This window comes from Crassostrea angulata, chromosome 9 (genome assembly GCF_025612915.1).
Source record: "Crassostrea angulata isolate pt1a10 chromosome 9, ASM2561291v2, whole genome shotgun sequence".
NCBI classification, from domain to species: domain Eukaryota; kingdom Metazoa; phylum Mollusca; class Bivalvia; order Ostreida; family Ostreidae; genus Magallana; species Magallana angulata.
In genome coordinates, this window is record NC_069119.1 from 32655723 (window position 1) to 32757510 (window position 101788).

The 101788-nt window shown below is 33.3% G+C and overlaps 6 protein-coding genes and 1 long non-coding RNA gene across 10 annotated transcripts; 3 read left to right on the forward strand and 4 right to left on the reverse strand.

Moving 5' to 3' along the window:
- Nucleotides 1-270: 270 nt before the first annotated feature.
- LOC128162633 (transcriptional repressor NF-X1-like) lies at nt 271-20026 on the reverse strand. Of its 2 annotated transcripts, none has more exons than XM_052825873.1 (23): nt 19888-20026; nt 17733-19419; nt 17120-17281; nt 16616-16693; nt 16062-16164; nt 14319-14390; nt 13204-13343; nt 12811-12901; nt 12321-12529; nt 10318-10449; nt 9852-9931; nt 9251-9359; nt 8702-8821; nt 8270-8349; nt 8032-8136; nt 7821-7949; nt 6717-6793; nt 6236-6331; nt 5678-5815; nt 5216-5282; nt 4882-5027; nt 4249-4356; nt 271-3378 (listed from the first exon to the last, which is right to left on the reverse strand). In XM_052825873.1, exons 2-23 carry the CDS (start codon nt 19393-19395, stop codon nt 3240-3242), a joined length of 4044 nt encoding a protein of 1347 aa, XP_052681833.1. In that variant the 5' UTR covers nt 19396-19419; nt 19888-20026; the 3' UTR covers nt 271-3239. The 2 variants fall into 2 exon arrangements, with proteins under 2 accessions (XP_052681833.1, XP_052681832.1); XM_052825872.1 differs by lacking the exon at nt 19888-20026 and adding an exon at nt 19655-19806.
- Nucleotides 19830-23718, forward strand: LOC128162636 (UPF0538 protein C2orf76 homolog). Its single transcript, XM_052825877.1, has 5 exons — nt 19830-20013; nt 22323-22373; nt 22529-22566; nt 22871-22952; nt 23329-23718. The coding sequence occupies exons 1-5, from the start codon at nt 19845-19847 to the stop codon at nt 23403-23405; spliced, it is 417 nt and encodes a 138-aa protein (XP_052681837.1). The 5' UTR covers nt 19830-19844; the 3' UTR covers nt 23406-23718.
- An 806-nt stretch (nt 23719-24524) lies between these two features.
- On the reverse strand, nt 24525-46360 carry LOC128163660 (ubiquitin carboxyl-terminal hydrolase 40-like). Of its 2 annotated transcripts, none has more exons than XM_052827286.1 (31): nt 46038-46360; nt 43990-44054; nt 43420-43533; nt 42467-42592; nt 42115-42153; nt 41042-41188; nt 40646-40732; nt 39857-39913; nt 38026-38286; nt 37404-37472; nt 37110-37276; nt 36383-36540; nt 36031-36103; nt 35387-35555; nt 34929-35016; nt 34367-34440; nt 33927-34125; nt 33641-33746; nt 32672-32744; nt 32324-32374; nt 31461-31569; nt 30903-30991; nt 30444-30570; nt 29325-29464; nt 28667-28766; nt 28143-28374; nt 26831-26896; nt 26478-26694; nt 26088-26186; nt 25605-25705; nt 24525-24817 (listed from the first exon to the last, which is right to left on the reverse strand). In XM_052827286.1, the coding sequence occupies exons 1-31, from the start codon at nt 46234-46236 to the stop codon at nt 24712-24714; spliced, it is 3708 nt and encodes a 1235-aa protein (XP_052683246.1). In that variant the 5' UTR covers nt 46237-46360; the 3' UTR covers nt 24525-24711. The 2 variants fall into 2 exon arrangements, with proteins under 2 accessions (XP_052683246.1, XP_052683245.1); XM_052827285.1 differs by having other exon boundaries at nt 36031-36106.
- A 3221-nt stretch (nt 46361-49581) lies between these two features.
- On the forward strand, nt 49582-65777 carry LOC128163841 (probable N-acetylgalactosaminyltransferase 9). Of its 2 annotated transcripts, none has more exons than XM_052827509.1 (11): nt 49582-49948; nt 52217-52383; nt 53342-53519; nt 55891-56094; nt 58455-58572; nt 59028-59115; nt 59510-59607; nt 60624-60758; nt 61115-61222; nt 62039-62167; nt 62427-65777. In XM_052827509.1, exons 1-11 carry the CDS (start codon nt 49620-49622, stop codon nt 62577-62579), a joined length of 1707 nt encoding a protein of 568 aa, XP_052683469.1. In that variant the 5' UTR covers nt 49582-49619; the 3' UTR covers nt 62580-65777. The 2 variants fall into 2 exon arrangements, with proteins under 2 accessions (XP_052683469.1, XP_052683470.1); XM_052827510.1 differs by lacking the exon at nt 55891-56094 and adding an exon at nt 57327-57527.
- A 3321-nt stretch (nt 65778-69098) lies between these two features.
- On the forward strand, nt 69099-75864 carry LOC128163340 (uncharacterized). The gene is made up of 6 exons (XM_052826912.1): nt 69099-70129; nt 72343-72486; nt 73702-73752; nt 74120-74184; nt 74685-74862; nt 75203-75864. The coding sequence occupies exons 1-6, from the start codon at nt 69383-69385 to the stop codon at nt 75368-75370; spliced, it is 1353 nt and encodes a 450-aa protein (XP_052682872.1). The 5' UTR covers nt 69099-69382; the 3' UTR covers nt 75371-75864.
- A 953-nt stretch (nt 75865-76817) lies between these two features.
- LOC128162284 (uncharacterized) lies at nt 76818-87499 on the reverse strand. The gene is made up of 4 exons (XM_052825444.1): nt 86715-87499; nt 84168-84551; nt 83076-83459; nt 76818-77623 (listed from the first exon to the last, which is right to left on the reverse strand). The coding sequence occupies exons 1-4, from the start codon at nt 87097-87099 to the stop codon at nt 77247-77249; spliced, it is 1530 nt and encodes a 509-aa protein (XP_052681404.1). The 5' UTR covers nt 87100-87499; the 3' UTR covers nt 76818-77246.
- A 712-nt stretch (nt 87500-88211) lies between these two features.
- Nucleotides 88212-91979, reverse strand: LOC128163590 (uncharacterized). Its single transcript, XR_008240823.1, has 2 exons — nt 90619-91979; nt 88212-89921 (listed from the first exon to the last, which is right to left on the reverse strand). It is a non-coding gene; the product is annotated as an uncharacterized LOC128163590 (long non-coding RNA).
- Between the last annotated feature and the right edge of the window lie 9809 nt (nt 91980-101788).

Genomic DNA, 101788 nt, shown 5'->3' on the forward strand with positions numbered 1-101788 from the left:
AATAGGTTTGTAGAACCAGAAAACTTAAGGGGATATTTGTGATCCGAAATTGTTTCATGCTGATTTTATTTCATTTCCCCGCTTCAAAAAATCCATAATGATTACTAAACTATGATATACTTTTGTTGATTTATTAAATGTTATCCAAAAGAAAAAAAAAAGAAGAAAATTCATCTCTGCACCTATGGTCAATGGTACATGTACAATTGTACACATACTACATGGAACATACATTTCATCAATGAAAATCATATAAGACAGATAACTGTAGAGATTGTAACAACTTTATTTTTATGACATTGGTATGCATGGCACTGTTGAACTTTTCCATGAACCCAAAATGACAGAACTATCCCAGTAAAAAAATAAATTACAGAGCTCATCAGGAGAGGACATTAGACAATTAACTGACAGTGCTGAAATCTAGTTTTCTCTTTTAAAAGTGGTATGGGACACATCCATATTGTGATATACTTCCTAATGAAAAAAATAAATCAAATATAATTTTTTCCTTCTTAAAATTGAAACATATTACTAATTACATACGGTAATACAGATTACTGCTTACATAATCTAAGAATACAAATTCTCTATTTCTGTAATAAATACCAGTACATTATACTAACTAGGAAAAAATATTTTTTTTGAATACAGTTGTGTAACAATAGATAAAAAATTTAATGGCTATGTTTATATTATACCGGTATCAAAAATATGAACTAATTCAATCTATCTAGTAATTTATTATGAGAGGCTCATAAACCACTTCGCTCACCCGTGCAACAAGGTTCAAATTTTGAGCCGAGTTATTAACTAGCTTTTTAATACATGTATAATGAAAGTCACTGTCGTCCAAACTACTGCATTTATTTTGTATATCAATACATGTATACATAACCCCTTTCTAGTATCAAGGAAACTATTGTATAGACAATTTGAAGCTTCAACATATTACCTGGCTTACTTACCATTACTTTATATCAAGCTTTACCCAGCCCATATTGAATTTCCAGATAATAATTTTGATGATTCTGTGTTGTCCCATGTTTTTCACCCCTTTCGACCACTGACTGTATAGCCAAACAACTTCACGCAGACATATTTTGATCGGAAAAGTTATGATTTTAAGAGTTCTCATAACCTCATTCATGTTTTATAAAGTGTTCAATAATTTACATCACAGGTGAGCTAAGACACTCAAATGTTACATATAGTACTAAGCAGATGTACTCTGGTAAATAAACATCAGCTTTTCATTGGCAAACAATTAACAAAATGTAAAAGTCTACTTTTCTTTCGCTCAATAAATGCATGACGCACACATCAGACCAGCAAGCAAAATTACATGTACGCCTGTACAATTACAGCTACTGTAGATTCCTTATTTTACTTGCATGCCTTATTCCGTGGTTCCATTGTTTTGCATCAAATCGCAAGATTATAAAATGTGAAAGTCGAGTTTCTTGTATGCTTGACTTGATGAGTAGTCTCCATTGACATTGCTATGCAACTGGTAAATAGTTATCATTTTGGCGCTCGCTTCAGAGCCAGGGATGGATTTTATTTCCCCTGTGATTAGGGTTAGGATTAAGAGTTTTATGATAAAATAAACTTATTTAGCATTTTTTATGAGACTTTTTTGACTTTAGGTTTATTCTACGACGGCCTATACATTGGTGCCATATTCAATATGGGGACCAGCATACTAGATAACTGTTTCATTTACCGTAGTTAACATCTCTCCAAAAAAATTAAAGCAAGATTTTAGAATTTGCGAGATGTGGTTATTGCGATTTTTACACGGATACTAATTCTTCTCATATAATTAGGAAACTACTGTAAATCGTATATTATGCATCTGACACAACATACTTGATACCATATCACCGATTCCCAGTCAGAAGCACTCTGTTGATTAATTCACTAATAAGTATGAAATATTCTAATAATTGTCTTCATAACAAGATTCATTCCCACTAATTAAGATTCCTCTGATTCTTTTCTATTTAAAACCTTCAGTTGTTATCTTTTTAAATTAGCTATTAAATATAAATTCAAGAATATAGATTATCAATTAAAAGAACATACTCATCAGAAGACTTTCAATTTCTATCAAATTTAGATAGTCTCAATTTGACATGAATTTTCCAATACTGTAGATTATATTTAAACGTGAGGAATTAATTTCCGCATAAAATCGCAAGAGGCAACCCTCGCAGATTTTATAATCTCGCTTTTATTTTTCAGACAGTTTTGAACTATAGTAAATTATTGCAGAACATTGGTGATTGCGATTATATATTCTCGCAATTTGATACAGAACAGTGGAATTGCGGAATGAAGTACTCACGTAAGGAAATAAGGAATTTACAGTATACATAAAACTGTCATTTAATTTAAAGTAAAAGGAACTACATTAAATGTACTCTTTTGAATTTTTTATACCATAAAGTACATTTTGAATAAGTAAGTTTAACACCCCCCCCCCCACCCCCCCCAAAAAAAAAAATTAAAAATTTGTATTGATATCAAATATACATAAAATATTTTGTAATACAATGCCCAGTCTTTTGATTTTGATATACAGTAAAACATGGTTATAGCGAACATGCTTATAATGAATTGACAATTACAGTACTAGTGAAGTGATTTTCATTCCCTGTGACTTTTATACATGTTGTAAACTTGACAGATATATCGAATTACATTTATAACGAAGCAAAATCGCCTATCACTGGCACTTCATTATAAGGGTGTTTTACTGTATAATTATTTACTAATATGCTTTAATGCATAATACATGTATAAACTTGACAGATTTATAACGAAGCAAAATCGCCTATCCCTGGCACTTCGTTATATGGGTGTATCACTGTATAATTATTAACTAATATGCTTTCTTATATTAATGTGATTATTGTATTTTAATTTATTGCACATTCACTGCAAAATAAATTTTTTTTTTTTCACAACTTGACAAAAAAAATTTCATACAATTGAAAGTATTAAAACTTTTTTTTAATAATGCATAGATATTCATATAGCACTTTTTTGTCCTCTTGCAAAGACTCTTGTGCTAGAGTACTTAATTTTCTTATAATAAAGAAAAATACTCTTTTATCACAAAATTGAAAAAAAAAAATCGAACACCAAACCTAAGGAACAGTATATGCAATCATACAAGAAATGAAACATTCCCTGAAAAGTAAATGTAAGGACTTTCAGTTCAATGGCACTGCTCACTGGGTGGAAAAGTCAAAGTAATCAATCACTTTAGAGGTCGGGGTCGTCTCCTTGGTGTTATTTGACCTCTGAACCCGTTCTATCGGTTTGTCCTTCAGCACCTCGCAGCTATGTTTTGCAGCTAAAGCAGATTCTCTGAATATGAAAAATAATGAAAGATGACATTTGAAAAAACATGTAATTTCAAATGCAAATAATTTTCATGCAAGGAATTTCCAAACAATGGCCCTGTTTAGCACAAGCACCTGGTGTCAAAAACATTTATTTTCATGCTATGATAATTTCCTGTACTACTATTAATAATTACAATAAATTTTGAAAACAAAATATCTGTAAGCCAATGCTCACCCCCAGCAGCGCTCTAATGTGAATATATAAACTAAACAAAGTCAACATTTAACAGGAAGTTGACATCGAATTTGCTGAAAAATGATTCCTACCATATGGCATGCCAAAACAAAAAGTTTATTAAAATTTTAACCATCTGCAATGAATAATTGCTGAGATATCTTTTGATGGAAATTTGTAAAAAATTTTAAGCTAAAAAAAAAAGTCATTTAACAGAAAGTTGATGTCTGGTACAAAAATAACGTTTGTGATTAAAAGTGGCTAAGAAAAATGTGACAGAAATTTGTTACAGACAAACAGACACACAAGGATAAAACTGTACATCCCCTCTTCTTTGGAGTGGGGTTATAAAATTTGAAAATCGGGACAGTGAATATGATCCTTTTCAATAGTATACATGTAGAAGAGGAAATTTACCTCTCTATAAAAGGAGAAATTTTTAACACCATGTGCCTGTAATTTTAAGGTACATGTTCATGTATAGGTAAAGATTTTGTTCTATTTGAAAGAGAGAGACAGAGAGAGAGAGAGAAAGAAAATATACATCTGTTTTGCAAAGATCAATTGAGAGAGAAGTGTTCTGTATTGACCAACAAATGGTTTTCTGAAAGACACTGCTTGGTTTAGGTTTTTTTTTAATATGTATAGACCCTTTACCTGATTGTTGTCTCATTGTATCTGTGGGGGATTGGGACCGGGGCCTTGGGGTGAAGTTCTCTCTGGATGTACGAGGTCAAGGTCACATTAGGTAGCCAGCATTTATCCCTGAAAAATGTTGCTCACAATAACAAATACACCATGTAACATACATGTATCATACAGTGAATATCTTTAAGCATTTTGCAAATTTTGTAAAAACTGAGTATGGTACAGTTAAATCTGTCCATTAAAAATCTGAATTTGTCATTTTAAATTTTTGATTTCATAAGTAAGATATATCATCACAAAAATAAGCAGATATACCATAACTTTACAATGATAAAATTTTCACGATGATTATAATTATTGTCAATCATGATTTGATGCAGTAAAACCATCTCTTTTAGTTGTAATCTGTAAAAAAAATTGCTACACAAGCAAAAGTGGCTCACATGAATCTCATTTGAAATGTGCACGAATTTCATTCGAATTCTTTGCTTGAGAAAGAGACGAAAAGTAACATGCATGAATTTCATGCAAAAACCTTAATGTGATTTTGACACAAATATTTCGCACAATTTTCAAACAAAATGAACATGCATAAAAATCATGTGAGGCCCTTTTCCCTGTATACAATAAAACACTGCGTACTTGTGAGCTGTGGCCACCACGTTTTTGCTTGGTTCATAATCGTAACTCTGAGTCTCACATCCGTAACACTCGGCCAGCTCGTGGATCAGTCTCCGCTGGTCACGGTTCATGCACGGAAAAGAGTGCGACCGATATGCCTGCTTTGCCTGCCAAAAAGAATGGGAAATAAATTCATAACATAACATTTATGTTCAAGACTTTTCATAACCTACGCAGCAGTTAACCCAATTCAACAAATTTGTTAAACTGTTTCACAATACTCTTGTGGTATACTGTATGTTAACAATTTCTCGACATGTTCTATGTACAATTCCCATACATGTATGTACCGTACCTTTTTGGCATTCTGCACCAAATCATTGAAGTTCTTCTCAACACCTCCAACAAAATGAAGATTTTTTCTGTCAATGTAAAATAAAACAATATATATCATCTCTTGACAATGACAATTCTGTAGTACACATTGTAAATTAAAGCAAAAGTTTGGCTGGAAATGAAATTCCGATCATGGTTTTTGTTTCTTTTGGCAACCAATAATTGTTTTAAGAGGATTAAATTTCATAATTTGAAACACAGTCACACTTACAACACACATAATCAAATGTATTATACAAACATTTATCTTGTTGGGGTATTAGTTCCTATATTTATGTTTATCAGCAAACAATTAACAAAATTTTATCCCCTACAATATTTCTGCTCTCACAATGTGTAAATGCACTCCTTTCTCATGAAGAATTAGTTTAGAAAAGAAGTGCGATAATATTCAGCAAAATACAGTAATCTTGAAACTTACTTGGCAAAATCCTTGAGAAAATCTGAGAACGAGGGTGTACCCAGCTTGTTCCCGAGGTCAGGGTTCTTGATCTCGAGGGCCAGAGCTAACCGCCGATTCCTCTCAATGAGAGCACACTCTGCGTCACACTCCAGGACACTGTAACCATAGCGATATGTAAATTACTTTTCCTGCACTAAAGTTGTGTACACTATTTACATATAACAACAAACCACTTCTGAGATGCAGGTTCATGTACTTTGATCACCACTAATCATTTACAAAATTAATTCAAATTCAATATCTGTCTGCATTTTTTTTTTAAAAATAGGCTGGGTGGTCACCAATTACCCATCAGATCTAGCTTAAAATTGAAAAGATATTTCTATAGAAATAAATTTTTATTTTTATTTATTGGTAAAAAAATTTTTTTAATATTTTACCTTTAAAGTTTTAATATTTTTCAAATCTATATTTGTACATAGCTCTTCTTCTCAAGGAAATTCATTTAGTCTAAAAATCTAGACCATCCAGCTCTTCAAAATCAGAAACATTTTAAATGAAACATTGAGTGCTCACTTGTTCGGCTTTTTGGCCTTCTTGCCGGAGGTCAGATGTGATATATCCACACTCTGTCCAGCCCCCAGGGATGTGGCTATTGACTGCATGGTCTTACTGTGGGTCAAAGAGCAAAGGTCTTTATGAGGGTCAAAGAGCAAAGGTCTTTTAAAAGTATTAACTAAGTAATACCGTAACAGTATTGTTACTCTTACATGTACATGTATCTTCAACAGATCTTCATTTCACATGTTTATTGACATGTACATGTATTTTGAGAGATTTTAAGATCAAAAGAGATTTTTCACTTGACATGCTTATTAGCACTTTCTTTAATTCACCTTTTTGTTTCAATCAATCTATACTAAAGTCTTGTAATGAAATAGACTAAACCCATTCCCTTTTATAATGCAACACTTTTATGGAAAATACTAAATAAGTATGTACATGAAGTTTTTAAAGATTAAATTAAGTGTGCTTGACCTTTTGAACCCTGACTGACCTTTTGAACTCTTTGTTGTCCAATGATTGACAGGTTACCATGGATTCTCTGTTTCCACAGCTACATTTTATCTTCACCTGAAAAATTAGCAACTCATAACTTAAATAACCTTTAGTTAGTACAAAAAGAGATTTTTAGTCCTGTATACACTGTAGGTTGTAAAACATGGTTGATATCAACAACATAAACACTTATTATTCTCTGCCAATATATTTCATGATTAATTTTATTATTATCATGGTTGTCGTAAAGTTTTATGAAGTAATGTGACCAAAACGAGAGAGAGGTGACCTCTTAGAAGCATCATGATAAGAATGAGAGAGAGAGAGAATGAGGGAGATGGATGGACAGATGCAGAGGTAATTATATAAAGAAGGTACCATATATCAGGTTTTTTCCGCGTGTATCCAATTTCCGCTTTGTTCGCGACGATTTCCGAATCGCGGAAAATAAATCAGCGTAAATTTGATACAAAGTTTCCTTTTTGTAATAGAGTTCTCTCTTTCCTGATGAAGTGTACAGGTAAATAAAAGTACGGTGAACTATGTTCAGTTAGTTTACTCAGAGGTTCAAATTGCAGGATCGGAGGACAAGTGCCAGATAATAGATTTGTATGCCTTGTTGTTTATTTAATAATCCATTGACAAGCTAATTAAAACGTTCGCTTTCCTTGCATAAACCAATGTCTAATTATACCTGAGCTACTGGTATATGTAACGGTACATGTCATTGATCTATTTATTTATGACTGTTTGCGTCTCCGAAAATAATTGTCGGTAATTATTTTACATTAAGGAAAAACGTGTAAATAGATTCATTGACCGTTTGAATTTTTCAATACAAAGCGACAATTTAGATACTTTTCGCCACTTTCCTCCAAGGTTTAGACAATCGTAAATTATATTTACAATGTGACTTTGAAATAGTGAAAATTAGATTCGCTTAAATTTTATATACCCTTCTAGGCTCTGATTCGCGAAAAAAAACATGACGCGGAAAAAACTTGATATACGGTATTTAGAGATAAACAGAGAGAGAGAGAGAGAGAGAGAGAAAGGAGCTCTGACCTCTGAGAAGTTATACGACAATAGAAAGATAACTGACCTCTGCTTTGCAAGGGATGGACGGACACGGATCATCGGCGTGACAACGGGTCATACACAGGTGACTGCAATTTGCCCTCTTCTTGTGGCACGGCTGTCGACACGTCTCCCCCTCGGCCTGACAGGGACCCTGGAGAGAAACAGAAACAGTTGTTGTTGTGATTGGTTCTTGTTGCTTGTTCTGTTGTCACATTGAGGATGAGGAGACTTACGCTATGGCAGACTTTGGTACATTTGTGTTGTACGCAAGGTAACTCGTTATTACAGGGTAAACCACATGATATGTTGTCTCGGTGACAAGCGATGTTTTTCCTTTTCTGTAACAAGATAGAACGTGGAATATTGCATAATTTGAAACTGAAGGATACATAGATAATAGAGATCAAAAGAAGTAAAGGTGGCAGAGAGAGAGAGAGAGAGAGAGAAATAGAGAGAGTGATCATCACATACCTCATGTTTTCCCATACACCATTTCTCAGTCAGAGCTGTGCAAGGGGGACAATTCTCATCACTGTGACATCGATGTTGCACTAAAATTACAGTTATTCAATAAACATCTACATCATGATTCATTTAAAAACAACCCGTGAACCATTGCCTTTTCATTTAGATCATGTATTGTTTTATCCCAAAAATAATTTTTATATTTCAGTCCTCTTGTATTGACTTCTGAATCTAAAGCATATAAATTTTTTCATTTTATCCAATTCTCTTTAATCTCAACAAATCAACCATAAGATTAAAATAGAATTTTAAAAATGTAAAATAAATGTTGTCTACACTTGTACAACTTGCATAACAAGCGATATCGGTAGATATACTTCTGAGATATCTAGAAACAAGAATCAGGAATAAGAACAGGTTGGTATTGACTTCGCTTACCATCGTGATCACAGGCGTGAACACGGTTACACAGCTGGTGACACTCGGGCGGCCTCGCCCCGCAGGGAATGGGCGGGTACATGATCTCAGCCCCGCAGTGACAAGGCAGCTCGTCAAAACCTAGAGCATAGAATTATATGAATAACAACTAGAAAAACCTACAGCATAAAATTATATGTATATCAACTAGCAAAACCTAGAGCATAGAATTATATGTATAACAACTAGAAAAACCTACAGCATAAAATTATATGTATATCAACTAGCAAAACCTAGAGCATAGAATTATATGTACAACAACTAGAAAAACCTACAGCATAGAATTATATGTATATCAACTAGCAAAACCTAGAGCATAGAATTATATGTATATCAACTAGAAAAACCTACAGCATAAAATTATATGTATAACAACTAGCAAAACCTACAGCGTATAGAAGTACATAAACAATGCCATTCTTCATTAATAGTCTTGAGGTTAATCATTTAAAATCCTTCTTTTCCAATATTCTTAACGTTTTAAAATCGCAGACATTTGGATTGACTTACTAGCCATTAGACATGGTGGACAGTTGCCGCGGTGACAAGGCTCCTCACACCTGTGTAGACCACACGGAAGTTTCTTCCCACAAATCAAATTACAGGCATGGTCTTCTGACTGAAAAAAAAACCGGTCAAAGCTGATGACAATAGGAAACATAGCTGCATACTTATCACATACATACTGCAGTGGTTTATGGTACATACCTCACAGCAGTGGTTTATGATGCATACTACACAGAAGTGATTTATGCTGCATACCACACAGCAGTGGTTTATGCTACACACAACACAGCAGTGGTCTATGCTCAACACCACACAGCAGTGGTTTATGCTACATACCATGCAGCAGTGGTTTATGCTACATACCATGCAGCAGTGGTTTATGCTGCAGACCACATAATAAAGTAGTGGTTTATGCTGCAGACCACACAGCAGTGGTTTATGCTACATACCACACAGCAGTGGTTTAGACTACATACCACACAGCAGTGGTATATGCTACATTCCTCATAGCAGTGGTTCATGCTACATAACAGTGGTTAATGCTACACACCACGAAGCAGTGGTTTATGCTACACACCATACAGCAGGGATCTATGCTACATACCACACAGCAGTGCTGCCCACACTTGTGTCTCTGACAGGACCTCAGTTTGTTACACTTTCTCTCACACAGGAACACCCGGTCTGAAAACAAACCACACCCACAGTGTAAGTACATGTACATCTGATTCCTCATATATAGCACAACTATCTGTTCAAATTTATGTCTTATTATAATATCTTTTAATTCAATTCTATTTACATTTTTATTTTGAATCATCTTAAGCTTCATTGGGGCTATTTGTTATTGTTCTCTGGTATTATGTATACAGCAAAACTATGTGTTAAAATTATAAGTCCTATAAATTAAATATCTTTATTAAATTCTATTTTTCCACTTTAATATGCTATTGATCTCTGGCATTACTCTACATACATCAAAAGTATCCCCTCTTGCAAGCATATTCTTAAATTCTTTTTAATAAAATAATTAGCTTTTTTCCATATTAAGTTCGTAAATTCACCAGTACCTTTCAACTTCATGACCTCGGTACAAGGGAACTCTTTCTTGAACTTTGTGCAGCGACAGGTCAGCTCTGTTGTTAGGTCACATGATCCACAGGGCCCCTCGTGACATTTACGCTCACAAATGTGCGGCTTCTCTGCAAGTGCAGACCATACACATCAAATACATAAGATAGCACAAGTGTTAACACAATATACAATGTGTAAATATACATTGTGGTGTCAAAAGTCTTGAAAAATTTACCAAAGTACGGGTATATTAACATAATTGATAGTGTAAGAGATGATTTTCTTTACCTTACATACAGACACACATTTTTACCAGATATCTCTTTAACTGAATGAGGATAAACACAAAGAAACCCAGCTAAAATAGTACCAGACTGTTGTTTTAATTGCTTAAACTAATAAATTGTTAACTGTTTAAATGTATATGATCAGTAGTCTTAATTCAAGAGTATATATCATGTATATACAAATTTATATACCGGTATGCATTTAATGAAATATGATTACATTGTCATGTAATTTCTATCTACATGTCAATCTGGCTAATATCCAAAAGCTATGAAATGTAAACAGCAATTGAAAATAACTGTAAAAGTTAACAATAAGTAGGAGTAGAAAATCTTGACACGAGCAAACCTAGCTGCAAAAACAATCTTATATTCTGTATAAATTCAATTTGAAATCAAAGTACTGAAAGTACTGAAAAGCGCAAACCTAGCTTGGGTCTAAAGGAAATTTACTTTGTGCAAGCTTAGTTAGAAATGAGACTAATCGACATAATGTGAATTAATATTGATTGAAAGTAACTAATGCCAGAAGGGTCGAAATGGCGTTTAAGTTGTACTCATCCAAAATTTATCCTTATTTAATTTAATTTGGTTAAGAAAATTTGGTCGAAATTACGTTTCTTTTAAATATACATGTATATTATGATTTATCATATACACTTAAAGTTAATTTAAATCAAAGCTGAACACGACTTGTAAATGGGCACCTGCCTGAATCATGTTATATAAAAGCCTTTGATTTTGTTACACTTTATTTCACATCTGTACCTTGTGTGCGACGTGTTAAATACGTTTGTTTGACAAATGTCTGCACTTGTATTGTCGTTATACGCATGCATTTTCTTTATAAAGGTATTGCATTGACCATTATAATTGATGTTGTGAATCTTCTTCTGCATATGTACTGCATTTATCTGGTAAGTTGTTGCGTCTAAGTAACAAATGTAAGCGACGTAAAATATACGTCCACACAGATGAGACCTACTATGCAAACTTAAAGTGTTTAGTTCCTTATATATGTGCTGTGAGGAAAGCGGCGAACACCAAGAACTATATGTGGCTATTTACAAGTCGTTTTGATTTTTCTACATTCCAGCCTCTGTTTATGCACTCACAAGATTAGCTTTTTTAAAAGCTAAGAAACTCAGACACTGGAATATATATACATTTTAGGTGACAAGAGAATACACACTCTACTACATGTATAAAAATACAAGATATAAATATTTTGAATTATAATATGCAGATGTACATATATTTTTATAACTGTATGTGAGGAGGCAAGTGTGTAGCAGTGTACACGTATACAATGCAGTTTGACCTAAAACTGACCAGTTTCATAACTTCTTCGAATTTCACTAACACGGACTGTCTAGTTTAATTCCTTCCCAGAATTCCAATTTACGGAAGCGCATTTGAAGTTTCACTATAACTTAATAAATCGACCCGAAGGCTGACTATAATCACTGCGTAGCAGCTTCTGCAGTGATGTACGTAAGCCCTGCACATTAGATTCACAATAGCCCTTGCAGTCATGCGTAAACCCATGAAACTGGTTCCCCAATCAGTTTAAATGATGTATATTTCTGCTCATAGGGGGCAGTTATTCGATGCACCGGAAGTAGAAGTCTAACACCAATAAAGCGCTGAGCTATGCTTAGCGCTTTAAAAATGATATATCACAGTTTACTATAATATGAACATATACATACTTGAAGGCCCACACTTCAGAGGCTTGCGACATTTTCCCCCACATGTGGGTATGGGTTCAAGACAGGACTGCCTGGGGGTGGGGCTGAGGTCGGCCAGGTCCCTTGCCCCACAGGGGCAGGTGGTGATGGCCTCTGGGAGGAGTGTACAGGACTGGCAAGACCCGGGGTGACAGGTGTCTTCACACTTGTGGTTACCACAACCCAGTGTCCTGTTATATATGTATAAATACACATGTAGAGCCATCTTGGACATGTAGAAATATCAAACATTTTCTGGCTTCCTCATATACTGTAAGTTCCTTATTTAGTACTTGGTTCCGCAACTTCAATCACGAAAATATAAAATTACAATCACCAATTTTTTTGTTATAATTTCATATGGCTCAAACCTGTCCGATAAATAAAATTTTATGCAAGATTTTAAAATCCGTTTAAAACAGGGGTAATAAAAACATGTCATAAGCTTGAAACACATGAACAATTAGCTCACTTGTCACACTTGATGCCACAGCTGTAGGACTCGGCGAAGGACTCGCTGCTGCCACATGTTACCTCCCTTGATTCATGACTGCCATAGCACTCTGTAAAATCAATAATCCATGCATGAATCTGTATGATTAAGACTGCAAAAAATCACACATTTCAAAGATAAGTAAATCTTAAAGTTTACTGACATTCACCTTCTGTCCTTTATAAAATTTATACTCCATCAGATTCCTTTTGTATTAATTTTGATTATTTTCCAACGGATCCCAATTTAAAAATCAATCAACTGGATAATCCAATTTAATATAAACATTTTTCATGTTAAACATGGCAGATCGTCCATTATTTTGAAATTGTTTTCTACGACCTTTCAAAATGAAAGGTTGTGACCTTTTACCTTGTTTGATGACCTCTGTACAGGGGTCACAGGGGCCTTCGTGACAGATCTCCTTACAGAAGTGCTTGCCACAGTTCAGCTGTTTCTCACACACGCTGGAACACTTGAAGATTTCTACACTGCTGCACTTCATCGACTGACTGAAATCACAAACAAGAAATTACGCAAACTGCAAACAATTCTTATATTTTGCATGTTCAATATTTCGCGGAAATTAATTTTTCAAAAGGTTAGCGTGGATTTGAGTTGCACTTTCATTAATGTAACTATTTATCATTATATGTACAGTATATGTTTGACAGTTAGTAAAATAGACGTACTTGATTAAACAGAAGCTTAATTCCACCAAAAAAACATTAGAATTAGAATACACAGCCGAATATGATAAGTTTACAGTATTCAATTCACTAAAAATTTCCTAAAAGCCATCTACATTCAAGGGGTATTTTATAAAGGAAATTCCTATATTCAAACCACTATTTACTCCTGGATTATCATTGGCTGTCCCAAAATAAAATTGATCAAGGTCAGCTAACAAGACGAACAAATTTCAATTGTGATGTTGACATACAGGAAAATACATATAGTGAAAATTTAGATTGTCTAAGTTTACTGACCCAGGGGACCTGTTCTACCACAGAACAACATCAAAACCTGGGTCACGTAGATGTTTACCACAGAATGACATCAAAACCTGGGTCACATAGATGTTTACCACAGATAGACATCAAAACCTGGGTCACATAGATGTTTACCACAGAATGACATCAAAACCTGGGTCACATAGATGTTTACCACAGAATGACATCAAAACCTGGGTCACATAGATGTTTACCACAGAATGACATCAAAACCTGGGTCACATAGATGTTTACCACAGATAGACATCAAAACCTGGGTCACATAGATGTTTACCACAGATAGACATCAAAACCTGGGTCACATAGATGTTTACCACAGAATGACATCAAAACCTGGGTCACATAGATGTTTACCACAGATAGACATCAAAACCTGGGTCACATAGATGTTTACCACAGAATGACATCAAAACCTGGGTCACATAGATGTTTACCACAGAATGACATCAAAACCTGGGTCACATAGATATTTACCTCTGTTTGCCACACAGACACTGGCGGGTGACCACAGCATTGCAGGGTGGGCAGGGACCCGGATGACAAAGACTGAAATGGAGAAAACGAACATAAAAACTCATTTTTAAAGTAATATGGAAAATGGATCACACAAATGTTCATTCTGCAACAGCATCTTGCGCTGATAAAAAACAACATAGCTTTGTTTGGTCAATGCATTATAAAGCCTAATGTAATCATTTCAGAATTTAAAGGTAATTAATCTATATAATTATAGTTTCAAATACAGAGACATGGTTAAATTCTTGCTCATTTAAAAGATGTTTTTCAATAAAAACCATGTTGCAGAATAAATGACACCCTTCTGAATAACACCATCTACATGTATGTGTATAGATGATATTTCTCTTAGGAGTCTCAGTCTTAAACAGGAAGAGATTGACATGTATGTTGCTTTCTCTTGCCCAAATTTAGGTTAAGGTGGCTCTATACACCCACAGTTTATTCCAATTTTCAATAGAAGACCACAAAACATATACTTATCAAATATTAAAATGACGATAGGGATACTATAGGTATTTTTAAAGAATTTTTTAATGTTTTTTCGTGTTTTTGTAAAATACTTTTTAAAAAGACAGCTATCAACAAATTGAGAGAAATTATTTTGTCATATGATGGATATTTCCTTCGGACACATAAAAAAAAATATAACACTTCTTAACATTCAAAAATGTTATTATTGCAATTTTTTTTAGTATTTCCCCAAAACATATTTTTTCATATTTTCTTACTCTGCTGACAAATCATCTGAAAAAGTTGCTTGATGTTATAAGAAAATGTATTTTAAAAAATGTGAAATAAAAAATTGAATGAAAACAACTGCAAATAAACACAAAAAAAATTTTAAATTTTATTTGGTATGAAAGTTCCTCATGTAAGGGTTATCGTTCCTAAGTCCCAAGGCCCAAACACCTTGGGGACTTTTCATTTCTGAGTTGAAGAAAATTTCCTAAATATAATGTTGGAATGATAAATACATGCATATTTCATTATAGACTTTGCCCTGTATAAGTGAATATATTCGCTTTAGCGCAAAACTAAGTCAAATAAATAAAGGGGAACATTGACTAGGCTAATAGGATTTATGTATCCCAACCTGAGAGAAATTCAAAGCAACCCTCTCATCCCCGTTAGGTGTCGATATTAATGTGCATTAAAGTATATCATAATTGAAATATTTTCACCTGTTTAGAATTTTCTTTCACGGTATTAAACCAAAAAATACGTTTTAGACATTTTTGAAAAGTTAAAAAAATTATTGTTCTCAACGGGAATCGAACTCATGACCTACTGGTTTGTGGTGAACCCACTAACCCACTGCGCTACGGTGTAACATATCGATGATGCTAAAGAAACTCTTTAAAAATTTATACTTGATTTTATTGTTTATTTCGATAAATAATACCACACAACGTGAAGGTGTCACATATACCACATTACTTGTAAGTAATGAATTTTCCAATTATCAAATTAAATCTATCCATTTAACAAATTTTTCAAAATAGCGGTTCCAATACAATTCACCTCAGTTTAAATCAGCCAGTACCGGAAATGCATGTTTCCTGATTTACTTTTTTGCATACTGCGTCATCAAAAAGTGGTGTATAGAGCCACCTTAAATTTCAAAATATGGACCATCAGGCATCTATTGCATTCACAAATGTACATTTATCTATGCACACAAAATGAATTTGAACTTACATGTTGCAGTGATGTTTACATCTTGCTGAACGATTTTTCTTGCACACTTCTCCACAGCTGTGAGGCGTTTCCATCCGGTTCCATTCAGGGTCCCGGCATTTTCCTGTCAATAACGAAAAATATAATAAAACCCCTTCATCGAAACTGTGGTACTGAGATTCTTAAGGTCAAAGGGACATAGTTTGGTGAGATAATGGCAATTGTTTCATTTGCATGTCTCTTTATTATCTAATTAATATAGTACCCATTTAATTGTCTTTATTAATTTACCCTGCAAAATAGCAGTACTACAGTCATCAATCGCAAAGATTTATAAGACAAAGACATTCATCCTTTACATGATCACTCTCAACAACAGATAAGAGCAATAAATTTCACAGGAAATTATATTAAATACATGGACGTTTTAAGTACAGGAAATCTTAACTAGATATTCAAGACATTGTTTACTCAGTCTGTAAACGATAAGAGATGGTGTTAAATTTGCATTTTTTGAAAACAACACATAAAAATACTAATTTATGGTGTACATATTCTCAAGATGAAAGACTGACCACAAAAACAGCGGTACTGATTAGGAATCTTGTCGGACGTGTTTTGACATGCGGGGCATCTCCATCCGTTGTCCACGCCTACAGAATCAGATACAAAACATGTACTCAAAGAAAACAAAGTCTATGCATTCTGTAATTCTATTTCAAAACTCTTTTGTTATATAACATATATATAATAATGAAAGGAGTGGTATTTATTTAAATATATGAATGAATCAGTGTATCTGATCAAAAAGAGCTTTGTACATTTTGTTACACCATGTACACTGAGAAACATATTTAACAGGTAAAAAAAATCATACACATTAAATTTAAACCTATGGTTACTTTGAGATTTCTCACACATTTAACTCTATTCCCCCTGAAGCATTATACTCTTTACCTTCTAAAGCCATAATATGATGCATCGGTTATTTCCCTAATGACAATTTATGATACGTCTTTATTAAGAGGGAATGAAACTGACTTAGTGATTAATGTAGCCATATTTTCCTATATACCCACCTTCAATGCGAGCTGTGGGCGACTTGGCCCACGTCTTGATACAGCGAAGATGGAAGATGTGATAACATCCGTTACAGCTCCACACAGCGTTCTGTCCGCGAATCGTGTCACAGCACACCATACACTCGTACGTACCCGCTGTCAGCTGTTCTATCAGTAGAGCTGTCAAAACACACTTCAGGGTCAGCCATATAACTTTAACTAACTCAAAACACTTTCAAATTTCATATTTATTAAACATTTTATTAAAATTATTTTGAAATTAAAACTCTAAAGTTATACAATATGTTTTCCTCAGATTATCAAATTTTCATTAACATCAATCTGCATAGGTGATCTTCGAAGTTCCATTCATTGAATGGAGTAAATTCTGAATAACTTGATATCATTCAAAACATTTAATGTATTATAATTATACATGTACATGTGGTTATTCAGTTGCATCGCAGGCCAAGCCTGTTTTGACCGTCAGCTTTTGGTATATAATTTCAAATTGGTATATAATTATGGGTACGAGCTTATGATCAATGACTGGCTTAGCCCTAATTGGAAGCAGCATGTACCAATATTATTCACCAATGACTGCTTGTAAAAACAGAACACAGTGCCTTACCTCTCTGGCTCTCGTCCACTTTCCCCGATGCTGTTCTGAGCAGCACCTGTTTCTTCTTGCTGTGTCCCTTCTGGTTCTGCTGTTGGTGCTGATATAGCAAGTTCTGCTTCCTCATTGGTTTGTAATGAATAGACTTATCCTTATCTTGTCTCCTCGGCAACTCCACGTCGCTAGCGTTACTTCTAGTCTCGCCCGAAAAACAGATGTCGTCGCTCGTCTCGCTCATGGTATCAGACATCGTTCTCCGATCCCATTCCACTACCGCTTGACAGATCTGATTTGTGAAAGATTCTGTACTCTCGCCATTAGAGTTTTTATGTTCCCTCTCTTTGGTTTTGGGGACAAATTCCTTCCTACTTCCTGCAGCAGTGCTTTGTGTAATTCCTTCGTCACGATAGTCACGCCCTTTTCTACTTTCACTTTTGCCTGCATTGTGATCCCTAGGACTATTTCTCTGACCTTGTCTACTATCCTTTTTATTGGGATTATTTGGTTTCCTGTCTGCACGGTCTCGGCCATACTGATACTCCTCTCTGTTACGTGTATTTTCTTTTTGTTGATCAGAGCCATCATACTTGCTCCCTTTCTTATTTTGACCCTTTCTTTGATCCTCTGTGTGATGCTGATTGTGTTTAGACCCCTGGTGGCCACTTTTAGGTCTCTCGTTGTGCCCTTTAGTGCCTCGTTCGCCTCTCCAATGATCAATTTCTGTCACATCTTGCTTATTGGTCGATTTTTTACTAAATGATGCAAAGTTCTTTTCAAAGAAGTCTTGATCAGAACTATAGGCTTTACTTTTTCTCTCTACCACCCCACTGTCTGTATCTTGGCTATTACTAGATATCTCTCTTGCTTTCTCCGCCTTGTGAGTTGGGTGCGAGTTCTGATCAAATTTTTCCACATTAAAATTACCATCACTTTCATAACTCTTTCTCGATCTTTGAACATCTTTTAATTTTTTATGAAATATTTCGCTTGTACCATCACTTGTCTTGTCTTTTCCTTTTTCAAACTTACTTGATTTCCCTTCTTTATAATAATTTTCCCTATGTTTTTCACCAAAGTCCCCATCTCTTGTGTGTCTGTGATCTTTATCCTGAACTGGCGATCCATATCTTTCAGTCCTCTGACCCTTTTCACTTCTTTGACCCTGTCCTTGTTTATAGCCATGACCTTGGCCTCTACCATATCCACGACCTTGACCTTTTTCATACCTTTGACTTCTCTCATATCCAGCATCTCTTTGATGTCCATGATCAAATTGCCTATCATAATTTTTTTCTTGTTCTCTGTCATATCCATGCTTATGACCCCCTCTATGTCCTTGACCTCTCCTATAACCTTGACCTCTGCCGGACTGTGTGCGATACTCTTTAGAACTACCTTGCTGGGAGTATGGCCTATTTTGTTTACCTTCATCATTTTCATGATAAGAATTTCCTCCGGTTGACTGTGGTCTAATTTCAGAATTAACAAACTCCCCACCCTGGATGTAATTTTGAGGAGGAAAACTGTTCATGTTAGGAACATAAAATTGACCAGGAGAGGGTGTTTGGAAAAAAGGAGGAGGAGGCATGTGCATTGGAGGAGGGTAATATGGTCCATTTTGAGGATCATATTCTTCATAGCTTTGATAGGGATCTGTTTGATAGTAGTAGGACATTTCTGACCTGTGTCTTCAGTGAATCTGAAAGAACAGAAAATATACCATATGTGATACGAAATCAATTCAAATCCCTTAGATTCCCTGTTAAAAGCAGAGACATACCACCCCTGTTAAAAGTTACGCTAAATGAAAATAAAGCATAGAAAAGTTGATTTTTACTTCAGTCATCGGATTAATGCCACATCAATATACAGTTGAAATGGAAAGTGAAAATAAAGGCTCGTCTAAAAAATTCGAGGAAATTCGGCTAACATACCTCTCTTCTACTTGAATTTGAAGTCTGCTCAGTTCTGTGTATTTTAAATTGGCAAACAACTCATTATTTATCATTAAATAAACTACAGTGCATATCTTTTTAAGTGTTGTTGTTATCTCTTTTATCGCAAGAAGTTGCGATGTTGGGCAATATTGAACTCGTCAAAATTTCATAATACACCCGTAACACCATGTCAGAAAAGCGCTTGAAATTGAGATCACTTGAACGCTTACCTTTGATGGCGACTGTTACCATACGTCTAATCCGTTCGTTTGAACATCGAAATTTGAAGCACGTTGTTTACCATGACGTTGACTTGACACAGAGTGTCGCAGACTTCAAAGACTTTGTCAGGAAAGGTAAGTTTACCCCCAAAATGTCCACTGAAAAATTACGATTGTGCACTGTTTGCGATGTTTCAACCGGTTCCATGTGGTTTCTTTGGGAAAACGAAACTAAGTTCTTTTTAGTTCACCTGAACCAGTGTATTCCAGAATTCATTTATTTCGTCGAAATTTTCCTGACTTAGCATTATATAGTTGAAGGTTAATAACCTAAAACAACTATTTTTTTTAATGAAGCGACATATTGGTGGTACATTAACTTGATTAAGGCAACTGTAAGATTCATGTTTCTATAGTATCTAATTATTTAAAAGATTTTTATTTATTTACTTTATTCCTTCAATTAATGCCTGATGTGGAAACAGGCTAGTGATTAGGCCCATTGCTCATTATCAGCAAGGCTGCATAGATACATTCCATAACGTTATAAATTATTTTATACTTTCATGTTAAATACTGAAATCTGATTGGTTAAGCCGCAGTTGATAATCCGTTCTATTACCTTTAGCGTTAGCAACACACTTAGCAAGGGGTAACACATTGTTACATGCGCATAAATTATGTGTGTACAGTTCGCCGTAGAATTCACATCATTTGTACAGTTCGCCATAGAATTCACATCATTTGACTCATTTCTATAATCTGTATAGCTAGTACACACATTACAGATGTTTGATCCACCTCTAAATTTATCGCGGGAAATATAGCACGAGTGCACTGTGACGTCATCCATGACTTTGTTCTTCTTTGTTTACATTTCTTGACTCAATACGGAGGTATGGAAGCATGTAACAAATCTTTTGAGTCTCGCCATAGCATATGCGGTACTCAAAACGTGTCTTCAAACTTTAAGTCACTGTAAATTACAAGTTAAAAGTCAGCCATTTTTGGCATAGCACCACGGGTGAAAACATTAGAGAGCATTATGGGACGTAGACAAAAAATTTTGTTTGATGAACTGTAGGTTTAGCTCGTTCTTTTTCCCGCGCACACTGGTTCTTAGAGATCGCTTCGCTCGCTATAAAAGCAGTACAAAATTCTCTAAAATTTAGACATTCAGTATAATAAAATAAATTGTGCCTGTTCATGAGGATAACAGTTGAAATTGACACCCCTCAAAAACCATTGTCAGACAATGGTATCCTCGTGGAGTCAATTTCAACTGTTACCCACCCAAACAGGCACTATTTATATAGTAACAGCTAGTTGCTGTCATCCTAGTAACATCAAGAGTCAATCTTGCATGATAATACTCCTTGTTTTGGTCATAGAATGTGCCATGGCCATACAATCTAATTAGAATTAGATGTTAGATCCACTCGCTAACTTGCTACACAAACACCAAATATTAGATCCGCTCACTTACTCGCTACACAAACACCAAATGTTAGATCCGCTCACTTACTCGCTACACAAACACCAAATGTTAGATCCGCTCGCTTACTCGCTACACAAACACCAAATGTTAGATCCGCTCCCTTACTCGCTACACAAACACCAAATGTTAGATCCGCTCGCTTACTCGCTACACAAACACCAAATGTTAGATCCGCTCGCTTACTCGCTACACAAACACCAAATGTTAGATCCGCTCGCTTACTCGCTACACAAACACCAAATGTTAGATCCGCTCGCTTACTCGCTACACAAACACCAAATGTTAGATCCGCTTGCTTTCTCGCTACATGCAAAAACAGTTTATGTAGCGAGTAAGCGAGCAGATCTAACATCTAATTTTAATTAGATTGCATGGCCATGTGAGCATGCATGATGATTAATGTGATAATTTATATTGACTTAAGTAAGAACAAAAGTTATGTCCCTTTGTGGGGTCAATTGGTGAAATTAAATCAAATTTTCTTGAGCAAATTAATGCATGTGCATGTTTAATCTTGGTAATGATCCTAATCAGCTATATCTTGATAGTAAGATGCCATCGCCAAATCCTTGGACAGTCCTTCATAATTCATGCTGGGATATTCAACTCCAACTTTAGTTGCATTTGGCAGTTAAAATTGAAATATTTGCAAAGCACATCTTCCAGCTTTTTATTTTGGACAGATGTGAACTAATGAAACTGTTTAAAGTCTGGCATTTGCGATTTGATGCAAAATGATAGCACAATTGAGTAGTTAAGTGGTTGGGTAAAATGAGAAATCTACAGTATATGATCTTTTTAGCATTTTCCTGGATAGCTAATAAGCTCCCTTCAATACATGTACAAGTTTGACTGTTGTGTATTGATTTTGTGATACATGTACTATATACATTGATACATGTATTGTTGTCTTGATCATGTTGATTGTTCACATTTTTTTTTTTAGACATTTCAACAAGACCTGGGTTACCTCCTCCATTTAAGACATATCCATTTGGTGAGTTTAACATTTTGAAGGCCAAAAAATAAAATGTATTATTTTTGAATTTTAGAATCTTGATTATTCCTTTAAGTTACAGTAACTGTTGTATTTTAACCACATTTATGAACATTTATTTATTAACAAATGAGTTATACATGTTTTATTTTCAGATACTCTGAAGATCTCCCATAAAGCTTATGGATACAAGGTCAGTATCACTGCTGTTTCAATTTCTTATTGATTATTTTAGCAAAGAAATATCATTTCTTATTGAACATTTAGGAAACTCCTTTGATTTGCTTAATTTAGTCATTAAATTACATGTAAATCTATAAACATAGCAACAAAGCTTATTTTGATATCCATCTGATATTTTATGTAAATTGAATAATATTATTTAAGGAGCAAATGATGAAACTACAGTCTATACTAAAAATAAATGTGAATATACATTATCAGTACTTTCAATACTTTGATTCTTATTCTCCTTCAAACTTTTACATGTAATGTAGAGTAACGATCCAGTGATAAACTTGGAGGATGATGAAAAGTTGATTCTAAAAGAGGAGAGTTCACTTAAAGAAAATGGAGTAGGTAGGTGCCGCTACAGACTTCATGGTTCATCAAATCTGACAGCTTGTTTACCTATGTTTATCTTCAGACTTGTACAAGCAACTCAAATTTTGCTGAAAATACTCTAAAATAAAAAATGAAATTTAATGTTTTGGAATTTACATGTACATGACATAAATTTTTGTTGTTTAATTATAATGTTAAAATAAAAGTTAATAATTATACATTTTTTTAAAACACAATGAAGGTTTGCGGCAAGAAATAATTGCAAATTAATTGCAGTAATTGCTGAAAAACATTTGGTTTACCATTTACAAATAATTTTCATTTTCTGTGCTATAAAGCATGTTTGCTCCATTGAAATGAAGTTAGTGCTTTTGTCTTATTTTGTTGTCAGATAATGAGACGGAGATCTCCTTCTTCAAAATGGAGGATTATCTTGAGTATAAGAAGAACCCCCACCTTGCTTGGTGATCAGTTTATTCTTTACACTACCAAATAAATGCAACAATATCCCTGACAGTACCAATACAAACTCATGCCATATAATCCATGGCCAACAGCAGGAATCTCTACTCAATCAAGTGCCATTGTGGTTTTACAAACAGCATACAACAGTGAACCACGATACTGGTAAATCTTTGCCTTTATGGTGGGATTGAACTGGGTGCAGAGAGGAATTTGTTCACGCAAAAAGGAAAAATATAGCAAACAAGTGAATAATGCTATATGTTGATATGATTCTTTTGTAATCAGTAGATGATATTAAAAATGTGACGCAACAGAGGATTGGTTTTTTATTTATATTTACCGGTAAATGAATTTTACAATGAGTTAGGCAATTATGGTTTCATTTTGAGATAATGGAATATATTTATGTAGGAATTAAAATTTAATGAAGTGCAATCTGGTGCACTTACAATGCAAAAGGTAGATATGTAAGATATGAAATATCGTTTATTGATGTTTAGAAATCTTGTTGATGCAACTTAAATTAATTAATATTCAAGTATAAAGGACCCCCCATCCCCAATTTTGTCATTACTAAAGTCCAATCTTGAAATCATGGGACCAAGTAATTAGGGCCTCATTCAGTGGGTGTCCTATAGTGATCAGTCTGTCCTTTCATCCATTTGTTTGTCAGAGATCACTTGTCTTTAGCATATTTTCTCTCCCCTTGGCCAAATATTTGGCTCATACTTCATACACAGAGTGCCTTTGGGTAAAGGGTGTGCAGTGATCTTGATCATGAACCATTTCAGTTTCTAGGTCTATAAGGTTAAGGTCATAACAAAACTATGTAAAAAATCGTTGTCCAGATCTTATATAACCTCCCCTAGTGGAAGTTTACCTTTCAGGTGTTGAGGATACAAGATATTGAAGGTACGCATATTACTGGTAAATAAAATCCATGAGTTGGACATGATATTTAAACTAGGTTCAAGCTGAGATGATACTGACAGGATATTGAATTTCAACATTATTATTTCTAAAAGTTAAATGCTGATCCTACATTATTGTTTGTAAATACTATATTCATTTTTTCTTAATTCTGTATACGGAAGCCCTAAAAGACAAATAAAAACATTTAATAACATTGAAAATTTATTGCTCATAACATTTTCATATATTAACATAAAATATACAAAATTAATGCAGGACTGGTTTAATACTCCAGAGTATGTGACTGCACCTCTGAAATGAAAGCCCACGGAGTCTAAAGCACTTTTTAAATAAAAAGTTTTATATAATTAAATTGATCACTAATAACAATGATTTCTCAAGTAAAATCATCCACTTTGATAGTGAGGCTCGCCTCCGGTCGCCTCTTCTTCTTGTCGCTGAAATCAAAGTCTCCCGTTTTCCTGGTCTTCTTGTCATCCCTTCTATAAATGACGATAATAAGAGAAAGAATTAGAGCGAAGTCTTATAGTTTTTGGGAGTTGATTTTAATCAACTCTCCTATGCAGTTACTCTGGCAAACCGAAACTGAAACAGTGTTTGGACCTAAGCACAAATCATCACCGCTGACAAGAGTCAGTTCTTGAAAATAATCGATACATTCGATGTAATGTACGCTGAAGCATTTTTTTTTAAAAAGGAAACTTATTTATAAATAACTAAAAAATAGTCAGATTTTAAATGGTACCAACAATTTAGAAGTTTTTTTGCTGTCGTATGTATTCCTAAGCCAGAGTTCAATATAGTTTCGTTCAACCATCGGCTGTCTCCGTACATCTCCGACAAGCAGAGAGTCAGTCTATATTTAGAGGTCGCATCATCAAGCTATCACATGACCTGGTATCTCTTACTTGTCGAAGATTAACAGAGACAGCCGAGTATCTGGTTGAACGAGACGAGTTCATTATTGGTTGGATCCATACACTTTTTGAAATATTTCGAATACCGATACATAGTTTGATGAAATCAATTCTATTTTAAATATTACACAACATGATTCAAAAGAGGTTTTCTCGAAATTCTTGTCGGAAAAGTCCGAGAATCCATATTATAAAAATGTGCGTAATTCAAATAGAGATTATAAACTACTTGCCAAGCAAAATAACATATCGTTGATTTTAAGATAAATAATAATCAATAAAAATCAACTCCTGTCAGTACTTCAGTACTTTGATTAAATCTACATTTAGCATGATATTATTCACCACTTACTCTTTCTTTTTCTCCTCCACTATCCTCCTCAGCTCTTCGAGTCCTTGCTCGTCCTCCTCTGTGTTAAAGTCCTCATGGCTGAGAGGGTCATACTGCAAATTCTGGGTAAAAAAGAAAAATTCATTTTATTTATGATAAAAATAAAATTTCATTTTTTCAATTTTATCATAAGATTTAATAGGTTCATTACAATGTGTTGAAAGTTCTTACTTTACACAAGGATTGCTAATGACCTGAAGGTGTGTCATGATTTTGACTCAAGTTCATTTGAGCAAGTTCAAGGTCATTGGAAAACAAAAGTTCATTATTTGTGTCCAGTCTAAATCTTTCTAATGGAGAAACATTGGACATTCCTACTTCACATTAAGCTTGCTATGACCAGAAGGTATGTCATGATTTTGACCTAAGGCCATTGGGCAAGTTCAAGGTCACAGTTAAAAATATACTTCTCCTGTAACTTCAGTGACATAAAAATATGTGCACCTTTACTCCTAATACATCCCCATCCTGGATATGATAAGGAGATTGTCTCAAGTTGGATTTCTGGGGAGTCTTCTTCTTTCCTCCTTTTCCAGAAGATTTCTACATAGCAACAATTTGCAAAAAAAAAACGATGTTACAGTGCATGTACCAATTCTGTAGCCTGTATAAGTTTACATTCCTTTTATCGTTTTCTGATCATGCCCTCTTTATGGTAAATATACATGTATATACCAAAAATACTGATAATTCTTAACTTTCTAAGACAGATGCATTTGAAAAGCAAAATAGTAGTAAAATCAATAGTTGATTTACAATAAGTGTTACCGGTATATTCTACAGTGACAGACAAGATATTTTATAAACAAGTTTTGATTTGAAGAAGTGTTTTACCCTCTGGTGCTCTTTTATAACCAGCCATTCATATTTCTTGGGAAAATGCTTCGCCACCAAAATATGCTCCACTGGAATAAGCAGCAAATCTGCGACTACTTGCTTCAGGCTGTTTGCTGTAGCTCCCTGGGATACGTTCCAAACCAGTTCCTGTCCTGGCGCGTACGTCTTGGTCTCTGGAATCCTCTGACGAACTTCTAGAACAATGTGATTGGCTCTGTAATGATAATGCTTGACCGTTCATTTAAGCTGAATACGACTTGTGCACATTTCATATCTCCAACAATACCAATACCAGAATGCTATCTCTTTTACATGTATTAGCACCTATTCACTTTCATTAAATTTCTTACGTTAGATTTTCCTCCTGAGGTAGGATTTGGACGGCTAGTTTTCTACAGGACTGCAAACGAAGTTTCCTAAAATTTAAAAATAGAACTACAATGTTCTTGTACATGTACAAGTATTAAGGACAAATAATTTATGTATCTACCCGTAACTATCAAATGAATTAACAATTTAAATAAATAAATGCTAATGTTGGGTATTTTTAACCACTATCTGATTTTAATAACAATGCTAATATTAGTGAACATAGGAGAGATGGTAGTACTATTTACCATAAAGTCTGTAAAGCAAGAACAATAATTTAAAACCTCTAATCCCTGTCAAGATTCAACTCTGCATTGCCAAATTAACCCCTAACAAATCTAAATTACATGTATACCTCATTAACCCTGCACATGCTCTCTAAAATCATAGTAACTGTAAGACTTGTGAGTAAAAGTACCACCCTAAATAATTGTGGCAACATAGACTTGAAGCGTTAAACTAGGTCATGTCTTTGTTGTCCATTTGACCTAATGCAGCCATGGCATGAAAAAAGAAACTAATTGTGATTTTCTGGAGCCTGAAATAAAAGTAGTGTTGTCTTTGAAGACACAAAAACCTCAGATGGCCCGCTGCACATTTGTCTATCAGGGACCGCCAGAAGCGGACGTCAGACAATCTGCACCACATGTGCAGTAAATAGCAAGCAATTCATCACAGGTTCTATATGTAGCCCTTAAATGTTCATATGCAATCCCTGACCCCAGTCTAGACTATATAGCTGTGAATCTCTAAGGCACAAATGATTGGGATACCATCTTCAGATCACAGGAAATGTTTAGAGCAGATCGCCTTCTAAACGTGTTCAAAAGAAAAATTAACTGTAGTTTATAATTCCACATCAATGCTTAAAATACTTCCCCCTTTTAAGATCACACGAAATTAAACTCTTTCTAAGTATTTTAGAAGCCCCCTCAAAATCACAAGCAATATCTACAATTTTAAACATATTACATTTGGCTATGTATTCTATTTAGGGATTTTGGTGTAATGCAGCTTCTGTTAAATCATGCACATTGCCAAATGTCAAACTTGTACATGTATACAAATAAATAGGTACATTCAGATATGCTTTATAAAATCAAATCCATGCTAACCTGTTGCAAAATTATTTTCTGCCAAATATCGTACAGTTTAAAAAAATACATGTATGTTATCACTATTCCATAATGTTTAAGATGGCCCCAAAGACCACAGGCAATTTTTAAAGCCTTTGAGAGGCTCCATTAACATCGCACGTAATACATGTATCTACTGTTCAATACAACTGTATACCTCAATGTTTGGGATCCTCCCTTTAGTACAGTTGCCAACTCTCCATCTTCTATCACCCTGATCCTCAAAAAATCTGTCATAGGTACTCCAAGGTCATTGATAGCTGGCAAGGTCATGACCTGCAGTTTGAGGTCATCCAAGGTCGCATCCAGTGAGACCTCTACTTCACCCACAAGAAGTGCCTCCTTCTTATTTCCAGCAGTTGTCTCCCCTGATGAAGTGTTCCATAGATCTGTTAACAAAAATGAAACCAGCAAACGCAATCATTTCTAGACAGATTTTTTTAACTAATGAATGTCTTTTTTAAGGTTAAAATTAAAATGCATTTTCAGATAAAGAATTACAGTGTACATCATTACCATATCAAAATTCCTAAATAAAAAAAATTCTCTTCACTGGCAAATTCCAAATTTAATTCATTATACATTGTACCCTTAGGGTTATAATTAAGGTGGCCCACAATGTTGAGAAAACTCTCTGTAGGATATTGAGAAATACTATATCCCCAGTAGAATGATGCCTACTTTGAATGCCAGTTGACAGCCAGGAGAGGAATCCAGACTTCCCACTCTGCTGTGCTGTGTCCAACATAGGGTACAACCAGATCTCTGGAGAAATGAACCCCTGATCAAATAAAACAAAATCATTTTCAGACCAAAAAAAAAAAGGAAAAAAGAATAGATCTTCAGTTTCTCAGGCCAAATATTTTTAAATACATCTAGCAGCAATTCTATTTTCATTGCAGGATTTGAAATGTTATCTACTAAGAATCTAAATTCTGGCTACAGATAAATTCTTCAGATGTTGGGTTTTGAAATTACTTAATGTTAGGCTTTTTTGTTTAAAAAGAAAAGGATTTTATTATGAGATTTTAATCTATAAGTAAGAGGGTAAGAGATCTATAAATAAGAGGGTAAGAGATGGACCTAAATAATTTAATATTCAACTACTTTTTAATCATTAAAATTGGGGGGAGCTCATTTTTATGGATTGTCAATTTTTTCATGGAGTTCATGGAGACTATTTTTGGAAATTACCTTTATGATCAGAGAATAATTACTGTGTTTTATAATTTTTTGAGGGTGTAAATTAATGTGAAGAGGTAATCAATGAAATCCACAAAAACTGAGCCTCCATATTTCTGAGTTTTACACAGTATGAACAGTAACCGAAACTCTTTACCTTTGGGGGTATTCTCCCTTGCTCCAGGATCAACAAATCTCCGTCCCTGACCTGGCTGTGCTCCAAGGTCGAATCAAGGTCAGTCAGAATGTCAGCCGCTTCACCGCACCAGTTTGTTCTGCGAAGGTGCCAGCTCTGGTCTGAAACAAGGAAGAAATTTTAAAACTTAGGTGGTATTGGACACCTCAATATTATGACATATACTTCCTATCGAAATAAACAACCAGAGAAAAACCTGTCAATGTGACATCAAACCCGGTTATCTTTTGTGTCAACAGTATACATAATCCATTTGTCAACCATGAAATTCAATGGATAAACACTACCAATCCAGAGAAATGCCTTATGGGGTACTCTTTATGCAATATTTTGCTAAAAAAATAACTGAGTTCAACAGGTGGTATTTTTTTTTTTTTTTTTTTTACAAATTATCAAAATCCAAGTAATATGCATATCTCTGATGTATGTACAATAGATCTGCAAAGTGACAACTTCTTGTCCTGAAAACTGTTGGAGGAGTTATCCATATAATAATGGTACCCTTTTGGCAGCCGCCCGCCTGCCCATTATTTCACCCTTTCAAAAACTTGATTTTTCCTTGGGAAAACATGGTTAACTTTATAAAATCAAGTATAACTATAACTTTATTTTGTCTTTCACAAAATTGTCATATATGTTTCGCAATGGGTTAGAGGCTTAGTTAAGAATATGTAAGTCAAGAGATTGAATCCTGCCCGGTTCCTGATCTCAAGGACTAGTGCATTACCTGGAATTTGGAGTCTTTTACACACATGTGAGACAATATCCAGTGTCTGATATCATACCAAGAAGTCTGTTCAACACAGGTGAGACAATATCCCATTGTCTGCCATCTTACCAAGAATTTGGAGTCTGTTCAACACAGGTGAGATAATTTCCCAGTGTCTAAGGTCTTACCTGGAACTAGGAGTCTGTTTAACACACAGGTGAGATAATATCCTAGTGTCTGAGGTCTTACCTGGAGTTTAGAGTCTGTTTGACACACAGGTGAGATAATATCACAGTGTCTAAGGTCTTACCTGGAATTTGGAGTCTGTTTGACACACAGGTGGGACAATATCCCAGTGTCTGATGTCATACCTTGAATTTGGAGTCTGTTCAACACACAGGTGAGACAGTCGCCCACGCTCTGGTTCCGGTCAACTAACATCTCCACCGTGTCCGAGATATCCAGGTCCACACTGTTGGTCGTGATGTTGACGGTGATCTAATAATGTAACAATGTACAGGTAAAATTCTATGCAAGATGAAGATGAGTTTAATATTAGAACCAATTTAACAGGAACTTGGATTTAAGGTAGCTGTGATGCTGATGGTGATCTAACAAATGAATGTAACAATATACAGGTAATTCAGTCTTTTCTTACTTTCTATTTGATTAAATACTCATAACTTTATGAATAATGCTTAATATATTTTATACTTGTTTATTTTTTTTTCTATGCATTACTATCAATGTACTTAGCAATATCAATTCAAGTTGAAAGGAAAAATTTTCCTTATCAGGCCTATGCACAACAATATGTCTTCAAGCATTACCTGGTTGGAGGTGGGGGCTTGGCCCGGCTCTAGGACCAGCTTGGAGTCCTTGCCAATTCCTGCCTCTGAGAGAGTTATCTCATCACACACTGAAAATGTAGGAGAACCAGACTTAGGACAAAGATAAATAATGACTAATTTCTCAGGTACTGCTGCCACATTCGAGAATTTTATTGCTTTTCAAAAAGGAAAATAACTCAAATTTTCAATTCCTAGTACCGTACATTTAAAAAGCAACTATATTATGTTATTTCCCTTTTTACACTATGCAATTAAAAAATTATCGCCTGCAGCATTATAAATGTTGGGCCTAAAAAACTAAGGATAATTTTTTTGAGCTGTACATCCTATATACATTTAACCATCATGTATACATTATTAGTTGAACACCAGTCTTTCTGGAAACTTTAACAGAAAGATCTACATCTCTTGATGACTGCATGGACATCTTTAAAGTAGTTACCTTGTTAAAATTCTAAGTTAAACAGTTATAATATAATAGATACATTTACATATACATGTACTTAAAGGAAAATTCAATATACAAAAGAAGTTTACATGGAGATCGGAGTCCAAGAGTGTCGTGTTCCAAACGTAGACGCCCACCGTCCAAGATCTCGGAAATTCCGAAACGAGACAGCGCTAAGGTCTTTAGAAGGGCAACATGCTATAAATAGAGCAAAGTCCTATAGGGTACTAAAAGACAATTTGATTTGTATATCTGAGATTTATTAATAATAATCTATATGTAAATGTGTATATGTTTACACACAAAGATATTGAGAAGAGCGTGTAGAGTGATTAATAGAAAATAAAACAGGTGATGATCGCTAGAGAGTATTATATTTGTGTCATTAATAAATAACTTGTGACTTTCTAATCTTACTGCATCATTTTGTAAATTTTCAAATCTTTGAAAAATATAATTATACAGTACTGTATTTTGAAATCTGAAAACATCAATTAAGGAATAAGGAATCATTCTTTGAGTATTATGAGGTGATAGTTTTGATCTGGGCATGGTCAAATCCAATAAAGCCCAAAGGGCTTCATGATAGATTTGATCATGCTCTGACTGAAATTATCACCTCACACATGTAATATTCAGAGAATGATTCCTTGTTACTTAATACATTTATGTTTTTCAGCAATTGTACACAAATATACTTTCAGCACTTGTATGATCAAAAATATTAGAATATTGACATATTTCTGTGATTTTCATTTCTTTTAACTATTCAAACTCCACTTGCACCCCAACAATACATCTAATGAATTTGTTGGACTGTACAATACAAAATTGATTCGTAGCATTATCACAGACAAAGACACTGAAAAATATAAATATTTATAATATAATAAACATGAATGTATACTGTATATACATGTTACATAAACAGAACTATTGATTTAAGACTTACATCTGTCGACAAAGCCTGGAGCTGTACGATCTGTCTTGGGCCATCACCTTCCTATAAAAATATGCAATATCCTACATAAAAACTACTGTGAACGTAATATGTTTGGCATGTACACATGAATAAATTGATTCTTCAACAAGTTAGTGTGGATTTGAATTAGTGTATTTCTGGATGCACCAGTCCTATGCTTAAGCATAAATGCATCATGCCATGTCATTTATCGTTGTACTTGATTTAGAGGAAGGTGCTTTCCACCAAAAATGCTAAATAAAATACACAGCCAAATGTAATATGCTTACAGTATTTGGACAGTGCTCGACATGCGCTAAATATTCATTTTCTACTCACCTGGCATCTGTTTTCAATAGTCACTGTAAACTTGACTTTTAGGTTTTGGCTCGAATCTACTTGACGGACATTTCTGCAGAATTATAAATTAACCTTATCACATATATAAAGACAATTACAAATTAAAATCCTTAAATTAGATAGTGTAAGTCTTGCATTGTTAAGGATGATAATTACAACTGAAAACATTGAACTTTGATGAAAGCAAGAATTTATTTTGAAATTAGCATTTCTTGACCCCAAGGATGTAAGCATGGTTTAAACAATTAAAAATGTCACTGCAAAAACTGGTACTTAGAATGTATCCATAATTCTTACTTTAAAACTATGCATCATTTAAATTAACTTTAAAAGTTATATCCAATGTCTGTGAAGATATTAATAAAACTTTATACATTATGTAGCCATATTGGCCCCTACCAAGGGCCTAAATTCCTGAACCAGGGGCCATGAATTTCATTATTGTGTTAAAGGGCTTCATCTTCATAACCCTGCATAGATTTATCTCCCCTTGCTTGGTTTAAATACATTTTCACCATATAACCATCTTGGCCTCACCTTAGGACCTGATCCCAAGACCCAGGGGCCTTGAATTTCAAAATTTAAATAGAGGGCTTCTTAAACATTATAATCATGCATTTTGTTTTTTCCTACATGCTGGAGTAGAAAAGAAGTTTTTCTAATATGTGGCCATTTTTTTTTAATATTTGGCCTCGCCAATAAGACCTCAGGGTTGGCAAGGTCATAAATTTCACAATTTATATTTCTCTTATCCTAGAGATGCTTCTCATCAAAAAATGATTACAACTTCCTTTCAAGAAGAAGTTCAAAAATGTATTTGTTACAGACAAAGGATGTTGCATGACGACGGACAAAGACCAATTGCACTGAGTGACTCAGGTGACCTAAAAATTTGAGCCTACACAGGTTTCAATGATCCCATTTATTGATTTATTTATGTAAATTTACTGTTCTGATGATTTGGCAATAAAGATTTCCGATCCATTATTGAGCTTGAGTTCCAAGATGGGTGTTTTCATTTCTTCATCGGTGAAGGCCAGTAGCTTTTGATCACCTGAAATTGTTAACAGAGGCTTCTAAAATTTTTGACATTTCTAATATCATAAACATTTCATTCAGATACTGAGGATGGAAAGTCACAATAATAAAAAGGAAACTATATGGCATAATGCATAGATACTCCAATGCTTTTAACAAGAGAGAGAGAGAGAGAGAGAGATCATTATCTCTGTACCTTTCCCTACCAGCCTTTGAACTACATGTACAACACAACTCCTCTCTAAGTTAAACTCCTCACAGGCCATGTTGGTAACCTCATCCAACAGCATTCTCTTGGAAAACCCCCTGATGAGGGAATCCCCTCCATCTGGAGGAGCTATATTTAGCAGGATGGGTTCAGTTTCTTCTCCTACCTCTACGCTCATATTGTCCACCTGGAGGAAAAAGGTGTAAAATTTAACTTTCAGCTCTTCCTTTTTGAACCGTTTTTATCAGACGAGTGGACATGGTCAACTGTTCAATCTATAAACTGCTACTGGTAAGAACACAAATTTACATATTTTATAAAACTTTTAATCTCAGAGTCTAAAACTCTCAATCTACTTGAAGTTTTATCAGGTCCCTGGAAGTTCAAGTGGAAGTTTTCGGGTTTCACCTGTATGTGATGTAACTTACCGTCTGTCCATCCCAAACAAACAGGGAGGAGTCGTCCCCCACCCCCAGACTCTGGAGGGTCACTTCCTCAGACCCTGTCAATAGAAGACAATGTACTGTATATATATCATACTCAGCATTTTTCAATTTTATGAGTACCCCACACCCAAGAATAAATATTTAGGAATTAAATGAAAAGCTGTCTCTCTTTTTTTATTTTACAGATATGAGGGAATCTAGGAACCACATTCCTAAAAGAATACAAAAAATTTTGACAATTCACAAAAATTGGCACTCAAGAACTTAATTGACTCTACAGTATGTAATATGTAACACCCAAGAATTTAACTGACTCCACAGTATGTAATATGTTACAAGTATCTTGAGGTGCTATAAATAGATGCAGCAATTGTGCTTCTACCTGTTCGCAATTACATATTTTAATAAGTGATAGAAGATAATACAGAGTAATATAAACTATAAATCAATACATATTAAATTAAACTTTGATTTAAGAGAAAATAATACATTAGAGGAATTAAATTAATCAAAAATGTACATGTACTTTTGGAACACCCTGTACCTGTGAGTTGCGTGTACAGGTGATATCCAGAAGGTAGCTCCCTCATTGTGTGAATCACAAAATTTTCAGGCACTAGCTCCCCGCCAAGCTAAAAAGCATGTACACATTTTATGATCACTTTCGACATACAAGTACATGTATATGTACATATTGTAGAAGTATATCGACAAACAAGTATATGTATATCTACACATTGTTTAAGTATATCGACATACAAGTACATGTATACGTACACATTGTATAAGTATCATCATATACTGTAAACAAAATTTTATTTGTAAAATACAGAGTCAGATAAAAACAGCTTTACTAACGTATAGTTTAAATAAAATACAGTGTAAATACAAGTGCATTTTTCAATATTTATTAGTATGCATCTTAATTAATTTGTACTGAAATACCTACATACAACATTTTTAGCCTGAATTTCACTTGACTGGAATCAATTTCCAGGTTACCTCCATTACAGCTATCCGTAAGTCCGTCACATTTTGCCGCCGGTCTAGAGTCAAGGGCAGACAACTGGTCTGGTAGTCGCGAGGCTGAAGAGCTCCACCACTGACCGTGTACCAGTCGGAGAAATGAACGTGAAGGTTCAACTTGTTCAGCTCGACCTCATACTCATCCCTGTGGGGAAAATATTTTTTTTCATTTTAAATTTTTCTTCAAATTCATTACTTTTATAAATTAAAGAAAATAATTTTAGCTATATTCTCCAAGTCCTACTTGCAGAAAAATACATAAAATACATGTATCTCCAGCATCCAAAATTCTAAATTACAAAAATTCATAACAGTACTTTTATAAATTACGAGAAAATACACATGCTCTTCATTTCTTTTTCTCCAACTCTTTATTTGCAGAAAAATGCATAAAATATCTCCAGATCAAATTACAAAATAAATGTATCCAATGACATGATTTTCTCTATTTCCTTGATGCATTTCACTCCCCTAACAGCATCGGAGTAATATTTTCTGACAGGTGCATGAATTGTACATAAATTTTTGTATCAAACATGTGTATGTATTTTAGAAATTTTTTGTGAAAAACAAACTGATAAGGATATTTATTGACAAACTGTAGATATAAACATACATACCTTTGTTTCTGTAACTCTCTATTCTCCTCAGTGACTTCCATAATCAACGATGCAGGGACGGAACCATCAAATCCTGCTGAAAAATAAAATAAATTAAATATCAAATTCTACGTTCTTTGACTTTTAGCCTCTTAACTTAGGGTTGTCCATTGTAATGTAAATGTCAATCTGATAATTAATGAAATTTTTACACCCAAATAGAAAATAGCATAACATTATATGTATTAATAAATTCTATTCTAAACAAGTGATAGATTTCTGTTTCAAGATTCAATTTTATGTAATAGTGATTTATTTTGGTATGAGTTATCCTTCTTATCAGTGTGTCAACCTACCTTGAATCAACTCTTACCATTTCTTGATTGGTCAACAACTCGCCGGTAAAACAGCATGTATGCGCTGGATTTACCGGAGAACGTGCTCTCAAGTTCCTGCTGTCGGACGGGATATACGTGGCTGTCATTAAAGTGGAACCAGCAGTAGCCTGAGGGTGGAGGCGGAGAGGGGGGTCTGGACAACATAAAGTGACCTTCCTTATATTCATCAAGTTGACAACATGTTATATAGTCATGGGGAATGAAAATAACTTCGCTGTAAGGATAAATTCATTATAAGCATGTTCGCTATAACCTTGTTTTACTGTAAACTACAACAATAATAGAGTAATGTACATTTAATTTAACTACAGTCTTGACAAAAAGAGAAGGACCTTCTTTTAATTAGGGGAAGAGGTGGAGAGAAGGGACTAGACAAAATAAGAATGACTTTTATTAACTTGGGATGGGAGCAGAGAGGACAAAAATAGAGTGGCCTAAATAAACTTAGAATGGGGGCCTGGACAATAATAAGTGACCTACGTAAAGTTGGGGTGGGGGGGGGGGGGGGTGGGAGGGGCCCTGGACAAAAATATGTGACCTTCTTAAATTAGGGATGGGGGCAGAGAGGGGGGCCTGGACAAAAATAAAGTGACCTAGTACATAAACTAGGAGTGGGGGGCAGAGATGGGGGACTGGACAAAAATAGAGTGACCCCATTCGCTATAGACCCCTAAAGGTAATATAGAAGACTGTATTGTATACCTAGAGGTTTTGGCACTTTCTGACAGTGTTTGTGTATGGTCACTGACAGTGACCTTCTCCTTGTTTTGATTGGACGGTGCGGAGCTACCAGCCATGGCATAGTGCTTCAAGCTGACCGAGTTAGAGGATTGATCAAAGAAGAACTTGTCATCGTACTTCAGAATGAACTGTAATAAAGATTGATTTATACCATCAACAATGTAAAAATTTAGTACATTTTAGTACTATAGAGTCAAAAATTTCATTGCAATAGTTAGAAGAGTGTTTTTTTTAAAAGATATCCATTTAAAATACCTTTGTGATTGGACCATACTGCCGTTTAAACCTTTTATTCCATGAGACTCCTGTCTTTTTAGTAATCTCCTGTAAATGAAAATAAATACACGTAAATACAATGCCAAGTTGCTTTATGACATTTGTATGCATTATTTTAAATCCCAAAGAGAACTGTATTTGATTTAGTGGACAAGCAGTAGCATGAAAGGTGTTTCAGTATCACAATACTGTAAACGTATTACATGTACATTTGGCTGAATATTTTGTTTTGCAAATTTGGCGGAATGCAGCTTCCTCTAAATTAAGTACATTGCTGAATGCCATGCATTTATGTATAAGAATAGTCACTTTAAGGAATACGCTACGGTAATTCATGTCCATGCCAACTTGTTCAAAAACTTCTTTCCGTCAAATATTGTACGTGCCAAATAGAATACGTTTACAGTAACCACTTAATAAGCATGTTACCAGACTGGGTATACCAACTCTTACTTCAACTTAAAAACAAAATCTTCTATATTCCTATATGCAAGTCTCAAGTACTTAATTAACTGTACGTGCTAATAAGTAATAAAATGTATGATTAACTGTGGAGACATAGAAAATAAGAATCAGATGCAAGAAAAACCCAATTCCCTACCCCTCCAAGTCTGTCCATACACAAGCACTTTCCAGGGGCGTCGTTGAGTATTGTCTGTAGCAACTCGATGGGCGAGTCACACTCGATCACGTCAAGCTGCCCCGAGCCCTGGCCACCCAGGACCGAGATACTGCCTTCCTCGGGAGACGACCACTGGCCGAGATTGTCGGCGTCTCGTATGTACGCGGTGTAGTGACCGCCGTGAGCCCCACCTTGGTGAACCACCACCGAGAACAGCTCATAGAGGGCGCCACCATCTGACTGTAACAAAAACGAATTAAGGAGCTAGACTGTGCAGTCAACAAACTACCCATCAGATCTGCCTTAAACTTTTAAATATGATATTACTGGCCATGAATTATTGCTAAGTAAAGAAAAAATCCGCATATTTTGGCTTTAGAATTTGAACATTTTGAAGTCCTATCTCTTTTTTACAATGCATTTTGTTTAAAGGAGGTAAATAAAGTCTTAAAATGGCCACGACCAGCAAGCCCTTTAAATGTTAGTTAGTAATGTAAAACTAACCCGCCGGTAGTCCAACAGGATGTGTGTATTTTAGAATTTTGTCTTAACCAGTATCATTTTTTAGTTTCCTAACATTTCTTAATCATTCGTGTTTAAAGATGTTGCGCAATCCAGATCTTCCCTAGGCTAGTCTGTTTAACAGAAGAGCTCAAAATAAAAACAAACTATCCCCAAGTATTGTCATTTGTCTTCAACTATCTTTTTTTTTATTCATGTACATGTAGGTTTTGGGCAAGGTAATTATAATCATCATCAGTGAAGATTTCTGCACCCCAGAAAATAGTTGCTGTCTCAAAGGACTATCAAGGTCCTCACATCCAGTAAACACACCCCTGCGAATGTGTTCGGAATGTTTTCTTTATCGTTGCTAAGTATGTAATAAATCCAGAAGTGCTCGAATGAAAGTTCACGAGACTTCAGCGAGATTTGTTCAGTTCCAGTGAAATTTTGAGCGGAAGTATAAGTGTTTGGATTATTTTCTCAAAATACGTAAGTACTGGTCGATTTTCATATCATATCCTTCTTTGATTTATGTTAAAACATGAAAACCTTTAAAGATGTAAGTCTTATTTCACCATCTAGCGGTCATTTACATTAAACGATAATATTCAGAACAGAGTTATCGTTCGTGTTCAACCACGTGTAGAGTTGTTGAAAATATAAACATTGGGTTGCTTAATAAAATCATAGCCATGTTTGATGCTTGTGGTGTGCAATACCATGTTTTTAGAAAAATAATGGGTGTCTGTTTTGCATAAAAACTTAGTATATCGAGCCATTTTCAAGGAACATTCTGCATAAAATAGTATAGTCTGTTTCACTATTGATGCTATTACTAAGTCAGGCGCGGATCGAAAATTAATCCTCAGGGGGGATCTCTACAAGCATGTTAATTGTTGCAACAGCAGACAAAAACTATTTTTTGCATTGTCACATTTATTTCTAGAATACATTTTATCCACCAATTAATGAAGATAAAGTTTAAAATCAATAAACCTCTAGATTTTATATTTAACTACAATTCTATGATTCTGTGAAATACCCACTATAAACACGAGGCATGACTTTTACTGAGAAACTGAAAGGGTCAAATAAAATCATGTGGTCTAAAATTTAAATGACAATAACATTCGCAGGGGTGAAACAGATAAAACGAAATATCAAATAAACTTATCAGTGGCCTACAAACCTTTTTATCTGAAAAGGTAGAGCATGAGCTGACATATTATACAAGATCACATTATCGCCTAAACCTGCTGAAAGATTACACAAGTTCACGCAGTCGTGTGTGTGGTAAATATTTTACCTTTTCTTCGTACGGAGACATATCCAAACTCGTTGGGAATACAAATTTTCCTGTTTCCTAAGAAATAAAAAAAAAAAACAGAGTTCACAATGCATTAAGTTCTCACAAATTTATATAGGCTGGGTGGTCAACTACCTTAAATTTTAAGTTATGATTTTTAAATTGTAAACTGTTATCTGATACAGAAAAATGTAATTTTAAACATTTTCTTATACCATACAAAAACGGGGTGAAAAGTTTGTGAAAATAGGAAAAATGTGTAGCATTTGCCTCAGCAATTTTTTGCGATTTAGAAATTTTCTTATAGAAAATATTACAGAGTATAATTTATGCACATTCAAAAATTTGCGATTTTAAAAAAGATCAAGAAAAAAGCGAAAATTAGATCATCATGAAAATGACCAGATACACGGTATATTTATACAAACCTCTTCTATCCAAGGAGATGAAATTATCAAAATAGAGTCTAGAAATGACTCAAACCATCCTGCCCTGTCTTAAGTTAGCTAACAGCATCAATACTTTCAACTCCTTATTTTACCTGCAGAGTACTTAATTTCGCGATTTTGTTGTTTTGCAATAAATCATGAGAATATAAAATCGCAAGCACCGTTTTTTTCCTCAAAAAAGAAAAGTGAGATTTTAAAATCAGCGAGGCTTGCTTCTAGCGATTTTACGCAAAATATTAATTCCTTGCGTTAAAATAGAAATCTACAGTAATTAAATCAATATTAAAAACAGCGAACCATTATAGAATTTGACAGGAACAGACCTAATAATTGACAATACCTTGTAACGATCCATTTTGATTAAATCAAAGCTGAACCTCAGTAGGGAGATGGTGAGGATTTGAGGCAGGGAGCGAAGTCTAGCACCCTGTCCATGAAATGCAAAACATTCGAACATATTACTGGACGTAGTTGAACATATCAATCAAAGCAGATCATATCATGAGGAAATTGGGCCTCATTTAACATATACATGTATTCATTTTGTATCCCCAAACTGCAAATTTTTCGCTTATTTGACATATGCAGAGTTTATTTATCCTTATATCTTTCATAATCAAATAATTCACTGTTAATTTGAGTGACTTTTTTTCCGAGTGTGTTATTCCACCTTCATTAACTAGTAAATAAATTGAATTTAAATTGAAAAATAATTTTTCAGCACCAGTTTACATACCTTTTTGGCATCAACCAGTTTATGACAATTCTCGCACCGGTATTGGTTTTTACCACTCATGGTTTCAGTATCACAGTAATTATTGCGTAATCCAGACTCCAGAGAATTTGTCCCGCTTACCGCAACACTAAGATCCAGAAAGTCCTCCTGATTTAGCAAAGAAAATTAATGCTTAATTAAAAATGCAAAACTGAATGTGGTTTACAGGTATTTTTATTGCAAGATTTACAAAGGAAGATTCATTTTATTTTTGCTAATTTTAACTTGATAATGAAAAACGAGGTAACGTTTTACCACATTTCGACATGGCAATGAAAATAAAATACTTGACTGTCACATTATAAAGATTGAAAAATCACACAGAAATCAGATCCCTGTAGAACCGGTGTATTAGCAGCCCCTTGATATCTATTGTAAAGAATTTCTCCCTTCTATGAATTTGTCCCCTGCTGTTAGATGATTGAGATCTTATACATAAGTTACTTTACCTTGATTGAAAAAAATCCACATAAGGCCACATTAAATCAATATTTAGATTCTCATCCTGATTCGCAAAAAAAAATTGGGCGTGTGGGCAGATTTTATTTTTTTTAAAAAATATCTATTTCACTGTCCATGTTCATGAAATAATAACTGCAGCTTTATCTTTTAATCTTTAAAGTAATATGAGTACATCAATCAATTTGTAATCTTTTATTTCCATTTCATTTCAACTTTTAAACTGTTAATGCATGAAGACATTTGTATCCTTATGATAACAAACATGACTGGAATCAAACAATAATCCACATGTCAAGCAGCCATCAAAATGTTCGTTTTTGTATATCGAGCCGAATTTTTTTTCTTAAACTTTTATTCCAGATTTAAAAAAAAAAAAAATTCATCTGGGATGGCCACTTTCAGAGTGGTGGGTGGGAATAAGAATCTGAAAATTAATTCATATGGCCTAAATTTGCCTTCACACTGGCAATGATAGGTAGTAGAGTGAGGGTAAAATTAACATTAGGATTATAATTAACAATTCTGTACTAATTCACAATAACACATTAGAATGACTGTAAAATAGTATTTACCTCCCTTTCACTGATCTTTCCACAAACTGAACATTCAATCTGAAAAATAAAAGATGTTCACTGAAGTAAGACCTACTATTACAAATTTTACACAAAATTCTGACTATTCTCATATGTTACATGTAGTTTCGAAAATTAGGTTACTGCAATAGGGAACATTTTTAAGAGAATGAAGCACAACCTCATTTAACAGAATGTCAGTTTGTTTTGGTTTTAGTATTTTTTCTATTTTGGGTTGTTTTTTTTTTTGGAAGGGGTGGGTGGGGGCTGTTACTTTGTGAATTGTGAAGATGAAATATTAAATAAATTGAGTACATGACTTGTTACCTGGGTAATTAAGGCCCCTTATTACCTGGTTGACTATGGTTCCATGATATAGCTGGTTGATGAGGTGTCGCCCTGAGGTTCCAACCAGGGAATCCTCGATTGCACTGAAGAGAATCCGGTTCAACTCCTGAACATCATGCTGCTGCAACGCCTGAAATGTACTCATTATCATCAACTCACTAAAACTCACTATCATCAGCTCACTAAAACTTCCTATCATCAACTCACTAAAATTCATTATCATCAACTCACTTAAACTCACTATCATCAACTCACTAAAACTCATTATCATCAACTCACTAAACTCACTATCATCAACTTACTAAAACTCACTATCATTAACTCATCAAAACTCACTTTCACCAACTCGCTAAGACTCACTATCATCAACTTACTATCATCAACTTGCTAAAACTCACTTTCATCATCTCACTAAAACTCCCTATCATCAACTCATTAAAACTCACTATCATCAACTCACTAAAACTCACTATCATCAACTTATTAAAACTCACTATCAGAAACTCAGATATTTAGTCTGTAGGAAATTGATTTTTAAACAAGATAGCTCTGATTTGGCCTTTCCAGAATTTTAAAACTAATATGTATATGTGTATGCCAGATATTTTAGGAGTTTACATTCTGTAAATCAACTTTTGCGAGAAATTTTTGCAAGGACGCGAGAGCTTAGTCGTCGCAAACATTTTCAGCTAAGAATAAATTCTTGCCATACAGTTCTCATAACAAACTGGGGTTTGGACATAGCTTGGTAGGAAAAATTACTTGTTGCAAACCAGGTTATTTTCTGTAAATCACAGAATAAAGTCATAGCGAATAATAGTTGTTGATTTACAGTATTCATTTAAAAGAAATACAGCTGCTTCCCACTACATCAGTTCCATCAAAAATGCTATACTGCATACAAACTACAAAGCTAAATGTCATGAATTACTTGATTTCCCATATTGTCACACATACCTCATTGTTGATCCACCCAAAGCTATCCGTCAGTTCAGTGGTCAACACGCTCTGTCGGTCCGACATCAGAAGTCGGGCGAACAATTTCTGCAGCTGTAGCGGGATTACACGCACCTTCATAAAGCACATGTTCATATTTATAATTGGCATAACAAGTGGGTCCCTCCTGATTGGAAAAATCATCAACTTTTTATGTCAAATGGGGAAAATTAGTAATAAACACATTTCCTCTCCCAGTATACTTTGATATGCAACTGTGTGAAATATCAGTAAGAAAGCTCCCAAGACAGCTATTTCGATTCATTTATTGTCATCAAATAGATTAAAATCATTAAATCTTTTCCGAAATGATTCATCAAGAGTTTTAGTGAAGAAAAAAGGGTTTTAATTGGACAAAAATAAAGAGGGATCTACAAAAGTCAATGACTCTTAATTGTGAAGAAAATTAAATCATTTACACATTTATACTTAAACACCTTAACGTAGCTATAGATAGCGATCACGTGACAAAGCATGTGAATTCTAAAAAAAGAACTTCTTAATTATAAAATAAATTTACAACAAATTCACCTTAACACCAGGGTTTCTCTTGGTCAGACTCCCTAGTTCTAGTTCTCCAAGGCTAAACAAGGCATCTAAAGTGACGGGAAGAAAGAATTAGAATAATTGGGTTTTTTTTACATACCAGGTATACAGTAAAACTCGTTTAGTACGAACACGGATATTGCAAATTCACGGATAGAGCGTAGTCATCTTGGATCCCCAGCTATGTAAATTTAATGAATTTCTTATACGGTTATAACAAATTACGGATATAACTAATTAATTTCCTATGTCCCAGTGACTTCCTTATAACCAAGTTTTGCTGTATATTTCTAGCTTTATTTCTCCTGAAAAAGGCATGTGTAATCATGGGAAGAAAAAATTCTAAGATCTATTCAGAATTATTTTAGTGATAGATTTCTTCTCTTTTTTTCATGTAACATTAGCATGATTAGGGTACAAAAATCCTCTTATAAGATCAGCTATTACTCTGATACAGATACTTATTATTAATCACAATATCATAACTTCTAAGCTTAATCAATTAAATCAAACAGTAAAGTTTTCATTATCTGTTTACACATGGTAGTTTGTTTACGCTCAGAAACGTTATTAGCCTACAATGAATGTTTCTTGTATAATTTAGATAAATCTTTTACCCATTAAGTGAAATTGATGCAAGAACATCTTGCGACAGAATAAATCCCTTCACGGTAGCTGCTGTGTATTGCTCTTCTGTAGGGAAAATTCAAATTGTTTTGCAAAGTTTTCCTAATATAGTACAGATGTTCAGGTTAATTGGAAACAATCGCCAACAGTGGTTATAATTAATAGCCTGTTTCCAAATATAAATGACACAAACGAAACAAATGCTGTTGCGTCACATTTCACCAAATTATCGCATAGCCCCCTAACTCCGTCACTACCCTAACTCCGTCACTTTCGGGAAACTCCTCGCCGTTTGAAATCAAGTGCGATTATGACGTCATTTTTTGCATGTCAAATATCTTCAATCAAATGTCAACAATTTACAACGGTTAATTTTAAGAATGTGTTCAAACATAACAAAATTACACCTTGTTCATTTTATGCAACAATAATTGCGTGAAATCAGCTAACACTTTTTCACAGGTGCACTAAAATAACGATATCTCTGACATGCGGGCCCATTCGAGGATTTACGGTGGTCAGTCATTTTAAGAGAGGTCAAGATGAAACATTTCACATGTAATTTATTTTTTATTAAGGTTATTAATACAATTTTTTCAGTCCGCAATAGCGTTTATGCACTACACTTGATGATAACGTCAAATCGCTCATGCCATAATTTTTGCCTTATAAAGGGTTACAGATATATACGGTATGTCTGTATTTAGAATATGCTACATTTATTAAAAATGTAATAAATAAATAATATAATCATTAATATATTCATTATTGATATGATATATTTGAAATATGTAAGGACAGAAATCAAACGGCATCCATACATTCTGAAAAAGTCATTGTGATTGTTGTTACAAGGACCCATTTTTTAATTCTGGCGATCATTTCACTGTGATGAAATTAAATACAATTTAAATTGTATAAACCGATTTTACTTATTATAACTTGGCCTTGATATAAATTGTGTTTAAACTAAATTGTTAATGTGTCTTCATTCACTGGCGTATCATAGATCACGTGGGTGACGGAGTTAGGTTCATAAGTTATGATAGCACGTGTGATAAACGTCGTATTCAGAGGGCTTATTTGAATAATAATAAAAATATTTTTGTTAACAAATTTATAAATTATAATGTTTCAGATTATATTAAGTGATTGCAAATGATAAAAACCGCAAAAAATAATTTACAGGGAAACGCGGAATGTTTATTGCTTATGGTGACGGAGTTTGGGTACTCGGGGATAAATATGTCAATTTCACCTGCACAGGCGCAAAAGAGCAGTATATACAGCAGTTACCGACTCTTGAGCCTAAGAGAGGCCGGGTCTGACCTACCCACAAGAAGAGAAGATGAAAGTTGAAAGTAAGGGATTTCTCTGTTTTGTGTCATTACCAAAAAAATAAATACCTCTAAACTCAGTCGTGAAAAAGAGCGTCTGGAGTAAGGAGTTGAGATAACACGTGGCGCCTTGATTGCTGATTCCACATAATCCACATTTCGCACGTTTTGCAGGTGGCTGAGGCAATCCGGGCTTACAATTTGAAGTCTCATTAGACCGCTCGAAATTCTCTCCTTCTTCAGCGAAGAGTCCCTCTAGTCCCAACATTTCCACTCTTCTTTGGTTGAGTTCTTTTAGTCGTTGTCATTAATTATATCAACACGGTTATGCTACATCGTTTACAAACAAACTGAGATTTCACAAGTTATTGTCAATCATATGAGAGTTTGGCTTCAACCGGTTGTGAGTGAATTCGACCCTCTTCCAGTTCATACCACAAACATCTTGATACTTTCATTGTTCATTTTAGACAGGATATTATCATGATAAGATATTCCAAATTGAAGGATAGAAACTTGATAATGAAGGTTTATTGATTCTTCTTAAGAGGAGGTTCCATGACCATGATATGGCCTATTTTAAAATTATCTCATTTGAATCTATGTAAATAATGATAACGTTATGTATTGTAGATGTAAAGTTTAGGTATTTATGTATTTTGAAAAATACTGATAAAGACGCTGTTTTAAAATCACTTACTTTGCTTGATCACAAAGTGTATAAAATAGTATTCAATTTGGTTTGTAGGGACATATAAAATGAATTATGTAACTTAATATGGCTGTGCATATGTTAATTTAATTATATATATATTGTTTATGCCACTTCCAAGGTGGCATTTTTGCACCCGTCTATGGTGCATGTTTCAAAATATTCAAATAAGGCATATGACAGACCATTCTTAAAGAGTTTATACCCACATCTGTTATTGATGTACTGACGTATTTCGATTTATTCCCATTTCTCGATTCCCACCTGGCCAACATTTTGATTTCCACACCTCAGTCAGGAGGCTATTATAGTCTGTTTTCACATGAAAATGTATAATTTGTTATCAATTACCTGAGAATAGTTTGATGAAAACAAATAAACGATAGCATTTTATATGATTTTTTAAGAAAAGTTTTTGTTTGGGATGGCAGTGTAGGGGGCATATGGAGCTACTAATCCCCATCTCAATTTAGCTGTAGGGGTGCCACCGATCAAACTCAAGTCAGATATAAAGCCCTGCAATGAGCCGAAACCCCTGGGAGCCACTTGGTGGTACCCCTACAGTCCAAATTTGAAACCGGGAAATAGTAGCCCCATAGGTTCTCCACACTGCCCTGGTATTCGTTTGATGCACACTTCAAAGATAAGGTAGATAATGGAACACTTTTCACCCTTATATCATTGTGAAATGCTAAAAAATGCAAAGTTCGAGTGAGCTAAATAGTCTCGTTTTTTCTCAAATCATGACCGACACAAAATGATCCCAAAATTCATCTTTTAATATTTAATTTAACGTTTTGTTTTTCGATTAAGGGTAATTTTTGATGAGAATAAAATCACAATGTTAAAAGCCTGACCGTCCCATTTTTGCAATAATACGAGGATTTTTATGATTTTCGATGCATGTTATTTTTGTAGAATAGTAAACAGACTTGGTGATCAATTTTTAAGCATTCGAATAGACAAATACCAATATTCAATTGAATTCATTAGACACAAACGCATTGATAATTTTATCCAGGCGAGCTTTACTGCCTAGAATAAGGTTGTCAATGGTCAGACAAATTATGCATGCTTAAATTTTCTTGATATTAATTAAAATATGCCGATAATAAAGTAAAATATAATTTTTGTTCGAGTACTCTCAGTACTTTAATGAATTTTCTTATTGGTTGCTAGCTTCTACGGGCTTAGTGGCTGCATGCTGTTAGTGGCTGCTAGCTTCAGCTTGGTTATGATGCCTTGTCTTATTTTCCGCAAATATCGCAAAGCCCCCTAACTCCGTTACTACCCTAACTCCGTCACCTCTGGGAAACTCCTCGCCGTTTGAAATCAAGTGCGATTATGACGTCATTTTTTGCATGTCAAAAATCTTCAATCAAATGTCAACAATTTACAACAGTTAAATCTAAGAATGTGTTCAAACATAACAAAATTACACCATGTTCATTTTATGCAACAATAATTGCACGAAATCAGCTAACACTTTTTCACGGGTGCTCTAAAAGACATGCGGGCCCATTCGATGAATTACGGTAATCTGGGGCAGTTTACGCTTTATAAACCGCGAAGCGGTTTATAATAAAGCGTAAACTGTTTCAAACCATTTTATATCGTATAAAACTAATAAATATTGAATTCATTGCTTATAATTTAATTTTTTACTCTTAATTGTAGATAAAAATTGTCTTTGACCTTTAAAATGACGTAAAATATTCAAAATTCAAACGTAACGTTAGTCTTACTATGACGTAGGCAACAATCTTTATACGATATAAAATATTCTTTTAGCCAATCAGAAAGCGCGTTACAGCCAGAATTAAATTATTTGATGATAACGTCAAATCGCTCCTGTCGTAATTTTTGCCTTATACAGGGTTATAGATATATATATGGTATATTGGTATTTAGAATATGCTACATTTATTAAAAATGTAATAAATAAATAACATAATCATTAATATATTCATTATTGATATGAATATATTTAAAATATGTAAGGACAAAATATGTAATCAAATGGCATCCATGCATTATGAAAAGGTCATTGTGGTTGTTGTTACAAGGACCCATTTTTTATTCTGGGGATCATTTCATTTCGATGAAATTAAATACCGTTTAAATTGTATACACCAATTTTACTTATTATAATATAACTTGGCCTAGATACAAGTTAGGTTAAACTAAATTGTTAATGTGTCTCCATTCCCTGGTGTGGGTGACGGAGTTAGGTTCATAAGTTTTGGTAGCACGTGTGATAAACGTCGTATTCAGAGGGCTTATTTGAATAATAATAAAAATATTTTTGTTAATAATTTTATAAATTATAATGTTTCAGGTTATATTTAGTGATTGCAAATGATAAAAACCGCAAAAAATAATTTACAGAAAAACGCGGGATGTTTTCTGCTTATGATGACGGAGTTTGGGTACTTGGGGATACATCTAAATCATGCCAATGTATATGACACGTGTATCTTCATATACACAAATGTAGAATCAATGACTGTGTTAACGTCTTCTCATCAAAAATACAATGCAAAATATGCCCCATGCATACATGTATATACATACAATATTTGCAAGATAAGAAAGAGCATACGGATGTGCTTATTTCTTTTAAGTACCTCGCATCCTTGTTCACGGCCCACATAGATGTACATGCACGTATGTTATAATGGATAAATAGACAAAAGAACGATTTAAACTCTAGAAGATGTATCAAACTTTATTTTCCTTTTTTCTGAAGAAATTCCACATTTCATATTTAGCAATCGTTGATGAAAATGACTATTTTGTGTTTGTCTTTCAGGGACGGCCGATAACTCTGTAAATAAACCCGGAAATGCATATTCCGTTAGGGCTATAGGGTCGATTTTCTGTTTAGTATTCACACGTACTTTTACTTTCCAATTCGTTGATGTACACAATATCGTAAAATGCCACGTTTATGTGGTAGAAGAAAACGGCTTGACTGGAAAATCCTGACAGTGCTGGCACTGGTGTTTGTCACTTCTTACTTTTATTACAATTTCTCCAAAGTTTCCGTGAATGATGAAGAAATACTGCATCTCCGGAATAAACGATTTATGAAATACCGTGAGAAGGAGGGCAAACGCGAAGGCCTCGGCGAGAAAGGGAGAGCCGTGACGTTACAGGGAGAGGAAAAAGCATTGGCGGATTCTCTGTTTAAAAAGGAGGCCTTCAACATCATAGCCAGTGATAAAATAGCGCTGGACCGCTCCATACCAGACGTTAGAGATTCCAGGTATGATAATACAACATTCTCTCTCTCTCTCTCTCTCTCTCTCTCTCTCTCTCTCTCTCTCTCATGCTACTGTAGTACTTTGGGCTCAATGATTGTTGAATATCAGCCTGTATTATTATAGTTCAGTGACAGAGCTTCAGACTATAAATACAGGGGAGAGCAAGGTTCAATCCTTTGTCAAGCCACAGACTATTCCTAATTTCCTATACTGTAGATTGGCAAATTATCACAATGGTTTTAATTTCACTATGTTCGCGATTTAATATTTTTTCACGAAATTTAATCCATCGTGAATACTATCATTAGTTTTCAAAAACTTTTCATTGCTCATATTCTGATCAATTGATTTTTAAGCAGCGTGAAATTAAAACCATCGTGATTGGTACTTCAATAAAAATCTTGAAATTTTAACACCATGGAATTTAAATGACTTACAGTATATATTACATTTGATGGCACCATGCTAATGTTTTCAGAAATCAGAACTCACTGTGTCAGATTTCATAGTTGGCAAAAAGAGCTATTGGAAATGATTCTAAAACAGCTACAGTCGAGTCAAATGGATAAATTCATGTGCACCACCTCAAGATTATTGAAAGCCCTTATCATAATTTACTGTCAGTTATTTGAAAGCTGTTGTCTAGTTGATATACAATCGTAAATGTCATCCTCTGATCTTGTATTAGCTCCAGCATGTTTCTTAGACTCCAGAGTTCTTACATAAGCTGAATGATGATATGGAGACACTTGTCAGATTTTGATGGCAATGTACTGTGCATGACAAAACAGGCTTAATGAAAACAGAATTTGATATTAAACAATTCATTTTCAGGACAGAAAGCAAATAAAATTATGTACATGTAGTTATGTAGTTCTGTTTAAAATAAAGATCATATGTTCATTATAATTCATCATTTTTCAATTGAGACAGAGTGATGGTGTAAGAAAAAGTTATATCTTAATCCTTATACATGTACAAGGCTAAGAGTTTGATTAATTCTTCTGACTTATAATAATATTATCAAATCTGAATATCTAGACTGCTAATTTATTTAATGTTAATTAATTAGAAATGATTTGATTTTAAACATTCTCCAAGTCAACACTTTTTTATATACCGCTGCATGTATGGTTAAAAGAGACCAATATGTATCCCCTAAGTAGTTCAAATGAGTATGAATTTGGTATAAATGTTAAATTGTCTTTTTGAGGTGGTATGAGACACCTGTCGATATTAATATGGATAAAAGTATTATATTATAATAAAAATTCTTTAACCGGTTTAGAATTTAAAAATTTTACAAAAAATTATGTTTTAAAAAATTTATTGAAAGGTAAAAATAATAAAAGCCCCAGTGAGATTTGAACTGAGGCTACAAACGCAAAAGGGGCGAAAATAAACAGGACAAATATTTCACTGTATACACTGTATAAAAGAAATAAAATATTTGAAACTTAGTTCATCAAATTTGAATGTGATAGTGAACATGAACCTGTAAATATGTTTAATTGTGTTTTATATATGAAATGTTTGCAAAAATTTTTATTCAGCTTTTAAATTACTTTTTTAAAACTTATTGACTTATTACAAAGTAATGGTAATGGTAATGCATTACTTTACTCATGTAATGGTAATGTAATGCATTACTTCAAGAAAATTAAGTAATGGTAATGGTAATGGTAATTTAATGCCCAAATTCATGAAGTAATCGTAATGTGTAATGCATTACTTTACAATGTAATTCGCCCCAAGCCTGGTATACAGTATTTCGTAGGCATCAATTTTTGTAGATTGAGGAAAATTCTCTTAATGAAGGATATGTACATTCATTAACAATGATCCTATCAACATGATCAATATTTTTCTGTATATCCGTTTTTTTTCACGTGCCACAAAATTTGCGAAAAAGAGGAAAATCTGTTACATTTTTTTAATTGCGTCAGTTATTTTTTGCACTTTAAACAGTTTCTTATAGAAAATGATACAGGATATAATATCTGGGTATTTAATTATTTGCAATTTAAAAGGGATCACAAAAAAGCGAAAATTAAATCATTACGAAAATTACCGTATATACGGTACGTTGCATATAAATTGCATTTCATGATCATTTTAAGTTGGTATGGGACACCTTCATATTGTGACGCATTTCCTATCAGATTTTATGAGCAATGAAATCAAGACAGCTAAAGTATAATTTTATAAATGCTTTCTTTTACAAAATTGTAATTTGCTTTAACTATATTGCTGATTTACTCCATTTTTAGATGTCGAGAAGTGAAATACCCAAAAGAACTGCCTACTGCCAGTGTGATCATCATATTTCATAACGAGGCTTGGTCGCCACTTCTTAGAACCGCTCACAGTGTGGTCAACCGCTCACCACCGCAATATCTCCATGAGGTCATTCTACTGGACGATTTCTCAGACCGCCGTAAGTATTGCACTCACTTGAAATGAGCAAAACTAGATTTAAAAAAGAATCAGAATTGCATAATTAAAACCTAATTTATCATTGATATTCTCTTGCAAAGTAAATTCTCAAAAGTAGTGCATCTCTTGGAAGACTACTGTATACAGGGTTATTTTCGTCCTGTGTAATTTTCGCCCTTCTACACTTGCAAACATTTTCACCCAGTCTTTCATTCGCCCAGCCATTTGTGTTTAAAGATATAGAATAGGAGACTTTGGAATTTGCCCAGTCTTAAATTCACCCTCTGACAACGAGGGCAAAAGGGGCGAAAATAAAACAGGGGAGAATCTTCCCAGTATACAGTATATTTTTGTCATGTTTCCCAAAAGAGTATTTTTATTGTACCGTTATACATGTACATGTAATTGACAATATTGATTATTGATATTGTTTACTACAGCTGAGCTAAGTGACATCATTCAAATTTCAAAATGATTTCACCAATCAAACTTTGATTTAAATTCTTCAGTGATGTTAATAATTTTTTATTTCTCATAACAAATTTCCTCAAACGAGAAGTATTGTGATAACTTTATATATTTACATTTTCAACTGTCTTTATCTGTAATAACATTACAAATCAATTTTGAAGCCTATATAGCCCAATAATTTTATAAAAGATGAGGGACAGACCATGGATTAGACCATGCCACGACCAAAATTATCACTCCTTAATTAATAGCAGAGCTTGGCAGCAAACTTCATGATTACATAGCAAATATCTTTAATAAATGTACATCATGTATTCATACATTCTTTAACAGCAGACATTGGCAACAAACTTCTTGATTACTTCGACGATTTCTTTTATAACTGTATACATATTCATACACTTTGTAATAGCGCAGATTGGCAGTAAAACTTCATGATTACATTGACGATTTCTTTCATAACTGTATATTTATACACTCTTTAACAGCGGAGCTTGGCAGCAAACTCCACGATTACGTCGCCAAGACGTGGCCGGATGGTATTGTGAAAATCATCCGTACAAAGGAGCGCAGCGGATTAATCAGAGCAAGATTAGCAGGAGCCAAGGCAGCGACGGGAGACGTTCTGATATTTCTGGACTCCCATTGTGAGTCCAACACTGGCTGGTAAGTAGGTCACAGACCAGGGGAGATAATTATGTTCTTTTTAGGTCTTTAGTATAATGTATACATGTGCAGTTCCAGAGAGTTTTCCCAGGGGGATCCAGGGAATAGTTTAAATTGTTTTCCAGTGGGGGTCCAAGGCCTACTTTTGAGAATTATTTTAATGTGATGTGAATTTTAAAAATTTGAATTTTCCAGGGGTGGGGGGATATATTTCCTTAGATCGGCACATGGTATATTATTTGAATGTTGAAATATTAAACTTCAAACGAATCTGGATTTATTTTGAATGAAGACAAATTATACGATATAAATGGATAAATGTAATACAGTTAGTACTACATGTACAAGTAAATAAATTATGACAGTACCGTGTGTAACCTCTGCATGAATATTCAAATAATTATTATTTCATTTTTTAATTAGAATTAACAAAATTGCTGCTTTCCTTAAGAGAAACAATTTTATTTTGTTTTATGAATATAATTATAATTTCATGTATTTTTTATACTGGTAATTGTTTATACTTTATGTGTTTATGAATACAATTTGGCTACCATGGTCTCTGACTGCATGTACATAAGCCAATGTGGATCAGATGAAGAAACCATTCTCTCTTAATGTGCACATCTCAAAGCTAGCAATTTCAAAATCTGGAAAAGGAAACCTGCAACCATAAAAATGGAGAATTGTTTTATTACAAGTACATAAAAAAACCCCAGTGGGAATTACGTAGATGTCTTCAGAACAAATATGTCAGGAAGTATGAAGTTTTCAGGAAAAGTTAGTCACAAGAGGTTTACTAGATAAAGAGATATTATAAGGTTCACTGTACTTATTGTATTTTAATCATTAATTAGTTTGGAAAGTTATACATAAAGTTGGAATTTCCAACTTTAAAGTTGGAATTTCCAACTTTAATCTTGGAATTTCCAACTTTAATCTTGGGATTCAATTTTTATTTGCTTTTATTTGCGTGTGAGAAATTTTCCGGCGGTTAGCGAAAGCCTCGTTGGCGCAAATATTTCTAGCTGCGAACCAGTTCTTGTCGCTTGGTTGTAACAACGGGTCTGAATAAGGCTTGATCACAAACAGTAGTCGGGATAAACTAGTTTATCAGAGATCAATTGTGAACAGAAGTCACCGCGAATAAAAATTGGTTTACATTATTTACCACAAATATATTAAAATGTATTTATTATCTTAAAAGCTGTCAGAGATTTAATCTAAAACTCCCTATTTGCCCTTTACATGAGACAACGAAGTACGTTTTGGTTTTTCAACTAGGTCTCAGTGACATAATTGATTACAAACTCTCTTATTTCTGTAAATAATAAAATGTATTGATCATGTGTTGGTCAGACATATGAGTGCAGTGATCATGTTACGCTAACATCTGTTGGTAGTTGAAGGAGAAATGTGAATCTTCTCAGTCTCATAGAATATGATCTTAGATCAGCACATAGAGTGAATACATAATTAAAAAAAAAATGTTCTACTAAAATTCAACTTTTAATTACATAAGAATTTTTTATTTGCATAAGTATAATAGGTATTATATTGTTTGGAATTCATATATTTTATCAACTGTGGTTCTTTTGTAAAATGCTGCAGCCTTGATTTTTACAGAAACCACATGTTCATTAAGCACATGTAAAACACAATTACCATGAAGCGCCAGGGATACGAGCAAATTTCACTCAATAAAACATTGTTTGCTACATGTATATCCAATCAAGTAGTTAGGTATACATTTTTTAAGAAAAGGGGAATTAAACTGGTAAACATGAATTCGTTATAAGGGTGTTCACTGTAACCAGATTATACAGTACCGGTATATTGACCTAGTGAAGATATATTTTTTTCAATAATCAGGTCTTGAGAACATACAATTAAGGTTATTGGTGGCTTCATCCTTTGTTTTGTGACTAAAGCTTGTCAGCTGTTTTAATTTTATTGTGTTTTACTGTGTATATCATATGTAACATGTGCAGACATTTATGACCGACATTTTAAATTTTCATCTTAATTTTTTACACAAGTACTTATTTCCCCATTTCTGCCATTTTAAATCAAATTCATCAGAATTCAAAATTACATGCACAAGTAAATACTCAGTCTGTTATTATTTCTTCATTAAGTTAATAACTGTCAGAAAAATAAAAGTGAGTATTTAAAATGTGCAAAGGATGCTTTAAAATTTCATGATTTGTTTACAAGACATTAATTCTTCGTTTTTAATTCGGCATCTACACTACACAGTAATCTACAGTCTGCAGTATCTGCTAGTGGCTTCTCTCCCTTGTATTCTAGCTTGATTACTGTAAATCTTTCACTGAGTAGTGGTACGTGGGAATCCATTTTGTTCCTACAGGTTGGAGCCAATGCTAGCTCGAATCAAAGAAGACAGGACGGCCGTTCTGTGTCCGGAGATCGACCTGATCGACAAGAACACACTGCAGTACGGCGGCACCGGCTCGTTCTCTGTCGGTGGTTTCTGGTGGTCCCTTCACTTTTCATGGCGTCCAATTCCTGAGCATGAACAGAAGAGGCGGTCGTCAGGCATAGCACCGATTAGGTACACTTGTACTCACAATGCACTCAATGACCTATCCTCCTCTTCCATTAGTACTGTAAATCTGTAAACATTTGCATGCAGATTACTTCAGATATCCTCTTGCTCTGGTCCAATCCACAGGTTAACAATACTACACACTAGCTAAAGTTAATTCCTTTTGGATATCTTTAAATTTTTCACCCATTTACAGTAATTCTTCAGTTATGTTAATTGGGCAAAATATCTTGAATTCTAAACTTGTGTCATTTTTATTTTCTGTTAAAATTTTAAAAGATCACTTTATTTACCCCCCACGTTGTACAGTATTTTGATAAACTTTAAAAGACATTATGGTTTTAGAACAAATGGTTGTACTTTCTTTTGTTACAGATTAAATTGTTTGTGTGAATCAAAAGCATGCCCTTAAAACTGTATACTAAATAAGTTAATTAATATCTTTTTTTTTATAGATACATGTATGTATTATTTAAAAGGAAAGAGGGATGTACTGTTAACCAACTTTTATTTCTGTGCGAAAAATTTCCATGAGGTTAAAGTTTGGTCAGGAACATTAGTCGTGCAAAACAGTTTTACAGAAGTAAATCGAGAAATAAAGTTGTCGCAAATGAAAGTTGGCTATCAGTATGTGGTGTCTTGTGTTTATTTTCTTCGTCCTATATTCTCCCAAGCCTCCAGAACTAACACCTCAGCTAGCATTGTGTGTCTTCATAGAAATTGTATTAGTGTATTATAAGTTGTAGTACATGTACTATCATCACTAAGTTTCTATATCTCCGTATTGTTGGTTTAAGAGTTGTGTAGAATTGGCATTTAAAAGAATTCAAACTACGTGTATGAATGTAACTCATGCATATATTGTGTGCATTTAAAAAAAAGATATGAACGAAAAAATTAAAAAAAGAATTATAATTTATTCCTTATTCTTGGTTATATAAAATGAGGATGCAAATATGGAAAAAATTGCAGGTTCTAAAAATTGACGAAGGTTTGCATAATATTAGTCTGAAGGCCAGGAATATACATAAAACCCTGATTTTTTAAACATCCCTTTTTGGTTTGTCCTGATATTTGAAATTGCTTGCAATAGACTTGCTTGGATGCACACAAATAAATTCCAATGATTCCAAACACCACTGAGGTCAGAGACCATGTCAGCCATTTAATCAGGGGAGCAATCTGTATGCAACCCCCTTTTCTCTTGATGAGTTGTTTCCCTTTGTTGAACTCTTCAGGCTGGAGCCAATTTTGTCTCGGATCAAGGAATTTCCCAACAGTGTGGTTTGTCCGATTGTGGACGCCATTGATGCTGACACTCTCGAATATTCCAAAAACGGGGGGTACCAGGTTGGGGGATTCTCCTGGAGTCTCCATTTTACATGGAGGGATGTTCCATCAAGGGACTTAGTTCACAGGAAGTACACAGATCCTGTGGGGTTAGTAAGGTCATGGAGCATGCACAGTGACTTCATTAATCTGATTGGAAAATACCAACAGTTTATGTATACCCCTTCTCCAAAATATCCACAGATAACTCTTAATCAAAAAAACAAAAAAATGAATAGAAAAAAATCATGTTACAACTAATAAAAAAAATCTTGTACATATTACACCTTAGAATTCTTCAAGAGTTGGATTTTGATTTGATTTATTTATTTGATTGTTATTAAACACAAATCAATTGCTACCCAAAATATGACTAGAAAAATAAAAAACAGAAATCATTTTATTTATTTGTAAACCAGTGTTATACATGCATATTCTGAAAATACACGCACATACAAAACTGTAAAGAAATGTTTATTATGTGCAGTGCAGTTGTAAATTACTTTAAACTGTCAGTAAAGCTTTTTGTATAGTGAAAAAAAGTTTACTTAATTGCCCTGATATGCAAACATGACAGCTTAATTACATAACAAGACTTGAATAATTTATGAAAAAGCAGGTCGGTTTTTCTTCTTTAAAAAAGTCCAGACTGTATGTTATAAAGATTCAGCTGACATGGGTATAAAATATTAAGTTCTCTGGATTTCTGTTTTCTCTGGACTGTGTCAGACTTAGTGTTATGGCTCGGTAAATGACATAAAGTTGTACATTATTATAATGGATTCTCAAAAGATTAGTTTACAGCATACATGTATATATTGAGTCAGGAAGGATAACTTCTACTTGTTATACTAATAAAACTACCTACCCAGTATTATCTCCCCTTATAGAAACTCTTTAGTTTTAAAGTTGTGGATAAAACTTGGCGATTTTAAGATTATGCAAGTTGTCTCCACATATAAATCTTATTACTGGGTATTAATGTTTGAAGTATTTAAATCACTAATACATATTTCTGTCTTGTTTCTGATTGGTAGATCACCAACAATGGCGGGAGGGCTTTTCGCTGCAGACAGAAAATTCTTTTTTGAAATTGGAGCTTATGACCCTGGGATGGACGTTTGGGGTGGAGAAAACCTGGAGATTTCCTTCAGAGTATGTTCCAAGAAGGATCTCTCTTATTGTTTGACAAAAAATAATATGATAAGGCATAATTTATGTAAAAAAAACTTAATTTAAAAAACAAAACTCAATTGAAATAGTCCAAAAGGAAGAGGTTCATCATATGATTTAATGAGTTACATGTCAATGAATAGAAAAACTTTGTCATAGCTAGTGTTTAAGATTTTAAAGATCTTGTTAGGCAAAAGATTGTTCATTATATTTTAACAAAATTTTTTATGACTTTGTTTATAATAAAGGAAAAAAAACCCCCATTGCAATTGACAGAGATTAGGAAGTGGTTCATCATACATGTATTTACGATTTTATGAGTGACATGAATAGAAAAATAGATAATATTAAGTCATTAGAATACTCAGAAGAAAAATGATGCTAATTTATTTAAAATTTCTGGTCTTGAATTAAAACTTTTTGACAATTCTCTGCAGACCTGGATGTGTGGGGGCAAGCTGGAGTTTATCCCCTGCTCTCGTGTTGGACACATCTTTAGGGCCAGTCATCCATACACTTTCCCAGGTAATTCTAAGCGCCTTACATTATAAATCAACCTCTGATATTCTCAGAATTGGATCACATACAAGGCTTATAGCTTTTTCTTTTACTCTGGTTTTATCAATATTCATTGAATACCAAATTTTTCGTGATCCACAAAATTTAATGTTCATTCAAGTGCAATTTTTACTTACATTATAATATTAGATTGATAGGATCATTGGCCACGAATCCATGTGTCCTTGAAACTGTGATTTTCATTGAATCCACCAAGATAAATACCCACGAATATTACCGTAATGAAACTACAGTACCTAGTCATTGGTGTTTTTGAAAGCCTTTCAACTTTTGACAAAGAGATGTTTGCTTCTATTCCTTTGATATTGTCCTCATTGGTCTAAAATTTCCACTCCTCCAGGCAATAAAGACACACATGGAATTAACTCGATGCGCTTGGCTGAAGTTTGGATGGATGAGTACAAGAGATTATTCTATACCCACAGGAAGGACCTACTGGTAAGTGCATGATTTCCAAGAATATTTTTAGTTTGTCCTGTCTGCCTCCATTATTATCTTTGTTCATTATTTTGGAACTCTACAATTAAGATACACGTACCAGGTAGAAACTTAATTAAAATAGTCAACAAAATGGTCAAGAAGGTCAACTTAAAATGGTCAACAATTACATTGTTACCCCTGTATATAGGATGGTCAACTGTCATTGACTTGATTGATAAAGCAAATGGTCAACAATTACATTGTTACCACTGTTTATAGGATGGTCAACTGTCATTGAATTGATTGATAAGCCAGAGGTTAATGTCAATAAAGGTTTAAGGTCATTGTTATTTCAAGATCATCTGTGGTCATTGATAAGTAAAACATAAGATACAGAAGTCAATGTCATCAAAGGTCATATTTGCATTCCTTGATAAATTTTGCAAATCTGTATTTATTGTAAAAATTGATTTAAAATTGCTGATCTGGAGATACATAATTGTATTTGAGTTGTCTCTCTTTCTACTATTGCTTTCTTTCTGTTTAGCTGTAATCTCATTTTTAGACATATCTTTTAATACAAAAAAGTTACAAAATAAAAAAAAACGTGTGATCACACACAGTAAAAAATGCATTTCCAAATCAATTTTTCTGATACACACACAATCCTGCATGTTACACGAATGATCACCCAGGGTACACAAACTACTTAACACGATTGGCTTGTCAACAACAATTAGTTGTTACCAATGTATGTAGGATTGTCAACTGTCATTAAATAAATTGATAAGTCAGAGGTTAATATCAATAAAGGTTAAGGTCATTGCTAAAGGTCAAAGATTAAATTTGTATCCTTGGGACTTTGTCAATTACAGTTCAACTGTTCATGTGGTGATAATCCAATTGCAAGTCAGTGTCACATTTTCATATAAATAATATAATGCAACCACTAAGCACAATCAGCCACCAACTTGAAGATGATTCCATGAATATTAATCCAGATTGAAATGGAAAGTGTCAAATGTTTTGTTCAGGGCCAGGATTACGGGGACATATCTGAGCGTGTGGAGCTCAGAAAGAGGCTCAACTGTAAGAGCTTCAAGTGGTTCCTGGATAATGTGTACCCAGAGAAATTCATTCCTGATGAGAATGTTCATGCCTGGGGGATGGTGAGGAAGCATTTTTTTATCATTCCATTTAATTTAGATAAATGTAAAAGGATATGAAAGAGAATGTTGGTTTTATAAATACTGGTGCTTTGACAATGAAAAAAAAAGATATTTGTTTCCTTGAGAATCTATTCTATTCTAAATTAAGTTTAAAAAAAAAGGATAAATAATAGTAACAATTTTATGTCTGATTTATTTTTATTGTTTTATTTAGATATTGATTTAGATTTGATTTAAACACAATAAAGAGAGTAGAAAATTCAAATGTTCATCGAAAGACTATTCAAAAGGCCTTCTTTTATTGATATCCCGAAAATGTGCTCAATGTTAAGGATATTTTTACTCCTATTGAACAGGTCCGAAATCCTCCCAGCAACCTGTGCCTTGACACACTTCAGAAGGATGAGAAGACGGTGTTTGATATGGGAATCTACAGCTGTCAAAACGGAGCCAGTGCTAATGAGGTCTGTGTTTTAATTGCCCCTTTGTTGTAGCAGTGTGAAATTCAAAGATCGTTTTATATTTCGGATGTAGTGTTTTGAATAGAACACATACTGGATAGAGGGTTGTTTTTGTTCTTCTACACTTGTAAACGGTTTCATCATGTCACAGACTTGTTCAGATAAAGGGATACTATATGTTAGATACTCTTTCTAATTAAAACAGTAATTTGAAATTATCTTCAACTCGCCCAGTCTTCATTTCACCTGCTGACAATGAGGGTGAAATGGGCAAAAATGAGATTGAGACAAATATTTCCCTGTACACAGAATTTATTTTCATTTTGTCAACTCATTTATTTACTTGATTACTGTTCTTTGTTTTTTTTTATTTAGCATAAAAGTTTCCTATGATTACCTCAAAGTTAAAATAAGAAAATGTTATAAGTCCTTCTTATAAAATTCTTATCAATATTCATTTAAGGTGGTATGAGACAGACATCTGTCAATATTGATGTGGATTAAAGTACATTACAATAGAAATAATTTAATTTACTGGTTTAGAATTTTCAAATTTTCCAATTTTTAACAAAAAATATTTATAAAATATTTTTAGAAAGGTAAAAACATTTAAAATCCTTAGCAGGATTCAAAGTCATGACTTTAGATTCGTAGTGAACCTTCTAACCTGCTGCACTAGGTGCTAGATAACAATTTTCGGAAAGAAACTATTTATAAAATTATATGTGTTTTATTGTTTATTTCCATTAATACCGTAATATGTTGCAACATGGAGATGTTCCATATCAACTTAATTTTCTTTATTTTCTGCACTGACAGGTGTTTTCTCTGAGCATTAATGATGAACTCAGACGTGAGGAGGCATGTCTCACGGTGGTTTCAGAGGGAGGTCGTGTCCCCCTGGAGTCCTGTACTGGGGCAGCCAATCAAAAGTGGAAACACGATAAGGTAGGTCAAAGGTCAACTACTAGTAATTTCAATGATTAAAGGCAGTCAATCAAAACATATATATATGTATTGGAAAAAAATCATCATCATCAGAGTTTATAAGAGATTCTTTTCATCTTTTATTGTATCTAGAGTGTATAAATCAGTTTTATGTAGCCTTTTCTATATTGTTTATTTAATTGGTAAAAATCCATTGTGACATCATTACAGTGTCATATCAAAATTATCATCACATGATTGACATCCTGTCTGTTTGTAGGACAAGCTGATAATTACGGGTACAACCTCGGGAGGACAGGTCCTCTGTCTCGACAAGAAGAACGAGAAGAACAATGGGCATGTGTACACAGAGAAATGTAATGGCAAGGAGTCCCAGAAGTGGACGTTCGAGCACTACCTGGATAATGTCTAGACACTTTCGGATAAGGTCTAGATACTTACAGATAATGCCAAATTGGGTGATACAATTATTTATTAAACTCTAGATAAGTTGGATTACATGTGGATAGCTACAGAGGATGCCAAGCAATTATTATTTAGTTAATTCTAGATAAGTTTGATAATGTCTAGTTACTTACAGATGATATGAAGTTTGATGATATTTTTTGAAAAGTCTGGATAAGTAAGATAATGTCAAGAAACATGTAGTTACAAAAGACACAAGGCAATCAGTAATCAATAAATTCTAGATAACTGGGATAAAATCTTGAAATCTAGAATTACAAAAAATGCCAGGCAAAACAGTAGTTACATAATTGAAGATAATTAAGATAATGTCTAGAGAGTGAAAGAGGATGCCAAAAAAAATTAGTAATTTTAAAAAAATTTATTGTCTAGATAATTCGGAAAGTATGTAGATATATTTTTAAGTATTATATGAAAAAAGTAATATTCACTTTTAAAACTTATAGTCTAGATGATTTGGATAATGTCCAGATAATAATACAGATATTTTCAAATTCAACTTTTGAAAAAAAAAATATGTACTAAAAAAATTATACTGAATGACCGGGTTTTGTCAAAGATTCCGTTTTTAGTGTGAATTTTGATTGAACAGATGCTTCGATATAATAGCAGTCACCAAAAGTCCAGAAATTGTCAAGAACTTAGGGTTATCATAGGACTATGCAATTTGTGTACATGAAAACAAGAGTTTGAAATTTTCAACACCAATAATTGCAGAACGTTCCAACTAAGATAATTATAAACATATAAGTCTAGATGACGAGGATCATTTTAAAAAACAACACAATTAATTGAATACACATAAACTTTTATATTATGTAATTCCCTCATTGAAGTGATGTGACTTTGTTTAATTATTTTCCAAGAATCTAGAGCAAATGTTTTGTTTATAAATACAGAAACGAAAAATTAATATCTAATCCATGAATCTCATTATTCATCACACTATATTTATTAAATTTTTACTGTTTCTAACGTTGAGTCTGTGAGTATACAATTTCTTTCAAAGAAACGAAGAACAAATTGATAGAATACATTCTGTATACTTAAAAACATTATCAAAATTATCTAGATTAGATCTAAGAAATGCATTTCTCATCAACATTATGATGCATTTAACTTGTTATATAAATCATCATAGAGAGTTGAATAACACATACATATCATATTTATTTTTTTCCTTCATGAAAGTTTTACGAAATTGCTCCAGTTGTATACATAAGATATAGACCAGACTTTCAAGTATGCTGTGCATCAAAAATCTAAACTAGATTTAGATAGTATTTAGATTGTATACTGTATCATATACAGTAACATAATATATTTTTGTATGCAAACCAAACATCTAGGTCTAAAGGACTTTAAAACCCTGCATAAAATCATCTTTTTTCAGTGTTTTTTTTTCATATATGCAAGATAATCAATTTATTTCTGTCTTGCATATCTTGCTGAAATGAAATATCCAGCTATAAATGATAGTTAACAGTTCATGACACATTTCAGACTTCAGGTAGGTTTATGCCATAAATATGTAGCCTCTCTGTTGCTTAAAATTTTCATAATTCATTAATTTCATATTTCTCTGTTGCCCACGGATTTCCATTCTAAACAAATTACAAAACACCCTGCTTATTCATCAATCATACAAGTAAATACCCGGAAGTTACGCAAATCAGTATGGTGTAAGTTTTTATCTTCTACACAAAATATTCAAACGTTGTTAACAAAACAACTGGCAGTCAATGAAAACTGGCTCAAATCGTCCAAAGTCAGGACACACTTAGAACGTGAGTTCTTACGTGTAAACAATGACCACTGCTCACGATAAATGATATTCATATCTGTGTGTGCAATCCGTTTCTGCAGTATTCGTTGATTTAACTATGTATTTTTTGATTGCTGATAATCCATTCTTCACTCATAATAGGGTTTAAGAAAATTTTAATTTATGTTGATTATTAACATATGGCTAGATAATTTGGACCTATCTAGGTGGCAACGCAAGTTATTGAATAGTCATTAGTAACTTTTACAGACTTAGTTTTAGTTAAAATTTATGGTCTATGCCTCGCTTTCTGCAGCGTCAAACAGCTCAATAAACAATAGAAAATCAATATCAAACTCTGTTGGTAATTATGATGATAGAAACTATGATTTTTTTTAATAATGTTTGCTACTTATTTGTTTGTTGTTTAGTATTATGTGAATGTTAAGTTGTAGTCATTTTGCTGGTTTGTTTTTTTTTCCCGTGTATGTACATCTACTTAAAACTTGAAGGATAAACAATCATTTTCGTTGCATCATATTTTCGTTGTAAACTCTGTTTATTTACTGACAACAATGAAAAGAGACGAAAAATTTTACATTTTTTTGGTAAGATTTACGCAAATGAACATAAGGATTTTTGAAGAGTTCTGTTGAGTTACTTGTACTCTATAAACAAGAACTTTGTAGCCCCCCGCTTTATGTTGTCTTTCATCCCCTCTTGCCAGCAAGAGAATTGCAAACCTTTGACGGATGGAAAGAGTAAACCTTTATCTTTAATAATATATTTAATAATTATTAGATATCTTTATATACAGTCGTGACACGATGGATATGAAATGAACATTTTTGATGTAAGTGATTGGGTAAAAGAAAGTGGATAAAATACCTCTGTGTGTCAGTTAAACATGCCTTTGGCCAAGATTATTTCAAATATGTTGCAATTCTGTAACTGACAGTTTCGTGATATTTTTGAAAACTCATGGATGCATATTTCGAATCGCACAATGTTTAATTGATGTCAGAGGTTTAAGAAGTTACTTGCATACGGTTTGGTTTGCTTGTCATGAGCATTTTGAAGTATTACTTGAAGTTTTTCTCAATTAATTTTGGGCTTTATTTTGTTTATAAACTATTTGTATTCCTTAGGAAGATTCTGTTCAGCTACTTTTATTTTATTTTATATTTTTTTTTTTTACGAAAATTCAATGCATTCCATTTTGTTTTGATTTAGACTGCCTGATACAATATTCAACGTATACACAAATTTTCATTGTCAGTTCGATTTGACGGTCCAAATTTTAAAGAGAGTAATTTGTCAATGACAATCGTCTATCTGTTGAAAACTCTTTTCTTACCAGCTGTTTATATATATATATATATATATATATATATATATATATATATATATATATATATATATACATATATATATATATATATATATATATATATATATATATATATATATATATATATATATATATATAGATTTAAAAGTTGTTTCGCAGTAGAAGAAAACTTTACAAAGTTATATGTCACAATTTATTCATTTGTTTATTTGTCTATATTAATTTATTATTTCGAAAATGTTTTAGGTTTTTTGAGTGACGCATGTACAGCTGAATTTTTTCACCCTAGACGTTAATGATTCTTTTTTTTTAAATATCCATTATATAATTACATTTGTTGTAATAATAAGTGTAGGTCTATGTCTTTTTTTTTTTTTTTTTTTCTTTTTTATACACCTGTTCTTGTTTATATCCCTTTATCGTGATCATTATTGAACGTTATGGAATACTACGCACAATTTAGTCAGTCATATAATATTGGTCAAAGAATTTATACAAAAACACACTCTTCCTGTGTGTGTAGTTTTTTTTTGCCGTATGTTTCTTGGTTAAAGAGATGTCATACTTTTGATTCTAAATATGTACAAACCAATACAGCAAAATGTTTTGATGTCTTAAGGTCAAGATCTAGTAAATGATTCAAGACTGCCTTTTTGTTGCTAGAACCATTATGACGTCATAATTGATTTGATGAATCTTTTCCCGTATTTTACGGCTTTAAAGGAATTATGTAGAAAATAAAACAATGTTTTGACATTATATAGTTAATTACGGGAAAAGTAATCCCGGTACCTATAATTAATTTGACATCATTTTAAAGAGGATGTCAAGGGCTTGTTGAATGCCGTTTTTGGAGAGACTGTAGGCATTCTAGATATATTTCATATGTCAAAAATGGACAGAACTCCTAAATTTGTTACTTTTATCCTTCATATTTCATTGAAAATGACAGTTCAAAACATGATTTTTCATTGTGTTTACCATAACTTTAAGCCCCGGTACACCATATGAAACAAAGATATTGTTATGAAGCATCATTAAACGAATTCATATCTTGAATTTCATAAACCTGTAGGCATTTTTCATTTACTAGATCTTGACCTTAAAGACACTCCGCATCGTCGGTAAACTGGTTTTATTTTATTATTAGATATGTAGATGGGAAAGGGGGGGGGTTGTATGGGAATACAGCTATAACGACACTACTGACAATATGTAAAATTTGAAAAAATCAGGTCACCAAGATACAGGTCATGGATAGCGTCCAACCGGAAAGCAGAGATGAATTGTACTTTTTGTTCTTGCACTACGCATTGAATTATGCATTCAAGCATATAGAACATGTATACTAGTATCCCACATTCAAGTCGCTCTGTTATTTGTTTTTTGTTAAGTCTCGTGATCTATGAATTCCGAACGTGTATAATGCGTATATTTATATTTATCCTGTTTTTTTTTCTTTTCGAAATTTTACAATCAATGGATAATTCGATTTTAATTTTAAGCAACAATTGCAATAATTGCTACCTTATATCATTTGAAATTGTGTTTTGTTAAAACAAAAAACAAATTAAAAAACAACAGACCATATATTGATGTTCATATGAAATTAAGCTGAATTGTATAATATGGTTATTTAAATTATTAAACTATATACTAACCTTTGTATACTATTTTTGTAAATTCAAATATTTATGCACATATAGAAGTTTAAAACATATCACATTTTTTAGGTTTTTGCTTACTGAAGGGAACGCATTTTCAAGAAGTTTGTAAGTCTGTCTAATATAAGTGTTTTGAGTGTTAATATTTTGGATCTGAAACGGGTGGGACTCTTATTTTTGTCATGCTAGTTTAAATTATTAGTGATATCTACTCTTCGATTCCACATTTATTTTAATATTGTTTTATTAACTTAATCACTCAGAAACGGCTTATGCGGTGTTATATTATTTTCCTAGTCTGTCATATAACTGGTCTAAGAACGTTTAATCACCTTTCGTGTATAGTATTATTTTTAATTTTAAATAATAAAATATGTGACTTATTTCTGTGGGTTAAATTTTATATTGAGTTTGTAAAACACTTGAGTCGTTTATAAGCTTATTGATATTTTTTGCGCAATATTTGTTTTTGTTGCTATGTAACTGATTACAGGTTCAATATTTGTGATAAAATAAAATTAATAATAAATTTATTTAATTGATGATATGTGTGTTGCTTATTCCAAACTCATGTTACACCTTCCTCATTTCAAAATGTTTTGGTTTCACGTGGATTCTCAGATTATACTAGACTTTAAAAAAAAACTTGAATTGCACCGTATTGTTGTATATGTGATTGACAGACCGAATATATGAGGTATATAATAAACTAGTACAGAGATTTAGTAACAAGTACATGTATGTCACCGTTGATAAATGCAGTATTAAAAATTTAATCAAATACATGTAGATATACATGTATTTGAAACAAAATGTGTAGTAAATGTGTGAATATTTAAACGCCTGCAGCACCACCTAAAATTTGAAAATAAATGTTCAGATGCCAAAAGCAAGTCGTTTATTCTTAACAAAACTTTTCAGACCGAATATATGACGTTCAATAAACCAGTTCGTAAAAGTTACTGAGATTTAGTTACAAATAAGTCACTTTTGATGCAAGCAATATCAGAAATTGAATTAGATATATAACTTAATAATAAGTATATAAGATTTCAATCGTTGTGGATAGTTATTATATATGTGAACATATACTCATATAGGAATTTAAGAGGATTTTCAGATATCAAAATTTATAGCTTCATATTACATTTATAAGTTGTTCATATTGAATGTTTTTCATCATTTCAAAAATCACCTTGAATTTAGGTGAATGGATGTTTAGGTCATAGACGCGAATCAGTCGTTCTTGACGAAAAATAAAACAGTCTGTATATTGTAAATCTTTACCAAAAGTTTTGCTGTACACTAAATATTAAATAAATCAATTATTATAGCAGATAGAACATTTATTTACACTACTGCTAAATTACTACATATATGTACATGTATATGTACAGACCTCTGTTTCGGCATTGAAGTTATCCGGCTTAGTCTGGTGATGACCTGCTATTGATTCTCGGATGTTGATCCGGATAGTTGGACAACAGAACGCTTTTTTGGCTTTAAAAATTATTGATTATTGATCTTGGTAACACGTTTTCTTTTCGAACATTGTGTTATCTCCGTAGTGTAAACGGATTTATCAATATCTTATGATAAGAGGGAGTTGAAAAGGTTGACAATAATTATGACGTCTGAAGAGACTCGCATAAAATCTGAACAAAAGTTGTGCAAAGCATGATCATTTTTGTTTTCTTCTGTCAATGACATAGCAAAAAATGAGTATGATATGGAATATAATAGTTGATTTTTTTTTTAAATGGTACACATCTTTATTTTTAAAAAAAATGCGACTATCACCTTAAAATCTCCATTGATTTTCGTTAGGTGAATACCTTCAAAAACCAACACGAAGTTTTATGTCTTCTTAAGAGAAACAGCTGCTTTTTGAACCAGCACGATTTTGTGTTGAAGTTATACAGCGTTTACCGTAGATTTCTTAAAATACATCCATAGGATAAATCAGAGCAATGTGGACTATTTTCATCGGCGGATTATTACTTCTGAGTGGTATTTGTGATGGAGATTCTGATTCTGAAAACCAAGATCTGCTACAGGAAATACTGGATAGCTTACGTAACCAAGAAAACCAAGACTATTCAAGTACACCCTCAACCACTTTAGATCCGCTTCTTGCAGACAATATGACGTCACAAAATAACTCGAGCACTACCATTGACAATGCGACAGTCATAACACGTACAAACAACGAGAGCATTGCTCAAATTACATCATCAGAGAACGAGACATCGACACCTGTACCGCCAAGCAAGCCAGATGAGAATGATGCCTTTCTAGATCCGTCTCAAGCCACCACTTCGATGACTCCTTCTTCGGAATATAGTTTATCGAATGATGACGTAACATCAACTCATGGTAATGCTACCTTCACGACAATTTCTAAGCAGGATTGTACAACATCTTATAACATTCTTCAATCTCTCTGTACCGAGGACCTGCCGAGTTTAGTCAAAATCGCCAATATTTGGGACATCTATTACGTCATGTTCTCGGATGATGTCATAAATGAGTTATTGCTGAATTGCGCCAGTGGAGAATGGTGCATTCAAGACGAGTTTGATATATTCCGTGCGAAAATGGCGGAAAAAGCTGACATGGTGACCCGTTCTGCTGTGTTTGCTGAAACGTGCCAGGAATTGTCCCTTGAGTGTCTTGATACTGCTGCCCAGAAGTTTGAGTCTTGCTCCTTTGGAAAGGTAAGTGTTGTTTTAAAAAATCATTTTTGTCTGAAGCCTGAAACGTCTGCACATAGACCCAAAACGCAGACTTAAGTACTTTTAATTAGGTTGTAAGTCATAGGAAATATTTTTAAAAACTATAAAGACATGCCTCGGACAATTATTTATGCTTTCTCAAAAGTTTTAAAAACACAAAAGAAATAAAAACAAACAAACAAAAACAAAACAAACATTAAAAACTGAATGTCATCAAAATATATTACTCTAAAAAATACTACTAAACCTAAAAAAAGGATTTGAGACTATTTCATGTATGACGCAACAGGGTTCTTTCGATATGAAAAGCCCGTAAGCAGATTGCGTTTTCTTTTGTTTTCTAGCGCAGTGAAACATTCTAAGTATATAAAATCAATTTCTTTGTTCATGTAGAAATGATAAACATCCTTTTTGATATGAATCACTAATTGTGTGCGTTTGCAAGCTTTTTATGTCATATTGCGGAGTTTAAAAGTCTGACAATGTTTACACTTAATGAATACCCCTTCCCTGATAGAAAACATGAAATTCAGTCTTTTTTTAAGTAAGTATTTTTAATATTACAGGGTAATCCATAATTTCTCATACTTTTTTAAAACCTCATAATATTCTTATCCAATTGGATAATTAGTTAAATGTGATGTTTTTCTAATATCCAGTGGCTAAAATTTCATATCAAAAGTAAAATACAAAAAGAATCTAATTAAAAAAGCAGCAATGACGACATAAAATTGGTGTTTGGTTTATCATAGTGTCCAATCTTTAACAAAGGGCTACTAGATTGAGCTACTGTACTTCGAGGCTCGTTCAACTTAACTTTAATCCGTTCTATGATGAACTGGTTTTTGCAGATATAAAAGTCTTTTTTAGAGTAGTATCGAAGCCGAGAATTAAAGATCGATAATCAAATAGAGTTCACCACACAGGCAAAATAGTGAAAGAAAAACTAAGGACAACTATGGACAACAAGGAAAATCAAGATCTCTGTTTTGTACAGGTCCTTTGACTTCAATAATATCCAAAATACCATAATTGTGAAAAAAAGTAAATTAAAGCATAAAATGTACCTAAATACACCAAGAGTGGTTGTGTGGTTTGAACCAAAATAGAAAAAAGTTGTTTTTTTCCCGTTAGGACTTTGCCTTGTGGCTTACTGTTGTGTTAGCCCAGATTGTGGCTTACTGTTGTGTTAGCCCAGATTGTGGCTTACTGTTGTGTTAGCCCAGATTGTGGCTTACTGTTGTGTTAGTCCAGACTGTGGCTTACTGTTGTGTTAGCCCAGATTGTGGCTTATTGTTGTGTTAGCCCAGACTGTGGCTTACTGTTGTGTTAGCCCAGATTGTGGCTTATTGTTGTGTTAGCCCAGATTGTGGCTTACTGTTGTGTTAGCCCAGATTGTGGCTTACTGTTGTGTTAGCCCAGATTGTGGCTTACTGTTGTGTTAGCCCAGATTGTGACTTATTGTTGTGTTAGCCCAGACTGTGGCTTACTGTTGTGTTAGCCCAGATTGTGGCTTACTGTTGTGTTAGCCCAGATTGTGGCTTACTGTTGTGTCAGCCCAGATTGTGGCTTACTGTTGTGTTAGCCCAGACTGTGGCTTACTGTTGTGTTAGCCCAGATTGTGGCTTATTGTTGTGTTAGCCCAGATTGTGGCTTGCTGTTGTGTTACTCATAACCCTTATGTAAACCTAGTGTAGGTATCTTTCATTTGATGTAATTGAATGATCAAGTTAATAAATAGAACCTTAAATATCTTAAATATCAGCTATGTGGATTGGAACCAAAACAGAAGAGTAAAACAGAGTGCAACGACAATTTGTTCTTAAAAACTTATTTTTATTCCCGTAACACACACAAAAAAGAAAAAGCCGTCGAATTAACCATAAGATGTAATTTTGCAATTTTTATAATTAATATTTAATGTTAACTTGTATAAAACTGTATTCCTCGCATATCCATACGAAATAGGGTACTGAATTGAATTTGTTCTTTTAATATGCAATCAAAACAGTATCAGAATTTATGGATCAATCTGTAGTAAGGTCGATTCTGTTTCCAATCTAACCCTTAGTTTTGATTACGCTTTATTTTGTCTTTTACCAGAACGAGAGAGAGAGAGAGAGAGAGAGAGAGAGAGAGAGAGAGAGAGAGTAAAAACATTCTATCATGGATTTCTTTTTTCTCAATTTCTGTAGAGACTGAATTTTACTTTGGAAGCTGTGAGATTAATGTGCGCTATACGAGATATGACGTCATCTAACCAGCAGTGTACAGCGCAGGTTTTATCATCATTACACGTCAAGATCATGGACATTTTGAGGAAAGAAAATGAAAAACAGGTATCGATGCTAAAGGAAAAAAAACCCACTATACAATTCGTTTTAAAATGTTTATTTTTGAAAAGGACTTACATACGATTTAATTTAATGTCTAGAATGGTCAATAAGGATGTTTATAATGCTTTTTTCAAAATTTGAAAGTCCAATATCAAGTTACAAGAGAGTTGCAGAGGTTAAAACTCTTTGTATTGTAAACAAAGCTTGAGTCCTGATTGTACATTTGTGTCATATCGGTTTAGGTTTTGATGTGCTGTTGCTTTTTGTTGTTGACAAAAATATTTATGAGCACATAGAATCAGTTTATCTTGATTGCTACGTTATTTTGTAAAAAAAAGGGATTTTTTTTACTTTAGATTATTTGTAAACAAATATCAGACGATCTTTGTTTACATAACAATGACTTCTTTCCTTTGAACTTTGCTTGTAAGTTGACTTATAACATTTAAATTTTAGTGAATCATTCAAAATACACACATAAACCATTTTATACATAAAAACTGATAAAAGATTTTTTAAAATCTCAAATGTTTTCTAGGTCTCTTTAAGGTCAAGATCAAGTAAATGATTCCAGAGTGTCCCTTGGTGATAGAACCATTATGATGTCATATTTGATTTGAATACTCGTTTTACCATACTTTACGGCTCAAAAAACATCATGCAGAAAATTATACATGTACATTTTCTTGATATTTCCTGTTAAATCATGGAAAAAGTAATCCCGATACCCATATTCAATTTAACATCATTTTAAAGAGAAAGTCAAGAGCTTGTTTCATTCCGTTTTTGGAGAGACTAAAGACATTCTAGATATATTTTATTAGTCAAAAATAGACAAAACTCCGATATTGTTCCTTATTTCCTTCATATTTCATTGAAAATGACAATTTAAAACATGATTTTTTATTGTGATTACCAAATATTTTGCCCTGGAACACCCTATCAAACAAAGCTATTGTTATGAAGCATCATGGAAAGAATTTATATCTTTAATTTTATAAATCTGTAGGCACCTTTCATTTACTAGATCTTGACCTTAAATATAAAATTTCTTTTGGTTGCTTTAAGATACATAACTCCTGACATCATTTCATCGATTAGTACAAAATCCATAAGACGTCATATAACATTAATTATGATTGTTTTGTATCAATGACGAAGAACTAATAGTAAATTCAAGGCATAAATGTATTTATGGTTATTTTTAACACCCTATAGGATTTGAACACGGCGTTTGATAACGAAGTCTGCCGAACTACACAGGGTCTGGTAAGCTATGTTAAATGAAACTAATATCAATTTATGTGCCATTATGAAACTATTTATCAAACTCATTTTTTGAAAAAGCAATTAAAAGTAAACAAAAAAGCAAACATAACATAAAAATAAACAACAACAAAATAAATGAATAAAAAAACACAAAACATAATCAAAACAAAAGAATTCAGTACTAATACCAACCTGTTGACTGAAAGGTTTGGAATTGTGACTGGAATTTGTATATTAATGCGTTTTCTGTTTGTGCTGTTTATATTTGCACAGATAGTTATAGTAGTAGTTTAAAGATAACAAAGCTTCACCTGTAGCAAAGAACTTGTGTTTTCTGCATAACATATGAAATGTATGTCTCATTAAGATGACAAAAACTTACCTGTGCACATCAAGTAGATGCCCGACGGAAATCAAAGAGCTTCTTGGCAGGTAATTAAACTATTCATGTAACGTCATCGTTGCAAATCAACCATTGCTAAAACGTTTACTATTTATTTTGAATGAAGGCAATATTCCCTGCAATGAGGACACTTTATGAAGTAAAATTATTCTTTTATTATTTGGAACGCCATGTAACTGAGGATATCATTGCGATATGGAATATTATACTTAAACAGCCGAATTTTATATAATATTATCCGTTAATAATTAAATCACAAGTACATTATTTATTTTGAAAACAAAAGCATAAGTTCTGGTCATCTAAGATTCATGCTGGATGTTTGGAAGTCAATTTACTTTGAGACAAAAGGAAATAAAGTTTTGAAAAAACCGTCTTATAATCTTGATTTATAAATGCTATATACAAAGTCCTTTGTCATATTATTACATAACTGAATTATATCACTGACAATATATTATGACTTACCATTTCTGCTAATGTGTTTTTAATTTTCTATTCTTTTAACTTTTAGTTATTTGTTTTTTAGTTTTAAACCTTGGTCATGGTTCTTGGATGACATTAATGAACTGAAGGCCACGTGTCAACTTGGGAACGACACGTGCACATCACGTGACATGGTGTTTATAATTGACGAGGCTGCTCCTACAGCAATCACCACGGCCTCTGTTTACCAAACAGATGAAACTCAACAGTTTAACGAAGACGTGAGTTAGGTTTTAACGGTCTTACTTTGTTACAAAATCATAAAGTAAAAACAATATTTGATACAGAGAGAGAGAGAGAGAGAGAGAGAGAGAGAGAGAGAGAGAGAAAGAGAGAGAGAGAGAGAGAGAGAGAGATGTAAAATGAATTTTTGAAACATGGACAGTCTCAATATTATAATGTACGGCGAATTTAGAAATTGGCTTAAATTTTCGGTGTTTTTTTTTTTTTGGGGGGGGGGGGGGCTTTATTTTGAAACCTGTCAAAGCCAAAAATTGTCTAAGAAGAAAAATAAAATAATTATAACCAGAGTACACATAAGAGGATTTTATATGTTAACAGAGTGGTCTGGTGGACATAAGATCATCACCGATAGCATTGGCTGGGATAGGAACAGCAACCTTCATAATGCTGGCTGGCATGATCATCTTCTTTTTATTTTTCGTCAGACGTCATCGCGTGACGTCAAAAAATCACGAGTATAGACCATTGGAAACCAGCGAACCGTAAAGATTCTTCTTGACATACAGTATTATCTGTTCAAATCAGATTTGTTTTCACTTGCTATACCATAACATTTCTTAATATTTGAGTTTATAAAGCAAATAAGTTTAGAAAGATAGTGTAATATAATAGTAACGAAAGACAATATTTCTATTTAGATAAAAAATAAATACTCTTCTCTCTCAAATTTGTCAAATTGCAATGATACATAAGGGATTCTATGAACAACTATTTAATGACTTTCAGCTGTTGTCCTGAAAGGAATAAATGTAATATTTTTATTGATTTTTAAAGTCAAGATTTTTTTTTTATCAAATTAATACAATTTACGATGCTACCACGGGGTAGCGCAGCAAGAATTACAGAAATTTGTATCATCGTCATCTAAATGATATTATTACAATTATCAACAAATATCAAAGAATTTTTGAGAGAAAGAGAGAGAAAATTATATAATACTTCTAAGTTTCAAGACAATTCATTCAAAATACAAAGTCTTGCTTTTCTAAAACCGCTTTTTACATCTATACTACTATATTAAAATAATAGACTCGAATTTTTAAGCTTTAATACCGATAAATCGGAAGAGTATTGCCTTTTGTTTTATATATTTTAAACATCATTGGTACTTGAAGATTACCAATTTGTTTTTATTTTTTCTCAATCAAGCGTAGCTAATTAATAATCAGTGAAAGTTCCTCAAAAATTCCGGAAATCATCTGGATTTTTTGGATTTTACAATCTAGCGCGTGCGCAATACATTCACGCTAACGGAATCTTTAGTTTATGTTTCCACAAAATCCACAAAATCATGTGCATTAATAAACTCAGAAACGATAGTAAAAATACGTGTAAATTTTCATTGGAAATTTAATTGCTATATATTGTTCATAAACATTAATTTCATGATCCCTTATGAGAGAAATTATAGAATAACAAATATACATATTTACTTAGTACTTAGGCCTACTTTTGTCTTCGTGTAAACTATCTCTTAGGAGAGTGAAGATATAATGTATAGATTGTTTTATCGTTAAAATGAAAAAATATATTCATGTCCTACGGACCCGGTCTTACGATAGAATGCGTTTTGTGTATTGTCTCTGTAGCAAAGAAAATACGTGTACGTTGTTGAAAAAGTGTAGAATTTTTACATTATATGGATTAAATTTTTAGATGAAAGGTATTTACAGTCAGTCTCAAAATGGTTTATTATGATTAACTTGACTGTTATTTTCAATGCTTCTTCATTAATTTTATTATATCATTAAAAAAATCGTTACGGGGCGATTCTGCAATTTTTTGTTACTGTGAGGCATTAATAATAAATGGTTACATTGAAATTAATGTTAAAACGGGCTTGGCCCCTGTGGATGTATCTATTTCGTAAATGTCCGATAGGCAATGTCAACCCGTGCACGCACGGGTCAAAGTCTAGTTTGGAGAGAATTTTTGTAGATTGTGAAATGTAAATTGCGTTTAATTTGATCAAAAGTATAAATCGAGATATAAAATCTATAATCATTTGTTTATGTATCTCGACTCAATACGATGTGATGAAAGCATGTAAAAAAATTTTGGGTCTCATCAAAGCTTGTGCAATAATTAAAATGTGTCCTCAAACCTCAAAGAACTGTAGGTTATGAGTTATATCTCAGTCTTTTTTTGGCATAGCACTACGGGAGCTATACTCAAAAAAACTTTTCTTGATGAATTTGTAGATTGAGCTCGTTCTTTTCCTCTCGTACTTTTTCTTAGATCTCGCTATAAAAAACACATTTATTGGTCCGTTTAGAACAATTAATTGCAAAATAACAAGTGTAATAAAACTGAGAAAATGTAAAGTTTTGTAAACTCTCCTTTGCTGAAACGAGATAATACTTTAAGTTTCAAAGGAAGAAATCAAAAATCCGGATATATACATCCCTAGCTTTCCAATTTCTCCGACTAGTATCTTGATCTTAATAGTTGTCATCGCTTGCACTGGAAGAAGGGCAACATTTGTTGACACGGTGTGACAGTCAGGCGGTGACGTCACAGTGAGGTTACGGATGATGACATCATCTACGGCCAAGGAGGACAAAACTACAGAGTCGTTGTAGGCATGAACAGTCAAGCTTAGAAAATAAATTCCCCGTTGTAAAAGAGAAACTGTACCAAAGGCTTCATTGATTGTGACGTCATTATTAGTAATGATGTTGTCAAACATTACAGTTGTGTTCAAAGTTCTCCCAGCTGCCCAGATATTAAAGGCTGGACCTAGGAAGATGATAAAGTTACATTATTTATTTAACTCTCAGTTTTTGGGAGTTGATTTTAATCAACACTCCTATGCAGTTACTCAGACAAATCGAAAGTGAAACAGTGTTTGGACCTCAGCACAAATCATTGCTGCTGACAAGACTTAGTTCTTGAAAATAATTGATAAATTCGATGTAATGTATTCTAAAGCATTGTTTTTCAAGGAAACTTATTTATAAATACCTTGAAAATAGTCAGATTTTAAAAGGTCCGAACAATTTAAATATTTTTGTAGTCGTATGTTTTTCTACGCCAGAGTTCAATTTAGTCTCGTTCAGCTCGACGCTCGGCTGTCTCCGAAAATCCTTGTCGGAGATTTACGGTGTCAGCCGAGCGTTTTGGTTGAACGAGACTAGAGTTCAATATTGCTTGCATCCATACAATTTTCGAGAAATATTTCTATTATATTACTGATACATAGTTTGATTGAATTAATTTTATCTTGAAATATTATTTAACAGGATTCTTATGGGGGTTTCTCGACATTCTTGTCGAAAAAGTCCAAAAATTCATATTATAAAAATTTGTGCGTAATTCAAATTAGAAACTACAGGTACTTGTCATGCAAAATATCATATCATTGATTTTAAAATGAATAAACATCGACAAAATTAACTCCCGTCACATCTTCAGTACTTTGAATTCTGTATATTTTTCGAATTTATACTGTATGGCTGGAAAAATAAGTTTATCTTGGAAAATCATTAACGTATTTTAAGAAATTATTGTTTATTCTTATGTTGTAAACCTTCAAAGAACTGGAGATAGATTTATAGCTAGGAATAAAAATAATCACTAAAGATAATGATTGATATTGGTCGATATCATTTCAGTAAGTGTATTATAGATCAGACGTTGAATTGGGTTTTCAGTGCTAACGAAAAAATATGCTGTTAATTCGTAATTAAACGCGAGGAATTAATTTCCGCGTAAAATCTCGAGAAGCATCCTTCGCAGATTTTAAAATCTCGTCATTATTTTCTGAGAGTTGAAAACTAAAAGAAATAAGGAGAAAAGTTCAGCGTTTGCGATTTTATATTCTCGCGATTTGATACAAACTAGCGGGATCGCAGAATTAAGTACTCGCGTAATATAAGTAATTTACAGTATACCTTGTTAAGGAGTCTCGGGGGAGAATGTTTCAAACATACGATTTCCTTTAAATTTTTTACAGTGAAATGTCAGCTTATGAGTAAACTATGTGCAAAATATAAAGTAAATTTACCGGATAGTTTATCTGTTTGTCGCGCTCAAATTTTGGTCGTATGTCCGATTCATCACCGACATTTTATATAGGATAATACTGGAAAATGAGGGTTTTCATTTTCAACGCAGCATTGTTAAGGCGTCCCGATGCTAAAATACGGCTGGAAAACGATATTATTTGAATCATGGCAAAAATAATTTTACCGGGAGTATTTTTTTAAATCTATGTTACATTTATTGACATCGATGTTAAACATTATATTTGATGCATTTTTGTGACGTCATATGTACTTCGTAATCACGTGACAGGCGAATCCTAATATTGCAAATGATCTAGTTAAAACGCATCGGCGCAGGTGATTAATGACATTAAATCATACATATTTTTAAGAAAAATCCTTTGTTAAGTCATAAACTTTGAAGTTCTTGCTTGGGAAAGAAATAGATATTTCGTTTATAGAAGATATTGTTGAAACATTCCACAAAATCATCAAAATAATGCACATTTTTACTAATCAAAAGCGATTTACAAAAAAATGGGGTAAATCCGTAGGTTTCCGCAGCACGATTCACATTGGTACTTATATTCTCTACCAATTTTACGTAAAATATTCTAAAATTGTGTTGATCTTTCACCTGCGCCAAGCTGGTTTTACATGCATTAAAATTTCTTCATTCAGTTGTTTACACGTAGCAGGGAGAGTCTCCAAACCACTAGTTTATAAATAGTCTTTAACTTAAAACGAAGCTTTAAAACTGCCGATTATTTGATACTGGTTTTTAATATGAATGAATTCTGTACGTCTAGAATTAACTACAACATCTATATAAAGGAAACATGCGGTATTATACTGGTTTGATATAATTCACTTTTAACGTTAAGATACATTCCCTGAGAACTATCGACAGGAATGCAGATCGTGACGTCAAAGTTAATTATGACGTCATATCGTATGAAGTACAGACAAGTGACTTTCTACATATCGCATCGGGAAGCCTTAACATGCCCGCGAATTTCATATTTGGGTCATTCTCAAAATATGCAGCCTTTTGTGTCAGTGTCAATTTAAAGGGGGAAAAATAATGTTCTGGGGAATATATACAGTACCATTGGATTTTAGAAACTTAAACCTATATTGATGAACAAATTAATCGACAATTTTACTGCTTAAAGTATAAAAAAAATATTATTTGTTATGAGATTTCAGTGAATTTATGTTGTCATTAAATTTTTCCAACGTCTTTACCCTACAATATCTTCAATAATATTGATGTTTTATTCCAAAAATCACCGTTAATTTTCATAACAACATTCATATTTTAATTTCTGCTATGCTCCTTAACAAGTTCTCTTTTAAAAACAATGAATTTGATGAGATATATGCTTGTACAAAAAATGTTTGTCATTGGTGTTACAATGCAAATTATATGAAAATATCTTAAAATACATCAAGTAAATAATATTGTACTACAGTTGGAATCCCCCACATCATAGTGACATCATTCCCTGCTACTAAAAAGATAAATGTATCAGTGATGACATCATTGTGATAGAAAATATGGCAGAAAATGTTAGTATACTCCGAAAAATACAATGTAAACTGTGTCAGTGGGATAACGTGTTATTTAAGGTTTTCTAATATGAAAGAACAAAAAAGTTTTTCACATAAATGATGAACGTTTATCACATTATAACATAGGCTATGTAGCTTTGTGTAGTATCTGTTCTCTTGGGTCATACTGCTACATTTACTATGGATACATCAGTGGTATAACGGTCAGTGGTGTAACCAAAAATTGTTGTTACACCACTGAAAAAACTGTTACACCACATGACATTATTTAAGTATTTTACTTTTCCTTCCATTTCATTTATATTTTGAGCATTTTGAACAATTGTTATTTATCAATTTTACAAGTTAGACACTGTCACAATAAAGAAAGCTTGACTGTTTAATTGCAATTGTGTTTTTTTAATCTGGAAAATGGGACCTGTTACACCATTGACATTATTTGAAACACCATTGACATTTTGTATGCTCTAATTATGTTTTACTCATTTAAATACTTGATTAAAAGATAAAAGTAAAAACAAATTTATTCTAATAAAGAAATGAAATTATCCACATTTTATTTTTATTAAAAAATCAAACTTTTTAATGACTTATAGTGTATTATAAGATATGTTATTCCACTGACATTTCACATTCCCTATTATGTTATACTAAAATCTTTCAAATTCTTAAAGGTAACAAATGCTAGCTGAGCTTCAAGAAACATATATAAACAAAGAGGAAGTGAATACGAGTTGTATGCATAGATTTTGGAGAAAATTGGAGAAATTTCAATATTATTATCCAAAATGTATGATTGATATGAGCTGGTATAGTATTGACGTTGTTTGTGAGATTGATGAGCCAAAGAAAGTTCGAACTCGATACAAGGTAGATAAAAGTGTGTGGATGCCAATAGTATGAAATATAACATCAAAGAATGAGTGAATTCGTGTAAAAAAAACATCTACATGCCGTTTTTGTGTCAGTGGTGTAACACTGATTATAAGTGGTGTAACAGTGTATCTCTCTTCAGATTATGAAAGAATGAGGTACGAAAACTTTTATTTAAGATCAAATTTATCATGTTTTAAATGCAATCAAAAATAGAGATTAGTTTATTTTACAAAATTTAATGCGCTTATCTCTTATTTATTATCGCTAGGTCATTGGTGTAACTTTAAGTCAGTGGTAAAACATAATAATCAGTGGTGTAACATGTACATTTTTCTCCAAATAAATTTAACTGGCAATGATACATGTATATTTGAAAACACCAGTGCATTTATAGTAATGTCTTTTTTATGCTCCATTAAAAGAAAAATCCAGTTGTGTTCTTTTTAATGCTCAAATTAAAAATTTGTTGAGTAACATCAAGACTTTGTCTCAAATGTTATGTTGGTCACTATGTAAATGTGTCAAATATTTTCTGTTATCTAATTCTGATAACTTTAAATGAAGTTTGTTGATATAAACTTTATGTCCATCATTTTAAAAGAATTATTTTATTTTATTTAAGAATTTTTTCCTATACTACATGCCTGTTACACCACTGACCAAATTTTTACAGTTCATTACATTTTAGTCTAATTATCAGCTAAATGGTAGATTCCAATGTTTGCAAATTTTTAGATGTTATACTTCATTGTTTGTTAAATGTGTTTTTTGCATTCCAAGTAATTTTTTCAGCACTAATTTTCTCATGTTTTACATTTTTCAAAAGTCTGCATATTTTGATAATGACCCATTTAAAAAATTACAAACATACGATTTTCTTTAAATTTTCAGCGATGGAAGGTTAACGTATAAGTAAACTTTTTGCCAAATAAAAACGAAATTGACCGCCCTCATAGCTTGATCCTATAAACGTGCCGTGCCAGCCATTCTACATTATAGAATTGTATAAAACAAAAGGATGTTTACGAATCAAATTTAATTTTATTTGTATTAGAAGAAAAAATACATTTCCACTCACACAGAACGTAGAAGGGTCGCGTATATGTTTTTATTTTGCAAATAATAGTTTTGATTTTAATTATTGACGCTGCAATAGAAAGTGCACGACGTTTATTTTTGTCAATTGTTACGTCAGAGTATCAACTGACGTCATCGTAAGACGTTGATTCCGACGACAATAACGTCGATTTTGAAGAAGCGGAGATATGATTAAAATACTTCTGACATTATTCTAACGATTCTATACACTAAATATAATTTTTTTGATAAGTCATTTTTTTAACATAAAACGTTACATGCTAACCTGTATATTTGAACATTTTACTTTACATTTGCGTTTTACGACAGTAATGCGCAAAACCCTGCGCAGAGGGCGCAAAATTTTAAGCCCGCTACCGACCTTAAATACTGTAGATAAATACAATTGAATGTGTTTGCCATTATTCAACCTTAGTAATGTTCCCTAACACAAACGACGGGAAGATTTTATATGTCTATAATATATACTTACGAATCCAAATCACATTAGATTAATTATTAAAGTAGGAGTTGTACGAATATTTAGATCTAGGTATATAATATCGTAATAACTTTTTTGATAGCTTATTAATTTTGCGGAACAGCGACACCATGTCTTAACGAATGCTAATGATCATTTTGCCAACCATATGGGAATTTGGTATCTACATACATACCATTAATCAAACAGAATGCAGTCAAAGTACAGCTAGTAATGTGGAAGTGAGTTTTTCGATTTTTGATCTCAAATGTTGAGCCTCCAAAATCTGCAGTCGCAACCGTTACTAAGAAAACACCAACATCTCCCGTGCACTGACCATCGATGACGCTTAGCGTGACGTTTTCTCCGTCGATGACGTGTTGCATTTCTGACGTCAGTCCTCTGTTGACAACAGTGTTTGACATCAACACTATAGTTACGTTTGACGTTGTAATCAGTCGAGACCTCCGTTCGTCCAAGTTCTCCTTTGACTGATAGCTGAGGACGTTTTCGTCGTTTGCAGACACTGCATAGCCGTGAAAGGAAACGCTACAGTCATTCGGGTAACTCATCTGGAAATCTAAGAAATGACAGACAAGTGGATATATCATAGTTTATTGAACATGTACCAACGCAGATCGCGCTGAACGTTTAAACATTGTTTTGTATAACTTACAAATCTATTATCTTCGCTAGCCAAAGGTTTACGATCCACTACAACCCTTGGCAGATTTAGCCGACAAAATCAAAACTCGCGCAAAGAAGTCTGAATGGCCACGAAGCATTTGCAGGGTTTCTACAAATTAACGAGGAAGTCCGTTGTGTTTTCATATAAAATTTAAATACAATCATTGCTGCAATTTTTACGTGATTAATGAATAACAGACGACAGTTGATAACAAATATATGTTTTTTAAAAGATTATTCTTATTTTTGTCTTTTTATTCACAGGGCAATTTATTCCGATACCTCTTAGATGAAACGTATTTAAGCTGCTTCAATTTAACACAATCGCTAGACGGCGCTGTGCTGTTTCTGAAAACATTGGTTAAATCTGCCAAGGGTGGTAGAGGAGCAGAGTGGATCGTAAACCCTTGGCTAGCGAAGATGTACTTATATTTTCTTTTAAGAAAATCAAATCGTTTAAAAATACATGACTGTATAAATAATACTGTGTTTTTATTCTAATGATAATTCAATAATAATATTTTATGCATTTTAGTGGTGTTAATAGTTTTGAACCAACCAGTATCCCGTTATGCGTTTAAATAGGGTTAAATTTGCATACCCGGCGACTGTAGCCATCCAGAGAATTGTGACATGGCGCCAACATACAAAGTGGTGTAACTGCTGCAGATGTACACTTGGTCATGTGACTTAAGGTGAAACATGGCGGAGTTTGTCACGAGGTTCTCACTTTTATCGTGCAACTTTCCAACAGCTTCCCCATTCACAAACAGGTAGGTATCGGTGTATTTACGGGTGACAGGGTGACGTTGCACGCTCCATGTAAAGATATAAACACCATCTCGCCAGATGGTGAAGATCCCGGACGTAAAGTTATAACCTTGTCCAAGGTTTGTGTTCACTTGATTGAAGACGATGACACCCCCATTCGCCGGAACATCGTCATTTATCGTGGCTTGAAAGGCGATATGCTTATCTGGGGTACCTAAAAAACATCCCACAGAGAGAACATAGATTGAAGGAAGTCAAAGAGGCAAAGCACAATTTCTCAATAAAGTATTTGTGCCCGTTCAATTTTGAAATAAAAAAAACCACATACTGTCAATTCATGTTTGTAAATACATGTACAGAAAATAAACTGCTGCCTGTGTTTGGAATTTTTTGTATGCATGTAAAATACAAATTCATATTGTAAGTAATCATTGAAGTTTGTAATTGCTTAAGATCAATTCTATGTAAGAATCAAAATTCGGTGACCACGCATAGTCACGGATTTTCTTAATACTTGACAATTTGATAGGCTTTGGCGAGTAAAAAAGCCTAACACCATTTGTTTGTTGCTATGTGGTCCCGTTGCCATGGTAACCGACGGTAAAGATGTAAAAATGGCATTTTAATGCTTATTTTAGAACATATTGTGAGTAATGTGCAGAACTTAGGGTTTCCAGGATAGAATATATTATTAAAAAAAGTTGTCATATTTCAAAAGAAAGAAAAAAAAGTCATGGAGAAACGCATATTTTTAGAGCGTTTCCATGGTTACTAAACAGAAATTTTAAAATCTGTTTTCTTCAGCTAATTTGAATAAAAAGTGCAAATCTTGGATTTTTTGGTAAACACTATTATGATTGTGCAATTAAAAATTTAAATATGAAAATTGAGAACCGTTGCTATGGTAAGAGCTTAAAAATAAGGAAAATTATAATATTTTTAGGCATCTTTAAATGGATATTATTCACTTATAATGAATAAATACATAAAATCAAATGGTGAAAAAAATTACGTATGTCCTAAACTTTAATGGCACTTGAAAAAAATCTGAAACTTTCTAAAAATAACTGCCGTTGCTATGGACTTTTCAAAAAGTAAGAATTTCTGTGTGATTTTTTACGCAACATAATTTTCCATAGCAACAACACTTCTCTGTTGCATAACAGGTTTTTGTGGTGTATAATGAAAATTTAGATATATTTTTACAAGTTCCAACTAAAACATTTGCAAATAAATTCTAAAATCAGGAATGAAAGCATATCAAAATAATCTTCAATTTCTCAGTTTTTCTTAATTTTTGACCTGGTTGCCATAGCAACGGATGTCAATTTTCATGATAAAATATATATTGTATTGACATTGATATGGATGTAAAAATTTAAGATTCCCTTTTGGGCTTATTAAAAAACCGCAGAAAACTGATTTCAAAAATTTTTCATGGTTTCCAAGGTAACATTTTAAAAGTATTGGTTTCTCCATCAATTTTCCTACATAATTGAATAATAGAAAATAGGACAAAGGCTGTTTTGTGTCTTTGATAATTTACATAAGTGGGCAAAACTTTCTAATAAGGCTTCAAAGTAGGTAAGTTTTGCTATTTTCCCATCTTTAGCCTCGATTACCATGGCAACGGTTACCCCAAGTTTTAGTGGTTTTTTGCGTTTTACACCTACGTGTGTCCATGTATGAAATATAAGGAAAATTGGTGACTATGCGTGACCAGACCCTTTTATAAATCATTGATTCTTACATAGAATTGATATTAAGTTAATACTTTTGGATTACCCGATTATCCCTTCCCCGCAAAGAAACAGTTTCGAAATTGTGAAAAGCATAATTTATTTGCTACTTTAACAATGCCACTTTGACCTACGCAAAACTTGATTAAAACGTATTTTGGGGTAGGCCTACTAATTAGGACTTAAAATGAACCATAGATTTTAAAAAAAGACTGTTTCTGCTATATTTACTGCTTTACTCTAGTTGATGTTTAAAAATTGAATCATCATTTTTTGAAAGATATAATCTCTGCAGCGGTATGTGCATACAAATTGAGTAACGCATGTTATTTACATTTTTTTTAAAATTTCTTGCCTCCTCTGCAGACGCAATTTATACCTTAAAAATCCTATTTTATCCTTAGGGTAAATTCATATAAATGGAGGAGCCACTGTAACAGCCACAAGCGTGAACTTTGCTTTCGCCTCTGACGTTGCATTTTATATGACGTTATGATTAATATACTAATTTTAACCTATTAGTACCCTGTGTGTATGTTACAGTGTTATAACTGCAGTAGCTTTCCACACACTTTACATGCAAAAAAATATGTGGAAAGTAAATATTGAATTTTATGATAAAAAGATTAAGTACCTACCCGACGAAATAGGAGACTCGTCTTTTAACCGACAATAATATCTCCAGCCCATTTCAGACTGTCCTATGTTGCAAATCAAGCAAGAGTCCAGTAAATGACACGCTTTACTGATCACGTGATAACGGACAGACTGACATCCAGGTAAAGACTGAAATTCCACTACACACTTCAATAAACTAGCTGACTTTGTCGTCATTTGTGGAAGGGGAAACGGTAAGTAGATGTTGTCAAAACGAGACTGGTAAGTAAACTCAGAGGTCACCACAAGTCCAGCATTACAAAAAACCAGATTCTTTAATAAAATTAGGCAACAAAAATGTCCAATGCGCTGCACTGTTACCATTATGTTGGGAAAATTTGGTTGAACATATAAGCAACGAAACATTTCTGTGGAAGGAAACACTGGACTATCTTATTTGTTTTCATTCTGAAAGAACACTTTTATCTGACGCAGATTTTCATTAGGGTGTCTTCTTCAATCAAACATTATTCTTAAGGGAAATCATCACTTTTCTCTGCTTTTTCATTTCCAAAAATGAAACATGAATTTTGTTCCCCATAGAAGTCATTACTGTTCATATCAGGAACTCCTTTAAGATTGAATGTCTGAAAGGAAAATCATAGAGGAGACGAGGGAGGCTTCTTAGTTTCTGTTTGATTTCCCCCGCTTACTTCTATAACCCAAAGCTGTCTTTTCTTCCAAATTTTAATTTCGTTTACAAAGATGGTAAAAAAAGGATATATTCTCGATAGATTCAATTTTAAAAACAAAGTAGTGACCCCAAATCCCAAAATGATTTTAGTCCAGTCATTAGACATCCTTTTGATTGTAATGCATACATTCATATTAACGAAATGATTAATACTTGGACTTATAAATATACTTTTGTAAGATATCAGAAATCCTTAGATAATATGTACATATAAATGAGAATCTACTCAACGCCAGGAAATTTGGAAACTCAAGCATTTAAATTACACACCTATAACATTTTGCTCATCCTTCAAATAAGACGCACGTTAATTAATGTAATAAATTTCTACAAATCTACAAGCATGAAATACGAAGGGTAAAAAGTTTAGGTGCACAACCCATTTCAATAAATATTTATTACAAATATATAGCTTGATTAACATTTCATTTACATAGTTTATTTACATATGGATTCGAGTTTAAGCTAAATTGTAAATACTTTCATTTTGCCCATACATTTGGAGTTGAGCCCTACAAGAAACAACTAGCTTTAAAGAACAATATTCACCGAGCCGAAGGCGAGATGAATATTGTACTTCGAGGTTGGCTCAATCAATGTATTGATCGAAAAACAAGCAATAATTGTCTTCGCCTTATTATATGGTTTATCGACAAATTGATAAAGGTGTATCAAATTGAATGCTATCATGCAAAGATCGTAGTTTGAGGACATATCGGAACAAACAGAGAAACGTGATATGTATTTACTTCACTTACTATAAACATAAACAACAACATACATGTACCATGTATAACAGCCAGCTGTGCGTGTGCGCTGGACGCCGTATTTATTTCATTTTACTTTCAACACAATACTTAAATACTTAATATATTACAATTACACCATACAACATATTTCAACCAGACATATTTGTAACAAATTAGTGCATGTAATAAAGTTATATTGCGCATATACGAAACATATGCGAAGCGCATCAGGGCCGGCCAGGAAAAAACTAGAGATATAAAATATTTTTATCATAAAAACTCTAGAAAACCTGTGTCCGTAGCCAAGTGCCGCTGGATGCTGTAATGTTATGACGGACCTCATAACTTACAAACATAATAAAAGACACATCCATATGCAATTATATAAACACATGTATATTTATTGCTTTGTACCTTAATAAAAACTTTTTTAACTTTTGATGTCACTCCGCTTGGAACGGCGGCTAGAAGTGACCCACCCTCAAAAACCTGTTCTTTGCTACCATTGAAAACCTTTTTCTATTGGTCAATTTCTGACCAATACAATACATATAACTTATAAACATGTGGTCATTAAAACAACATTTCCCCCTTATTGCTATCGAAACGCGGGAAAATATAAGTATTTACTCCACTTACTATAAACATAAACAACAACATACATGTACCATGTATGACAGCCAGCCGTTCGTGTGCTAGATATTTCAAATTATGGGAAAACGACTGTAATTAAAAAAAACCAAGAGACTTTGAAACACGTAAACGTTTTTCAACTGAATCCACAATATACCCATTCTTTGCACTTTCACTTTTCCATCTACCATGCCTTTTCAGACACCTTTCGTCTACATTTTAATTTGCAGCCACAGTCACTCCCCCTGCCCTCAAAGAATGAAGCCCTATATTAACATTCCCCACAACAGATTTAATTAAAGGTTATATATTATTTCTGGCAGCAGAATAACTAACTTTTTTGTTTTTACATATTAATTTACAAATGCCCTTTGACCTAAAAATTGGTCTGAATATGAAAAAAAGTTTCTCTTCCACATCTTCCAACAGATCCAGATACCCTTAGTACATATTTACCGGACAAGCCGCTGGGTTCCCTTTCGATATCAAAATTTCGTTTCCTTGACAGTATTGGTCTGTCTTGCTCTTCCTTATAAAAACAACCAGGTGATCTTCGTTAACTAACACATCATTAAAACACAGAGAACTAAGCTTGTCGAATCGTAAAAAACCTGCAAAACTGAACAAAATCATCGTGAGGTTTCTAACAATTAACAAATCCGTTGAATCCGAGAATTTTTCACATAATTCTATTAACACATCCTTTGTTATTGGATCCTTTTCGTCAACAGATTTTGACGCTTTTTTCCTCGCTGCTTCCTGTATAGATGAAACATCAGAATTTTTGGTCGGATCCGGTAAACCAACTCTGTCATGCGCCCATTTAATCGCATACACAGCCGAATTTACAGGATGCTGCGTTGCACCATTTTCTACTAGATGTGTCAGATATAATGCGACATGAATCGGATTCGCCGGCAGAGCACTGTGTCCTTGTGACTTTATAAAATGTTCCCATCTTTTGAAAGAGTTGCAATATGTCCTATTGGTGTTGTCACTTTTGCTTGATAAAATAAGAACACTCATGTGGGGGCAAAGGTCGTCCAAATAACTGCCAGGTTTAACTCCACTGTCCAGTACTACATTCCGTACTCTCTCCCGTAATCCTAATCCTACAAAATCAAAATTCAATTTTTAGGAAAAGCATATCAAACAAAAGTCCTATTTTCCTTATTATTCCATTATTTCCCTTTTCTCTGCATACAGCATCTACATTTTTAAGCTTAACTACACTTCTCACATACCATTTAAAACTACCCTCCTTGACCAACATAGGCCAAAACGGGGCAGATTTCCATTCTGGTATTTAAGTACATTAAAGTACATTACAGTACATTTATGTTTTTCCTGTTCAATCTTTCTAACCACTTTTTGTATCAACCTAGGTGGTCGTACAACCCAGTTAACACTATTTGACCATAACTGCGCAAATGCGTCAATTCCACTGGTCTTAGCACAGTCGTATTTTGAATTGAAAACTTCACATTTATTGTTATAGCTAGAAGCAAATCTGTCACATGTATGCTTGCCCAATGCTTCATCAAAATATTCATATACTACCTGTTTAATTGACCAGTCATCGCAATCGCTCAGAGTGTCTGCTTTTGTATTTTTTGCTCTGGGCAACCAAATGCAATTCAAATGAATATTTTTCTCTTCACACAGACTATGCACTGACATGGTTTTGTCTTGCAAAGCCTTTTTCTTACTACCCACCTTCAATATGTGTGGCACATTTTGATTATCTGAATTCACCTCAACTGAGTTGTTATTCACGAAATATACAGAGTTATTCAATATTCTCCTAACCGTTTCCAGCTCCCTCCAAGTGGAATTCTGAACGCTTTCCCGCTCATTCCAAATACAATACCATTCGAATTCCTGCTGTTCATCCTTTGAACATAAAGTCAAATGACCTCCATAACCTGAATCTGAAGCATCACAGAACAATGCGATTTGTCTAATCTCTGTATCTGTTATCTGACTCAAATGAGTACCTTTTTCATTCATGTTTCTAAATTAGTTACCCAAAACTGAAGCTCATCCACCGCCTCCTGACTCATCATAATATAAAAATTCCAACCGGATCTTACTAGTATGCAATAATACAAGTATCTTGTTCTTAACCTAACCATATCACCAAACACAGTCTGTGTTGAAATAATCTGTCCAACTACTGATGCAATGGAACGAACTTCAAACCACTTGAAACCTGCTGTATAGCCTTCCAAAATGTTTTGAATATTTCCCTTGAGTTTCTGAATTCTGGGATTAGACACCAATAACTTGTTAATTTCTGTGTTCCATACTAACCCTAGCCATCTATCTCCTGCGTAGGTTTCCACTGACATCAGCCAAAATAAAACCCAAAGCATTTAGGTCCGCCTGTATTTCTGAACTAAGAATTTCCGCACTCTCAAAAGTTTGAGAACCTCCTATGCCATCATCTAGATACATGACAACTTTGTGACCTTTTGATCTCCAAAACTTGACAACCTCACACAAAACTTTTGTAAAAATGTATCCAGCGGTACTAAGACCAAAAGATAGAACATTGAAAATATAATATTTTTCTTTCCACTTAAAACCCAAGTATTTTTTATACCCTTCATTTATTATAATGTGGTGGTAAGCGCTTTTCAAATCAAATAAAAACAAAAAATCCCCCATTTGAAACAACTCTCGCTATGTACTCGATTCTTCTTACTTGCGTTTATTCTTAAACAAATGTGGATTAACATGCCTTGCATCTAAAACCAACCTTCGTTTTGATTTGTTACCTGCTACTGTCATTGGATTAACCACTGTAGGTTTTCCTATAACCTCCTGCACACAACCCTTCCTTACCAACTTTTCTATCTCTGGCGACACAAACCTGTCATCGTCTATAGCAGATTTATTGTTTTTAATCTCTACAGAACTCGGAATAGTAAAAAACGGCAAACTATAGCCAAATTCAGTAACACTCAACACATACCTGCTCGCTTCAATCGAACGCCATTGACCCAGATTACTTCTCAGTCTACCTAACGGTGATTTACCTGTCTGTACCTCTGTTTCGCTCGACTGATTACTTTCTGAACATGCAAATGCAAATCTACTTATCTTTTCATCTATCTTCTCTGTGTAATCTTTTCTCCAGTGTCCTTTCTTGTGGCATCTGTAGCACTGTCCGGATCTCCGTTGGACCGTGAGATGTTTTTGCCTCGTTGGAAGTGGACGGATAGGGCCTTAATTTTTCCCGTGTATCTCTCCGTCTCTTTATGCGTTCGTCCTTGACCTTTCTCTCGGCTCTGGTTTGTGCTTTTGAAATTCGCTTTTCGTCTTCCGAGCCTGAAGCGATTGTTTTTTTTTACATATTCGTCTACTGCTCTCCACCCAGCGGCTGAAGAATCTGCTAATTTTATGAGTTTTTGCCTCTGTTTCATTAAGTCATAACCTTCAGAAATCTTCTGTCTCGCTTCCTGGATGCGCTTCTCTTCCAATATGTTCATTCGCCTCCTTAATTTTTGTCATCACTTTCGCGTTATGTTTGTACTGCTCTTCATTCTCGCGTTTTTTAAACTTATATCCATCTGCAAAAACTTGTTCTATTTTAACGCTTCTTGCCTGTCCGCAGTAACTTTCTGGTTTTCGTTAATATCTTTCTGTTCTGTAGACAAACGACTGTCCAGAATACTCGAGAACTGACTCAATATTTCGTTGTTGGCTTTTTTGATTGTCAGGTTTATTTGCCTTTGAGTATCGTCCGCGTCCATTTTGATGTCACTCGCTTGAAACGGCGGCTAGAAGTGACCCACCCTCAATGGGTGGACATTAATACAACATTTTCCCGCTATTGCTATCGAAACGCAGGAAAATATAATTCATTGGACGATCTATATTTAGTTCGATGCAAAGAAAATCAAATGTTATATTGCCCTCTTTGGTCACATACTTGTAAAAACAACGTTTTATTTTTTCTAGTTTATTGGATATCAGCCAATCAGAGAGCTTAGAATTAATCAATCATATACCAACTCCGAATCTTTACTCTTTCGGGTGTGACCGGTCAGCAGAAGATGCTCACTCCCCCGTCGTACCTCCGTCCTACCTCTATCTTTTTAGAGGTCCGTGTTGCTCTGCTTTGAATTTGTATTTCGTTTTATGGATTTTTGAGATGGTTGACAGTTTGTTATTGTCATTTTTTCATCTTTTATTCTGATAATCACAAATAGGTTCATATTTCAAAGTTTCGATAAATTTGATCCTTTTTTTTTACATGTCTATATACAAAGGGCGTGTACATTGAAAAATATACAATCGTTACCAATCAATTAATATAACGAGCTGAAACACAGGATGAATCTCTGCCATTCAGTCAACTGAAATGTGTCTGAAAGGTAACTAAAACGTGACTGAATGGCAGAGCTTCATCCTGTGAAAAATGCAGGATACGAATAAAGTACAAAACATTTATTAATGTGTACAAACTAATAATGAATAAATGAAAAAAACCTGATATATGTATTATAGTCAAGCGGTTTTATTTAGACAGTTTTCTAGAGCAATGAACTATTCTAGGTGCAGGTAATTATTCCCTGTGTTGTACAAAGAATAAGCATCAATTTCGATGTGAAATGCTTTTTTGTGCGGCATTTACAAGTATTGTTTTGTTTTTATCTTTTCATGTCATTTTATGCAGTTCATAATAAATCTGAGTAAAATTAATAAATACAGCCTACTTGATGGGAAAAAAATTATAGAAAAACATGAAATATTTTTTTCATGTAAATGAATATAATAGTACGATGAATATTACTTTGATTTCCGATTTAACTCTGACTTTTAGGTATGCTTTGTTCATTTGAGAGAGAGAGAGAGAGAGAGAGAGAGAGAGAGAGAGAGAGAGAGAGAGAGAGAGAGAGAGAGAGAGAGGGAGAGAGAGAGAGAGATTGTATTTCTCTTAATTTCTGTACAAGCTAAATAATACAATGGATGGGTATTCTTTAGAAAGAAAATGAAAGACAATCAATTGTATCAATGCTTAAAGCAGAATATACCCTGCAATTCGATGTTACTTGTATATGTTTTATTTTTATGACCGGCTTTGGCCGATCACAGGCATCCGGAAAACTTCAGTGTTTGCGCTTACATTACACTTTGCGCAATTTTGTTAACTATTAGTGACAGCTTTATGTAAATCTTAAATCAGTAGTGCTATAACTATGGAACATTAGTACAATTATTTTGTCTTGAGATTTAAACATTTATACAGTTACACCTGATATTTAAATGATGTTTTGATTTACTTTACATGCGCAAGAATTTGGTTCGTTCTAATAAACGTAAAGTTGATTCGTTCCCTGCTTTTTCGGGAAAAAACGCCATCCATCCTATTAATGCATTTTGTACTTTTGGCATAAAAGAGGTTCTTGCTAGCAAATGATATCACATGCAGATTATTCTTTTAAATTTAAGTTTTAAATCTACAATTTTTGCTTTCAGTTATAATATTCCAGACATCGTTTCATCGATTACACGTAGTACAATACCCATAATGACGTCATGAAATAGACGATTGTTTGTTTGTAGCAATTGTAATAACTACTAGTAATTCAATATATACAATTCATTTGTGAATAGTTAAAACCCAAACAGGATATAAACACGGTGTTTGCTAACGAAGAACACCCAAACCACCCACTACACCCAGAGCAATTTCCGAGTATTCGCACTAAATTGTTGACTGAAAGGTCTGAAATAGTGACTGTAATGCGTAGTTTACTGCCCTCTCTGTTTGTGTTGTTTATATATTTTCGCTAAATGTACTGCAGTATAGTAGTTAAAAAATGACAAAAACAAAAAGAAAAAGAAAGAAACAAAAACAAATTACAACAAACACATAAAACAACACTATAAAAAGCCCCCGCCCCCTAAAAAAACTGAGTACCAAGCTTTTGACTGACAGGTCTAAAATATTGACTGGAATTTATTATAAGTTAGTGCATTTTTTGTTCGTGCTGTTTACATCAGAGCAGATAGTTATTGTAGTTTATAGATGACAAAACTTCACATATTTCCCAGAACCTGTTTTTCTGCATAACATATTAAATTTTTTTCTGATTAAGATGATGAAAAAGTACCTGTGTATATCAAATTGTTGCCGGGAGAAAATCCATGATGTCTTTGGCAATTAATTTAACAATTCCTGTAACGCCATTATTGCAAAACAATCATCGCTATTACGATTCTCATTTCGATGAAGGCAATATTGCTTTGCAATGAAAACATTTATTCCTTTTTCCTTTAGAAAGCCAAGTAAGAGGATAGTTATAGTAATCCGTAGTATTTTACTGAAACGGCCAAATTTTTACATTTAATTCTAATATATAATATTTTAAAAATTTTGTGAAAACATTAGCATAAACTCCTGTCAGCTAAGAACCATAATAATGTAAATTTGGAAATCAATAAAATTCCAGACAGTTTTTGAAGAACCGTGTAATAGTTTTCGTTTTAAAAGGTCTTTTGGACAAAGTTCTTTATAATATTCATTATCTAATATCATTGACTTTATTTCCATCACCACTGGAATTTGAGACAACAGATTCCTGCCCAAATGTTATTTTTTTCCTCCTATTTGTATGTTTAGTTTTAAACCGTTGTCAAAGTTCTTGGACGACCATTACGAACTGAAGGTTACGGGTCAACTTAAAACAGCAGGTGGGCTTCGCGTGAATTAATGTTTATTGTTGAAGAAACTACTACTACAAAAATCATCTGAACCTCCGTTTATGAATCAGATGAAACTCAGCAGTTCTACAAAGACGTGAGTAATGTTTTATGGTATAACCATCTTAGTACGTTTCTACAACACCACAAAGAAAAAACAATGTTTGATATACGGAGAAACATGTAAATTGATTTATTTAATATTGACAGTCTCAATGTAAACAAGTATTGTAAATTAGAACTCGATTTAAGTGGACTTTTATACAAATAACTAAATATTTGTCCAACAAATAAAAAAAACGTAGTTATTGTTTAACGAAGAAAATAGTTGAATCCAGATTTTTAGACGTTAACAGAGTGGTATAAGATAGCCTTCATAATGCTGGTTGGCATGGTCGTCTTCTTTTAATTCTTCGTCAACTTCTTCGCGTGTACAGGCAAGCGAGTAATGAAGATTTATCTAGATATACGATATATCTGTTCAAGTCAAATTTGTTTTTAAACTTGAAAGGACATGTCTTTTATTAATATATTGGTTAAAAAATAGCAAATGAATGAAAAGCAATAACTAGAAAGTGTAATACAATCGAAACGAAATACAATATCTCTATCATAATAATGAATCATACTCTTGTTTTTCAAATGTGTCGAATTGCAATAAAATGTACTGGATACTATATCACCACATTTACAATGTAACTTTCAACTGTTGGCTTGAAGTTAATAAATATGTCATTTTAACTGATTTTTAGGGTCAAGACATGTTTTATTTTTTCAAAGTATATAATACATACTTCTGGTTCGTTTAGAACTATTTAGGCATAGGTACACTTACAATGAAACTTAGAAAATGTACAGTTTTGGAACATGTCTTTTGTTAAGGCTCGATGATGTTTTAAGTTTCGAAGGAAGCAATCATAAATTTGATAGGTAAACTCCCAGCTTTCCGATTTCTCCGTCTAGTGTCTTGATCTTAATCGTTGTCGAATCTTGCCTTTGAAGAAGGACACTCCCAGCTGTTGACACGGAGTGACAGTCAGGTAATGACTTCACAGTGATGTTAGGATTAGTTATAAAGTTATAAAACGATTTATTTAAGATTAATAAGCATATGTTTGGATATCGTCGATACTATAACACACCAGGTCTTGCAGACAAATTGAATACTGCACGGTAGGCGCTATGAATTGATAAACTGTCTGCAGTATCTACTGTTTTATAGGACAGACAATATCCAAAAAGAAAAATCTAATGCTTATATTTACATTTTTAACTTCTTGCATAGTCCACAAATGCAAAATACCTCAAAATCATCACTATATATCCTGTTGGTAAGTTAAAATAATGGAAAACTCAACTCTGTTACGTTTCACTTAATAGCGTTCACTGTTTGTGACGTCATAATAAAACTCATCATTTAACCTTTCAGTACCCTGTGTGTGTTACAGTGTGCTCCAAGTAAAGATATAAACACCGTCTTGGGGAATCGTGAAGATCCCGGACATAGAGTCATAAGTTTGTTTTCACTTGATCGAAGACGGTGACATTACCATTCGCAAGAACCTAATCATTTATCATGGCTTGAAAGGCGATATGCTTATCTGGGGTACCTAAAGAAATATCCAACAGAGAGAACGTAAATTTAAGGTAGTTAAAATTTTCACCATATGACCTGTGTCTGTTGGGTATTGGAATAAAAAAGGAAACACCTATTGTCAATACCTATTTGTAAACATGCATTAAAAAAGTGTAACTAACGTTTTTAATGTACGCAATCTTTAAACATGCATACATGTATATATATAGGGATCATTTGAATTTGCAATGGCTTTATAACAGTTAGTATCCAGACCCCCAACCCTACACCTTGCAACAAACGAGCAGCTTTGATAACGTATAAAACTAATAATTCGTTTATCATATATGTACCTGTACATCTTTTAAATAACGCTCCCTTCCACTGAACCTGCGAAAATAAAGCAATCCACGAAAATAAGACCCGACAAAATTTGATAAAGACCACATTGTGTAAAATGTCGTAACAAACTATCAATGATCAATGAATTTGCATATAAAGCTGAATAAAAACGTATTTCTTGTTTATAGATAAAGCAGAAAATAAATCAAAGCTCTTCAACAAAGCGTTTACCTAATTCAGTGCTGCCATCGTGAAAGTTTCCTTTATACTGCATTCTATCCTGTAAGTAATCTCTATCTTATCTTTTTCATTTCATCCGTATTTGAAATAAACGTTAATTGAAACGAAGTTTGATAAAATGATTATATCATTGACTAACTATCAACCAATGTGTAATTGATATATAAAACCAAAAAACTTTCAGAACGAGGAGTTTCATCTTAATTGTGTATTAGTAATATTACATTGCACTTGTGGTGGTGTAGGTAAAATTATGCAATACAACTTTTGAATTGTATGAACTATCTAATAAAGACATTACTTCTTATTCAAGAAACACATATATAATGGCATGTTTAAACAAGTATTCCTTTTAAAGGAATGATCGGCATGAAATATCATTGGTCAGCTCTGTTTATATGATTTCCGAAATGGCAAGGCATGAATGAGCTTTACTTTAAGTAGGCGAATTATGCTTCCGACTAATATTCCTACGCATATGTGAAAAAAAACCCGTGATTTGAATCATTATGTATGAGACTCTATACTTTTTTTAGTTTCATAAACAGATAAGATTACCGTTTTAGTAATCTACGTCCAATAAAAGATTTAAATAAGGTTGTCATTGCATAGTAAATAAAATAGGGCAAGGCGCAATGCGTGCGCAAATAGTTAAATTTGCCGGATGCCTCATATGGACTCAAAAGAAACACAGAGGAAATGAGAAACAGATAATATTTGTATGATTTCCCGGGTTTATTCTTACTACCTCAAGCTGTCGTTTCTCCTAAATTTTAATTTTGTTTCCAAATATTATAAAAGGTTTTATTCTCTATAGGTTTGATTTAAGGTCAGACGACACGTTCCTCAATTTCCTATAACTTTTTCCAAGAATTTGTTGATGGCCTACTGCTATTTTGACAGACTTTCTTGCAAAAAATTAGCGTACCTTACCAAGCATTTCTGCAAAATACTAGAGTATGCAATTTCCTATATAATCTTTTTGAAAATACATTTGAATTGTTGATATAAGAATAAATACATATACAGCACAGCAAAATTCACTAAATTGGAACTCTATCTCGGCCGGGTCGGGGATTTGAACTAACGACCTCTAGAGTCTATACGCTTATTCCAGTGAGCGGCCACGGTTCTAACCACTCAGCCATCTAGACACATGACCACATCGACTTATATTTTAATCATTTTAAAAATAAGTATAAAATCAATATTTTTTATTGGAACTCTTTATTACGAGGAGATACAAAAAAGATTCTCGAGGAACGTGTCGTCTGACCTTAAGAGGTTATCAATAAAAACATTCCCGCAAATGCAAATTGACACATTTTTTCACTTGTTTTCTTTCAGCAAAAAAAAATTTTCTGATAAACTTTCTTGAAAATATGCGCCATTTTTTGTACATTAAGTTAACGTCGACATAATTATTTCACGTCATACTCAACATCGGAGTTGAACAGCGTATATCGAATTCTACGTCATAATCGTCGATAACTAACGGAAATAAATGAGTATTAACAACCTAAGACTGCCGGAAAGGGGTGTGTGATTGATAGAATCATTCATTATTTGAGTATGGGATAGTGAAATTCAACCGAGGGGACAATATTCACGGTCTAGGAAGAGGCTTTGCATCTTGGCCTTGAGGTGGAATTTCGCTAACCCACACGAGAATATAATGAGTGATTATTTTTCTCGCATTATTTCATATTTAAAAGCGATGTCTGCTAATGTTCTGTTATGACGTTCAAAAGAATCCTTTCGATTTATCCCTCCCGTGCTTCAAATTGCGCAAATCAAAACGACATTTTTTCTGTAAGAATATGATTAATTGTTATTAGTTAAGCAAAACAATTGCTTAATGGATAATTTCAATCCATCATTCGCATTTCCCTACAGCAGGCACCGTTTGTTTGAGGTTTAAAGCAGCATAGAATTACACAGTGTGAGGCAGAAAAATCTCACACTTGACAAACCGATCTCACAACGATCACACAATGCGAGAACATTTTATTACACACCGCCAAGGTTTAATACACACTAGTAGGCGATTTTTCGGTTTATATTGCACAGGGCGGTAAATTATATAAATAAATAAATAAATAAATAAATAAATATATATATATATATATATATATATATATATATATATATATATATATATATATATATATATATATATATATATATATACACACATACACACACACACACACTCTTCTAGAATAACGTATCTTAGATTTCAATTAGAATTGAAAAGGGGCATATTTTCTCTATTTTTTTTTTTTTTTATATTTTAAGGATTTTAGCAGTCGAGACTTAAGCTTTTGGAATCAATCCCTTAATTTGTTTCAATAGCCAGTATAAAAAAAAAACGCTGAAAAAAATTCTTGTTGAAAATACTGAAATAGGTATCTAATATCGTATAAGTACATGCAACTCCTTTAAAATTCATTAAGTTCCAGTAAACTCCTGAAATACCATGACAAAGAGAAATTGTTAATTAAATACGGAGCCAATAAAAAAAATACAACCCCCTTTTCACAATATGAAATCTATTCAAATCTATTAAAACAACAAAACGCAAACTTGGCGTTAAATAGTGTACTGTGTGTCTGTAAAATGTAAACAGTTTTATTCGAACAGTTCCGCTTCAAATTTTGTTTCGTTCTTTCATTTTGAAATCTGAAACACTTGTTTTATAAACACGCTCAATGCAATTTATATAGCCCATTGAAATACAAATATACAGAACTATACATGTACATGTAAGGAGTGAAACGAGGAAATGGAAATGTAGTGGTAATAATATTTGGCAATCTACGTTTTAGTTGCAGCCTCTTGAGATAAGACTGTAGACAGAATTTGTCGATTAATGGATTGTAGAGAGGATTTTGTAAAATTTCTGGAAAAAAAATATTCATCCTCTGTTTGTAATTATACAATATTCTTCACTTAAAACACCTTTAAGAAACCAGAAAGAGCAAACGATCCATCAATTAATCTTCTTGGCTGTAAAGTGAACCCTTATACATGTTTGAAATTTGTTCTATGAAATTATTTGAACTTTAAAGACTCTCAAGTGCCAGGGTTAAGAGTAAAAGTCATGTCTTCTATGAATACAGATTACATGGATTTTAACTTCGTAGGAAGTCTGAAGCTTTTGACAAAAAAAAAATGAAAAGAAAAGAAACACAAATACAAAACTCAACAAAACAAACAAAGAAACCGCGATATTGAACAGATGTAGCAAGACGGGTAAATAAGTGGAAATATTTATTGTATCAGAAAACTTATTCAATCACGAATAAATTAAATGCGTTGTGAATGAAAAAAGTTTTAGTTTGATGTCCTGTAGTTAAATCGTACGTCATTTTGATATACAAACAATTCTGATGAATAAATAATGTCACTGGAATATTCAAAGGGCTTAAATCTTTATTTATATATGTCTTCATTATGCAAGATACGTGAAGGTGTATTCAATCTTGAATCTTGTATCTATAAATATGGAAATGTTTTGAAAAAAACGTTTTATTTGGGCGAGGCTAAGAAACCAGACGGCCAAGATTCCGCGCCTTCTTAACGAGCCTAAAATATCGCTTATATTTTAAAAAAGGTGTTATGTATTTTGCTTATCCTGCAACAATATAAAGCATTTTACGCCTAAAACGAGCTATTTTCGACACAATGAAAAGTTGAGACACAGGCGCCATGGCGTTAAGGTCAACATCTAATAAATGAAAGGTGCCTACAGGTTTATCAATTCAAGGTACATATTCTTTTAATGGTGCTTCTTACCCATAGCTTTTTTTTGATAGGGTGTATCGAGACTTAAAGGACTATATATGGTTTGGGCCTAAAATGGCCCCCTTAAATGAACATTGTCATTTTACTGTAATTCTTTGTTTTATTTGTACAAATATACATTTGAAGTTTTTTCATAATTTTCATTTTGATTTTAGTGCCCATATTTTAAAAATATGACATACAGTTTACCTTTTCCCGCCATTTTCGCATTTTTAGCATAAAACGGCTTGTTTTGAAGCAGTTTTTCTTTAAGGAGACATTGAGCGACTGCTTGAACCAAAAAAATATTTTCGCCAAAGA

Excerpts from the sequence above, each read along its gene's own strand:
- LOC128162633 (XM_052825873.1), bottom strand. The coding sequence starts at position 19,395 with ATGTCCTACTACTATCAAACAGATCCCTATCAAAGCTATGAAGAATAT. Across the intron at positions 10,450-12,320 it reads TCTGAAGTGTGGGCCTTCAA|AGAAGCCGCACATTTGTGAG; the intron begins GTATGTATATGT and ends CTGCACTTGCAG. Across the intron at positions 7,950-8,031 it reads GTACCAAAGTCTGCCATAGC|GGTCCCTGTCAGGCCGAGGG; the intron begins GTAAGTCTCCTC and ends GTTTCTCTCCAG.
- LOC128162636 (XM_052825877.1), top strand. The coding sequence starts at position 19,845 with ATGTCAGAAAAGCGCTTGAAATTGAGATCACTTGAACGCTTACCTTTG. Across the intron at positions 22,567-22,870 it reads ATAAAGCTTATGGATACAAG|AGTAACGATCCAGTGATAAA; the intron begins GTCAGTATCACT and ends CATGTAATGTAG. Across the intron at positions 22,953-23,328 it reads ACTTAAAGAAAATGGAGTAG|ATAATGAGACGGAGATCTCC; the intron begins GTAGGTGCCGCT and ends TTTTGTTGTCAG.
- LOC128163660 (XM_052827285.1), bottom strand. The coding sequence starts at position 46,236 with ATGTTGGGACTAGAGGGACTCTTCGCTGAAGAAGGAGAGAATTTCGAG. Across the intron at positions 44,055-46,037 it reads TTTCACGACTGAGTTTAGAG|ATGCCTTGTTTAGCCTTGGA; the intron begins GTATTTATTTTT and ends CCGTCACTTTAG. Across the intron at positions 29,465-30,443 it reads GAACAGACTCCAAATTCAAG|ACCAGAGCTGGCACCTTCGC; the intron begins GTATGACATCAG and ends TCCTTGTTTCAG.
- LOC128163841 (XM_052827509.1), top strand. The coding sequence starts at position 49,620 with ATGCCACGTTTATGTGGTAGAAGAAAACGGCTTGACTGGAAAATCCTG. Across the intron at positions 56,095-58,454 it reads TCAGGCATAGCACCGATTAG|ATCACCAACAATGGCGGGAG; the intron begins GTACACTTGTAC and ends TCTGATTGGTAG. Across the intron at positions 61,223-62,038 it reads ACGGAGCCAGTGCTAATGAG|GTGTTTTCTCTGAGCATTAA; the intron begins GTCTGTGTTTTA and ends CTGCACTGACAG.
- LOC128163340 (XM_052826912.1), top strand. The coding sequence starts at position 69,383 with ATGTGGACTATTTTCATCGGCGGATTATTACTTCTGAGTGGTATTTGT. Across the intron at positions 70,130-72,342 it reads AGTCTTGCTCCTTTGGAAAG|AGACTGAATTTTACTTTGGA; the intron begins GTAAGTGTTGTT and ends CAATTTCTGTAG. Across the intron at positions 73,753-74,119 it reads GCCGAACTACACAGGGTCTG|ATGACAAAAACTTACCTGTG; the intron begins GTAAGCTATGTT and ends TGTCTCATTAAG.
- LOC128162284 (XM_052825444.1), bottom strand. The coding sequence starts at position 87,099 with ATGTTTCGTTGCTTATATGTTCAACCAAATTTTCCCAACATAATGGTA. Across the intron at positions 84,552-86,714 it reads CGAGTCTCCTATTTCGTCGG|GTACCCCAGATAAGCATATC; the intron begins GTAGGTACTTAA and ends GATGTTTTTTAG. Across the intron at positions 83,460-84,167 it reads TGGATGGCTACAGTCGCCGG|ATTTCCAGATGAGTTACCCG; the intron begins GTATGCAAATTT and ends GTCATTTCTTAG.